This window comes from Magnolia sinica, chromosome 2 (assembly GCF_029962835.1).
Source record: "Magnolia sinica isolate HGM2019 chromosome 2, MsV1, whole genome shotgun sequence".
NCBI classification, from domain to species: Eukaryota; Viridiplantae; Streptophyta; class Magnoliopsida; order Magnoliales; family Magnoliaceae; genus Magnolia; species Magnolia sinica.
Genome location: NC_080574.1, coordinates 13,303,320 through 13,447,498, shown reverse-complemented (window position 1 = coordinate 13,447,498; position 144,179 = coordinate 13,303,320). Strand labels below are relative to the sequence as shown.

The following is a 144,179-nucleotide window of genomic DNA, read 5'->3' as shown; positions in this document are numbered from 1 at the left end:
CTGAAATGGAAGTAGTAATCCCTGTCGCGGATTTCCATTTCGACAGCACCACCTCTTCTCCGTACATCAGCGCTCCTTCATCTCCCAAACGTTTCGGCGATCTATTATACTATAGTGCTCCCACCAGCCCTTCTCGCATCTCTGCCATCTACTCCGAATTCAACACTAGTCATTCTTCCATCCCCTTCGATTGGGAGGAAAAGCCCGGTACACCCAAATCCACCATACCCCGCAACACCAATAACGACAACGACAACGACAACGAAGATGAAGAAGCTGACTATGATTTCGCCTTTGATTTCAGCGGCCAGTTGGAGACACCTCCTCTCACAGCAGCCGAAGAGCTCTTCGACGGAGGCAAGATCCGCCCTTTGAAGCCTCCACCAAGATTACAGTTTGGAGAGAGGAGCCCTGTCTCATCGCCCAAATCGCCGAAACGGATTTTCCGAAACGCCTTCTCTCCGAAAGCTAAAAAGGAATTCGACCCATTTGCAAAGGCTATCGAAGAAACCCGAAAACGGTCTGTGAGAGAGCGCGGGAGAGAAAGGGAGCCGGCTTTGAATCCTTCCAATTCAATCCGGAGAGCGGCGAGATCGCACTCGCCGCTTCGGGTTTCAGATCCGAAACCCGAAACGTCTTCTTCGGCATTGAAGGGCAGCAATAAGAAATGGAGATTGAAAGATTTTCTACTGTTCCGGAGCGCGTCGGAGGGAAGCTCGACGGACAAAGATCCACTGAGAAAATACAGACTTCTATCGAAGAAGGGAAAAGAGGATCTAAAGAACGCGAGCTTCCGGTCGACTGACAGCGGCGGTTCGGTTTCTGGTTCGAGGAGGGGCGGGCCGGTCTCGGCTCACGAGCTGCATTACACGGCGAACCGGGCGGTCTCTGAGGAGATGAAAAAGAAAACGTTCCTGCCGTACAGGCAAGGGCTGCTGGGGTGCATGGGCTTCAATCCAACGGCCCATGGGATCGCTAAGGGGTTTCATTCGATTACACGTGGATGATCCTGATTTGGGGAGCTGTCTCCAACTTTCCTGTTGAATATCTCTTTGTATGTGAGTTTTCCACCGTCTTTCTTCCTTTGTTGTATGGTGGTGTAGACATTGTTCCTGTGGTGTGTTTTATTCAAGTGAAAAGAAAACCACATGGGAAGGAGAAATTCATATTCTTCTTTGATTTTTCTTCTATAATGATATATAAATATATGGTGTTTTCTTTTTATCTTCTCTTTCACTTTGATTTCACTCCATGACATGCTCAAACCCGCCCAGTATTGGGCAGTACCCGAAATTCGATGGGCCCGATTCACATGTGATAATGCGGCACACGTGTGTGAGATCCAAGCCGCCCTTTTAGTTGGGTTAGGCTGTGAGCCTGTGACTGGTATAACCATGAAGTACCGAAGGGCATTTTCGGAAGCAGGGTGCCGAAGTGAATTAGCAATCCTTTGGGAACCGGACTGGACCGGTGGTAGTATATGGGTTCGGTTCAAACCGGCTCAACTCCAGCTTGCTTTCAGATCAGTTTGGATTGTTACCGTGGGGCTCATCTTTATGTATATGTTGTATATCCACGCCGTTCATCAGTTTTATCAACTCATTTTTGGGCATGATCCAGAAAATGAAGCAGATATAATTATCAATTGGACCACACCACAGTAAACAGTGTTGATTTACAATTAAAAACATCTTGTGGGCCACAAAAGTTTTGGATCAAGATGATATTTGTGTTTTACCTTCATCAAGGCTTTTGTGACTTTATTAACAGGTTGGATGTAAAATAAACATTAAGGTGGACCCTAGAAAGTTTTTAATGGTGAACGTTCGATGATGAATGTTTCATGTAGTGTGATCCACTTGAGATTTGGATATGCTTCATTTTTGGGTATGACCTAATATGATCCGGGAAAAAGATAGACGGTGAGGATACAAACACATATATGAAGGTGGGCCCCACAGTCATTGAAACACACCAACTGTAGTATTACCCGGGTAACACCTGATCCGCTCCCCCTACCTGCATATTTGTTCTTCTTTCTTTTTCTTGTGTCTACTCTTCCAATAATAGACAACGTTACGACTTCTACGTTAGTTTTTCACCGTTTAGAAAACGACAGTGATTTTTTAACCGTACACCTGCGTAGCTTTTAAGACAATTACTTACTGCCCAGTGCATACCGGTATTGTCCATCACACGGCTGTATGTCGGCCCGAAATAGCGCGATTCAAGGTTGTTATTAGATGACACACCCCTGTATCGACACTGAAACCGATTTGCAACCATGATTCAGACTGTCCATATCACTGGCCTAGCTGTGGATACTACATTACCTAAAATTTACAATGAAAATAAAATTTAATATTAACCATCCGATTTTTCACTTCGAATTTGGACACTTAATGTATTGCTTTTAACCATCCATTTCATAGCTGTTATTGGATGGTAATGATTGCTTGATCAGTGCAATTTTAGGTATACGATCCATCCGCGACGTGATCCACAAGCTGAATGGTCTGGATAGCTGCACATCAATGACGAATGTGACGAGGATGAGTCACCTCCATTTTTAAATGGTGCAAGACTAGCATAGATGTACAACTCTGTATATGCAAATAGTCAAAGCATTCCAGCCGCCTGTGCCCCCGGGCCCCAGGTTTGAACTTCTTCACCGTTTTCTTTATTTTATAAGCAAGCGTGACTAGTTACACCAGATTGTTCCCAGCCGTCCGATTTACATACCCAACCACTCATTTGTCAGGATAATTTTAGTATTCGGATAGCCGATACAATCAAGGCTCATTGTTTGATGATCCGATCCGTTGATCTGATTGAAATGGTAATCCGATCCGTTGATGTGATTGAACACAGTGGATGAATCATGGCTCGAACTATCCTTGATGGGATACCCTGGTCGTTCAATTGGTGGCCTCAAATTGATGGTCATGAAAAGATATACGGCAACAGCCCCACATTGGAAAGGCTAAAAATTTGAATGACTAGGATCTTCCAATCTGGGATTTATTTGGGGCCTACTCCATCCATGATGGGCCTCAACATGAGCCATGTTATCCACTCGTACAAACCGAAAACTGATGGATGATATATATATCCTTCGGTGGAGGCTCCTATTTACAAATGGGTCCCCCATGTTTCATTGATCCATACCGTTAGTCTGATGAGCGACACCGTGGATGGTCCATTCCACAAAAATCTCGCTAAAAAGATCATCCGATCACTTTGATTTGTAGCCTACAAATGGATGGGTCATCATTCAACTTACAACAAGTCAAATAGATGGGCTGAACCTTTCATCCACCATTTTCAGTTTCAAAGGTGAAAATTGGGTCCCTTTTTTTTTTTGACAATGTAGCCCAAGTTGGTGAATTTTCAGACCATTATCATCACTAGGGTGGAATACAGTCAGACCCACCACACCATTACCATTGATTTCCAGAGTAATCTGAGACTTTACGCTTGTTTGAGATTTTTCATGATTGCCTGAAATTGTGGGGTTTTTACTTTTAGTTTTGCCGCTCAGTAAAGACTGAAAAGTTAACTATCCATGGCACGTGCCGCACATGTGAAAGATCAGTGCTACTCATTAGGTGTGGCCACCGCAAGGATAAATATAAGATGGGTCACATGCGCCTATTTCCCAACCGTCCATTTTTTTCACACATGCGGTTCGGATGAAGAGCAGACTGGTCTGGTTTTTGTGCCAGGTTTGTTCACATTGTGGTCCACTCAATGGATGGCTCGAGCTGATACACGTGTGGCATTAGGCACACATGCCTATGTAAATGAGGGACATTTGAATTTGAAAAGGAATAATTACTGGGATAAAGCTTTTTCAACGCCGCTGAAAATCTCTCTCTGGGGAAAAGAAAAGGCCATGCATGTGAAGGCTTTTCGGGACATGTTATGTCTAATGCACAGGAACCCCACATGCGAACGGGCGCATGATCGTCTTCCCTTTTGAGCACTCTTTTAAAAGAAGGTGTGAGTGACCACGGCACCACTTGCAATCATAGCGTAATGTCAAATGAGTTGTGACAAAAAGAATTAGGCACATACATTGCGTCTACGTGGATGGTGGGATGATATTTTGAGATCACTCATTGCTAAGATCAACTGTAGATGTCGTCTCATTCGTTATTTAGAGTGGGGCCCACCCATTGTGGACAAGACAGCTTCCATCATTGCATGGTCCGAAGACTCGTCTCTGTCGACTTGGACTTAATCGGACTTATGCTGAGTTAATATTGTCTAATGTTTTAAATATGTTTGTAATAGAGTTTCTGATGCCATCAACAGAATTTAATTTCATCTAGCGGTTGTTTATGATATCAATGTCATCTATAGATGTTCAATCAAACTAAGAAAATTCAAATAAATTTCAATTGATTGCTGAACAAGTTTAGAGGTTGATATTCAATAGCCTCGAAGTCTTTAATGGGTGTCGATGCCATCAAAGGTCTCATTGAAGGCACACATAGATCTATGTAAGTGCGTTATTTGTTTTCTATTTCAACTATGATAGTATATATATTGAGTGTAATTGGGATTAAGCTATTGTCAAGGCTTCTAAGACGTTCTTAAGAGTTTTTTAAGACATTCCTAAGAACATTACTAGAGTTTTTAAGGAGGTTTTTGGAATTGTTCGGTTTAGTAAGTTCATCAATATATTATAACATTACTTTAATAGTGAACTAGTTGTCGCTTTGTGCCATGAAATTTTTTTTCCAATGAGTTTTTTTATGTAAAATTTATGTACGTTTTACCTACTTATTTTACATTTGATTTCGTCTCATTTGATTAGATTCGTATTTGCTTCCTCGTAACCCACAATAGAAAGAACATGACACTTACAGGTAGAGTAGAATTTAACTAATTTTAAACGAGAAACGGTTGGGTCCATCTCATCTGAGTGAATCGGTTGGTTCCGACTCCATCGAGTCTCCCGGTCTGAACACCATGGGCACATTTCACAGCTAGCCATCCATAGGATTGTCCAATGATATCATTCCCCATTAAATGTCATGTCATGTGGAGTGCGACCTTGAGTGCTATTTAATTAATAGAAACTGTCCAATTGGGATATTCCACGGAAGTTCTATCGTATCCATTTGCCAGGGAGTCATTTGTTTGGATGGGCCATGATGTTGAGTGGATACCCCACTGTGCGATTGTTACACCTCTTCCAGGTCCACCTGACACACTTGCATGCCTATCTGAACCGTCCAAAGCACGGACCTTATTGTGAATCGCGTGCAGCCCAAAATTCGTACTTACTGGATGATCTTAACCTTCCAATTCATTTACAAGAACGGATCAAGAGACCCCTATACGTGGAATTACAATATCAATCCATTGTCATCTGAAGGAGTGGTTGGATGGTGACAGTGACGTTGATTTATTTATATGCAAGAGGGAAAGGTAAAGACGCTTGCAGAAATGGATGTCTTTCAATAAAGAAAGGGATGTTGATCTGAAGGGATCCAATGATCTATGATGAGAGTTATTCACAGGTTCAACTCATAAGAAAAACATTTAGGATGATAACAAGCAGATTTAACCACATATAGGGCCAATGCCGTAGATCCAAACCGTTCATCTGATGAGACCCACAGTGGCATGGGTATCCTATAGATCTCACACATTAGAAGACCATGTACCTTCGTCTTTTGGCCCTTCCTTATATTTCCTTAAACCGGATACTGAAAGCTAGCTGAGGCGTCTCCCATGCATGCATATTCCAAAGTGGGGCCCATCATATAAAGAGAAAGAATTGTCAAACCATGGGCCCAGCATCTTTAGCATCATCAAAACACTGTAATTCCACGTGGGCCCCACAATTTACATGCATCTTAGTTTCTTCCTTTCCACGTTAAAAACTACTTTCCTCAGCCGTTACCACCAATTATATCTCATCTATATGCCATCAAAGGACCAAAACTATCACGACATTTCTCCCCTTCATTACATCAGAAATACTCTAGTCAAAGGCATCTTTCACACGATTTCTGTGGTCAGATTACGTAGCTGTTCTAGAAGTGGACCGCTAATATTTAGTTGCCTACATTGAAGTTGTATGCCAATTGGCTCCTTACGGACGCAGATTATGGGGTGATCCCAACACCACGTAGCTATGTGCTTTTAGGACTCCGTGGGGCTATAAATTTTTTTATTTAATCCATCTGTTTTGCCAGCTCTTTTTAGGGGATAAGTCCCAGATTAAAGTATATCCAAAGCTTAGGTGGACCACACCATAGGCAAAAGTGGGGGTTGAATGCCTACCGTTGAAAACTTATTGGGAGCCATGGAAGTTTGGATCAAGCTGATATTTGTGCCTTCCCTTCGTTCAGGTCCGTGTGACCTTACAAACACATTAGATGACAAATAAACATCACTGTGGGCCTTAGGAAGGTTTTACTGGTGGACGTCACTGTCCCACTGTTTCCTATGGCGTGGTCCACTTGAACTTAGGATATTCTTTGATTTTGGGTTCATAACCAAACATGAGCTGGAAAAAATAGATGTATGGCAGGGATAAACTGCATACCTCAAGCTGGAGCCCGCAGAGTCTGACGCAACATAGGTACGTGGTGTTGGAGTCACCACGCAATCCGCCTCCGCTCCTCAGGACACACTTGTCAAACATGTCTGGTCATCGAGACCACTGATTGGATACGTTATAACCCAAAAATTTATGCGTTTGGACAAAAATCTCTCTCTCTCTCTCTAACTTTTCAGATGGCTACAGGAATCCGAGCCACTTGAATTTTAGGTTATCACGGATTCGTGTGGTGTCTCACCACAACAACGGTCCTGATTACTAGACCTGTTTGTCAAGCGTACCGTGTAGAGAGAACTTTATACACCTTTTGAAAGTGGACCCGCAAATTAGCGGTCCTCATTCTACAAGAGAAGAAGATCTAGTCCAAGATTAGGAACAAAATCACAATCTTCACATTTTCAGAAGCTCAATTAAACTCGAGGTCAGCGTGTGGACAAATGCACGCACGTGCCAATATGGAAACACGTATGCGAGATCTTAGTTTTCTATTTGGTCCAAATCAATAAGTAGATATGACCATTCCATATGTTTTTACTTTAATTTTAGTTTTTAATTAAGAGCGCAAATGTGGAACTTTATCAATAAAATATATAAACGAAATAAAAATCGATTAATTTCTACGCAACTTTCGTGGATAGAATGGGCCCTACTATGGATCGAATATTCCTCAGAGCCATTTCAGGTTGGGTGATTCTTATCCATCCAATCTAGAACCTTTGTTTTGGACCATTCTTTTGTTTCTTTCCTTAATAACTAATTTGACAAGACAATAAATAATCGCATGCATGCATTGGTTCAGACATTATGGTAACTACAAACATTCAATGTATGTGCTGTCCACTTATTAACGTGTCTTTCATATGTTGGCCTACATGCACGCACACATGCATACGGCCTCTTTGCCATTTGCTTTTTTGGGCTTGCTTTGGATACCACCAGAGAAGTTACTTTTTAATTTATGTTAATTCCTTAACTCTTAATTTTATTTTTATTTTTTTAAAAAAAAAACCTTAAGTTAATTTGGAAAATATGATTGCAAAAGTAAATTAAGAGCTTAAAGCTACCTATCTTATTAGTTGTCGTTGTTAATTATTATTTTTTAAAGTTTTCAAGTGTTTATTTTTTGCATCTCTCACTTAGATAGGCTATATTAAAGGATAGTACTCCTACACGATTGACTGTCCACATCAAAGGTATGTCCCACATGATGGACCACCCATATTAATGTGGGTCCACATAATAATGGATGGTCCACATTAAAGGTCAACCCTATATGATAAATGACCTATATCCAAGGTGAACTTCGCATGATAGACCACCCACATTTTAAGATGAAAACTATATTGATAAGCAATCCACATCAAAGGTGGGCTCTATGTGATTGACAATCAATAATGGGCGGTCATATGATGGATGATCCAAGTCAAGATAGGCCCTACATGATGGATAATTCACAACAAATGTCGGTCCTATTAATGATGAGTAGCTCGTATCCAAATAGAGCCCCACATAATAGACAACTCACATCAAAGTGGAGCTCCACATGATGGGCGATGGATATTAAAGGGGAGCCCCAGATGATGGATAATAAGAATGATTGTGGGCACCACAGGATGGATGAACAACATCAAAGGTGGGCCCTAAGTAATCAGCAGTGCACATTAAAGGTCAGCCCCTAATGATGGACAATTCACATCAAAGGCAGGGCCCACACAATGAATGGTCCACATCAAAGGGTGGCCTCACATGTTGGATGGCGGATGTCATGGAATGTGAAAGGGATCAAAGAGTTGAGGGATACATACTTACGCTCTTGGAAACTAAACATGCTTTTCTACTTTTTTATATATAAATATATTATTTATCGAGTAGCAAATAGTATAAGTAAAAATTAAAATAAACTACTTATGGCATAAGTAACTTATCCAAAGTAACCTACGATTCAAATGCCCCATAAGTTTCAAAACATAATTATAAAAGAAAAACTTCATGTTAATAAAAAGCTAATATATATAGTGCCTAACTAAGAAGAATTTATGTAGGACTTGGGTTTAAAATTTGGTTTATAAATAAGAGAGATCCTTACTGCCCTACATCTAAACTAAAAAAAAAACATGCAGGGCCATCCATCTCTAGATACACACTTCAAAAAAGTACCAGAGAAGGTAAGCCAAGTGCATTTATCGTACAGAGATGCCTGGAGCGACAATCAATGCTGTACGTTGATCATCAAGTTCAATAGTTGGATCGGCAAAACTCAAGGCAGGCAGTCCATCTCTGTTATAGTTCATGATTTTCTAATGATATCATTTTGTATATATGTATGAGTCATTATCCTAGTTATAGAATCATGGCCGTTAATTTAATTTTATAAAAATTAGCACCACTGTCACTAATGAGTGCACCATCCAACTTGATCATTTGATATCCTCTTTATCACTTTTAAATTATTATTTTTTAATGGGTTAGGACATTTGATTTTTTATGTTTCAACAAAGATATATACTCGTTATGCACAATATTCTTATTCTTAATGCTAGGCCTAGTTCACAAAATCAAAGCTAATCCATTACTTAGGTGGGCCACAGGAAAGGGAACACTGAGAAACATTGAAGTGAGGGACGTCCACCACCATAGAAACAAACATATGGAATTTACGGTCCACCTTGTAGTGTACATTCCTTACAACCGATTCATCTGGTGGACCCCACTAGGATGAAATGATACAGTAGAAGTCAAGCCATTCCAAAACTCACGCATGGGTCTCAAAAAGTGAAGATATGATCAGTTTTACCAGTGATTGCAAATTGCTGCACGTGTTGTGCCCCAACTGAGTTTTGAGTTTTGGATTGAGATGATTCTTCGAATGTAAAGTGAAAGTTTGGATTTGCACACAATTTCGATTCAACATACATGCGGCGGGTGGGCTCCACACAGTAGAACAAATGGTAATTATCATGCTATATCAAACGGATGGGATGATTCCACTTTATGAGGTTTTAGGTGTCCGTGATCACCATGTGTTTCTTCTTAATAGAACAAAAGAATGAAAAATGATAATTGCTGATACTTGCGTCAGAACATTGGGACGGTCCAATCAACTGTATGGAGTTACAACACATGAGTAAGTGGTAGACAGAATATATTTCAACACTGATGTAATGGGTTAGTGGGCCCATTTGCTGTGTGAGCATGTGTTAAAAGAAAAAGGGATCATATCCATCCATGAGTAGGCCTTCCTTTTAAAAGCCACGGATTCTTGAACAACTTAAGCCATCCTTGATGCATGGGCCCTAACAAACCAATGGCTCAAATTAGTAGTCCTATCTATTTAGGATAAACAATCTTGTCTATCCATTTTATAATTTTATTTATTGGATGGTTAGAATTGTCAGATGGACGTTATTTAATTTGCATGATGTATGGTAACCCATCAAATATAGGATGGATCTAATGGACAGTCCACATCAATCAAATGGTCTGTCCAGATGTCAGGAAGCAAAGGGTTATGAGAGAAGGGGACCATTTCTCAATAATACATGTACGAGACACTTAACAGCGCATACCTCTGTCCTTTGCAAAAGATCTATGCCTTTGATTGGGCTTCATTAAAATTCGACAAGGCCAACACAATGCTACTTCCAAGTCCCATCACTCTCTACATAGACCATCTACGTGGTGGGCCCCACCTTGGATCGCTAAGTCCTGTCATAACAACATCAAGGTCATCACCTGGATCAATCTAGACCATCCACCTAACAGGCGCCCATCAGAAGAAAGAAAGGAGAAAAAAAAAAAAAAAGAAATTTACATTTTGATGATAATCAAGATCCAGGGTTAATGCCCAAGAAACCCCATTGATCAGATGGTCAGGGCTCTTGGGTGAAATTCAATTTTTAGCCAGCATTTGTTTTCTTGCAAAAAACTGTTAAAACATCCCATCTAATGAGGAATGAGGCCGTCTCCTCTACATTTGAGTGTAAAAAACTATTCAGCTGTCAATAGAAGTTATCCACGTGCTTATGCACTATTGCCTATGTGGGGTCCACCATCTTGTTTCTGTGCCGTTCAACTCGGGCATCAACTAATCTTCATCATGATTTTGGGATGCCCTATAAATCAGGTCTATCCAATAATTAGGTGGGCCACACCATATAAAACAATGAAACCACCTCTAAATTCATATAGCTCACATGGAAGCTGAATTCTATGGTAGGCCGCACCGTTCTTGCTTATTCCACAAGGACTTGTAGCGGTGTATGACAGAGTGGCAGATTTTTCTTTGTATTAAATGTATAAACGCCTCTTTTTCTTTCCAACCTGCCCAAAAATCTGAGCAGCGTATATGCAGTATTGACCGTTCATTCAGTGACCCGAAGCTTCAATTGATTTGACGACTTTTTGGCTTCAAATGAGATGGTCATCAGAAATATAAATGACCGGTGGTCCACACTCAAAAACATGAACGCCGGCTGACATCATTGTCATACGACAAACTAAGAATAGTAAAAGCAGTATCAATGTTTTACAACCTGGCCTAGATTTGATGGTTGGATTGGAACTAAACAGAGAAATGGTCTTGGGATGCTAACAGATAAAAAGTGGTAATTGGTGGTAAAGGGAAAAAGTGTGTTTGGAGAGTGGTAAGTAGTGGTACGTGGATTTCAGATACCACAGTTTCATCCGTCTTAAATGTGTGTTTTCAAGTCGTATTACCGGTAACCACTAAAATAAACTATGGTCTTGCTTTAAGAATTTGTATGCCATACTATGATGTTTATGAGAAATCCACCCCGATTCCTTAGTGCTTCACCCCAACTTAACCACAGAGCCCAAAAATCAGCATGGTTTATGATTTACATGGGCCATACAAAGAAAAAAAATCTATAAAACGAACACTCACCTTAAAATTTTCAAAGCTCACCATAATGATTAAATAAAATTTACTCTAACCGTTAGATACAAAGCTAGATCGTAAGTGTATAAACAAAAAACCGAGCTCATCCTCAGTTTATATGAGCCACATGAAAGAAAATAGTTTGAAGGTGAGTGTAACTATTTTCCTTCATATGGTTCACCTGAATTTCAAACTAGGCTAATATTTAGGCCCTGTGGCTAAAATTAAGTGACATACTTGGTGATCAAGGTGAAGTTTACATAAATATGATGGTGAGCTATGTTTCACAATATTTTCAAGGCCTAGGTTGATTCATATTATCGCTTAGCATGAAAATGACTCTAGTAATTAACGTTAAGAATTGGTGTGTCACACCTTAATGTTTACATGAAATCTACCCCAATCAGCAAATATATCACCCAATTTTAATCGTATGGCCTAAAAATCAGCTCAGTTCATGATTCAAGTGGGACATACGAAGGGAAACAATTGGAAGATGTATGCCTTGTATGTAGTTTCCAAACATGTGGTCCACCTAAATCACGAATCGAGCTAATATTTAGGTCATACTACTAAAATTAAGTGGTGCATTTGGTGAATGGGGTGAATTTTACATAAACCTTGTAGTAAGCTACTAATAAGAGTTTGTAAAAAACATGTCATGCATGTATGTCCAAACCATTGTTTTAAATAGCAGTAGCGTGTTACGTAGCGTTCAACCCTCTGTAGCGCGTAGCAAAATAGCATAGCGTGTAGCGTAAGCTACACAATACTTCTATTTTTTTAATTTTAAGTGTGTGTGTGTGTGTGTGTGTGTGTGTGTATATATATATATATGATAAATATTAAATAGTAAAAAAAAAAGTAAAATATATAAATGTCACATTCTTCAAAATAAAAATCTCAAAGTTAAGAGCATTAAGTACAATACAAGTATAAAGAACATACAAGCGACAGTAACCGGTATTTTAAAAGGGAAAAAATCAGGAAAAAACTGAAAATACCAAGTTATTTTGTCTCCACATCAAAAAAAATTCAAAAAAAAAAGGAATAATGGGCCTTAAAAAAATTTTAATGGCAAACGTTCAATCACATTGTTTCCTGTGGTGTGGTCCACCTGAAATGTGGATCTAACTCATTTTTTTAGCTCATTCCATAAAATGAGTGTCCAAAATAGATGGATGGAGCAGATAAAATACGTTACATCATAATAGGGCCCACGATGCTGCGACTCACGACTGTAACATGAGCAGCATCCCCAATATAAAGGACGCGGATTAGATACTGAGAGGTTGAGTAGTGAGTGGGCTACTGAAGTGACGTCACCAAGTTCCGTGGGCCCCATTATGATGCATGTGTTGTATCCACACCGTCCATCCATTTTGAGATATCATTTTAGGGCATGAACCAAAGAATGAGGCAGATAAAAAGCTGTAGTGGACCCCACCACTGGAAACAGTAGGGAAAGTGATTCCCACCGTTGAAACTATCCTAAGGCCCACCATAATGTTTACTTGGAATCCAACCTGTTCAAATGTTCCAAAAAACATGAAATAAGGGAAAATACAAATATCAGTTGATCTAAAACTTTTGTATCCTTCAGAAGTTTTTAATGGTGGGCGTCACTGTCCCCACTGTTTTCTGTGCTGGGGTCCACTGAAGCTTTGGATTTAACTCATTCTTTGGATATTGTCCTAAAATGATATCTACAAATGGATGGAAGGTGTGGATACAAAACATACATCATGGTGGGGCCCACGGAACGTGGTGACGTCACTTTAGTAGCGAGTCTAACTACTAAACCTGTCAATAGCTAATCCGCGCCTGAAAAAAAGGGTCCGATGCCATTTTTGAAAGGGGAATAGGGTTTCCCATTTCTATCTGGAACCCAAATCCCAATATGAGAGTTTCCATTTCGAACCCTAATCTTCGAATTGAACCAAAATTCCCGAGAGATCGCAGATTATTCATCGGAATTCTCGTTGATTTTAAAAATTTTCATCCATTCGAAGAAAAAAAGAAAAGGGGGAGATTTTTTCGTACCTGTGGAAGACCAAAACTCAACTGTTGTCGAACAAGGCCCACCGAATTCTTCTTCCGATCAGGCGTACCTCTTCTACAGGTACCGAAATCACCTTCTTACAAATTTTTTATATTTTATATTTTATTTTTTGGCATTTACGATGCTCTCCCCAAAATTACAGGTAGTGCACACTACCTGCGCTACATGCTACGAAGCCGTAGCGTACACTACAACCCCTGCAGCGCACGCTACAGGGGATATATGCTACCTGCTACGCTACGTAGTGATTTTGCTACACTACGCTACGTAGCATATGATACCGCTACACTATGCACGCTACTAAAAACACTGATCCAAACATAAATATGAGATTCACATGCAATCCACATACATCATGCCAAACACAATCATGAATGCCCATTCACATGGAATCCATGCGCTGAACAACCCCTAAGAGACTCAGCCATTTTAGGTTAGAACAGGTTGTACCATTGGGCTCAACCGGTTGGTCTGGTTTGAGATGGTGATGATAGTGCATGATGAACCATCTAGTTGAATTACAAATGTTAATCTCAAATATCTGACCATTTCTTGACTGTTAGTGTATTCTTTTGTAAACCATTATAGGCGACTAATGGAAGGGCCAGGATATTTCATTTTAGGATACTTTCAGAGCATCCACATTTACAATGGCACCCATCAGTGAATAGTTTGGATAACCTAAACAGGGCCCACTTGCACAGTCAGCAATCAGGACATCATTCAAAATTTCAAATAAGCAGGTTCTTCTTCAAATGCCGACGGAATATGCTTATTTAACAGCGCTGTGCTCACCTGGGTATGTGTATGGCATCAATCCTGTTTATCAAGGCTGTTCCACCATAAAACTGGACGCACTAAAAATCAGGACGATGGAAGCATCATTTTGGCCACTAAATGAATTTCAAATTTTTGGATGATGGCCTAGTTTTTTTTTTTTTCTATAATGGGTCTTTTGTGTTAAGACATCTAACTCGTGAATCATGTGATGAGATGTCAAAAAAAAAAAAAAAAACTTATACAGTCATTAAGTAGACTACACTTAAAAAAAATATTAAACAATCAGCCAAAAGCTTCCAAAATCTTGCTTTGGACCAAATGATAGCTGGACCGGCCTAATCCTTCAGGCGTCTTCATGGTTGGTAAGACTCTGATGTACTAATTAAGATGCCAGAAACACATTCCGGTGGGCCCCAACTGCAACAGTTGTATGATATGCTAATTCTACAAGGACTTGTAGGGAGGAACATGGCACGGGTGCTTGAGATGGAAGCATCCAAACTCGCACGTGGGTCAATGTTACCACAATTCCCATTGGCCCATCAAAGGCCGTTTTCTTTGACGCTGGGTCGCCGACGTTAGAACTAGTCAATGAGCAGTTAGATGGTCGAGCCTCTCACCGTCTTGGAAGTAAAACCACGTGAAAGAATTCGACAGAAACCTACTTCCAGAGGCTCCAAACGTAAACTTCTCACGTGTAACGTAGCTCATGCGTGCGGAATCCAGGGCAATTATCAGATGGAACCTTCGGTGCATCTTCTATCCTAAAGTTAGGCTTGTTCGCTCATCACGTGGGTGATGATTGCAGGGTGGATATAGACGGCTGGTTGTCAATCTTGTTCCTTTTATTCTGGTATGTGTGGCCCACCTGATTAAAGGAACGGTTGGGTTATTGGAGAAAGGGATATTCACCTTTGGATCAAGCTATTAACTGTCCGGATTTCTCATACGTGGTCCACGTGAGCGCGTGTAAAACTTCTGTGCCTGGACTGGACTGGGCGTGGTAGATGGACTGCGCTTCCGGTCCAGGTGTCAAAATGGACCACGTGTGAAAGATCAGGGCCATTCATCAGGTAGGCTGCACTGTCAGCATGCCCTGGACCAAAAATGAGTCATGTGTTAGGTATGGCTCGCACACTTATGCATCGTATACGGACCTTGTGTTTTTATAACCGTTCATTTTTCACACACGGTTGAAGAGTGCGGACCACTTGATGAGTGAACACGCCATATCTAAAAAAAGCATGATATTTTGGAACGTGTGTCGCTAAGACACGTATTTCATCTCACTCGTGCGAATTCGCTTATATTCATGATATTAAATGGCTGCTTAGGACATGAAGTAGCATGGCGTGACAAATATCGCCGAAATTTTAAAACTCTCGCGATAATATTGCGAAAAATAAATTAAACAATATTAACGCGATATTTTTAAAATGTTGGCAGATTTTAAATATCTCATTTTATTGGGATATTACCTCGAAAAAGAGTAGAAGATTAAAGAATTTTGTTATATCAATACATATTCAAATCCAAATTTATTTATAAACTAACAAAAAATAATTAAAAATATTTTTATTTTTAGCGACATTTCCCTATAATATCCCAAGAAAATCTCTAAATTTGAAAATCTCCCGAAAATTTTCCGAGAACAGCCAGGATTGTCGGACAGCCGGGCCTGGGGTTCTCTCGGCCCTGTAATTTGAACTGTTTAGGTAAAAGCCTTCGGGCCGCACCTAGTTAAAAATTATTCTGATTGTGCAGGCCGAGCCCGGCCCATTGACACCCCTACCTGCGGAGAAATCACAGGATCAGTACACTTCGGTTACAACTTCCAACATTAGGTCCCATAGTTAAGTAATCTAGACCATTGATCTGTTACTCCACCGTAGATGGACCATACCTCCAGAAAATTTCTTAGGTTTAACGTTCTTGGTCCACTTACCTTGTGAATCTTGTCAGTTCATTCTCGACCTGTGTCGTATTTCTTTTCTGAACTTTCTATTTTCATACCACAAATCCAAAGGCCATCCTTTGAGATAATTTTTGTTTCATGGTTCAAACACGCTATTAGGAACCATCCAATGGTCTGGATCAATGAATCTTCGGCCTCACATTGAGAAAAAAGTGAGTAGACTACGCAAAGCCACATGTGTTGGATCCTACCATTCATTTCTGCCGCATGCTACTCTCTAATTTCCTAGTCCTACATTTTCTCGACTCATATGATCCTCGACCCTCAATATACTCGGGTTTTCAATTTGTATAGCTGTATCCATGGCTCAGTGAACCCAAAGACTGGTCCAGTGCAGCCTCCCATTGGACAAAAACAATCTGCAGATGGGAAGATCCTAGCCATCAATCTTCTACTCCTTTTTTTGCTTTATTTTATTTTATTTTCAGTTGGACCTGAACGTGGACCGTTGATGTGTTCTCCTCATAACCGTCTATTGATAAGCCATGGATCAAAGGCAAGATCGAGCCAATAAGATTTTCGGACCATGGTCCACCATAGCGGCGCCCAACAGACCAAAGATCTGGACCACTTATAACCATGGGCCCCACTCGCACAAGCTGAAAACCCAAGCACATTGCGACAGCCGAGGATAGGGAAAAGCACACTTGAAATTTTGGTACTGGTACATGAACCTAATAACTTTTGCTTATGTCATTCAACTAAACCTTTCCAATGTTTCCTGCATCAGGACAATTTACTCTTCCCACACTGCATTCTTCCATGAAAATAGGCAACTGAACTTTTACATGTAGTAGCTGTATGTGAACTTTCAAATACAACCATTCTTTCCAGCTAACATGGCACACGTGTAAAATATCTGATCCATTCAAAAGGTGGGCACACCATGATAATCAGTTAGTGCGAAAATCAGGCAGATTCAAAATCAATGGATAGCCGCTGGTATGACTAATTGTATCAGTGCGGCCCACTTAATGACTGGATCGGAAAATTTTCCATATTGGGTAATCATCATAGTGTGGCCCATCTTTTGTACAGGACAGGTATTCTATAAATGACACGTTGGCAGAAAAGAAATGGCTGTATGCAAAAGCTAACATACAGCTGCTGTATGTGATCATTTCAAACTAAATTATCACATAAGATATGGCTTTTGTACTTTTTTTGACCGTAGTAGGTTAGTCTAGTGAGAAAAAGGTGTTTTAGAGAACTCTAATCTTCCCATAATCCATGGGTCAAGATAATTGCATTTCAAAGATCCGCCTGTCTCATTGGTGGGCCCATGATCTGAATTTTTTAAAGATGTAGAAATCATGTGGTTCAAAGCATTCTAATGACAATTTCTGGGTTTCTGCTTATTGGACGGTCCTGATCATCAGCGTTTTTTTTTAGTATTGTACCATCTAGTAAACCTTTTCTTAACGGGTGCGCATTCACACGTAGGGTTGTTAATGGGCCATGCAAAATCAAAACTTTGAGTAGGCCGGAGCTGGCAGGCCGGCCCAAACAGTTAAGAGTCGGGCCGAAGCCAACCCCGGGCCCGGCCCATTCACAGCTTCCACCACAACTTGTGTGGTATTCGGCTATTGTTGGGCCCACGTACTCTGTGCATTATATCCACCCCATCCATCACGCATGCCTCCTTAAGTTTACTATAGATCTAAAAAAATCAGGTCGATCTGACACTTAGGTGGGCCACACCACAGGGAACAAAGCTATGTTTAAGTGTGGCCTGCCGAAGTTTCCGAATGGGTCTATTTATGATGTCTCTTCACCCTTGTGGGACAGGTATGATGAATGGATTGGGTGACATACACAACATGGTGGTCCAATAAGCAGTCATTAGTTTTCATTGGTTGGTTGCCACTCCAAATGTACCTTGGCGTGGCACACCTAAGTTTCTAATCAGGGTGAAATTTTGGCAATATGGCTTATAAACAAAGGGCAACCCCAATGGACGGATGGATTTAATGCACGCATCATGTGCACCCAGAAGTAGCCCAGTACCACCACAAGTTGTGGCTGCATTTTCCTTTCTGAATAATATCCAATAGTATGGGAGGTAAAACTTATAATAAAACATACAGATAGATATCTGTTTCCTTACCATCTTCATACATTAAACACAAATACGTAGAGATACATTTTGTACGAGTGGATCTGTGGCTTGGATCAATTGGAACAGCTGACATTGTGCGTCCCGCTATCGATGGCCCATGTAACACAGATCTTATCTTCTTATCTGGCTGATTTTATTTATTTATTATTTTATTTTTTTTAAATGCAGAAGGCCATCCATGGTGAGAGGCCATCATATGATTCATATCAAGAGTCTGGATCACTAGAACCATGGGACCCACTTGAACAAACTGAAAAACAGAGGTTATTGTACAATGTGTCATCCTAATCATTTAATCACACCTCAGTTGTCTTTTGTTTGTGGGTAGTTCATCATTCTGCTCCCCAAATTCATTGTCAGGAACAAATGAATTGAGTCTGAATGGTTAGAAGTGCAGCTGTATCATGTCACTGTTTGTCCAGGTGCCTAATCTCGACGTAACCCTTGGATATAACCGATGCCGATGGTTCATACCACCTCCAGCTGCGACGCTCACACTACAACTTTAAGGCCAAAGCTGTGACAGCCATCAGATTTCCAATAATCCCTGCTTATGGAATATGTTATGAATTGGTGATGAGCAGTTTAACAAAGGCAGGAGACTTCTCACAAAAAAAAAAAACAAAAACAGTAAACATCCGAAGACTGGAAAGGAAAAATAAAATAAAAACAAAAAAAGCAAGAACATTTACAGAATGGTTTATTTTTTAAATGCAGATAAGTTGAGAAGTTTTGAGCTGTCATAGAAATGGTATGCATGTATTAGGAATTGAAGACATTAACTAAGATTATACTTATCCATGCATCAGAACATAAATGACCATCATCGTAGTCTTCTAAGCAATGCCATTCCACTCTATCAAAAGACCATATCCTCAGTTAAACTATGGATCATTAAATGTTTCCTTGTTACCTTCACCCATGTCCTTTTAGAGCCTTTGACTTAACTAACTTGCTCCTAACTAGTGATTTTTGGTCTCTGTCGCAAATGACTAGACCATCTAAGTCTACTTCTCCTCATCTTATTACCTATCATGCGGCTCTTACAATTCCCTCAGATTCATTCATTTCAAATACTTTCCTTAGCTTGTCACCCATCCATCTCAACATCCTCATTTAACATTCTGTCCCATAAAGTGTTGTGTTTTTTAGAATTAAAAAATAAATTTCAAAAATAAAAGTTATTTTTAAAAAGTAAATAAATATATTAATTATTTAAACTTTTCATTAAATAGTGTGTATAGTCAGTCGGTAAGAGAAAGAGTTTTTGCTTATGCAATCAGAGTTCAAATCTCCTCAAGGACGGTGCAAAGCACCGTCCGCGCACGCGGCGTGGGCTGTAGGGCTACTTGGGCGTTTTTTGGCGCTTTATTAGGCGCACTTAGTCTTTTTGACACTCGGTTCAAATTTTTTGAGTCATAGTACCCTGATGTTTTATTAGCTTTTTATTAATTGAGAGTAATTGAGACATGATTGTACATGTGACACCTATGTCATGTGTCACTTATGTGGATTCAGTTTTTCCTGTTGGATAACTGCTCATGTCTGAATGGGTACAGAAATAACTGTCATAGGATAAAGAGTCATGTCCTTTCATAAAAAGGTAATTATTTGTTGTGAATGAGTATAGATTTCATGAAGAGACACTTTAGTATCTCTTCAGGGAGAAATCCATAACCTTTCAATTGATATAAATCCTGGATACTATAATCCAAAAGAAGATACTCTTAATCCTTGATATTATATCATCTTCTGTGCAATTACTCTCGATCTAATCTCTTCCTGAATATTTTCTGAACGTCTTAAGGCATATCAATGTCAAAATTAGAGATCTGTTCAACACTTAAATGTACAAATTTTTGTGTTGAAAATCAGATTGAAAGTTCATTGTATCCTGAAGACAATTTGCAGATTTCTTTCATTTGCACTTGCTGAAATTTTCAGAAAAAAAGGGCAGCAAATTTGTCTTGAGAAATTGACTATTCTAGTCGAGCCTTGAACCTGATAGATCTGATCGCTTCGTTATAGTTTTCTTCTATCCTCCATTGTATAAGAGAAACACTTACTTTTCTAACATAAAGCATAGGTGGTCTTATAGCTATCTTATAAAATCTTTCCATAAGTTTGATTGGTATACAGCAATCACATAAACTCCAAAGGCAAATCTCCACTACATCCCCCTAGCTCCAATTCTATGAGTAAGATCCTTCTCAATCTCTCCATTCTCATGAATTATCTTTTATTGAACTATAAATGATAACATCAAGAAACAGTAATCATGTTATAGTTGCTAAGTTTTCGAAAGAGCAGCCACAAGCTACAATCACTATTCAAAGTTAGGCATGGTTTTACATTTATTGGTAAGTTGTCATATGAATCGTGATAAGGTATTGGACCATAATTGACAAAAAAGTATAAAACAGCTCAGTTAAACACTAAATCTCAGTTTCCATTGTGACTCGGAACTTCCATGCAACGAAATCGAAATTAGAATCACACACACACCACTTCAATGATCAAACCTCCCAAGATAAACCACAAACTTGATAAATAAGACCAATAAAGAGATTAAGCAGTTGAGCAACAAAGGCATGGATGAAGAGCAACTAATACTTGTAAATTATAAAACCTCAAAATCAAACTTATATTTAATTCATCATCCAATATAGAGTGCTGTTATACAGGATGTAGGCAACTCCTTTAAAAGATTCTGGATCATTATTACATAGGTTTTGGGCAATAATATAATAATCTTTTAAGAAACATTCTGAAGAAACTGATATTAAGGGATTGCACAAACCTATCAAATAGTACAAACCAACCGAGATCACTCTCGACCTTCTGTTCAAGTGACAAAGTTCACTACTAACCAGGAAAACTCAAGATTGGCATGGCTTTATGGCTGGCTTCTCTGTATTTTTGTTGTTTCATGGGTTATGTTAGATGTGTCTGGGCTGTTCTGTAAGGCATTTACTGCGGCAGATTTTATCGCATTTTGGTATGCTCCTCCAGACAGGTCATCCTTGAGCAGATTTGATGCATTGTTTTAGTCTGGGATCTCATCAGCTGGGAGTCTGATCCAAGGATGATGCTTCAAGTGTTTCGATCCCAGTCTTTGATTCCTTTTTCTGTGGACGAGCCGTAGCAATTGACTACATAGCTTGAAAACTCAACCATAGCAGTTGGGTCACTTGGGTAGTGTTTGGGCTCTTCACCTTGTTGCCTAAAGCAGCCCATTTTGTGTTGGTTGCTATAGTTAGATTAATTGCCTTTTGAAGTATGTTCCTGGTTTCTTGCTTTCAAGAGTGGTCCTTTGTTCTTCTCCCTTTTGGCTTTTGTTTTCCTGTTGGGTACCCTTTGATCTTAGGCTCTTTAGCACTTCTGGGGATTTTGGGTTGGCCTTTGGCCTTTGTAGGAGGTGGCCTTTGTGTTTGATTGGGCTCCCTCCCTCCCTTTTTTTTTTTCTTTAAAAATAAAAAATAAAAAATGAAAAGCAACTGTAGGATTTCCTTATACAACCATGAAAGAGAGGTATTTCAGCTGTAGTTGCATATTGGATCAAATTATGCAAACGGCTGATATAATGGACAAATGATCAAAACTCAATAGGACCAGTGAGCAATACATTCCAAATGGTTGGTGATCCAGGCAATCCAATTTGATTTGCAGGTCCTAAAATCCAATAAAGACCACTGATCAATCCAACAAGACCCTAGTCCTAATCCATATGTTTGATCTTGGTCAATCTAGACCTTTAATGTGGTCCAGATCTTCAATATTGATGGTCAAATGGTCCAGATCTTGAATCCAGATGGTTCGATCAGCTGGATTGCCCAACTGTTGATGGATATAATAAGGTAAACATGGTGTGCTGTAAAGGCTGTTAGAAGGCCGTAAGGGCTGTTATGTAAAGGTAACAGTGGCAACCGTTACATGTTATAGAGTTGTAAAGGCTGTGATGGCCGTTATGGAAAAAAATGACCTGTAAAGGCCGTTACAGACCCTGTAATGGCCTATTAAGTCCCCTGTAAAGGCCATAATGGCTCCGTAATGGGCCAATACAGGTTTTTCAAGGTTTTTTTTTTTAAATAGAAAAAAGAGACCGCAACAGCCGTTATGGGTGCTGTGACGGCGGTTACAGCCCGTATCGTAAAGGTAAAGGTAACGATGGTGGCCATTGCAGCCACCATTACCGTTACAGAATACCTTGAAGGTAAATCAGATCCAATATGCATCATGTTTATGATGCAAACAATAAATAAATAAATAAATAAAATAAAACAAAGAAAGAAAGAAAGAAAGAAAAGAAAGAAAGAAAAGATGAAGGTACGATTATGGAGACATGAGTATGGTAAGGATGGACGCATATCATGTTATCAATATGCCTTATCTTGGAAAGGGGGACATTTCAGAAGCACCAAGAGTTCCATATCCAATACATTGTGTTAGGCTTACCACTAATACAAGGAAAAAAAAAAAAAAACTGTTCTCAGCATGTTAGAAACTCTTCCGCTGTTGAACAAGAATGAAGATACATAGTTTGATGATACAGAGAAAACTGGCACACACTCGACATATTTCAGGGACCCAGAACACAGTTATATATAAACTAGCTTACATGTGTTCAGTTGAAAGACATTTAGAGATTGGGAAGTACGAACATACACCATCAAACCAAATGAAGAGGTGATGGCTGAAACAGTTCCATTCCTAACAATCAGTACGACCTGTATAGACCAAGCAAAGGTTTCTCTCTTTCTTCCACTCTTTTCTTTGCAGCCTCCCTTGCTTTAAGTGCAGCTTCTTCCTCTTTGGAGACAACTTTGGGCTTGCCATCTTCCCTCTTTCTCTTGCTGACAGCTATAGATGATGGGGCACCTTTAACAGATCTCATCGGATTTCGAGATGCTGGGACCACCAAACCCGGTGGGTTTCCACCCTGACGTTTCACAATATCTTTATCTTCTGCAATTGGTGAAGGAACTTCTGCTGATGACGACTTCTGAGGATTGGGTTTTCTGTATTTGGATTCTGACAGATTTTGTGAATCTGACGTTGAAACTTGGGGTGACGCAAATGCTTCTTCCTGGGTCACCCACTTCCCTGGTTTTCCAAACCATATGAATAAAAATATAATAAACAAAAAAGCCTAGAAAGTTGCATAGAAAAAAGTTTTATTAAGGAAAAGGCTTGGTAAAGAAATCCAACTCCTGAGGTCTGAACTTAAATACCTATTGCATCAGAGTAGTATAAGCCAGAGTTTGGGTCATGGTGATAGCCGTTAGCCTGGTTGTAGTAATAACCCGAAGCACTATCATACTCCCATCCTGACACAACAGCATCTGCTTCAGTCCAGGAGTAGAAGCTCCGATAACCACAATAAAGAAAACCTAATTTGTAAAGGAATGATATGATCCTTGACCTAAAAATATGTAAAATATCCTTGTATCCTTGATAGGACAATCCTTCTCCTTTCATTGGTGGCCAGCAAACAGACATTTAGGAAAAATGCAGCAATTAGATGGTAAGAAAGGCCAAAGATTTCTTTCCTTTTTTCTTTTTCTTTTGGGAGAGAGAACTGAGATTTATTAGAAAAGCGCCGTGATGGCACAAAAGCTTACAACCCACTCAAAGATAAGAAAAAAATACAACTCTTTAATGCTCCTATACAAGATATCCACCCACCAAGCACAGCTTAGCCCTACTAACCACTTGAGATATAGAGGAACTCATACTGTTGAAGCATCTCCCATTCCTTTCCCCCCAAATGGTCCATAATCAGGCTAGCAATGATAACCTCCACACAGCCCTCTCTTGTTTCCCGAGGCTCATCCCAGGCCACAACAAAAAAACATCACCTCCATGTCACCCGGCAACACCCAGGATGTATCAAATGAATTAAAAGCACTGGACCACACCTCTTGAGCGAATGGACAATGAATAAACAAGTGATCCCACCGATTCCTAGTTTTCCATACACATAATGCATATTTGGGATTATCATTGCCCTTTTTTGGAGATTGTCAACTGTTAGCACCCGCTTTCTCCCTACTAACCATGCAAAAGCTGCCACTTTCGAAGAAGCCCCGTAGTTCCACATGAAAGAGGTGTGCGCGTGTTCCCTGTCCATCTGAGGTTGGCAAAGCATCTTGTAGAAAGAGCAGACTACGAAGCTACCAGATATATCCTTATGTCATACCAGTTGGTCTGTCTAGGAGCATGACGTGGTCTTGGATCTCATCATCAGTAACATTTCATCGGAAAGGGGGAAGCCACATGTACGCACCACCACTAACCAAGTAACATCCCGAGATCAAGATATCACTTTCTGTCGCTAAGAAAACCAGTCTCAAAAAACATCCTCAAGGGGCATTTCGCCCTGCCACGCATCCTTCCAAAATTGGATCTTCTCCCCATTATCTAAGGAGAACCTGATCCCTTTGTCGACCAACCCCCTTATCGCACCCATACCTTTGCTGCTATTATGTCTTTCATATAGAATCTTCCCCTGTCCTGAACCACCACCACCATTTGCCTAGCAATGCAAAGTTTGCCTTTTCCAAATCACTTATATTGGCTCCCCGCTCCCTGTATGGCTTGCAAACCTCTTTCCACCCAAGCAGGTGGAATTTCTTCTGAGGGACAACTTCCAATTTGGGAGTCCATCCATGCCCTCTATTAGACCAATTCCCTAGATCAATGAACCATGGATTCAACTTGTAGAACTGAAAATTTGATGATGCTATGCTAATGGTTCATTGAATTATGTGCTTAAATCTGTGAAATAATCAGTGTTGATTTTAAGTAGCAGCAGGGGGGCATAAAAGAATGAAAAGACTTTAAAGCGATCAAGAGGATCAAGTATACCAAGCAGATTAAAACAAACCAACATGATACGTCAAAGAGGATGCCCCAATAGAAAAGATGTGGCAAGAACTGCTTGGTGTGACAATCTTAGTATTACTTTTTTTCTTCTTCTTTTTTTTTCTTTTTCTTTTTTTAATATACTTGGTGTGAGTCCACAGGGCATTCTTGTCCTGTATTAGTTTAGCTACCTATTCATGTGAAAGACAGAGATAAGAGATATCTTTTTCTTTGTTTCTTTTTATTGGATTTTTTTTTTTTTTTTTAAATGAAGATACATCAACCATGAGCTCAAATGCAATGATCTTATCTGAGATCAGATGATGTCTCGACCCAATTCCATGGTCATTCAAATCCTGTCACTGCGGCAGATTAAGAGCTAAATATTACCATCCCCAGATGCTGAAGCAGATTTAGCTGTTTCTGGAATTTCCTCACAAGCCTCTGAAGCATGAACATTTGAATCCTTAGCCACCTGAAAAGCTGCTAAATCCTTCTGATAGCTCCGCTTAGCTTTCTGGCAAACAGATCAAGATAAAAGATATAAATCTAACAATATGACCAAATAAAAAAAATTCAGCACTGTACAACATGCAAACTTATTAGAAAGTATTAAGAAATATCTTAAGATAACTACATTGATGAATACATACGTTACAACTTGCAACAAATTAATTTATATTTTGAATGTGTTGAAATTGGAATATATATATATATATATATATATATATATATATATATATATATATATTGAGAATTAACTGCGAAATGCATTAAAGAAAGAAGGAAACAAGAAAGGGGAGAACCCGCTGAGATAGCAGGCCACACACCCTTCAAAAAAGAGAAAAATTACAAGAAGACAAATTAACGACATTCGAGGCCCAATTGAAAATAAATTGGTGCACCCTTTTAACTATGAACTCCCCCGAATTTGAGACATCTCTAAAACATCTGCTGTTTCTTTCTTCCCAAATTGCCCACCAAGCGGCTAAGGGCCTGTTTGATTTTCTAATCACAGAGGTAATTCAAGGTAAATGGGTAATAATTATTTACCTATGTATTTTTGGTTGGATTTCCAAGGTGATGTTGACCGCCACCTTTCATTTATAGCACTCCTCACGTCACCCGAGGAGAAAGATGTTAAATCGTGGGGCCCACCATAATGTTTGTGTCTAATCCACACCGTCCATCCCTTTAGCCAACTCATTTTAGGGCATGAGCCGAAAAACAAGGCAGATCCAGAGATCAAGTGGACCACACCACAGGAAAAAATGGGAATTGAACTCCTGCCATTAAAAGCTTCTTAAGGACCCCAGAAGTTTTGGATCAAACTGATATTTTTGTTTCCACTTTATCCATGACTGTGTGACCTTATGAACAGGTTGGATGACAAATAAACATCAATGTGGGCCCTAGGGAGAAAACAACTTTCAACCATTGACGTCTTAATGTTCATTGTTTCCTAAGGTGTGGTCCACTTGAGCTTTTGATTTTCCTCATTTTTGGGCTCATGCCTTAAAATGTATTTTTTTTTAAAGGATGGATGGTGTGGATAACTCACATATATCATGGTGGGGCCCACGTATCTATATCAGTAATAACAGGGTTATTATGGATTGATTTTCGAAACATAATTCCCAGTGAATTTCAAACAGGTGGAGTAAGTAACAATTACTTGTTTCTGTGTATTTACCAGGGAAATTAAAAATCAAACAGCCCCTAAAAGAGACATTCTCCAAACCACAGAAATATCTTTACCCAGGGACACGCCATGCCAGGCTGCGAGAAGACGATCCGTAGAATGCGGGAAAGACCATGAGATAGCGAATGAAGACAACAGGACTGACCAAACCTGTTGGAAAAAAGGGCAGTGAATGAATAGGTGGTCTATCGTTTCTTCATTTGCCATGCAACAAAGACAAATGTTTCATATTATCATTCCCCTTTTCCTTAGATTATCAACTATAAGGACTTTCCTTCTCCCCACTAACCAACCAAAAACTGTAATCTTAGGAGGCAATTTGTATTTCCACACTTTAGCTGTCATTACCTCATCAGGTAAAATTGACTTTCTGCCAAAGCAAAGATATAGGGATTTCACTGAAAATAGACCCTTTTTATCAGGACTCCAAACAAGCCTATCATTTTGAAGAATATTTGGATGACAATTACCAATGCGGTCGAGAAGAGCAGCAAATTCTTCAATCTCCCAGTCGTGGAAATTCCTTCTATATGGGGGATGCCAGACCACTTCATTGCCATGAAAGGAGTAGCAATCAGCAACCGCGATGGAGTAGTTGGGAGCCAGACGATATATAGAGGGAAAGTCCTCCTTCAGGGCCGAGGAACCTACCCAAATATCTTCCGAAAATCGGGTCTTGTCTCCTTTCCCTATAGAGTGTCCGATCCTATTGCGAACTTCCTTACTGGAGCTTAGCACCCCTCTCCATAGAGAAGAAGCTCTATAGGAGTCCTTGGACCACCAGCCATCAAACAAACGCCCATATTTGCATTTGATTAGATTGTTCCAAAGCGCCCCTTCTTCAGTCCCAAGTCTCCACCACCACTTGCCTAGTAAGGCCCAATTCATAGCTTTAAGATTTCTAACACCAGCCCCACCTTCCTGATATTGCTGACACACCTCATTCCAATCGCGTAAATGAAATTTCTTCCTATCCACCATCCCGTGCCAAAGAAAGTCCCGTCTTAATCTTTCCAAAGTCGCAAGAATCTTAGTCGGACACTTGAAGAGATTTATGAAATATAGGGGAAGGTTAGAAAGAGCAGCTTTAATCAAAGTAAGACGCCCGCCTAAAGATAAATATCTGCATTTCCACCTAGCTAAGTAAGATTCAAACCTATCGATAACTTTATCCCATAAAGCCAACGGAGGTTTACCTACGCATAACGGGAGACCAACAAAGGTTGTCGGAAGCGATCCCGTAGCACAACCAAAAAAATCAGCAAACACTTTAGATTCAGCAGCATCCAAGTTGACACCAATCATCCTTGACTTTGTCAGATTCACTTTAAGGCCCGAAACTGCTTCAAAACAACGGATAGAGGTGTGGAGATTACTGACTTAATTGAGATCTGCCTCACAAAATAGAAGGGTGTCGTCAGCAAATTGGATATGAGAAATGGGGGAGTCCATGCCTTTCACCTTGAAACCACCAATAATACCTTCCACCTGACCTTTGCTTAACATACTTGAGAAAGCCTCAACCACGATAAGGAATAAGAAGGGGGAGAGAGGGTCTCCTTGCCACAAGCCCCTTGAACTCAGAAAGAAAAAACCTTTAGGGGACCCGTTTAAAATTATCGAGAAAAAAGCTGACCCAATGCATTCCTTCATCCAAGATATCCACTTGGTCCCGAACCCCCATCTTATGGAGCATATATAGGAGGAACTGCCAATTGACGTGATCATAGGCCTTCTCTAAATCAAGATTGCATAAAGGCCCTTAGCTCCAGATTTATGACTTGAGTGTAGACATTCGGCAGCAATGAGGGCGCTGTCAATGATTTGTCTTCCGGGAATAAACGCACTTTGATTATGGGAAATAATCTTGCCTAATACCCCCTTCAATCGAGAAGCCAAGACTTTGGCCAGAATTTTATAAGGCCCACCAAGGAGACTGATCGGCCTATAGTCCTGCAAAGATTCCGCTCCACGAATCTTAGGAATAAGCACAATAAAAGGTGCCCCCATCGATCTGGACAACCTACCGTTGATGAAGAACTCCTTGAAAAAAGCCATAAGATTGTCCTATAAAACATCCCAGAAATGCTGATAAAATAAAATCGGGAAACCATCAGGACCGAGAGCCTTATCACCTCCCAGCACCTGGACTGCCACCTTTACCTCCTCAATCATAAACTCGGATTCAAGAAATGAAGCTTCCAGCTCAGAGATACGTTGAAACGAAAGCAAATCCAGGGTCGGTCTACGCCAACCTTCTGCCTGAAGAAGATTTCTGAAAAAAGAAATGGCCTCATCTGTAATACGGTGTTTCTCTTCAATCTGCACTCCATTCACCAAAAGACTACTGATCTTATTCTTTCTGGCTCGTGCATTGGCCAGAGAGTGAAAATATTTAGTATTTTTGTCTCCTTCCTTTATCCACTTACTCCTGGATTTTTGCCTCCACGAAATCTCGTCTTCGGACACCCTGGCTAAGAAATCCTGAACTAGCTTGGCTCTTCTGGCCCAATTTGCACTATCGGAAGGCCTATCTTCTATCGCAATATCTATGGACTGAATCTCGAGTAGAATGGCCTCAGTTTCTTCCTGCCTTCTACGAAGATCCACCTTCTTCCAACCTCTTCTCCTTAAGCATATTCAATTTTTTGTTAAATCTGTACCTTGCAAAGCCATCGATCTTGAACCCTTTCCACCACTCTGAGATAAGCTGCATGAAACCCTCGATCTTCAACCAAGATACATCAAACCTGAACGGCTTCGGTCCCCAGTTGTCCTCCTCCATAGAGAGAATAATTGGACTGTGATCTAAAGTCAGACGAGGCAACAGAGATTGTGAAAACAAAGGGAACGCTTCAATCCACTCCCCTGATAGAAGAAATCTGTCCAGGCACGCCAGAGTCGGGACCGATCTCTGATTAGACCATGGGAATCTCGAGCCGATCAGAGGAGGATCCACCAATGCATGGAGCTCGATCCAACGAGAAAAAGAGCGCATGGCTAGAGAAACTCTACCATCCTTGGATTTCTCTTTTGCATATCGCGTAATATTGAAGTCTCCTCTAATGCAGCTAGGGCCATCGAAGCTATGCCTAACTACATTCAATTCATCCCAAAAGGCAGTTCTATGATCTTCTTGGTTAGGGCCATACACCAAGCAGATTAGACAAGAAAGGTCAAAACTGACCTGTTTGAGAATAACCAAAACCGAGAAAGTGCCAACCCAACTTCGCATCAGTTTCCTTCCATAGAGAGCCCATGAGATAAACTGTTGTAGGCCTGGACTTTAGTTTCCTGAAGGCAAATAATTTCTGCTCTACTCCTGCCAATGATATCTTTTATCAGACTTCGCTTCTTCTTAGAACCCACCCAAAAATTCCAAGAGAGAATTATCATCTAGGAAACAGATCTTCCCCGTCACCCTCCTCTGGACCTGCCCAACATAATCTCCTTACAGCTAAAAGAGCTGGATTGAAGACTCTGTAATTCTCTATTTCTGCTTGATTTGGGGGATCGAATTCTTGGAGATTTAGAACATTGAATGAGGCACCCACGAGTCTCAATACAGTGGAAAAGCGCAACAAAATCTTCAGGATGGTCTCCAAAGGAGAGACCCAAAGATCTCCCAACGTGGCCCAGAGCTTCCCTTATCCATTTGTTCTGTATAGAATCAGCTAGCTTCGCCCTTTGCGCTGCCGAAACTGTTTCCGCCATCTCAGCTTCCCCATCATGTTCCTAAAAAAGAGCTAACAGGGCTGAATCAAACAATATCTCTGATTGGGAGGCTGAGCTGGGGCGAAGAGCAGCTCAACATCTTGGCTTGCTCTGAGGAGGAAGAGTCCGGACTGTTATCAGAACTATTTCTGCCATCCAGCGTTAACAGATGAGAAGTAGAGAAGTCGGGATCATTGAAGACGTTCGCACAAGGTCTTCATCTCTGTGACATTTAGAAAGAAGCTGCAAGGGCGCTTACTTAGGTGATTGGCTGCTGAAGGGATGAAGTCTAGACGCATAGGATCGAAGACGAGATGACGATCGACATTTGGATCTGGCCTAAGGGATAGGTTCAGATTCAAAGAAAGTAGGTTCGGGACTTCCAGAGCCTTGGACTGGTGGCTAGCTGCGGACCCGAGCCTACAGATGGACAGCCGAGCCGAGCCTCCCACTAGGTTCCATCTGTCTGAGAATGGCTCGCGATATTGACACGTGTCTCTAACGGATGGATGTGATGAGATAATGTAAGGGTCGGCACACGTGCGGAGGTAGAGTCGATACCCGCTGTCCAGCTGTGCAGGAAAGAGGGATCTCTACCCTGTAGGGCTTGATGCGTGTCACTAGAAAAAGAAGCTATGTCGACATCCTGGCTGCTTATGTCGACATCCTGCCTGCTCTGACCAACTCGATCAACACCTTCCACGTGTCGATAGTCTTCCCTGCGATGATGACAAGTGTCCTGAGAAAAATCAGGTATTCCTGCAGAGCACATTACCTCGTTGTCTCGCTGTAATGGTGGAACTAAGGAGTACCGGGGGCGTACTCCATCTTCTTCTTCCCCGATTGTTACAGTTGCTGACGGCGACTGCATGCGCTCTTTCGATCTCCAAAGGTCACCCCATCTTGGAATGGGAGCATCTTTAGCAAGGTGTCCCGTATCGGTATCGGTTGGCATAACGGTGCCCTCCGAAATTGATACGGATACGGGGACGTAACGGCGATACAAGGGCGTAACGGCCTGTAACGGCGCAAAAAAAAATTTTCCCAAAAAAATGAAAAAATATGGATTAAATCCGAAATATTCTAAGCATTCCAAATATGCATTCATTTATAAATTGGAACATGTTTATGGTGATCTAACGGTCCACTCTTTGGTGAGAAGTTGTATCGGACTGTCTGATTAATTTTTGAACCAAGTAACTTGAATTTGACTACAAAATTCATATATTTAATTTTCTAAATATCTAATTTATATACTTAACAACTTGATATCATTTCTCCCAATAGTTCTTTAAAAAAATGAAATTAAATTCAGGTAGATGGTGTTGCCAATTTGGGGCTGACTTGAAGGACTAATCTACGCTCCAAATCAGCCTCAAATTCATGCAATTTATTGTCATTATTCCACTTATGAATTGGTGGACATTTATTGGATAGTGAATCATGAAAAAAATCAAAAGGCCCTATTTTAAAAAATAAAAGTCCACAAATTAACAATTAAAACTATTCAAACAATTTGATTTTGGCATTGTGAGTTAGCAATTGCAGTTCATAATTTAATTGCAAAATTTTAAGTTAATATATATCTCGTGTACAATTTTTTAAGGCTCGAATTAGGCAGGACTCGGATTGTGAAGTGTAGCACACGTGTCAAAGTTTTTTGGGCCCCACCCGTGATGAATGTGTTATATCCACACCGTCCATCCATTTTGCCAAATAATTTTAGAGCATGAGCCCAAAAATGAGGCACATCCAAAGCTCAGGTGGACTGCACCATAAGAAACAACAATAATTAAACGTTCACCATTAAAAATTTAGTGGGGGCTACAAAAGTTTTAGATCAAGCTGACATGTGTGTTTTCCCTTCATCCACGTCAGTGTGACTCAATTAATAGGTTAGATTGAAAATAAACATTACAGTGGACCTTAAGAAATTTTTAATGGTGAGCATTCTATAACCATTGTTTCCTATGGTGTGGTCCACCTGAGATTTGGATATTACTATTTTTTTGGATCTTGACCTAAAATGACGTGGCAAAATGGATGGACGACATGGATAAAATATATACATCATGGTGGGGCCCACTCGGGTCTGATCAGATTGGATGGAAAATAAAAGTTACCGTGGGCCCTACGAATTGTTTAACGGTAAAAATCATTATCTCCATTGCTATTTTTGGTGTGGTCCAGATGATCTTTCGATATAATTCGTTTTTTTTTTTTTGGCTAGTGCTCTAAAATGATCTCTGAAAATAGATGAACGGTGTAGATGTAATAAATACATCACTGTGGAGCCCATAACTTTGATCTACTTTGAACTGTTCGTACAACTCGGAGCTCGAGTGTCAGCGCTCCTCTTAGCGTGACACGTACCTACAGTAGCTAGCTGGTCCGTGGTACACCTGCAAAAAAAAAGGGGGGGGAGAGGGAAACCAAAAAGAAAAAAGAGGGAAAGAAGAGAAAAGAAAAAAGAGGGAAAGAGGGAAAGAAGAGAGAGAGAGAGAGAAGAAGAAGAAGAAGAAGAAGAAGAAGAAGAACGGGAAGAAGGCTGCAGCCGCAACCGCAGCTGCCCTAGAAGAAGAAGAAGAGGAAGAAGAAGAAAAAAAGAAAGGAAAAAAAGGTAAGCTTTTTTTTTTTTTTTTTTTCGAGGCCCGTAACAGCCGTTATGGCCCGTAACGGCCGTTACGGTCACAGAATTCCGTAACGGCCGTTTTGACCACGTATCACGTAATGGTGTCGGCCATTACCGTTACGTATCGGCTGATATGGCCATATCGTAACGGATATGGGACACCCTGATCTTTAGCCTCCTGTTGTATTGGGAGAGTCGATACTCGCCGTCCAGCTGTGCAGGGGAGGGATCTCTACCCTGTAGGGCTTGATGCGTGTCACTAGAAAAAGAAGCTATGTCGACATCCTGCCTGCTCTGACCAACTCGATCAACACCTTCCACGTGTCGATAGTCTTCCCTGCGATGATGACAGGTGTCCTGAGAAAAATCAGGTATTCCTGCAAAGCACGTTACCTCGTTGTCTCGCTGTAACGGTGGAACTAAGGAGTACCGGAGGCGTACTCCGTCTTCTTCTTCCCCGACTGTTACAGCTGTTAACGGCGACTGCATGCGCTCTTTCGATCTCCAAAGGTCACCCCATCTTGGAACGGGAGCATCTTTAGCCTCCTATTGTATTGGGAGAGTCACCAATCTCTGATTAGTCGTAGCTTGGATGAATGGTGGTAATGGCTTCCCTTTCCTCTTGTGAATCCTTGCTCTAATCACACCCACCTCCTCGCCCTTCAACGTTTTGGGATCCAGCTCGATGAGTTGACCCAAACGCGAGGAAACAAACTGAAAAAATTCTTCATACCATAATTCCAGAGGAACCGACCATATCAAGATCCAATCCTCTTCAAACCCGAACATCGAAAATTCTTCCCATCTTTAAACAGCAACAATCGGACCTTCTTTGTGAAGAACTCCTGCCATAATTAGAAGATCCAGGTTGTACTCTGGACTCATCCTGATCCACAGCTCATTGAATCCTATGGGTTGGATTGTGTAGCAGGAAGCTGGAGCTCTACGATAGTCATAAAGCCACTGTCGAACTTGAGATAAGGAGGCACCCTCCTTGGTGATGACTACCACCGAATCCTGTAGTGCTACTTTTGATTCTGCAAAGGTTGATGGATTGACGGAGATTCCTATGTCGTCGTTTAAACCTGATTCGTCAATATCCCTATCCTCTATCTTGCGAACTCCATCTACAGTATTTGGGTCCGCCTCGCAAGAGGAGGGACGACCACCATTGTTAAGCAGAATCTCTTTGAAGGAGATAGAACCTTGCTGGAACGTTTTACTGTAGTTACTTTTCCTATTCAAGCTTTGAGGCGAAATAGGCCTCTGGGGCCTTCTTCCTGGTTTAAACCCAAGTTCTGGGTCGAATCTCGCCCTCTGAACTCACATTTTGTACCCGTACCCCCCCCCCCCCCCCCGAAGCTCTCACCATCTAAAGTTTGAATCACCTTCCGTAGTTCCGTCTTCGAACTCATTCTAAACAAAGCGAAACCCCTATATGATCCATTAGCCTTGTTCTTAGGCATTACAACATCCATCACAATACCAGCCCTTCCAAATACCCTAGCGAAATTAATGGGAAGCCATCCAGCTGGATAGCCTTTAACGAACAAAGTAGGGTAACTAGCTACATCTCTGTTCTTCCTAGGGACAAGCTCTTTCCTGGATTTCTTAGAAACTACAACCTAGTCTTCCCGTTTATCTTGTCTAGTCGAGGGTACCATGACTCCTTTCTCTTTTTCACTGATTCGGCACAGTTCACCTATGGCCATCATTGCCATTACCGGATCTATATCGCCACCCACCTCTTCTGTTACTTCCCCCACTTCTGCTATCGGCCCAGTCATTGCTCGTCGCTTGAGTCACTATACACACGCGGGCAATACATATATATATATATATATATATATATATATATATATATATATATATATATATATATATATATATTCCAGAAGGAGAGCTGATTAACTTATTCATACATTCTATACGAATAAATAGACAAAAACGTACTTATGTATGTTTCTCAAATTTATAAAAATGTTTGTTTTTTCAAGATATGTTAATAGATTTTATTTTTTTTTCATATATTTGTGGTTGTTATTATCCACCAAAATAATGATCAGAATATTTCTAACATTACCAGAAAACCAAGAAGTGAGATTCCAATTTAATAACAAAAGAGTTGAATATAGAAAATGGAGGTTAACAGGATCCCTCATTTTAGCCTCAAAATTCCATTTAACAAATAACAAGTGCTTGCTCACTACAAAAATAAAAATAAAAAACACATGACTAGAGTTTCACATGCATTGTGCTAAACTATGTTCCAACCCAGATTTGTCAAGTCCAGTGGCCTGAAATTTATTATAATTCCTTTGCTAAAAAAGATATAACTTGTGGCCAACAATTTTCATGTCATGGATTTTTTAAACAAGAAATGAAGAACACAAATTTTCAAAGAAATTATAACTTGTGGCTATTTTTTTCTCTCATGTCTTTGAAATGAATGAAGAACACAATTCAAAACCTGAAATGAATAAAAATTCAACACTGAAGCCGCTGAATTTGTTACCACATGTTACTCTATTCCTGTAGCCAATGAATGTTAATAAGCATTTTAATATAATCTTTCTGCAAAAAGTAAAGTGCTCCCACTTATTCTACAAAACAAAAGCTTACTGCTTCAATTTGTTCAATGGCCCGCTGAGCATCTTTATGCTCCTTCTCCTTAGCAGCATTCTCCTTTCTCATAGAAGCAAGCCTCTTAGCAACGCTGTCCTTGTGACGCTGACCGAGTTCATGGGTTCTGATGCTCAAAGGGTTGTTTGCTATATAAATCTTGCAAAAGTCGCACCATTTGTTTCCCTGGCTAACCCAATACTGAAGAAAAAGAACAGTTTTTAGAGAAAAAAGATGCTTCTATGCGATCAAAAGGAAGACACAAGGAATCAGCTGAAACTTGAATTGGTTACAAACTAAAAGATACAAGAGATGAAATTAGAGAAATATCTTGATGAAAAAAACAGAGGGTAAACAACAGAAGAATAACATAAAACCATTTTAAATTTGAAAGATATGTAACTTCTCAGTGTAGCTGCCTCAAGAAGCATTAACTTACAGGGGTGTTTGGGAACACGTAATGCCTTGGAAATAAAACCATTTTCCAAGGAATCCTTAAAAAAGAAGAAATTTGAAATGTAGGATTTTTCTTGGATCGAAGTGGGTGTGGATTTTAGGCATAGTTTTGTGGTGTGCTTGGTTGAAAAAAGGTACTAGCTATTTGTTAGCGATAGTTGTTTATGATTTATTTATCTGTGAGAACTTTTGTTGGAAAGATCAAGACTAATTGGTACTTCCTCTAACTATTTCTTTTGTCATTAGTTAGCAATTGGTATTTTAATTGCAGCAGCAGCATCTGTTGCTCACTCCATGATTATCAGGAGGTGCCTGCTGTTGCTGCTTAGCTTGTACCTATAAACTGTTGCATATGATGTAATAAAGACTGCAGCAGGAATTACTTGAATTTCATTAAATGCAGCAGCAGCAGGTATTGATGCTGAACATCAAGTTTAAATAAGAAAACTTTCAGCTAAAGCAGTTCTTCAAAGCTTAAAGCTGAATTTGAAGTTGAGAACATGATGCCAGCAGGGGGTATTAATGCTGAACTCTAAAGCTGAATTTGAAAACACACTATAGCAGCAGCTCTTGATGCTGAGCTTTGAACCTGAACTTGAAAAACATGCACTAACAGCAGATGTGGTAATCATTGAACCTGAATTTGACAACAGGCTGCAACAGCAGGTCTTCGTGCTTGGCATAAACTGCCAATCTCATGGGAACCACTCTGGACACACTGTGATCCATGAACAAAGAAGGTCAACCAACCACTCTATATTAATGCGGACCACTTGATGAGTTTCCGCAGATAAATCCCTGCTTCAAGCAAAATATCACAAAGGATGGATGTGGAAAAAAAAAAAATCCATGGAAAACTGCCGTGGAAAACGAACAGCACAATTGTTGTTGGAATCTAAAGTGCTCTCTTTCCACAGTAATCCATGTGCTTTTCTGTAGCCATGTTAAAGGTTTCTTCCACCCAAATACAACCTACCCATGCTACTGAAAACCTTTGAAGCAAGATTTTCAAAAGCATAAAGTGTAACATATGTATGCCAAATAAGTTGGTTATGATTGAATAAAAGAAAAAGATTGCAGACAAAATATGTGCAAATTATTATTGTTTATGTGCTGAATTTAAGCCATACTATATATATATATATATATATATATATATATATCTTTCAACTAAATTAATGGCATACATAAGAGAATTATATAGAGCTAGAAAGGTGGATGTGCAATGCACGTGGAGAGAAAATGGTTTGCAAATTGTAGGAGGGGGCAGGAAGCTGTTTTGAAAGATAGATTTCATCTTGTGCGCAAAACTCCTATGTTAGTTCAACACCATTATGATGATGGTGACTCCTCAACCATACACATGAATAGTTCTACAAAAATCCAAGTCATTCAAATCGTGGATCTAATTGTGGATGTACGCAGCCTAAAAATTACAATGAGAACATGATACTTAACATCTAATTTTGTGTTTGGAATTTGGACCACTCACTATTTTACTCCTACCCATTTATCTGATTGACATCAAATGGATGATCAGGATTGCTTGATTAGTGTGATTTTAGATATATGCACCATCCATAATGTGAGTAGATGAGTCACCGGCCCACCACTTCAAAATGGTGGTAACCTTTTTTGATGGAGAGCGGATGTGCAATGTTTTTGTTTTTGTTTTTATTTTTTTTTAGGAGTTTTATTAAGAAAGCACCAAAGGCCAACAAAGAATACAAAAACAAAAAACGGCCACCCCACCTATTGAGGGTCAAATATTGCATATTATCCCCCATTTATATCTTGGTTTTATAAACATGATAATGCTTAATATCCTATTTTATACATGCTTGTGTTGCAAGGTGAATTTAAGAGCTTAGATTGAAAAGAATGCTAAAAGCATGGATTTAGTGCTCAAGAATCACCAACAAGGCAAAGGAGGGATCTTAGGAGACCAAGAACGGAGAATTTTCATGCCAAAGATCCAAGGAAACAAAGTACAAAGGATGGAGAAAAGATTGGCAAAAGCACAAGTTAAACAGCAGAAAAACAGCACATTTCGGTGCTACTTAAGCCAATGTCGATGCCACCGAAAGTGCACAAAACAGTCCAGCAAGAAAACAACTTAATTCGGTGTCACCTAAGCTTAATTCAGTGCCACCAAAGCCAATTTCAATGGCAAATTTTGCCACCTAAGTACTCTGCACATACAATTTCAGATGCAAATACGATTTCGGTGCCACCGAAACCGCGCAGGGCCGACGCGGATTGCGTAATTTGAGACGGTTTGTGAAAATTCCTAGTCGGTGCGTAAGAGGGGAATTCACAACTATAAATAGGAGTCCCTAAGACGTTCCTAGGCATCTTCTAAGGTTCAAGGAGTGGAGCAAAAGGGTGGAGCCGTCGTCTAAGAGCTTTCTTCTTCTTCCTTGGTCTTTTTGGTTTGTTTAAGAGTTCTTAGTTCAATCATGTCTATGATTGGCTTCACCTCTTAGCCCTAGCTAAGAGGTGAAGCTTGTAGCATGATTGGGATGTTTACTTTGCTTTGATTCATGTTTTTATTGAACCTTATGGATTCTAGTTCTTTATTAAAGAATATTTTTAGTTTTTAATGGTTTGTTGTGACAAATTATAATAGATCTGCAATTGCTTTGAATATCTTCTTTTCCTGATTTGAGATTATGAAACTAGTAAGTCCCGTTATTCACCATCGTCCCTTGGGCATGGTAGGGTGATGGAATCCTTCCTAATCTTCACAATTCTCCTATGATTGGTTGTGAGGTTGGTATATCCTATTGTTTGCCATCGTCCCATGGGCATAGTTGGATGATGGAATCACTTCCAATCCTCACAATTCTCATCCGTTGAGATTAGGTTCATGAGAAGTTCAGAGATTCAATTATCTCTCTTTTCCAATTGGATAGGGTAGGACTCCAATTCCAGTTGGATTTCCTGAATCAAGCAAGGTAGCATCATGAGAAGCTATAAGTGGATCCTTGGAACCCTAGTTCCTTTTAATTGATAATTTAAACCTTCTTCATAATTACTCCTTTAAATTCAGATTTCTACTTTAATTCTTCATCTAGTTCTAGTTCTAGTTAAATTCAGAAGACACACAAGTTTAGTCCCTGGGGATTCGACCTCGGTCTTACCGAGATTATTAATACATCTCGACCCTACACTTGGGGTTGTGAACACCACCCCGCAAAAACAAGAAACAATATGCCTCTACATCCCAAAATACATCAGCCCCATTCCTGGACAAAGCCCTTGCAGAAGTTTTATTAAGAAAGCACCAAAAGGCGAGAAAGAATACAAAAACACAAAACAGCCACCCAACCCCCTAAAAACAAGAAACAATATGCCTGTACATCCCAAAATACATCAGCCCCACACCTGGACAAAGCCCTAAGATCTCCCAATAACCCACTGCACGTTGTGGATAATATCACCGAGGCACCTTCCGCTTCTTTCCTCTCAAATAGCCTAAAGATCCGCCAACAAGCAGAGGCACCACAAGTCTTTTAAATCCTTTCCCATTGTAGGACATTAGCAAATCGCCTATAGAAAACAGCATAACTCAATGGGCATTGAATCTAGCAAGGGCACCATACCACACCTTGGATCCAAACGAGCAATGGATGAATAAGTGATTGACCGATTCTAAGTCAGCCATGCATAACAAACAAACATTGGGAAGAATCATCCACCTTTTCTGAAGATTATCCACATTTAAGACACTCTCTCTCCCCATGAGCCAATAAAATGCTGCAACTTTAGGCGGAGCTACATAGGACCAAATAAACTTGGTATTCATTGCTTATTCATCCACATCAGACTTAATGAGCACGGCATAAAAAAGTCTAACTGAAAAGCACCCAAACACCTCCCTTTTCCACATAATATGGTCCCTTTCCCCACTGATTAGGACATACAGCTGAATAAGAGCAAGAGTCAAGGCTAATTCAATTGTTTCTTCGTCTGAAGGAAATAAGCGCTGAGAAGCACAAGTGACAGAAATGCCATTGGTGGAAACATAGTGCACAACAAGGATGTTACTATCCGGTGATAAGAGAGCAATATTAGGAAACAAATTTTTCAACGAAACATCACCCACCCAAACATCTTCTCAAAATTGAATCCTCTCCCCATTCCCAAGACCTAAACCAATCCCAACATCAAAACTTGATTGTGTGGATAAAATTCCTCTTCATATCGCTGAAGTTCTATATGTGGAAGAACTTTTTGTGCCCCAACCCCAACCTCACATCCATACTTAGAAGCAATCGTATCTCTCTAAAGTGACATCCTCTTCTGAACCAAACCTCTACAACCATTTACCCAATAATGTTGTATTCATCAACTCGAGATTCTTAATACTGGCCCCACCCTCTCCATAAGACTTGCAAACTTCTTCCCACTTTAATAAGTGGTACTTGGAAGCACCTTCCGCCGCTTGCCAAAGGAAATTGGGCCACAATCTATCCAGCTTAGCTCGCACTGACTTTGTGCAATGAAACAGGGACATGAAATAGATTGGTAGATTTGAATGGGACACTTTAATTAGAGCGATGCATCCCCCAAGAGAGAGATATCAACACTTCCATCTTGCAAATTTTCTTTCGAATCTTTCGATGACAAAATCCCAAAGATGCTTTACTAGTTTGCCAATACACAACAGCAGCCCAAGATAGGATGATGGATAAGAGTTGGCCTCACATCAGAACAAACTTGCTAGCCTTAAGAGCTCCTCCCTAGGCAAATGAATACCGAACATAATACTTTTAGCAATATTGACCTTCAGCCCCGACACAACCTCAAACCAGCGGATAATTGTTCTTAGGTTACCCACCTTTTCTACCTCAGCCTCACAGAATAACAGAGTATCATCCGCGAACTGAAGATGAGATATCGAAGGGGTCGTCCTACCCGCAAAAAATCCTTGGAAGAGATCATTTTGTTGCCCCCTTTCCAACATTCTCCCAAGCGCTTCAACAAGCACCACAAAAAGGAGAGGAGAAAGAGGATGTGCAATGGTTAAAGACAGTTTCTCCTTAATTATGTAATGCTCCTTTCATAATGCATTGTTTCATCATCAGAGAAAACTAATTGCATACAAATGTTTTCTCCTGGCAACTCTCAATATGTATAGTGGAGATGCCTTGCAATATCTGTCTACTAAATAAACATACAATTCCAATGAAACTGTAATTACTCATGATAGATGTGAGCTAAAGTCATGAAAATATATTAGCAAGAAAATCTGGAAAATGATAGTAAAATGGCATTGGATTGAACAATATGGAAAGAAGTGTATTACCCTGATATGAGAAAATGAAAAAGCATACAACTAGGGACTTTTTTTTTAAAAAAAAATCATACCTACAACAGTACTGATTATGTAATCAATACAAGCAAATGGGTCATAAACAAGGTGCTATGAAAAACTATCATCCTTCACATTTTAAGCACATACGCAGGGTTTGGGATGTCAGATCTTCAAAGTCCATACTCTCCCTTTTTTAATGAACGTAACAACTTTTTTAACAAAGAAAACAGAAGAAGAGGGAAAGACACAACAGCTACATTAGAGGAGGGATTCTCCAACAAAAAACAACTCTGATCTAGGGTACAAATGCTCGAAATCCAAAGATATGCTAGCATAATTAAAAATATCCAACGCACGGTATAAACTCAGCATACGCTAGCATAATTAAAATATGTGATGCACAGTATAAACTTAGCGTTGAGGATCATTTTTACCGTATTTGCTTCCCTTTTCACACCATAGTATAGTTTCAAATAACGTTTCAGAGCATGAGTTGCCTGCAGATAGAAGCTGGTGAGACTGATTGCAGCTTGGATGGTTTCATTCAGACTCAATCATATGTGTGAAAGTTCCGGAGGTCTGATTCATTCAGTTCTCCTCCAAAACCAAGTTGATTCAGTTTCAGCCAATATTTAAAACCATGCATGATACTGCTCATACACGACTCTTGATGTGGCCCCAAAGTCTTCATCCAAGTTCCAACAATTCCCAGCTGCCATTTCTCAACCAATCACACCCACACAAGATCTTATTTCCTTCACCAGCTACATGATTTCTTCTTCTCCATGGATAAAGTAGAAAACTGATTTCCTTCACCAGCTTGGATGGTATCATTCAGACTCAATCATATGCGTGAAATATCCATTGGTCTGACTCATTCAGTTCTCCTCCAAACTCAAGTCGATTCAGTTTCAGCCAATATTTAAAACCGTGCATGATACTGCTCATGCACGACTCTTGATGTGGCTCCAAAGTCTTCATCCAAGTTCCAAGAACTCCCATTTGCTGTCATTTCTCAACCAATCACACCCACCCAAGATCTTATTTCCTCCATCAGCCATATGATTTCTTCTTCTTCTTTGTTTCCATGGATAAAGCAGAAAACTGATTTCCTTCACCAGCCATATGACTTATTCTTCTTCCTTTTTTCCATGGATAAAGCAGAAAACTAACCATATTACCATACTGGTGACATTGAAGCAAGTCATGAATCAGTCCGTCATAAATAATTCATTCAGACCATAACTTGCCTGCTCAGACCAGGCTTATTTTACTTCTTGCCCTAAGTGTACCCTTACTGGTGTTTTTTTTTTTTTTTTGAAGATGAAATAATATTAACAGAAAGGCAAGTGTCCTTACAGCTATGAAATTGCTTCTTCTTCTTCTTTTTCTCTTTGGCCAAATCCCTCACACTTCCTCCATCATTCTTTTCATTCTTGTTGGTGGTACCATTGATCCTGCAGCACAACCCACTCCGTACAAATGTGGATTCGTTGATCCAGCAAGAACCAGAGCAGACGGCAGATGTCCCCAAAAATTTCCCCAATCCAAAGACCCTAGCCACCCAATGATTTTCAATACTTCCACTGAATATGGATCGCAGCGGCATTCCTTTCTTAACTGTTGATTCATCAGAACCGACCAAAAGGGTTTGGATATTCCAGACTGCAGTCAGAGAGTACTCTGGGGCAACCATCTTCCTAGTGGCCCATCAGAGCAACGACATGGATAACCAAACGATGTGCTCCACTTCTTTCATCGATTCGACATGAACGGCCAAAAAGGTCCGAAGAAATGCCATTCCAAAAGATGTAGCAGTTTCTTTGGAAGACATAAATTCGAACCGGTACAGAAATCTTCTACCGAAGAATTCAATCCACGTATTTGAATTCTCTAACAACGCCTCTATAAATTCGAAGCAATTTAATGTGTGTGTGTGTGTATTCCCAAATCAGAGAGAGAGAGAGAGAGAGAGAGGGAGGGAGGGAGATTTTCTACCTCTGTCATGTTTGGAGATGAGAGATGTCTTCTTCTCAGGAATCAGAGGCTTTCCGTCTCAGGAATCAGAGGTTTTCTTCTCTTTTCTTTGCGGTTGGATCGAGCCCTTAGCTGAACAAGCCAGTTCGGAGTCGAGAGCGATTAGAGAAAGGAGAGGTCTTTTCTTTATTCCAAGGACGATTCTCATATTCCGTGTTCGAGTGGGGCCCATCGGTTGATGGTCCGGATCGTGGGTCTGTTAATGGCTGCTCGAAAGCCACTCGTTGGGACAATCTTAGCCGTTCCATTTGTAGAGGATGGACGGCCCACATGAGAATTACAGAAATAGCTAACGTTTAACTGAAAGTAGCTCAAGATCGGTAGTTAGGATCTTTCAACCGTGGAGATTTTGTATGCACGATCCGCTTGTGATCGAGCGCATCGGATCAATAGTCACGACTAAGGTCCATTGCCCCACTTGTACGGATTGAAACCCGAGTACGGTTCGAGGATCGTGGAAGCGGATTGCGTGCTGAGTAAACTCTGTGGGGCCCAGTATAATTTATGTATTTTATCCACTCCGTCCGTCCATTTTACTAGATAATTTTAGGTCTTGAGCCATAAAATGAAGCTTATCCAAAGCTCAAATGGACCACACCACAGGAAACTGTATGAATTGAACATCCACCGTGGAAAAATTCTTCTAATCTCATGAACAAGATGGATGACAAATAAACATTATTGTCGGCTCTAAGAAGGTTTCAACAGTGGAAATCATTATTCCCATTGTTCACGTGGTGTGTTTAGAGCTGGGCACTGACCCACTCAACTCACCTAACTAAACTTGTTTGGACCTAACTCAACTTGAATCAAATGGGTGAGTTAGTCCGAACCAAGTACGCTTCGCCGAATTTGAACTCAAATCGAGTTAAGTTCAAGTTACCCAATAATTCAACCTGAAACTCAATCTGATTAGACTTGACTCGACTCAAATATGGGTATCTCTAACCCTATACGCCGCACCCGACTTGATCCCAAATTCTCTCTTCCTCCCTCATCCTCCTCTTCCAAGCACAATAACCACCCACCACTATCACCACCTCTCTCTCTCTCTCTCTCTCTCTCTCTCTCTCTCTCTCTCGCCTGACAGCCGCACGGCAACCACCCACCACATCACCGGATTCACCACCATCCTCCTCTCCTCTCCACTCTCTCCCTCCCTCCCTACCTTCCTCATCTCTCAATCCGAATCGGTGCCAACTCGAACTGACTTGATAAATTTTACCGGGTCGGACTCGGTCCGAATTAGTCTAAGCTAGACCTCGATTTGGATCGGTTCAAACATACTGGACTCGGTACCAAGTCGAGTCGAGTTTGGGGTAGGCCTATTTCAAAACCGGATCAAGTTGGGTCAGCCCTAACTTGTCTAACTCGATTCGATGCCCAACTCTAGGTGTGTTCTACACTAAGCTTTGGATATGCTTCAGTTTTGGACCTAACCCCTAAAATGAGCAAGAAAAATGGATGGACGGCATGGTAAGCCTGTACACAATCCAATTTTATGGTAAGCCTGTACACAATCCAATTTTAAGGATCATATACACACCCTGGTGACCTAATTGATTAATTGTGTCGACTAGGGAGTCGACCGGGAACTGCGAACGATTGTTTTCAAGCAGTAACGATCGTGTAAACCCATGGGGTCATTTAGCACCATAAAGTAATTGGGGTTTCAAATTTAGGGGATCTAGAGTTCCACCGTGGGGAGTTTGAAATTCAAGGTGGAAGCACATCTAAAATCATTAGGCTACTAAGCAATTGGGCACATGGCCCATTAATGACATCTCAACATAATCGGATTATCAACTGTATTGATAAAAGTACTTTAATAAGATGTTCTGTGCCATCTAAATATTATCTATGTAAATCAATGGTTAAAATTCATTTGTTAGTCACTTAGATGTGATCATTCGCTTGTGACCCATCCCAGACATGGAATCTCATCATCTTCGGCTAATGTATATATTTTAACTGGCTTATTACAATCACTGTATCAAACATTTAATTCATACACTAATTAGGAATATTAAAATTGATTTAGTAGTAATTAAATTCAAACAGTTGCATAGCGACCTTTTGAATTATAGAGATTCTGAATCCAGGTGCCAAACACAACCAAAGGATTCCAAATATAGGGCATTTTAAATTCATGGGATTTCTAATTCAGGGTATTTCAAATCCATGGTGTCAAACGAAGCCTAAGATTACTTAACCATATCTTCCACTGTGTGGTCCACCATAATGTTTGAGTTCCATTAAGCCCCCACATGTCAGGACTAGACTCAAAATCCATCCTGATCCATATCTCAGCTGGGCCACACCAAAGGGAACAATGGGACACATTGGGGGATGACCCCAACAGTAGAAACCTCCTAATGGAATGTGGGGTCCACTGTGTTGTGTAAAAGGGAAACGCCAAAACTCAGGTGGGTCACACCACGTGCATTGCTCCGTGTCCCACCGGAGTTTTGGATCAGGATAATTCTTGGGATGTAGGGTCAACATGAAGAGGAGCGCAATATGCACGGTTTCAATTCTACGTGCACATCATGGGTGGGCCCAAACAGCTCAAACATATGTAATTACCTTACATTCCCACGTACGTAATCATTCCCTCTTCAACCACGGCATGTTCCCTTTCTCCCAGCAAGGTTTGACCGTGATGAAAATTGGGACTTTCCAAAAATAAAGCGGATCCAACCATCATGTGGGCCACTACATGAATATAGAGGCTTCGACCGTTCATAATTTTCAGTGGTTCGGCCCCACATCACTACTGGATAAGCCTGATTTTTGAGGCATCCCATCATCGAGGTAGGGCCCATATAATGTGATGTATGGAAGGTGAATAGGCAAATGAATATAGGTGAATAACTATTTACAAGGATGTGAATAACTTCAAAAATAAAATTTAAAAAAATCAATGGTATCATTGCCATGCGAAAGTTACTAAAATGAGATGATTATTTTACCTTTTATATTAGTTAAAAATTAATAGATACGTAGAGATATACATGGCATACATGCACATCAAACCCCAGACATCCAAATGATGGAGCATAGATAAATGATCACATGAATCCAACAATCCTAATAGCCAAATTGGTGGCCATCAAATGGGAAGTTAAAAGAAGATCGGCAGCCCAAATCGAAAAGGATCAATCAGATGTTAAGACTGGCGAATCAGTTTACCAAGTTGGTGTTGACACATGTCTCGCTTATGCTATGCATCTATGACCAACTACAATTCAGTGAACTGCAGCAAAAGCACATGACAATCTAGAAATTAATTTCATGTTCAACTAGCAAAAGCTCTTCAATCCAATGGTTAGGAATACCTCAATGGGGCTCCTGTCAGGTTATGCCCAATGCATACCCAAAGCCGCAACCAGGCAGCCAGACCTTAAAATGGTAAACCACAACCTGTTTGACATGCCATACAGGATCCGATGGATGCCCTGATCCTGAACAGCAGCTCCTTGAAGGGTATTGCATTAGAAGGTAGGGTACATTGTACACGCACTGTGCTAATCGTACCCAGAATAGGCCAAAGTTCAACGACTGCACTGCCCACAGAAATCCTAACCATCCATGTTAGAGACTTCTGAATATTCATTGGTTATTTGTTGATCTGGAAGCTACTGATTGATGGTCGAGATCCCACTAGGCATTTCTGTGGGGAACATGGATCTAGATTACAGATTAGTCATGGCAGCTTTATCCAGAGGCATTTGAAACTATCATGAGAATTGACAATAGAGAGATTCATAAGCTTATATATTTCTTTCGCAGGAAAATATGGACATAACCAACTGCCATTATAATTAATAAATATGTTTGTAAATAAGATCTACACTACCAGATCCTACAAAGAGACTTTGGGAACAACAGGAAAAACCCATCTCTGGGAAACTCATTTGAACAATCAGGTTGCATAGCCTCAACCCGAAGCCCAATCTGCATTCTTCTTAAGATCCCACACCCACAGGCACGAATAGCTCAGGCCTCTACCTGCCAGCACATGTGCCGAGCTGGCATGTGCAATGAAATTCCAAGCTGTCCATCAAGTGCGCTTCAGTGCGTAGGTGACACCTGACAAAGATCAAGAAGGCACACAGAACGAACAAAATTGACAGCTAGAAAGAACTCAGAACTTGTTTCAGCCATCCATTTGTTTGCACACTGTGGAAAAGCCTGATTTCTAACCAGGACATCTACAACACTGAGGCCACTCTATGGATGGCTTGGATCTTGCACACATCCTCAAGCTCAACCATGTGCCGGCATGTAAAAGGGCTGGGCTATCAATGTGTGTGGAGCTTAGCAAACCTCTTTTAACCTGACCAGGATGATGATGCCCAAGCCAACTCCTTCAGAAATAAAACAACTTCTTCCGATGATGCGAGCAGATAACGTGCATTCGAGCGCTTCCGCCCAACAGCACAAGAGAAGTAGTTCTCACCCTTTAGATCAAGCACCGATGATCCCTCATGCCATGCTATGCTCTCCTGTGAGGACCGCCATCCGCTATCACTGCTGTGGTTGCTGTTGGTTGATGTTTTCTTTTCTGAGCCTGCTGAATTCCTGTTTGCCCTGCCATGCGACGCCTTGGAACTGCTTTTGCTAGTTGATTGCCTCGGCGAGGACCGTTTGTCAAGGGATGATGGCTTGACAGCATCAGCTACCTTTGCTCTTGTGGCAGCAACTGGCTCTGCAGGAAGCTCTGGCTCGAAAAATGTATAGATGTCTTCATCCTGAAGTACTAACCTCGTGTTATTGAGTTGTTCTGGAAGAATAAGGGTGTGTTTCAATGCCTAATTGAATTGAATTGCTATTATTCAATTCAATGGTGGAAATGACCTACATGCATGCGTAATGAGAATCCATATGCTTTCACATCCACTTGAAATGTGTGGACTTCCAATTAGGGACGGGTCATTGTTATGAATTGAAATGGTCTCATCACCATTTTGGTAATTCCCTCTTATGATTAATTGATTAATTGCAATTTAGTTCAAGTGAACATCCAAACAGCATAACATTAAATTAAAAAATGCACGCGCGCTGCGCTGCAAGTGTTAATTAATTGAGTGATCAGCTGAGTGGCATGGTGTTGGACAAGAACATTATCATAACATGTGAAAATTGTGCAATTGGTCAGTTGAAGGTATAATTCAAGGTTTCACCATCCCTAATAAATAGAAAACCAGCAAAAAAATAAAAATCAATTTAAAAGTTTGACTTTGTGCATAATAGTGTACTAGTATGGATGTTTCTTGATGAATTATAAACTGAAGACACATATCCAATGGATAATATATTAAATGGCATGGGTACAAGTACAACTATTTTTTGAGTCATTTTAAAACCCAAAAACAGGTCTTAAAAGGTTTAAAGAACAAAGAATCAAGAAATTAGTCGAATAAGGATAGAAAAGAAAAAAGAAAGATAAATGTACAGCATAGCCTCGAAAGGGGCAAAAACAAAGTGTTGGAGCCTATTACCATTTAGTCATAGAAATCAAATAAGCACTAACAAGGAAAAATGGAATTCCATCTACAGATTAAACCTCCACCAAATGCAGGATTGCAACTTTGTTTTTCACCAGACATAACAAGGAAACAAAGCCCAAAGGGTCATAGGAAAGCTTATGATGCCAAAATTTCCAACGTCAAAAGTGAAAGTTGATCTACAATTGAAAAAAAATCTGTTTTTGGATTGGAATGATATCAGATGGTGTCCTGCTCCTATAAGAACAAGTTCCCAACTCATGCCAGCTGCACGCGCTTGATCCAAATGGCATTGATGTAATTAGGTTCTACAAGCAATAATTAATGGGTTTTCCAGCGATCAATCAAACAATAATTGGTTTTCCAACAATCCAATTAAGGGTTTGCAATCACAGCATGCTAGGAAGAACGCATGAAGATTTAAATATTATATAACCATGAAAAAAAAGTTAAAAACTGCAATAATTGAGGGGTGTTTAAATGCTTAATCAAAAGGAGGCATACCTTTCCTAGAAAATGGCCAATGCATAAAACATAATCTATAGGCGTCACCATGCATTTGCTATGTACTATTTCTCCTAAAATACGGTCAATAGCTGCACCCTGCATGAATATAAGATTATCAAACACGGTTCGGCACAAATGACAAATGCTAATTAAAAATAATTTAAAAAAAAATAAATCAGAAATACTTCATTCATAAATATAATTGTTTTCATCTTTTGACATTAAAAAGCACACAAAAAATACCAAATCCCTTCAAGAAAATTGAATTGTGCCCACCTTTGTAACACCAACAGATCGGACCTCAACTGATCGACTACCTTGGACTACATCAACAGCTGCATTTGAAATTGGGCCTGTCCATAGATGTTGCAACATATCCCTCGCTTGAATCCTTCCAAATTCAACATCTACAACCACAATAAGATGAGAAGGAAAAGGGAATGGAAACAACCGTGTACCTAACACAACAAAGAAATTAGTTAAGAGAATAGAGGCATATGTTTCACCAATTACCTGCATACTTGTAATTCCATACGAGTGATGTCTCACGAAGTTCGAAATGAGACCTGGGCGTTCTCTCCGTGAAATACTCAAAAACATGCTGGCAAATTTGCATAAGCATCACATGTTTAGCATACCCAAAATCACCATAAGATAAATAGAATGTGAAATTATAATTTCAGAGAACTGAAATTGAAATCAAGCCGCACAATGAGCACCTTCACGCTGTCAACCCAATCCATACTTAGATGCTCTGGCATAGTTGTCATCCATTCTCCTCTAGTGAGGCGCAAAAACATACCATTTTCTGCTGCCAACCACATGTCATAGTCACCAAAGTTCTGTGGAAGCAATCATTCTGTTTTGAGTAGAAATCATTTAGGGAAAGGCAATCAAGATTTAACTGAGATCTCTGGGAGGCATACATCATCCAGGACAGTTCTGTCACTTCCACTGAGGACAACAATTGTTGTCTTTGGATCGTTGCAGAGAATTGCCAAGGATTGTTTTAAATCTGGGTGCAATTTAAGCTCCATCTCTTTAATTTGATCACCTCCTCTTCTTCCAGGGGTATCCACTGGTTCCGTCAATGTTGCATTGAATCCCTATAGTTTTGAAAAGCTCATTATATGAAGTGGGAAAATAGTCGCAGATTCACAAAAAAGGAATAAGAGGACATAATAGGACATTGATTAAAACAAGTGCACCAAGCACCAACGGAGGATAAATGAATGAATAGCTTAGGGATTTTTCTTTCCCTTTCGATCTTGAAATAGTCTTGAGTTGACTTGGTTGAATTTTGATTCTTTATAAAAAATGGAGTTGAACAAAAAGAAGTTTATGGTTCTTAAGTGTGGTGGGTGATGAATGATAGAACAGCATGTTCTTATAAATTCCACTTCTAAGTAATAGGATATCAGATTAATAGAATTTGTGGATGGAGCATATCTCTAAATAATACTGATCAAGCACCCTTAACAGTCCAATTAATGGCTATCAAATGTACAGTGAAAAGTAAAATAATCAGCAGTCCAAATTTGAAGGGAAAAATAAGATGGTTAATGCTATCTTCTTAGTGCAATTTCTCAGTTATGCTCCAACAGTGTCAGTGAATTGGATGGTCTGGATTACCATAAAACTACACCATGTGCATGGTGAAGAGTCACCACCATTTTCTAAATGATGCAAAACTAACATAGGAGTGTTGCAGACATTTTCCAGTGATGTTTCCAAATTTCATACGAAATTGACACTTTAGACCTTACCTTATATCAAATGGTGACTAATCCATACCGTTGGTCTGAACTATCCCACTGTGGATGGATCATTATCAAAAATCATTTCAGGTTGTGAGGTCCTAGATCCATGAATATAAAAGAGGTCCTAGATTAGTTGAATATAGACAGTTGTGCTTTTTTAATCAACCATCTGTTAACCATTATGGAATATTGAGAGAGAAAAAAGAGGAAAGTTTTTTAGAAGGATGACTGGGTCCACAGGTAAATACACCTGGGTTTTATATATGTTATGGACCTTTATCCCCAATTTTTCAGCCTTTTATCTTTGTTTCATGCTTTCTTTATTTGCCCCTTACCCTTTCTTTAGTTTTTCCTTAATATAAGGGCATGATATATAATTTTACATTTTCTTCTATTATTATAAATAAGAGTGGGCTGGATGTCCAGCCCCATATGCACTTTTTCTCTCAAATTCTCTCCTGCTTCTTAACATGGTATTAGAGCCCAAGGGCTCCTAGGATTTCTTTTTCTTCTTATTCTTCTTTTAGGGTTTCTTCTTCTTCTTCTAGGGTTTCTTCAATTTTTTTGGGGTTTTAAATCATGGGTTGTTGGATTTGAAGCCATTGCTGATTTTTCTGTTGTCCAATTGAAGACATTGGTGGAATTTCTTCTTTCAATCTTTTTTGAAGATTTGTTCTGAAGAACTTGTTGTTTTTTGTGTTGCCTTGGCTAAGATTTGCTAGATTTTATTTTATTTTATTTTGAAGCAAAATTTTGTATTGCCTTGGTTAGGGTTTGCCGGATTTTTCCTGTCGAAGCATATTTTTATGTTACTTCGGATGGTTTGCTTATTTTTTTCTATTATGGCAAAATTTTTTTGCCCTAATTTCCAGCAACCATATTTTTGGACAACAATCGGGTTATTAATCTTAGTTTTTAGCCTCTTTTTTTTTAAACCGCAAGCCCCCCTTCCGTGTGTGATTGAGCTTGGACATTCGTTGGAATTTCTTATTGTAGTCGTTCGTTCTCCTTTCTATTGTTGTTTATAGCATTATTTTGGCATTTGTTGTTTGAAATTCTATATGGCTTGATCATCCACATTTGACACTGTAGATCCTATCAAATTCCAAAATGAAAAGGTTAGTTGTCATTCTGAGAACCCCGACTTACAGATCACAACACATAAACTGAATTCAAATAATTACCTTCAGTGGTCTAAAGCAGTTGAGATTTTTATTAGAGGCAAATAGAAGTTGGGATATGTAGATGGGAGTATAAAAGAATCACCCTCTACCACCAATTCCTCATATGCTCAATGGAAATCAAATAATTTGTTGGTTATATCCTGGCTCTTAAACTCTACGGAACTAGAACTTAGCGAATGTCCTTTTGTACTATCCACTACTCATGAGATTTGGTTGACGGCCTATGAATTGTATGTACCTCAGAATAATATGGATCGCATTTATAATATCTATCAGGAAATTATGTACCTCAGAATAATATGGATCGCATTTATAATATCTATCAGGAAATTAGTTACTTGCGATAGGGGGAGAGATATGTCTAATTATTATGCCAAGATACGTGGTCTATAGTAGGAATTATTATAGAGAATGCTAGTGTATTATATTTATAGTGTATCCTTTTAGTGTAAGTGCATGTGCACACTTCCCTATTCCCCTGCAGGGTACTATATGCTTTTTCATAATAAAATATTATGTGTTAGGGCATGCAAGCCTAACACATATCATCTCTCTCAATATTCTCATCTCTTCTTCACATTATCCTCATCAAATCTTCTTCTACTTGGTATCAGAGAAAGTTCAAGGCATTCCGCATCCAACAGGTTGAGATGCGACACGTCACCTTGCTGACGTCAGCAGCCGTACGGCTGACGTCGGCGTTGTACGGACGCATGGGCTCTGTTTGAGCTAAAAGTTTAGGGGTTTGATAGATCTTGATTTTAGAAGATTTGTCATGATTTTTTCAGAATTTATTGGACCTCATTTCATGGTATTTTGGGCGAAATAGAGAAATTCGAAAATCGGTTCTTCCGTTTTTCTTCGATTTACCTCAAATCGGTAAGCTTTTCTTCGGTTTCTTTGCTCAAGATGGACCGAAATCTTCCTCCCAAGCTATCCATGGTGGATTTTTACTTAAGATCAATGTTTGAGAGGTTTTTAACCTCAAATGGGCGTGCGGCTGGGCCGTTTTCCACTCAGTCCCTATTTCATTGCGTTTCATGGTATTTTGGATGATTGACATTTGTTTGAGGTTTATCTCTTGTTATGTTGAAGGATTGAGTGAGATAGAGTTGTTTGAATCAATCTTTCTTGGCATAGGGGGTCTCTTGGCATAGGTTTATTTCTCTTGGACTCTATTATGGCTGACAAAGGGCCCTCATCTCTTGGCATAGGGTCTCTTGAATCTAACCCCTTGCAGATTACCTCCATTAAGTTGAATGGTGACAACTATCTTCAATGAGCACAATCTGTAAAAGTATTTTTAGGAGCCCGTGACAAGTTGTCGTATATTTTGGATGATTCTCCAAGCTCTACAGATGTTACCTATAAGTCTTGGACAAAGGAGAATTATCAAGTTATTGCATGGTTGTTGAATAGCATGGATTCCTCGATTAGCCACTTAGTGATGTTTTTATCCTCGGCTAAAGGCATTTGGGATACGCTTCATGATATGTTCTCGGAATCCCAGAATTTTTCACGGGTATTCCAGCTTATTCAAGAAATTGGTTGGTTTCAACAAAACTCCAGATCCTTAAAAGACTACTATTCGATGCTTCGGGGTATGTGGGATGAGTTGGATATGTATCAGCCTCTTCCTTCCAAATATAATGAGGATCATGAACATGCTCATAAGCAACGGGATGATACTCGTATCATGCAGTTCCTCGCTGGGTTGAGTTCTGATTATCTTCACGTTCGCGATCAGGTTGTTATGCAGGATCCTCTTCCCCCATTGACGACAGTCTATGCCATGTGTCAGCGTGCTATGATCTCTACTCTTCCTTCTCATTCATTTGTGCCACCCGAGCGTTTGGCACATCTTGTTGGCGATCAGTCCTCCCTTGGTCTTCGGGTACCATCCTTGAGCTCAGGGCGCATTTCTGGTTTTGGTGGTCGTGGTAGAGGCCGCGATCTAGATCGCAGTCGCGGCGGCCGTAGTCTTCGTGGTCGTGGTAGACGTGGACGAGGACGTGATGGTTCCCGCATTTGTTCACATTGCGGTGGAACTAATCACACTATTGATTATTGCTGGCAGCTACATGGTCGTCCTACGTATGCCACTGCTTCTGTTGCTTCTGAGACACAGTCTTCCACCCCGACAGCTGAGCAGTCTACTTCAGGGGAGTCTCTTATTATTTCTCGGGCAGCATATGATGCCCTTATGCGGCTTCACATTAGGGATATTCCTGAGCCTTCTCACGCAGCTTCCAGGTACTACTCTTCTTGCATCCTCTCCTACCTCCTGGGTCATCGACTGGAGCTTCCTCCCATATGACCGGTAAGTTGCAATTCTTTTCTTCTTATTCTTCTTCTTCTTCTCCCACTCAGTATCACAGCCGCAGATGGAACCCAATCTCCCATCTCTGGGATTGGTTCCATCCTCTCTCTTCTTCCTTGTCTTTGTCCTCCGTATTGCATGTGCCTCGTTTTCCATTAAACTTATTGTCTAGTTAGCTCTCTTACTAAATCACTCAATTGTTCCATCACCTTCTTTCCTTCTTATTGTTTTTTTCACAGACGAAGAGAGTGATTGGTGGGGGGCATGAGCGAGGAGGCGTTTATCTTCTCGATGATACACCTGTTGCCGCTTCTAGTACCCTTTCTCTAGATCAAGAGTCCATGACTCGATGGCATTGCCGCTTAAGCCACCCATCCATTGCTAGATTGAGACTTTTATTTCCCTCCTTACCTGTCACTAAACCATTATGCTGTGATATTTGTGAATTGTCTAAACATCATCGTGCTACGTTTCCTCCTAGCTCTTCTGGGAGAAAATCTCAACCTTTTCTTCTGGTTCACTCGGATGTTTGGGGACCAGCTCCGGTTACCTCGACTTTTGGATTTAGATATTTTGTTACCTTTATTGATGATTATTCCCGCATGACTTGGATTTATCTTTTGAAATCTAAAAGTGAAGTATTTGATGCATTTAAAGTGTTTTATCATGAAGTGTGCACTCAATTTCATTGTTCCATCAAATCCTTCCATTCTGATAATGGGGGAGAATACATGTCTACTGCCTTTCTGTCCTTCTTGCAGGAACGTGGTATTTTATCTAGGACGTCATGTGCTCGCACTCCTCAACAAAATGGTATTGCAGAACGAAAGAATCGTCATCTTCTTGACGTTGCTCGCACCCTTCTACTTGGTATGCATCTACCCAAACATTTTTGGGGTGATGCTCTTTTAACTGCTACTTTTCTTATTAATCGTATACCCTCACGTATTCTGTCTTATAAATCTTCATTTACTATTTTGTATCCTCATGATAACCCATTTCCTCTACCACCTAAAGTTTTTGGTTGTACATGCTTTGTTCAAATTTTGAATGGAAGCAATGATAGTCCCAGGCCGATTAAATGTGTCTTTATAGGGTATACTCGAAGCAGAAAGGTTATAAATGCTTTGACCCATTGACTCGCAAGAAATATGTCTCTGGATGTCACCTTCTTTGAGGATCTTTCTTTTTCTCCACTCGGCAGATCCCTCTGTGATCCTCTTGCGCGTCAGGGGGAGTATAACTGTTATCCTCTTTCCACTAATGATCATGAGAAAACTCCTCTCCCCTCTATTCAGCATCCTGTTGGTGATATGGTTGAGCCTAAGCCTCTGCGGGTGTATCAGCCTCGAGATAAATCTTCACAAGCTCAGTCATCTACCCTTCCGCTTACTTTGGGTGTTGGTTCAGGTGACTCTCCTAACTCGAGTTTAGATCTTCCCATTGCCTTGCGCAAAGGGTCACGATCTTGTACTCAACACCCCGTTAGTAATTTCGTTTCATATGATCATCTTTCACCGTCTTTTCAGTCGTTTGCAGCTTCCCTACATGCTCTTCAAAGTCCTGATTGGATAAAGGCGATGATGGAAGAAATGTCTGCTCTTGAGAAAAATCATACTTGGGATCTTGTGCCACTTCCTGTAGGCCATAAATCTGTTAGCTGTCGATGGGTTTATACAATCAAGTTTCTTCCAGATGGCTCAATTGATAACTATAAAGCCCGTCTTGTTGCTAAAGGTTACACACAGACTCATGGTGTGGATTACTTTGAGACATTCTCTCCGGTGGCTAAGCCTAATTTAATTCGCGTTGTGCTCTCCTTGGCCATTAATTTATTATGGCTCATGTTTTAGCTTGATGTTAACAATGCATTTCTCCATGGGGATCTTGCAGAGGAAGTTTACATGCATCAACCTCCTGGCTTTGTTGCTTCTCACAACCCTGCACTTGTATGTCGGTTGAAGAAGGCTCTTTATGGACTCAAACAATCTCCACGTGCATGGTTCGAAAAATTTAGTTAGGCTCTCTTGGAGTTTGGCTTTGTTCATAGTCATGCTGATCATTCTCTCTTTATATGTCGTCGATCGACGGGCATCATGATTCTCATTGTCTATGTGGATGATATTGTTTTGTCCGGTAGTGATTCTGCAGGAATGAGGGAGGTCAAAGATTTTTTGAAGACCAAGTTTGAAATCAAGGATCTTGGTCCTCTTCGCTACTTCCTCGGAATTGAAGTTACTCGCTCATCATCCAAATTGGTCTTGTCACAACGAAAATATGCGCTCGATCTTCTCATGGAGACCGGCATGTTAGGGTGCAAGCCTGCTGCCACTCCCATGGATACTTCACAGAAGCTTCGACCAGATGATGGTCTCTCCTTACTGATCCCGAGATGTATCGACGACTTGTAGGCCGGCTTATTTACCTGACTATTACTCGCTCAGATCTCTCATTTGCAGTGGGGGTTGTTAGCCAATTCATGCAAGCTCCCTGTACTTCTCATCTCACGGCTGTCTACCGCATCCTTCGGTATTTAAAATCAGCCCCGGGTCTTGGCCTCTACTTTCAGTTGCATGGTCATCTTCATCTTTCTGGCTATTCCGATGCTGATTGTGCAAGTAGTACTTTTCATCGCCGCTCTACATCCGGCTTTTGTACCTTCCTAGGTGGCAATCTTATAACTTGGAAGAGCAAAAAGCAGCTAGTTGTTGCCCGGTCCTCGGCTGAAGCTGAATATCGTGCTATGGCTCATGCGACATATGAACTTGTGTGGCTTCGCAATCTTCTTGAAGAACTTGGCTATCCTCCTTCGGGTCCTATTCCTCTTCACTGTGACAATCAAGCGGCCATCCATATTGCTCGTAACCCAGTTTTCCACGAGCGAACCAAGCATATTGAGGTTGACTGTCACTTTATTCGGGAGAAAGTCGCTTCTAAGGAAATTGTCACTCCTTTTGTTCGATCTGGGGATCAAACTTGCTGATGTTCTTACAAAATCCTTGAGTCGAGATGCTCTTCATCGTGTTCGTGACAAGTTGGGCATGATCAACATCTATGCTCCAACTTGAGGGGGAGTATAGAGAATGCTAGTGTATTGTATTTATTGTGTGTCCTTTTAGTGTAAGTGCATGTGCACACTTCCCTATTCCCCTGCAGTATACTATATGCTTTTTCATAATAAAATATTATGTATTAGGGCATGCAAGCCTAACACATCATCTCTCCCAAACTCTCCTCCTCCTTCTCTCTCAATATTCTCATCTCTTCTTCACATTATCCTCATCAAATATTTTTCTACTGTTTCACCCTTGAAATCTGGTAAATCTTAAAGTTGGAAAAAAAAAAAAAATCATTAAAAAAAAGGATCTGTGAGTTATTGGCAGGTCTTAATACTGATTTTGAACTAGTTTTTACTCAAATTGTTGGATCACCTTCTTTACCATCGCTTAATAGTGTGTATGCTTTGCTGTTACGTGATGAGAAGTGTCGAATAACTATAGGCTCAACCGTGGTTAAAAAATCTGCCTTAGTGATAGGATTTGGAAACTTTGATCATACTAGAGGTGGTGATGACAGTGATAGAGGCCGTGGACATAGTAACTAGCTGTGGTTGTGGCATGGACTCGGTTAGGTACTCATTGTGGCAAAAATGGAAACACTGTTGACTATTGTTGGGTTCTTCATGGTCGCCACCAGGGTAGAGCAGCCAATTCTGTTGCCTTGAATGGCAGTGATTTTTAAATTATTGTTGCGGAGGTGACACCTTACACAACTTTATCTGTGGTTTCATCAATTAGTGATATGGTTCATCTCTCAAAATCCAAACATGTTATTTTGTTAAGGGATGCTAATTAAAGTAAGGCCTCCTCATCCACTTGGCCCAAACAAGTAACACATCCACTACCTTTCATGCTACTTCTGCATCAAGTCCTTGGATTATTGATTCGAGGCTAGTGATTATATGACAAGCAATGTTTTCTGTATCGTTATCGCATAATGTATCACACCCTTGGGATATGGAAACATATTGGTTATCGCATGGGATGATTGGTTGTATTGCGTAATGTATTGTTGTTGTTGAGAAACATGGGGAAACATTGGGAAATTGGTCGAATTTTTCAATAAAACATCAGAGATTGTTAAAAAAAAGGCATCAATTCACACTTAGAAATCAAAACATCTTAAAAAACAAGTGCACATAATAGGTTTCCTTTGTATGGGGTCCTAATCTATGCGTTGTTTAATTGAACTGATGTAGGTATATCAAAGTATATTCATATAATTTATAAATGTAAGAAGGCATGTATGGAAACAAAAGCAATACATTCAAAAGCAAAAGAAATAATAATAATAAAAAAAAAAAAAACAAAAACAAAAAAACAAAAAAAAACAAAAACAAAAACAAAAAAATATACCGGTAAATAATGTGTATGGTTGTGGCTCAGACCCACATAGAACTACACGGTGGCACAAAATCATCATTTCCATCTTGACGGGGTTGGGCATACTACTGTTGCTCAATAAACCAACAATACTATGCCCAAGTCATAGTAGAATGATACCAGTGAAGATACTCTCTAACATAATAGTAGTACTCGTCCTCTCTGATTTGAGAAATTTTGGGGAAATTTTGAATTTTTTTCCAATTTTCCACAAATCAGCACATCTTTCCCTAAATCCCAAAATTAGAATGTACATGATGATGATTTTATCAAACACTCTTGAATACTCTAAAATGGGGGCCAATTGACCGCTGATCGAAGTAGAATTTAGAAAAAAAAATATTTTTTTCTGAAAATTTCCCAATTTACCAGGATCACTAAATTAGGTTACATACATATTTGATTTTGTGTTTGGACACAGATTGTAACCGATTTGCAAGAAATTAGGAATTTTTGATTTTTTTTTCAATTTTCAGCAACTCAGCCCATCTCTCCCAAATCTCGAAATCGAGGCTCCTATCCCATGATTTTTCATGCAAAATATAAAGAATCATGGATTTATAACTATTTGACACTGATTTAACATGATTTACAACAACAAAAAAATTGATCGAAAATCGAAAATGCACACCAGATTGAACAAGTGAGATATATTGGCACCAGTGTTTTAAATATTGATGATATCGTCCGATATATCCCATGATATATCTTATATCCCACCTGTGGGATACGAAATGCACAATTAGTGTGATATATCCCACATGTTTGATCTAGTGAGCATTTTTGATTTTCGATCCTTTTTTTTTTTTCTTCTGTAAATCATGTTAAATTGGGTGTCAAATTGTTACAAATTCACGATTTTTTCATGTTTTGCATGAAAAATCATGAATTGGGAACTTTGATTGCAAGATTTAGAGGAGATGGGCCGAGTTGCGAAAAATTTAAAAAAATAAATCAAAACTTTCCAAGTTCTTGCAAATTGATTGCACTCTGTGTCCAAACATAAAATCAAACATGTATGTAACCTGATCTAGTAATTCTTCTTTTGCTTTTGAAAGTATTACTTGTGTTTCCACATGTCTTCGTACATTTATAAATTATATGAATAGATTTTGAATATACTTGTATCAATTCAGTTAGACAATGCATAGATTAGGACCTCATACAAAGAAAACCTATTATGTGCCCTTGTTTTTTGTAATGTTTTGATTTATAAGTGTGTATTAATGTCTCTTTTAACAATCACAGAAGTTTCATTAAAAAATTCGACCAATTTCCTAATGCTTCCCCATGTTTCAAACAACATAGATAAATTACGTGATACAACCGATATATCACGTGCAATAACCGATACGTATCCGTATCCCAAGAATGCGATACATAACGTGATACCGATATTTCGAACACTAATTGGCAGTACCAGTGTGTTTCCTATCGCACAGGTGGGATACAAGATATTTCGGTTGATATCGTCTATTGAAAACATTGATGACAAGTACATTTGGTTCTTTTTTCTTCATTTACTTCTAATTCAAATTTAGGTCATGTGAAATTAGCAAATGGTATCCTAACACCTATTGGGGGTAACAATACTGTATTCGTTTCTCTATGTTCCCCCTTGTCATCTGTCTTTGGTTCCTAATATTGCTTCTAATTTGCTATATGTTAGAAATGTTACAAAGGACCTGAATTATAGCGCCTTTTTATCCTAATCGTTATGTTTTTCAGGATCTGAAGACGAAAAAGCTGCTCGTTGGTAGACGTGAGGATGGTTTATATATTTTTCGTTTAAATACTTCAAGTCACATTACTAAGTGCCTTAGTGTCAAAAAATGAAGACCTTTAATCTGGCATCATAGATTTGGCCATCCCTCCAGTCTAGTCTTACAGTCGTTACTACCTGCGTCAATCAAGTATAATGATGTCAAAAACTTTAAGTGTGGGGCTTGTGTCTTAGCCAAACACCATAAGTCTATTTATCCTCCTGTGGAGAAATGGTCCAACAGAAATTTTTTCTTTGGTTCATTCAAATGTATAGGTCCAATTCTTATTATTTCTAATGGATTTCAATATTGTCTCGTTTATTGATGATGCATCTCGTATGACGTGGATTTATTTGATGAAAACTAGAGATGAAGTTAGCTTTATTTTTAAAGTGTTCCATGGTTTAAAAATCAATTTAATGTGAATATTAAAACTCTTCGTACAGATAATGAAAAATAGTATCTTTCCATACTATGTTATCTCATCTTTAGTAACATAGTATTAATCCTTAGACCACATGTGCATATATCCCGCAACAAAATGGCATTGCTAAAAGGAAAAATAGTAATCTTTTAGAAGTCACTCATTCTCTGTCCGTTCCTAAATCTTTTTGGCCAAAGGTTGCTCTCACAGCCTGTTATCCAATTAATCATCTTCTCACCAAAGTTGTTGAAAAAAAATCTTGTTGGAGAGTCACATGTCCAATATTGTTTAACCTTCTATCCAATACCTAAAATTCCATTATGGGTCTTTGGGGATGTATGTTACATCTATAATACTGATCCTCTTATAAATAAATTGTCGAATCGAACTGTCAAATGTATTTTCTTGGGATATTCATCTTAACAATAGTATAAATGTTTTAATCAAGTTATTAAAAAGTGTTATGTTTCTATGGATGTAAAATTTGTTGAAGACGCTCCGTACTTTCCTGGTGGAAAGGGGGAGCACCATTCTATGGTTCTTCTTACCCCTATCCTTGAGTTTGATGAAATATTGTTTGTTCCTTCCAAACCTGATAATACTAGAGATAATGTTACTACTGATTCTAAGTCAAACTTGAAGGTATATGAACGAAGAAATGTTCATAATTCTATTCTTTCACAGGACAACATGAAGCATGTTCCTTTGACTAAAGGCAGTGTTTTAAATATCGACGATATCAGCCGATATATCCCATGATATATCTTGTATCCCATCTATGCGATACGAAATGCACAAGTAGTGCGATATATCCCATGATATATCTTGTATCCCACCTATGTGATACGAAATGCACAAGTAGTGCGATATATCCCACATGTTTGATCCGGTGAGCATTTTCAATTTTTAATCCTTTTTTTTTCCTGTAAATCATATTAAATCAATGTCAACTTGTTATAAATCAATGATTTTTTCATATTTTGTATGAAAAATCATGGATTTGGAGCTTCAATTTCGAGATTTGGAGATGGGCCGAGTTGCTGAAAATTGGGAAAAAAAAAAATCAAAATTGCTCAATTTCTTGCAAATTGGTTGCAATCTTTGTGTCCAGACATAAATTCAAACATGTATGTAACCTAATCTAGTGATTCTTCTTTCGGTTTCGAATGTATTGCTTGTGTTTCCACACGTTTTGTTACATTTATAAATTATATGAATAAACTTGGAATATACTTGTATCAATTCAGTTAGACAACACTTAGATTAGGACTCCATATAAAGAAAACCTATTCTGTGCACTTTTTTAAAAAATATATTTTGATTTATAAGTGTGTAGTGATATAGTTTTTAACAATCACTAAAGATTCATTGAAAAATTCGACCAATTTCCCAATGTTTCCAACAACATCGGTACATTACACGATACAATCGATATATCCCATGCGAAAACCAATACGTATCCGTATCCTACGAATGCGATACATAACGCGATACCGATATTTCAAACATTGGCTAAAGGTACTGATAGTGCTTCTTTACTCGTTTGTTTCCTATCATCCTGTCTCCTCAGGTCCTTTATTTCTGCTCTTGAATGCTCTTCCTTCACCATTCTTAAAAATCTTAAGTAGGCCCTTATTTCTCCTCAATGGCGATAAGTTGTGGAGGAGATGGTAGCTCTTAAAAAGAATCATACATGGGGAAATGGTTGTGTTACCAGGTGGGAAGAATCCCTTAGGTTGTTGTTGGGTCTATGCACTTAAGTGCAATCCTAATGGAAGTATAGCTCAACGTAAAGCCCGCCTTGTAGCTAAAGGCTTTACGTAAATTTTTTACGAGGATTATTCTAAGACCTTTGCTCTTATTGTTAGGATGAATTATATTCGGGTGATTATTTTTTTTGCTGCTAATTTGCAATTGACACTTGCATCAACTGGATGTTAAATATGCATTTTTGAATGGTAATTTGATTGAGGAGATCTATATGCTTCCTCCTCCTGGATTTACTCGAAAAGGGGAGGAGTGGAAGGTATGCCGTCTAAAGAAGGTGATATATGGTTTGAAATAGGCTCCTCAAAACCCGATTTGATAAGTTTAGTGGGGCGTTGATTCATATTGGATTTTCTCATATTCATTCTTATCATTACGTGTTTGTTAACAGGCGTGTAATAGGGACTATTATTATGAGTGCATGTGGACGATATTCTTATTACAGGTGATGAGCTAAGGCATTTTTTAGTTGAAATTATGTTTAAAAAAGTTGTTTAATAACAAAGACTTCTGACTGCTAAAATATTTCCTTAGAATTGAAGTCTTTCATTCCAAAAAAGGACATAGTTTTGTCTCAACGAAAATATGCCATTGATTTGTCGACTTCAACTGGTAATCTTGGTGTCAAACTTGTTGATTCTCCATTGAATGTCAATAAGAAGCTCAGGGCAGATGATGAGGAACAACTTGATGATCCTCACATATACTGGCACTTGGTTGGAAGATTTATATATTTGACGATCACTCATTCAAATCTGTCTCATGCTGCGAGTTTGGTTAGTCGGTTCATGCATGCTCCCCGTTATAGCCACCTTGAAGTAGTTTGTCACATCTTACGCTACATCAAATCGTCTCCTAGACATGACATCTTATTTAGCTATCAAGATAAACTTGATATTGAAGGATTCTCTAATGCAAATTGAGTAAGTTCTCTAGATGATCATCGCTCTACACTATGATATTGTACCTTTTTCGACAGCAATTTAATCGCCTGAAAGACTACGAAGCAGATAGTTGTGGCACAGTTCAATGTTGAGGCTGTGTATCATGCTATGACGAATACGATATGTGAAATTATGTGGTTGAAAAGATTTGTTTCTGAGTTGGGATTTCCCGTGAAAACTCCTATGCCTATGTATTGTGACAATCAAGCTGCTACTCACATAGCTTCTAATATAGTTTTACATGAGCGCATAAAACTTATTGAAGCTGATTGTCACTTTCTTCGTGAGAAAGTTGGTGTTGTTTCCACTCCATTTATTTAGTCATCTAAGCAGTTAGCGGATATCTTCACAAAGGTTCTTACAGTGAAAGCTAGACAATGTGTTCTGGGCAAGCTGGGCATGATTGATATCTACGCCTCAGCTTCAGGGAGAGTGTGGGTGTATGTGGGTGTGGGCCTATGATTGGGCCTACAAGTACATACACCTGGATCTTATATGTTATGGACCTTTATCCTTAATTTTCAACCTTTATCTTTTTTGCATTCTTTCCTTATTTGCATCTTAGCCTTCCATTAGTTTTTCTTTCATATAAAGGCATATATGTAATTTTACGTTTTCTTCTATTATTATAAAATAAGAGTGGGCTGGACATCCTAACCCCATATGCTCTCTCTCAAATTCCACCCCCATTAATATATTAAAGAGTTTGAAAAGACAAATATCCCTAGTAACAAAAATTTCACCCATGTCTTAACCAAGAATCCTAATCAAACATAAATAATGAATTAATCTAGAAGGGCTAGGCCCATATCTATATGACCCACATCCACACATCCTTAGATGGGTTGTACAACTGTACCACCCATATTGCATATATTAACACTCCCCTACAAGTTAGAGCATAAATGTTGTCAATGCCAACTTTGTTATATATATATATATATATATATATATATATATATATATATATATATATATATATATATATATATAAAATAGGAATGCTTGCCTGCACACCTGTTCTCATGAGAACTCGTGAGAACTTTTTCAGAACTCATCACACGTAATATGGTTCCAAAATCTAAACCGTCCATGTGATGCAGCACCCTATGAAACCCCTGGAGCCTGACTTTCAATCTGATCCAAAATTTTGGTGGGCCATGGAAAAAGGAAACAGTTTCCTCCCTTTATTTATATCTCTCTTTTGCCATGGCCCACCAAAGTTTTAGATAAGGGTAAAAGTTAGGCCCTAGGGGGTTTCATGGGGTGCTGCATCATATGGATGGTTCAGATTTTGGGCCCGCATTATGTGTGATGAGTTTTAAAAAAGTTCTCATGAGTTCTCGTGAGAACTAGTGTGCAGGTGAGAATTGTGTGTGTGTGTGTGTGTGTGTGAAATGGAACTATGAGGTCGACCTGTGTGTGTGAGTGTGTGTGTGTGTGTGGGGGGGGGGGGGGGGGAATGGAAATATGAGGTCGACCTCATGGGAAGTTCCCATGAGGTAGAGCTATGTGGGCCCCACCGTGATGTGTGTCAAACATCTACCCCATCAGTCAGATGCACCATTCCATGGTGAGCCATGGGCTTAAAAATAAAGTCAATCCATGACTTGGGTGGGCCACATCACATACAACAGTTGAGAGGGTTTATCCTCCCATTAAAACATTCATAATCATTTATTGGGCCCACCAAGATGTGGTTCGCAAATCTAGCCCATCCATTGTGTGTGTCCCACTTGAATGAGGGGTCGGACCAAGTTTCGGCAGCATCAAAAACTCAGGTGGGCCTCACCAAGTGATTTTATATGTTTTAGCCATGTCTTCACATGGTTTTAGATGGTATGGCCCACCTGAATTCTATATACGGCTGATTTTTGGGATATCCCATAACCTAAAGGGGACCCATCAAATGGACGGTGTTGATTTTCTACACACAACATGGTGGGGCCCACAGAGCTCAACCTCATGGGAAGTTCTCATGAGGTCGACCTTATAGTACCATTTCTCTCTCTCTCTCTCTCTATATATATAAATATATGTGTGTGTGTGTGTGTGTGTGTGTGTGTGTGTATGCGTATGTGTAGACCAACTATGAGGAAGAGCCTTGGTATATACATCTACAAGTTGACCTGCGACCGGACATTTGGTGTAGAGACTTTGCATGCTCGAGACCTCACGTACGAAGTGGCAATCTACCTCAATATGTTTAGTTTTTTTTTTTATAAAATTATAGATTAGATTATTGGCAATATGGAAGTAGATTGATTATCACAAAACAACTGCATTTGTAGATTCACCACATTTGTAGCAGTTTCTTGATCCACACCAACTTACAGGTAGTTTAAGCCATTGCTTTCTATATTTTGCTTCGGCACTTGATCAGGTTACAACACACTGCTTCTTACCCTTCCATTTGACTAGATTTCCTCCAACAAATGTACAGTATCTTGTAATAGATCGTCTCTCTTCTAAGGATCCGACCCAGACTGCATCAAATTATTTTATGACCTGAAGATGATTGTTTCGTCAGTACAAAATTCCTTTACGGGTCATTTTTTTCATTACGGCCTTTATGACCCCATAACGTGTAACGGTTGCCACCGTTACCTTTGCGTAACGGTCTTTACAGCACATTATGGTTGAGACATTAATTCATTTCCTTTGATCTAGCAACTTTTATACCTAGAAAGTATCGAAGATGTCCCAAATCTTTGGTGAGAAAGTATCTTTGCAGATACTTCTTCAGATCCTCTACTCCCTTATCATCACTTCATGTAACAACAACATCATCAACGTATACTACTAAAACAATAAGACCTAACGTGCCTCTCCATATAAAGATAAAATGATCTACATGGCTTTGAACAAAACCATAATTCAATACAACTTTATTGAATTTGTCAAACCACGCACGTGGTGACTACTTTAGACCATAAATTGCCTTTAATAATTTACACACTTCATTTTACTCCCCTTGTGAGATCACCATGAAGAAATGCATTTTTAAAATATAGTTAGAAGGGGGCCAGCCATGATTAACATCCATAGAGAGAATAACACGAAATGAATTTGATTTGGCAACCAAAGGAAATGTTTAAGAACAATCGACACCAACTGTGTGTGAGTATATCCTTTAGCAACCAGGCAACATTTAATCGTTCAATCATACTGCCGAGTTGGAATTTAATGGTGTACTGTCAACAACACGTTTCCCTACAAGTAGACTAGTGAGCTCCTAAGTGTTATTTTGATAAAGAGCAGTCATTTTCTCTTCAATTACCTACTTTTATCCCCCATTTAAAAATGCTTCCTTATATGACTTGGGAATAGATTGAGATGACAAGAATAGAATAATTTAGATCGTTCTTTCATTAAATAATTCAAGTCATATGTTAAAAAATCATCAATGAATGTAACAAAGTACCCGTGCCTTGTCCTATTAGGAATTTTAACCGATCCGTAAACATCTAAATGTACTAGAGAAAAGGGAACTAAATTACGTTTTCCTCACAAACGATGATGTCTACTCAACTCACATACTTCGCACTTTAAAACTGACACAAATGATAAGGAATAAAACTTTTAAGAACTTTCAAGGATGGATGACCAAGACAGCAGTGTCACTGATAAGGAGATGTCCTTTTATGATGTAGCACCAATAACTTCACAGTCTAGATAGTACAACCCGTCGTACTCATGCCCTCCACCAATCTTCTCATTCACTTGAGATAATAGAAAACACAATGCGAAGGATAGAAAGTCACGGAGCAGTTAAAAGATTTGGTGAGCTTGCAGACATAAAGGAGCTCAGATGAACAGTATGCAATCCATGCACTTTGGATTGGATACCATCTGCCAAGGTGATGAATAAACCGGTTAATGTTGTGTTAATGGAAGGAAAAATACTAGAGTCATCTGACATATGGTCTGATACTCCAAAGTCGTCAACATAGGAAGAACCCTTGGATATTAAACGAGTCATACATGAGGTCATGAACATGGTTATAGAAGCAGAAATCACAGTAGAAGTTGCAGGAGTGCATTGCTTCTGCAGGATTTTCAACTTTGAATACTCGTCTTGTGTAAGAGTAACCATCTCTTCAGATGTGTGTGGCAGCTACTCTATAGAAGTGGAACTAGTTGGTTGAGATCCATTGTCTACAATATGAGATGCGTGATTCACCTATGCTGGCTTTCCATGAAGATCCTAGTACTTTCAACTGAATGTTCGTAAGACCACAATGTGTGCACTTACGAAACCAAAAAAATTGCAATAGTGTTTTGAATATGTTAGAATGGAGAAGACTACCACATACCTTGCGCAAACACGGGCTGACCTAGCATGAGTCACCAACACGTTCATCATATGATTTCTCCAAACCTAAAAAACAATGTGTAGATTCTTCTTTCCTCTCTATGCTTTTTAATCAATCATCTAAGAAATATAGCTTCAAAATTGTTAATCTCCTTGGCGCCAAGCTAAACTGATTTTCAGATATCCTTGTTTCTTGTCATAGTTTTTGTTACACCACCATCTCTTAGAGCCTAATAGTGTGTAACTCATAAGTTTGATCCCGTAAAAGAAGGGGTAACTTTGTGCTCCAGCTTTGTTCTTATAAATTGGCATCACAAATCCACAATGCTTCTCCTCCATCCATCTGGCATTTTCTAACCAAACTAATCCAATTTTGCCTAGTATCTTCGCAGTTCTATAGTGCATCCATCTGTCTCCACAGCCTTTCCTTTCCACACCCTTGTTAAGGATACCTTACTTCTGAGGCCTGGAATTCTCCAATAATAAGAAATAACCTCCCAACCCCAAGGATCCGAGACCTAGAATTCTGCAATAATAGAACTAACCTCCCAACCCCCAAGGATCAAAGGCCTAGAATTCTCCAATAATAGAAATAACCTCCCAACCCCCAAGAATACAAGGCCTCTACTATTTCTATCCTCGGGCCGCATCTTCATTCAACAAAACCTGGAAGTGGCTTCTCTATCTCCTAATGTCATCGTCATTGAACAAGACTCTAATCTTCACCATTGATGCATCTAATGTGGTTTATGCCTCTGCTGTTCCTCTCCCTCAATTTTGCTAGATTGTAGATATATCTCTCTCCCTCTCTCTTTCTTAGTCTAGTTTACAATAAATTTTATGTTTTATACATGGCTTATGCTTTATATTTCCAGATCATCTATAAGAAAATTGGCAACAGATTTTCTTTTTCATCTTTGGCACCATAAAGACACTGGTAATCATGGGAAATTTGAAGTGCATGTCCATCACCAATTGGGATGGTGCATCCCCTAGCATAAGGCATGAGGTTTTGGAATATACACAGGACATGACTCGTTACTCTTGCATCAACAAATGAGGAACTGGATCATGAAATCAAGTCATTAACAGAATAGGCAAGTGCAACTAACTGGTATGCATGATTACAGTGATGAAAGCACTCAAGCACCATAGAACCTACATGCTTTCTTATTTTCCGCTTCATTACATTGCACTCACTATTTGGGAAATAGAATGAACACATGGTCATCTACCTAGAAAGTTTTTAGAATCTTCTCAAGCCTATCTAAAAAATTTACATATGATTACAAGAGCACGGTGCATAGAAATTACAATAATGCCTTCAAAGTAATAACGCCATTATTTCTTATTATACAGTATACACCACTATTTCTTTAGAAACTTACATTTTAGCTATTTGCTTTCTAGTAAAACAACCCGTTATTCTCCACCATCTTTAGCATATAGCTAAACCCATTATCTTCCTGAAAAAATATTTCAGTCTACTCATTAAACAACAATGTTCCAAGCTCATGGGTGGAGGTAGTACGAAAAGACTTGGGGATCATTTGGGAGCATGTATTTGATATGCATTGGAATCCATGTGAATTGGAATCACAGGATCTTGGACCTCGGTGTGTTTTCAAAGCAAGGGGCTTTTGGTGTATTTGGTATGAATTGGATTCCATTTAACACCAAATACACTCCCAAACACACTGAAATTGCTGCTTCACACCAATTACCACTGAATACATGCTCCCAAATGACCCCTTAAGGACCTATGGTCTAATTGAAGGGTCCTTGATAGAGTGGAATGGCAGAAAAGGATTCATGTAACTGACCTAGGTAGTCGGGATAAGGCTTAGATGATGATAATGATGAAGTTCCAAGCAAGTATTAAAATTGACCACATGGTAAAATAAGGAACAATGACCAAGCTAAGCCATCATTGATAACAGAGTGTAAAACCAAATGAACACAAATAAAACTAGAAAGCACAATCACTATATTGATATTACCAAAAATAACTAAGCCAAAGTTGTCCTTTAGAAATGGAAAAGAAACATGGCACACCACAAATTAGTAAAATCGACCACAGGGCAAGAGAAAAATACACATGAAGTTGAGTAAGTTTTCACTTCTTACAACACTTTTCACTGAGGACAAACATTATGGTGCTTTCAGGTTGCAATCACATAATAGCTGCAGAATGGAAAAGAAAATACCAGTATGAGCAATCGATTCTTCGACTGCATATAACGGTCGACTGCAGTCCTAATTGGAAGTAATGGTGGAACTTGTCTTGTCCTCAGTTGAGCTTCCAGGATGGTATCATTCAGTTCACTACATGTATAATTAGTAAATTACAATCTCAAAATTTGACAATATGAATATGAAACATGATTTGGGGTAACTTGTCACACATGTGCGCATGCGCACATGCACACGTGTGTGTGTGTGTGTGAGGGTCTCAAGTCCAACCGGTTGGACCACAAGTAACGGTCCACCCAACAGATAACTTCCAATCTGTTAAGTTCATGCAACATTCAACCCATCCAATTGCTTTGCCTTATCAAAGGATCACCCTAGTGCAAAAATCATCCATATCCACTCATCGAATAGGTTAAAATTGTATTTTTCTATTTATCAATGGCAAGACGTTGTTTTCTATGGTGTGGCCTACCTGAGGAGTGGATAGGGCTGATTTTCGCTTAAGATGATCCTCTTGGTGGGGTTACGCTATTGGATGTGTTGGATTAGTCATGCACTTAACATGATGGAAGTATTCTACTGGGTGGACTATAACTTATGGTCCAACCGGTTGGACTTGTGTGCTCCAACCATTTTATCATTGAGTTGACTACATGTAAAATAATTAAATTACAATCTCGAATTTTGACAAAATGATATGAAACATGATTTGGGGTTAAACGTGTCTCATGTATATGTATTTGAGTTTAGCACCCATTTTTAACAACAGATTACAACAACTGCATCAAAGAATATCAAGTCTATGATCCATACCTTACGAATGTTTCAGCCCAATCTTGAGCAGTGTGTGTGGTTACATGCATAAAGTTATGTCGATGTCGCTTTTCTCTTTCATCACCAGGCATATCCAAAGCATAACCAATTGAGAAGGCAACTTCTGTGATGTTCCATGGGTTCACAAGGATAGCTCCAGCACCAAGGGATTGTGCAGCCCCTGCGAACTAGAAAACAAAGCCAATTCACAAAAATATGAATAAACCAAGTGTTTTATCATTTGCACATAGCCAAGTTATATATGAGAGTTGCAATTCCAACATTTAAGACTAAAAAAAATCATATTCATTGTCACTACCAAATATAATAAAATTAAGATTAAAAATAGAGGGAAAAAAAAAAGGACCAGGAAACATGCCTACCAGTAATCTAAATTGTTGGAATAAGTATCTTGTATCATAAGAGAATCCGTAGGTTTCCAAGAACTCGTGATGTTGACATGATACTCCCTTCATCTTTTCATTGAAAGCATTTTCCTATTAATTATTTTATGCCAGTTCAATCATCCCACAGAATTTACAAAAAGAAAAGAAGTACATATATGTCCATCAAAGATTAAATTCTAAGGGCTTGTATGGTGCATGGTATTAGAACGGATTAGATGGGATAGACTTTCTAATCCCACACTTGTGTTTGGTCAGGGCAGTCAATCAGTGATAATTTGAAGCTTTGGAAACCATGCCTATGCGTCTAGGATTGAAGATGAATATGGCATATCCATTTTGGATTTGCAATATCCACCTCCACATCCAGTGACGGACGTACGGGGAGAAAATTTTGGTGACGTATTAGGTGGTGTGCCACCATGATGAATGTCTTATATCCACACTATCTATCCATTTTACAAGATCATTTTAAGGCATGGATCCAAAAAGAGACAGATCCAATGCTCAAGTGGACCACACCTCAAAAGGCAGTGGGGATTGAACGTTTACCATTGAAAACGTCTTCGGGCCCACAGACGGTTTGGACCAATCTGATATTTGTTTTTTTTTTTTTTTTTACCTTCATCCAGGTCTATGTGACCTCATGAACAGGTTGGATGACAAATAAACATCATGGTGGACACTATTAAGGTTTCAACGGTAGGAATCATTGTTCCCACTGTTTTTTGTGGTGTGGTCCACTTAAGATTTGGATCTGCCTCATTTTTTTTGCTCATGACCTAAACTAATCTCACCAAGTGAATGGACGGTGTAGATATAACACATACATAATGGTGGGGCCCACAAAACCTAGTGACGTAAACACACCACTGAAGTTGGTGGTGTGCGACACTCCACGCAATTTCCTTCCAAAAACTTCCTGTAACATCCAAACGTGTATCCCTGATATCTCTGGATTATAGTGTCAAAACCATACATTCCAAACACGAAGAAGAAATTTGGTGTGTTACTCTAATCCACAGACAATCCCTGACGCTCCCTAATTATTACCTCCCCCTAAGTTTTGATAAATTCCACATAGCCTGACATGTTCACAAAGTGTTGGATAGATAAAACAAGTTTGGAGGGGCCAATGAACACTCGAACACCATAAAAATCATTTCTAATGGTTAGCCATGGGAAACTAAAGGCTCATAGTCAAATATCCAACATATCCATGCATGGTAGAAGTTCTCTGGAAAAAAGCGATGACCAAAGCTTAAGAGAAGAAGAAAAATTTATTTCAATGACAATCCTAGTCCACCCACCTTGGGTCGACCCAATGATTGACCGAGTGCTAAACCAAGTCGTGGTTTGCAAATCATGGCTTAAGACCAGCAATCACATAGGCGACAAATACAAAACAAGACAGCACAAGTGTCCTTGAAGAGTGTTGCAGATTCTAATGAAAGCAAGAGTGGACCGGAATCTAAAGATCCTAGAAGAGCATTAAAGAATCTAAAGAAATGTTAGAAGGTAGGAGAACTCTAGAAGAGGATAGCAGAATCCAGAGAAGCCACGAACGGCTGAGAAGACTAGTATATTCTAATAAATGGATGTAGGAAGAAGTAACCATGATGTCTCCCACATATTTGAAGATACGCATAATGTCCGTTGACCATCGGATAAGAGTCACATAGAAAAATCCAGACAGTTCCTGGACACCCAGTGTTCGAGTTGTTGATATCGCTACAAGTTTTGCTGGTTGGAGATAAAGATATATAATATCGTTATGTGGGGGGAAAATGAGAAAACATGCGGAAAATGGTTGAATTTTTCAGTGAAACTTCAGAACATCTAAATACACATATTATCATATTTAGGAAAAAAAACAATTACAAAAATAAAAAATAAAAAATTGCATTACATCATCAGTTTTCATTTAGTGGGCTCAAAGAGCATGCGCTACCATAAGAAATAACTCCAATAGCAACCAAAATGAATTTATATAATACAAATGCAACTAACATACAATAATTAAGCCATAAAAGTAAATGAACTCAACAAGTATACCTTTCTGAAAAGTTGATGTGTATTTTTCTTAACTGTCACGTAGGGTGTAAATTTATCTTAAAACTCTAAATTCAAGTGTTGTACACACATGAGTATTGAAATATTCTGATTTTGTTGGCATCCATTCATCCTAGTTTTTCACGTCAGATGAGTGGATTGGATTTCACACAAAAAGGATGGTAGACCCCACACGAAAATTGAACAATTTTAAGGATGGGAGTTGCCGTCTCAACTGTTTTCGTTGGTGCATCAAATCTAGGTCTTCAATCAGCTTGACTTTTTGGGTCTCAGTCTAAACGAATGTTGGGTCACCTAATGGACAAGTTGGATCTCATACATATGAAGTCATTCTATCCATGTAAAGGAAGGCAATGCCCCCTTGTCCGTGCGAGAGTCATGCCCACTGGCCACACAGTGTCAGTAGGCAATCCACGTCCGAGCGCAGTTTGGGTGGATCCCTGTATCCACCGAGGTCAATGGATCCCTAACTATGGGGCCCACTGTGATATATGAGCCTTACATCCACACCGTCCATCAGATATGATGGATTATTTTCGAGCATGATCCGAAAAATGAACCAGGTCCAAATCTTAAGTGGACCATACCATAGGAAACAGTCATGATTGAATCCCCACCATTGAAAACTTCATGGGGTCCACCTCAATGCTTATTTGTCATCCAACCTGTTGATAAGGTCACAAAGACTTGGACGAAGAGACCACACAAATATCATATTAATCCAAAACTCTTGTGGGCCATGAGAAGCTGTTAATGGTCGATTACCATTGTTTCTTGTACTATGGTCCGCCTAATATTTGCTTATTATGAAGTGGATACAAGTCACATACATCACGGTGGCCCCATGGTCAAGGATCCCACCCACCTCATCGTATCTAGGTTGCACTTAAGCCGCACTAGAAATCCCACAAAATCGAGAGTAGATTACGTGAGACCCCGCACTCAATACGATGCGGCCCTTACCGTGGGGCCCACCTTGATATACGTATTATAAATCCACGACATCTATCTATTTTGACAACTCATTTTACCCCTTGATCCCAAAAATGAAGCAAATCCAAATCTCAAATGGACCACACCATAGCAAACAATTTTGATTGAACACTCACCACTAAAAACTTCCAAGTACCCACCGTAATGGGTATTTTCCATCCAACCCGTTGATAAGGTCAACCAGACCAAATGGTCCAGCCCTGGATGGAGGGAAAATACAAATATCGTATTTAAACAAAAAATTTATGGCCTACAAAATGTTCTTAATGGTCATCCACCATTGTTTCCAATGGTATGGTCCATCTGAGATTTGGATCTACTTAAGATTTCATATCACTTCATAAAATGATTCGTAAAAACTGATGGACAGTGTGGATATACAAAAAACGAATCAAGGTGGGCACCACATGATAAGAGTAACACCCACTAAACTTTTACCTACGCAACACCTAATCCACTTCCTTAATAAGGAAACGAATTGCGTACTGAGTAGACTCTGTGGGGCCCACCATAATCTATATGTTTTATCCACGCCATCCATCTATTTTGATAAATAATTTTAGGGCATGAGCCCAAAAATGAGGCAAATCGAAGGCTCAAGTGGACCCCACCACATGAAGCAGCAGGGATTTAAAGCCTACTATTGAAAACTTCTTGGAGCCACAGAAGTTTTGGATCAAGCTGATATTATTGTTTTCCCTTCATACAGGTCCATGTGACCTTATGAACAGGTTGGATGGCAAATAAACATCACGATGGGCCCTAGGAAGTTTCAATGGTAGGAATTCAATCTCCACTGCTCCTTGTGGTGTGGTCCACTCGAGCCTTCGATTTGCCTCCTTTTTTTGGATCACGCCCAAAATGATTTCTCGAAATGCATGGACGGCATGGATAATGTTAGTATGATAGACAACAAACATACCATATATTGTTGTACCATATATTGCTGTAATTAAAGGCTGTAATTAGGGGATATAGATGCTGTTGTTATGCTGTAATTAAGGGTTGTAATTAGGGGATATAGATGCTGCTGTTATGCTGTAATTAAGGGCTGTAATTAGGGGATATAGATGCTACTGTTATGTTGTAATTAAGGGTTGTAATTAGGGGATATAGATGCTGCTATTATGCTGTAATTAAGGGCTGAAATTAGGGGATATAGAGGTTGCTGTTATGCTGTAATTAAGGGATATATTGTAAGTAGGGAAAATGATTTCTATACAAGAAAAGGACCATTCGATTGAGGGTCATTGAGCAAATCTGACATGGTATCAGAGCCACTCTCTACAACCTTGTCTTTGATCCAATCTTCGTGGTTCTAGGCTCTGGTTTTCTGGTTTCTTAGGTGCGGGTTTTGGTTTGCAATTTTTTGGTGCATTTCGAGAGATTCTAGTTATGGCTAACAACTCCAACTCAGAAGTCTTTCAAACTCGGTTTACAGGGAAGAATTATGCTGCCTGAGAGTTTTAGTTTCAACTTTTTGTCATGGGAAAGGAATTGTGGGGTCATGTTGATGGAAGTGATCCAGTGCCTACCGATCCTACGACGTTGGTTCAATGGAAGGTGAAAGATGCTCGCGTGATGACTTGGATTCTTGGGTCTATTGATCCACTGTTTATACTCAATTTAAGGCCGCACAAGACGGCTAAATCGATGTGGGAGTACTTGAAAAAGGTCTATCATCACGATCATTCTGCCCGGCGATTTCAGTTGGAAACTGATCTTGCTTCCTATTCCCAAGGTACACTCTCTGCTCAGGAATATTTCTGTGGTTTTCAGAATCTTTGGGCTGAGTTTTCCGACATTGTGTATGCCGACGTGTCGACCGAGTCCCTCTCTGCTGTTCAAGCAGTTCATGAAGTTAGCAAAAGAGACCAGTTTTTAATGAAACTAAGGCCAAAATTTGAGTCTATTCGCTCCAACCTGATGCACAGGGATCCTTCATCTCTTGACGTGTGTTTTGGAGCACTTCTTCAAGAGGAACGTCTTCTTACTCAGTCTTTGCTTCCACAAGAGAATGTTGTCACATACGCTGCTCAAGGTAAAGGGAGGGTTCGAGACATGCGTACAATTCAGTGCTACAGTTGCAAAGATTATGGGCATATTGCTGCCCATTGTGCTAAAAAGTTCTGCAACTACTGTAAACAGAAGGGGCACATCATCAAAGAATGCCCAACACGTCCTCAAAACCGACCCGTGAATGCTTATCATGCTACTGCTACTGGCCACACTTCAGATGAGGTAACCAGCACTCAAAATCTCACTCCAGTGTCATCTTCCACTACTGTTACACCTGCCCTTACACCAGAAATGGTGCAGCAAATGATTATATCGGCATTTTCCGCTTTAGGGCTACAAGGTAAGGGTACTATACGTACTATACCCTCTCAATCTTGGCTTGTTGACTCCGCTGCATCCAATCACATGACCAGTTCTCCTGATATGCTTAGCAATGTTCGTAAGTACACTGGTTCTTCTAATATTCAAGTTGCTAATAGCCATCGTTTACCAATTACTGGGGTTGGTGATATCGCACCATCACTTACTAATATTTTTGTATCACCTGGGCTTTCTATGAGTCTTATCTCGGTTGGACAATTAGTGGATGATAATTACAATGTTCAGTTTTCTCGTGATGGTTGTCATGTGCAGGATCCGGTGTCGGGGAGAACAATTGTGAAGGGGCCTAAAGTTAGGAGACTGTTTCCATTATACTTTTCCATTCCCAGTATCATTTATTTGGCTTGTACTACTGTCTCCAATAATTGTGAAGTATGGCACAAACGTTTAGGCCATCCAAACAATATTGTTTTATCTCATTTGCTGAATTCTGATTCGTTGGGAAAAAAAGATTCTTCTTTGCCTCATGCTTTGTCTTTTGATTGTTCTACGTGTAAAATCGGAAAAAGTAAGATTCTTCCCTTCCCTTCTTTCGGGAGTAGGGCAAAGAATTGCTTTGACCTTATTTATAGTGATGTATGGGGCATTACTCCTGTCATTTCTTATGCTCATTATAAATATTTTGTGACATTCATAGATGACCATAGTCGGCATACTTGGGTATAGTTTCTCGCTATAAGTCTGAAGTCTTTGCTGTTTTCAAATCGTTTCTAGCATATGTTGAGAATCAATTTGCCACTAGCATTAAGACTTTACAATCTGATTCTGGTGGAGAATATATGTCTCATGAATTTCTTGAGTTTCTTCGTCACAAAGGAATTGTTTCTCACCGCTCGTGTCCTTATACGCCTCAACAGAATGGCGTGGCTGAGCGCAAAAATCGACATTTGTTAGATGTTGCTAGGACCTTGTTACTTGCATCTTCTGTTCCTCCTAAATTTTGGGTTGAAGCTTTAGCTAAAGCGGTATACTTGATTAATAGGTTGCCTTCTAAAGTGCTAAATTTCGACTCTCCATTCTATCGTCTGCATAAACAACACCCTAGCTTTCTTGACTTACACGCTTTTGGCTGTGTCTGTTTTGTGCATCTACCTCCGCATAAACGTCACAAACTCTTTGCGCAATCTGTGAAATGTGTCTTTATGGGATATAACTTATCTCAAAAAGGATTTGTGTGCCATGATGCTTCTTCCAATAAATTTCATATATCTCGTAATGTCGTTTTCTTTGAGCATCAATATTTCTTCCCTAGTTCTATTACATCATCTCCTGCAGTTTCTGTTCTTCCTCACTTTGATGATTTGATGTGCCCTCCTGAACGCTTCAAGCCTGATTTTGTGTATGAACGCCATCGACCAACTCTACCCCTTCCTGAGTCTGATCTGCCACTTGATCCCGTTTTGCACCCTCCTCGACGATCTAGCCGTACTTCTCATCAACCGGATAGGTATGGTTTCCCTCATACCTCCTTCAGAGCTATCTTATCAACTGTGTCAATTCCTAATTCCTACTCACAAGCTAATAAACATGAGTGTTGGAGAAAGGCTATGCAGGAAGAACTTCAAGCTCTTCAAGAAAATTAGACTTGGGACATGGTCCCTTGTCCTTCTCATGTCAAGCTAATTGGGTGTAAGTGGGTTTTTTCTGTGAAACTTCGGCCTGATGGGTCTGTGGACCGTTATAAGGCTCATTTGGTTGCCCTTGGTAACCGCCAGGAGTATGGGGTTGACTATGAGGAGACTTTTGCTCCTGTCACTAAAATGACAACTGTGCGTACTATTATTGCCATCGCAGCCTCTCAGGGATGGTCCCTTTGCCAGATGGATGTGAAGAACGCATTTCTTCATGGTGATTTACAGGAAGATGTTTACATGACACCTCCTCCTGGCCTCTGCTCGTCATCAACGTCAAATGTGTGTAAGCTGAAGCGCTCTCTGTATGGTTTGAAACAGGCTCCCCGGGCTTGGTTTGATAAGTTCCGGGCTACCTTACTTCGATTTTCTTTCATCCAAAGCTAGTATGATTCTTCATTGTTTCTTCGAATGACTTCTGTTGGTATCATTCTTCTTCTAGTTTCTGTCGACAACATTGTCATCACTGGGACTGATTCTGCCCTCATTGATCAACTCAAACAAAATCTTCATGATTCATTCCATATGAAGGATCTTGGTCCTCTCCGGTATTTCCTTGGTTTGGAGGTTCAGTCCGATTCCTCTGGAGTTTTCCTGCATCAGCATAAATACACGGAGGACTTGATTTCCTTGTCTGGTTAGCAAGACTCCTCTTCAGTAGATACTCCTTTGGAAGTGAATGTCAAGTATCGACGTGAGGAGGGGGATCTCCTTCCTGATCCCATGGTGTTTCGACAGTTAGTTGGTAGTCTCAATTATCTCACTATTACACGGCCTAACATCTCCTTTGCTGTCCAGCAAGTCAGTCAATTTCTGCAATCTCCTCGCCACCTTCATCTTGCCGCAGTCCGCCGAATTATTCGATATCTCCGAGGTTCCTCTCACCGTGGCTTGTTCTTCTCTACCGGTACTCCTCTTCGCCTTGTGGCTTTTAGTGATGCTGATTGGGCAGGATGTCCTGATACGCGCCGGTCTGTCACCGGGTGGTGTGTGTTTCTTGGTGATTCACTTGTCTCTTGGAAGAGTAAGAAACAAGATCGTGTTTCCAAATCTTCGACCGAGTCCGAGTAACGTGCCATGTCGGCAGCCTGCTCAGAGATTATGTGGCTCCGTGGCTTACTTGCTGAAATAGATTTTCCTCAATCTACTCCCACTCCTCTTCATGCTAATAATACGAGTGCTATTCAGATAGCTACCAATCCCGTCTATCACGAGCGTACCAAACATATTGAGGTGGACTACCATTCTATTCGGGAAGCTATTGATACTCGGGTTATCTCTCTTCCACATGTCTCAAGCGATCTTTAGATAGCGGACGTCTTCACCAAAGCTATGACACGACTACGCCATCAATTTCTTGTTGGCAAATTGATGCTTCTTGATCGACCAGCATCAATTTGAGGGGGGATGTTAGTAGGATAGACAACAAACATACCATATATTGTTGTACCATATATTGCTGTAATTAAAGGCTGTAATTATGGGATATAGATGCTGCTGTTATGCTGTAATTAAGGGTTGTAATTAGGGGATATAGATGCTGCTGTTATGCTGTAATTAAGGGCTGTAATTAGGGGATATAGAGGTTGCTGTTATGCTGTAATTAAGGGATATATTGTAAGTAGGGAAAATGATTTCTATATAAGAAAAGGACCACTCGATTAAGGGTCATTGAGCAAATCTGACAGATAAAACATATAGATGACAGTGGACCCCACAGAGCCCCTGACCTGACCGTTTATCTCTAGCTAGGTCGGTAGTATCCAATCTGCACCCTTCTCTTCGTTTCGACAATTAAAAAATGGAATTTCATTTGCTAGGAGGGAGTTTTGCCGAAGAAAGGGGGGTTTTCAAATGAGGGTTTCAAAACCCTAAATCCAACCTAAATCAGGAAGAAATCCCTACAAAAAACCCTAAATCCAACCTAAATCAAATCCCATAATTTTCGCCAAAATCTGCAACATTAATCTTCCAATCAAAGAAAGGAAAGGGAAATTTTGCGGTTTTTCTTACCTCTATCGAAGACATTAGCTGTCGATCAATGCCCACGAGATTCTCTTCTTCCAAGTTTCGATCAACCAAGTATTACTGAAATAAGTTTTTTTTCTTTTTTCTTTTTTCAGCTATGCCTTTCGATTTTATTTTCGATTTTTACATAGTTATTGGAAAAAGAGGTAGTTGGCTACAATATTCCCGTGTTGGTCGGTGGCTACAGTCGATATTCTCGGTGATAATCTATATTATCAACGATTACAGAAATTTTCGCCGATATTTCGTAGAGAAACGAGAACTTGGGTTTTGGTGTTGCCAGTGTAGCGACACTGATATTATCGGCGATAATTCGAAGATATCACTGATAATTTAAACATTATGGACACCCCACTTTGTACAAGTCACTCAAGCCTAAACATCTCAACCATTGCATCAACAATCATAGTTAGCAGGTTCATGATATAAAAGCAACACATGTAAACCCATTCTTCCGAAAAGTCGTAACTGCAAGACCAAGTTTAATCATGTCTTCCACCTTTGGGCCCATCTCTTGAGCATTTTTTATTATGAAAAATCATCTCTTAAACCCTCTTTAAAATAAAACCAAAGTCACCCATAATCAAAATCCTTCCTAGGTCCAAGCTCAAGTCTAAGGCTCAAACCCAAAACTTAACCTCAAGGAGAATTACCCAAGGCCTAGCCACAACGCATTCTTGCATGATATTATTGTATATCATGTAATGCTTATATATACTCACGTGCGCTTGCACACAGAGTTACTCAACCCTGATGCTAGTGATTACCCACTAGCATAAGTTAGCTTCCTGCCTATCTTAATTAGTTAACTTGGTGGTCATATTCTGTATTTAATTCCCATCAATAACAAGCCATCTGCATCCTTGCAATGATGACATGTTGGGAACAAAATATTTTAGAAGATTGTTAAGACTAGGATGGGATGACTAGGACCTTTCAATCTGGAAGATGATGCTAACTAGTTGTGAAGATGGTGCTGGCTAGTTGTGACGATTATGCTAGCTAGATCTTGGTGAAACTGCAGAATTGATCCAGTGGGGAGAAAGGTCTGTTTTTTGTATTTGTTGCATGATCTGCCTGGCAATGACTTGTAAAAGGAAGATGGTTCTGCCGAATGCTTGCTTGCTCTGTATTCAAGATGCGGAATCAGTGGAACATCTCTTTATTCATTGTTCAAATGCAAAAGAAGTATGGGAAAAAAATTCCAACTATTTGGGGCGACATGAGTGCTGCCGGCTTCTATCAATATATTTTTCTTGTCATGGCATGGCGAGGGTATCGGAAAAGTGGGGAAGAAAATTTGGTGCTTAGGTATGTTAGCAGGCATTTGGGCCTTGTGGCTAGAGAGAGGATTGATGCTTTACAAATCGCAACACGTTAGCAATAGAGGTATATAGGAAGGGCTGGATGTCTCGTCATGGAATGGGTGATGGCTTCAAATGTCATTGCCCGTTTTCCAGTTTGTTGGAGGGATTAGTAAAGTTGTTGTGTTGTTGTTGTTGTTTTTGTTGTTGTTGTCGTGTGTGTGTTTTATTTTATTTTTATTTTTTTAAAGATCAACATCACATTATTGAAAAGCCGCCGAAGGCAAAAAACAGGCCAGGCCAGGCCTACTATAGCCCAAGAGACTAAACAAAATACAAGAATCAATTATTGGAAGGCAAAACGATCAGTTCGCCACCTCCCTTTTGATAGAGGAGACAACTCAAGAGATAGGAGGAAGAATTCTGGAAGCAGCATTATTCATAACTTTCCAAATAGCCCAAAGGGTTACCATAATAACTAGACACCAAATAGCTTTGAAATCTTTCTGACACCTCCCCCATGCCAAGCAAAAAAGAGAGCCTCGACAGAATTAGGCATAACCCAAGTGGTATTGAAGAACGCAAGGATGCAAAACCACACTCCATGGGTGAAAGGGCGATGGATGAAGAGGAGGCTAATCGATTCTGTGTTATTCATGCATAGCAGACATATTAGTTACAAGTCATCGTTCTTTGCTGCAAATTATCAATAGTTAAGATTCTCCATATTTCAGAAACCAAACATAGGCAACACGACTTTAGGGGGAGCTCCGTACGATCAAGTGAAGGATGGAAAGAAGGACGAGTTGCCCAAGGGGAGCTCCGTACGACCACTCCCTCCATATGTTCCAAACAATTACTAACAGCACGAGCTGCCAAATATCTCACTTTTCCTCTGAAAGATGAGTGTCATGCCAAGCCCGAAGCATATTAGCAACCGACTGAGGCATCACCCATATGACGTTGAAGGGGAGAAATGGATGAAGAGAAGATCTACCGATTTTGCGTCATTAATGCACGTGAGACAAATATTTGGAAGAATCATAAACTTTTGTTAAAGATTGTCTATTATCAAAATATGATTATGCCCAACCAGCCAAGTAAAGGATGCAACCTTCAGGGGTGCCCCATAGAACCAATATACATGGAAAAATTCTAAGCCACTAGACCCTTCAAGGTCTCTAATCATCTTGTAAAAGGACTTGACTAAGAACTTGCCTAATGGAGAAGCATTCTAAACCATAGAGTCTTCCAAGGCTAGCAAGGGTTGAATTTTATGAAGCCGCCCTAGTAACTTTGCAAAGTCTTCCACCTCTTCAGCTGATAGAGCTCTTATACATGGGTGTACCATACTCCAGTTTCTCCAGCATAGGACAAACATGCGCATACTGATACAATCTTTGATGGGGCCAACTTTGCCAAAGATGGGAATTCTGATTCCAAGGGTCTATCACCACACCATGGATTTTTCCAAAATCAAATTCAATTCCCATTTCCTAGGAAAAATGTTAACCCACACTTAAATGAGGGTCCTACTAAATTGACAACACTCCATATTCCAAATGCGCGGAAAAGCGATGAACTTCTCACCTCCCAACCCCCCTTAGACCCCATACTTGTGTTATAACTTCTTTCCAAAGTTTGCCTACTTCGGATCCAAACCACCATTGTCATTTTCCCAATAGAGTCACATTCATAGAATCTAGGACTCTTATGCATGCACCTCCCCCCGATAAGGGCTTGCAAACCTCCTAAGACATCACGTCTCAACTTTTCCAATTTGTCCAAAACTGACTTCAGGCACTTTTATAGAGACATATAATAGACAGGAAGGTTCGATAAGGCCGCTTTGATGACAGTGATGTAGGGAGAGATGTCCACTCTTCCATCTTGATAGCTTCCTTTGAAACTACTCTATCACCTTGTTCCATAAGTGTTTCGGAGGTTTACCTATGCATAGTGGTAGGCCTAGATAGGACAAGGGAAAGGATCCTTGTCTACATCCGAACATTCCTACAAAAGTTAATAATTCCTCATTGGAGATTCCGATGCCCAACATCTCACTTTTTATTTCATTCACCGTTTAACCTCGGGACTAGCTCGAAGCATCCCAAAATTTTCCTTCGATTATCCACCGCTAATATGAATGCATCACATAATAGAATGGTATCGTCCGTGTATTGGAGATGGAAGATACGATGATCTTTTAACACACCTTTGAAACCAAATACAAGCCCCACCTCTTGCCGTTTAAACAACATTCTGCTCAAAGCTTCCACTGCCACTACAAATAGAAAAGGCGAGAGTGCATCCCCTAGTCTTAGCCCTCTCAAAGCTTTGAAGAATCCCTTTGGAGATCCATTCACCAAAACCGAAAAAAAGCTGAAGAAAGACATTTTTACATCTATGAGATCCTTTATTCCCACACCCTATTCTTTTTAACATATACTCAAGAAACCCCTAGTCCACATGGTCCTAAGCCTTCTCTATATCCAATTTACAAACCATCCCTTCTTTGTTTTCCTAGTATCTTGAGTCTATACATTTATGGGAAAGTAAGGCACTATCTAATATCTATCTATTATCCACGAAGGCACCTCGATTCTCAAATATAACAGTAGGTAACACTACTCTAAATCTAGAAGCAAGGATCTTGGCCAAAATCTTATACGGACTCCTAATTAGACTGATGGGTTGAGAAAGTCTTTGAGTGACTCGGCCCCTTCTTTCTTAGGGATGAGTGCTATGCAAAATGCCCCCATACCTTTGGGCAATTGACCTATCTCCCAAAACTCTTCTATAAAGACCACAACATCCCTCTTGAGTGTTTCCCCAAAAAAATTATAAAATGCCATAGGAAACCCATCTAGGCCAAGCGCCATGTCTTTGCCCAAAGAGTCTAATGCACATTTAATTTCTTCTTTTGTCCCTTGCTTCTCTAGAGAGTCCTTTTCCACGAACGATATGCTATCAGAAGGAAGATTGTCCAGCTGAGGTCTTGATCCCAACTTAGTTGATAATAATTTAGAATAAAATTGCAAAATGGCTGAACAAACCCATTCCTTCTCCTCAATTCTCTGACCTTCCACCTCCCAACCGCTTATACGGTTATTCCACGCCCTTGCACTCACTGTACTGTAAAAAAAACGTGTGTTCTTGTCCCCTTTTAGTCATACCACCCTCGGTGCACCATGCCATTTAATCTCCTCTTCCTTTAAATACTTGGAATATTCTACTGACAGGGAGATTCGCCTTTGCCGCTCTTCTTCTGATAACTATCCCCCTTCCTTGAGATCGAGCCCTTGTAGTTCAACTAAAAGATTCTTTTATGAACAGCTGAATGAAAAATAGAGGCTATTCAACAGAGACGTCAACTTTCTTTTGGGAAGCGATTCCTGAAAACCTATTGGGTGTGATGCTCAATGCAAGCATGGTCTGATGTTATGCTCATACAGAACATGATGCTAGCCCTATGAAGGTTTTAATGGTAAATCTGCATTTCTAACATTTAATGGTGCTTTTTCTTATTCGTTGCGGCACACTTTTCCTGTGTGAAGCAATCTACCTGGCATGTAAACCTACAATCAGGCAGTAAAACCAAGTTACTCTTGCCTATGTTATATGGTGAACATGGTATAATCAGTGAGTGAATACTCTCAACACAATAAGCACTCCGAGGAACATGATTAAACACAATCCACATTGCACTCGAACTAATGATTTGAAGCATACATTTATACTAGTGGACATGCATAGACAAACAAATAAAAAGACTGATCAGTAGAAATCTCAAATAAAGGTAGATAATTACTTCACTAAGAATGAGGACTCCTTTCTTTGCATCTTGGCATGCCACAAATTCATAGCTGACAAGATTCATCCCATCCCTCAAAGATGTCACCAGAGCCACATCTGAACCAAAAACAAACAAACGAGTAAATATCAAGTCAAGAAAAAGACTGAAGCACACAACATTTTGAATCACAAACCTCACACGAAAAAAAAAAAACCATAGATTAAATAGAGAAGAAATAAAACAGCAGACTTGTTTACATAAAACACTTCACTGTTCAAAACCACACCACTGATCTTTTTCAATAGTATCACGCCATTGACATTCTTTCATAGATAAACCTACTCAAATTGATAAAAAGATTAAGCTATTAACTCTCAGTTTCAATTCACTATGTAGGAATTTAATAATCACCATAAGAAACGAACAAAGCACTTACGATAATATTCACCATAAGAATTTAATATCCAACCCCCTCTCAACCCCGCTTTTTTCCTTTACCACTTATGGTCTTATGGTGCTCCTCCTTGGATGTTGGCGTTCGCTTGGCTTGTGGGAAGGAAGAAAGTTCTTATAATAGATAATTTACAAAGAAGATCTTTGGTCCTTCCTTATATCTGCTTAATGTGTATGGCGGATGTTGAATCAATAGACCACTTATTCAGTCATTGTGCGTTAGCCCGCTCTATTTGGGATCACTTCTTTCAGTCCCTCCACTTCGATTGGGTTATGCCAACGATGACACCAGATTTGTTGTGAGCCTGGCACAGGGGCGGAGTGGGAAAATTAGGGAAGGCAAATTGGAGATTGCTTTTACTTGCGATTTGGTGCTCGATTTGGGGAGAGCGAAATAGGCGTTGTTTCTATAATAGGAGTCGTTCTCAGTGTGAGGTGATGAGGGAGATTACTTGTAATGTAAGGAGTTGGGTGTCAAACAACTATTTACTCCAAAAGCTTAAGCTGTCAGAGTGTGGTGTATCAATATATATCAAGGGACTTTATTACCTCAATACCCCCCGCACATGCGGGTGGGAACTCTGCACAGGAACATACTGACAATGGTGAAGGGACACTCACACCATAAATAGGCCGGGCTTGATTGCCCGGTCCCTAGGCCAGACCTGATTTTCCTGACCCCCCGTGGGAGAATAATATATTAGCAAGGCATATTTGCTGCTCTCGAGATTCGAACATAGGACCTTCCGCTCTGATACCATGTCAAACAACCATTTACTCCAAAAGCTTAAGCTGTCAGAGTGTGGTGTATCAATGTATATCGAGGGACTTCAACATTGGGCTTTTTATGTAAAGACGATTAACCCGGCCAATCTCTCGCTTTTTCCTGAGGGTTAGGTGTGGTTTGCTTTCTTCGGGTGTCTCTCCTCTTTTTTGAGTTGTAGAGTTTGGGCTGTTTTAGCCTTTTTGTTTGTTTTTGCACTTTGGCGCTTTTCTAATAAAATTGTTGTTCTCTCTCCAAAAAAAAAAAAAAAAAGAACAAAGAAATTGGCACCATTTCCAAAGTTTTTAAGGTCATCTCATAACTTTATGTTAATGGTCTTTCCACACATCATGAAGGATACGATCAACAGACAGGTTGGGCATCAGGATATGATCAACATACGGGTTGCGCATCACGTTTCAATAAGTCATCTGATGATAATTCTCGATGGGTTCAAATGTGACTTGATTTCTAAGTTAAGATTATCAACATTAGCCTAGTGTTTTTTAGCAACTCTTCTACATGCTCTTGATGAGATGAATGTCATAGACTGTTCATTCCTGGAATGCGAATTCCTTACACAGTCTCTCTCTTCACAGAGTGTTCATAGTTTTAGAACTGCTCAAACAATAGACAAATGAAATGCAACAAACATTTATGTTCGATGTTAGGACAATCTAAGCAGGAAAGCGAGAAGCTCAACACGATGAAACAAATAAGTACCTGTTACCGCGTAGAGTGCACATAATGCATGGAAATCAAGGGAACGGTCCTGAAAAAGACAAGAAATGACCAAGAGAATTTAATTTTCTTCAAGTTGAACATAAGAGTTCAAAAATGTCGGCTAACATGCCAGAGCACAGATTGCCCCACAATAAAGAGCATGAGATGATAAAATAAAGTACCCACTGCTACTAATATCAGAACCATAAACTTAGAGAGTTTGCTCCCATACACTCAAATGAATTATAAACAGTTAAACCATGGATAATATTAAAAATACTCATGAGGTTATGCACTCTTTGAAACAGCTAACTCAAACCAACGACAGAAGTTGAAAGTGACTCCCTACCACCTCTCAAGAGATGAGAAACCATATCGTGAATGTGGAAGAGTCTGCTTGGTTGGTCATGGTAAATAAATCTTGACAACAGACAATCTCAAGGAAAAGAACTCTCTGCTGAGCTTTTATTATACATGCTGGTTCCTGCAGTGTTAATTGGTGAAGGATGTCTGGTCCCATTTTGTTGAGTGTTTTGGGATTAATTGGGTGGCTGAATGATTGGTGATCTAGCTTTGTGACATCAGTGATCTAGCTTTTCTCTCATGGCCTCACATTGGTCGTGCTGGGTGTTTTTCTTTATGGGAAACCATTCTTTATTGAAAACAAAAGAGAAGATACAGCAGGGGCAGCACTCCAAAAACAGGAGCCAGTCGGCTAAAGCACGGCTCATAAGCAAATAAAATATAAAACTGACCAAACATAGAATGGGGTAACAAACAGCACAACAGGGCCCAAAATTAGCCCCTATCCCTGAGATCTTGCATTTACATTTTGTTTGTTTTGTTCAACAAAAGAGTCACTCAGTTTGTTGGCTGTCAGGCTTCTTTGTTTCTTCCCTTTTGTTTTTAATACTTTCTAGGTGATCTCTCAAAAATAAATAAATAAAAGAAAATGAGAAACCATGTAGTAGAACTTGATAAAAGGACATGCAAGGAAAGTTAACGTGTGCGTAGCACATGAAAACCAAGGAACATGTGCCTAATGCATGAACCTGAGGGCTAAGGCAAAGATGAGAAGCACCAAAACATTTAACTCAATTGCATAACTGTGAACTAGAGCATGATTGCAGTTCATGAAACAGAAAATCTGCTCTTGAACTGATAAGCATCACAAATCACAATACCTTATGAGAAGGTCAAAATGAAGAAAGCGGACCAGATTGGTCAACCCCACTAATGATAATCAACGCATCTCAGATCAAAAGGAGCTAGCCACACAGGCAACCGAATTAGATCGGTGGACCCACAAACAATTAGCTCAGATTGATGGGCCCCATATGCAGTTCAATCAGGTTATGGACTGCAGACATGTTCATTTTTCACATGTATGTACCATTCACACATTGCACCATTCACCTACACGCTGTTCTGACGATCGACCATAGTTTATGCATGCATCGTTGGTCCATACATGAGGATTTGGAATGTTTGTTAGTTTCTATTTCTAGTTTTCTATTGTATTCAAGTTAGTAGTATGTTTCCTTCTTTGTTTGAATGCATTTAGCAAGCAAAGTAATTAGTGGAATAGATAGATTAGGAAAGTTACTGAAAAAAGAGATGACAAATACAAGACCATACACATGATAAACATGTTAGTTTGAACAAAATTTAGAATATTATACTTCTAGAGATTGGAATATGTGAGAGTAGAGAATGATTTGATGAGGATAAAGTGAAGAAGAGATGAGAATATTGAGAGAGAAGAAGAAGAAGGAGGAGAGTTTGGGAGAGATGATGTGTTAGGCTTGCTTGCCCTAACACATAATATTTTATTATGATAAAGCATAAAGTACATTGCTGTAGAATAGGGAAGTGTGCACATGCACTTACACTAAAGGAGCCCACTAACCACACACAATACACAATACAATACACTAGCATTCTCTATACTCCCCTTCAAGTTGGAGCATAGATGTTGATCATGCCCAACTTGTCATGAACACGATGAAGAGCATCTCAACTCAAGGATTTTGTAAGAACATCAGCAAGTTGATCCCCAGATCGAACAAAAGGAGTGATGATTTCCTTAGAAGCGACTTTCTCCCGAATAAAGTGACAGTCGACCTCAATATGCTTGGTTCGCTCGTGGAAAACTGGGTTACGAGCAATATGGATGGCCGCTTGATTGTCACAGTGAAGAGGAATAGGATCCGAAGGAGGATAGCCAAGTTCTTCAAGAAGATTGCGAAGCCACACGAGTTCACACGTCGCATGAGCCATAGCACGATATTCTGCTTCAGCCGAGGACCGAGCAACAATTGGCTGCTTTTTGCTCTTCTAGGTTATAAGATTGCCACATAGGAAGGTACAGAAGCCGGATGTAGAGCGGCGATCAAAAGTACTACCTGCACAATCAGCATCGGAATAGCCAGAAAGATAAAGATGACCATGCAACTGAAAGCGGAGGCCAAGACCCGGGGCTGATTTTAAATACTGAAGTATGCGGTAGACAGCCGTGAGATGAGAAGTACAGGGAGCTTGCATGAATTGACTAACAACCCCCACCGCAAATGAGAGATCTGGGCGAGTAATAGTCAGGTAAATAAGCCGGCCTAAAGTCGTCGATACATCTCGGGATCAGTAAAGAGAGCACCATCATCTGGTCGAAGCTTCTATGAAGTATCCATGGGAGTGGTAGCAGGCTTGCACCCTAACATGCCGGTCTCCATGAGAAGATCAAGCACATATTTTCGTTGTGACAAGACCAATTTGGATGATGAGCTAGCAACTTCAATTCCGAGGAAGTAGCGAAGAGGACCAAGATCTTTAATCTCAAACTTAGTCTTCAAAAAGTCTTTGACCTCCCTCATTCCAGCAAAATCACTACCAGACAAAACAATATCATCCACACAGACAATGAGAACCATGATGCCCGTCGATCGACGACATATAAAGTGAGAATGATCGGCATGACTACGAAAAAAGCCAAACTCCAAGAGAGCCTGACTAAATTTTTCAAACCATGCACATGGAGATTGTTTGAGTCCATAAAGAGCCTTCTTCAACCGACATACAAGTGCAGGGTTGTGAGAAGCAACAAAGCCAGGAGGTTGATGTATGTAAACTTCCTCTGCAAGATCCCCATGGAGAAACGCATTCTTAACATCAAGCTGAAACAAGGGCCATGATAAATTAACGGCCAAGGAGAGCACAACGCAAATGGAATTAAGCTTAGCCACCGGAGAGAATGTCTCGAAGTAATCCACACTATGAGTCTGTGTGTAACCTTTAGCAACAAGACGGGCTTTATAGCGATCAATTGAGCCATTTGGAAGAAACTTGATTGTATAAACCCATCGACAGCCAACAGGTTTATGGCCTACAGGAAGTGGCATAAGATCCCAAGTATGATTCTTCTCAAGAGCAGACATTTCTTCCATCATCGCCTTTGTCCAAGCAGGACTCTGAAGAGCCTGTGAGAGAGATCTAGGAATAGTCTGTGATGAAAGGGAAGCTACAAACGACTGAAAAGACGGTGAAAGATGATCATATGAAACGAAATTACTAATGGGGTGTTGAGTATAAGATCGTGACCCTTTGCGCAAGGCAATGGGAAGATCTAAACTCGAGTTAAGAGAGTCACCTGAACCAATATCCAAAGAGAGCAGAAGGGTGGATGGCTGAGCTTGTGAGGATTTATCTTGACGATGATACACCCGCAGAGGCTTAGGCTCACCCATATCACCAACAGGATGCTGAATAGAGGGGAGAGGAGTTTTCCATGATCACTAGTGGAAAGAGGATAAGAGTCATACTCCCCCTGACTCGCAAGAGGATCACAAAGGGAACAGCCTGGAGAGGAGAAAAAAGAAAGATCCTCAAAGAATGTGACATCGGCAGAGACGTATTTCTTGCGAGTCAATGGGTCAAAGCATTTATACCATTTCTGACTCCGAGTATACCAGATAAAGACACATTTAATCGCCCTGGGGTTAAGTTTATCATTTCTCCCATCCAAAATTTGAACCAAACATGTACAACCAAAAACTTTAGGTGGTAGAGGAAATGGATTATCATGAGGATACAATATAGTAAATGAAGATTTGTAAGACAGAATACGTGAGGGTATACGATTAATAAGAAAAGTAGCAGTTAAAATAGCATCACCCCAAAAATGTTTGGGTAGATGCATACCAAGCAGAAAGGTGCGAGCAACGTTAAGAAGATGACGCTTCTTTCGTTCTGCAATACCATTTTGTTGAGGAGTGCGAGCACATGACGTCCTAGACAAAATACCACGTTCCTGCAAAAAGGACAGAAAGGCAGTAGACATGTATTCTCCCCCATTATCAGAATGGAGGGATTTGATGGAATAATGAAATTGAGTGCACACTTCATGATAAAACACTTTAAACGCATCAAACATTTCACTTTTAGATTTCAAAAGATAAATCCAAGTCATGCGGGAATAATCATCAATAAAGGTAACAAAATATCTAAATCCAAAAGTTGAGGTAACCGGAGCTGGTCCCCAGACATCCGAGTGAACCAGATGAAAAGGTTGAGATTTCCTCCCAGAAGAGCTAGGAGGAAACGTAGCACGATGATGTTTAGACAATTCACAAATATCACAACATAATGGTTTAGTGACAGATAAGGAGGGAAACAAAAGTCTCAATCTACCAATGGATGGGTGGCCTAAGCGGCAATGCCACCGAGTCATGGACTCTCGATCTAGAGAAATGGTACTAGAAGCGGCAACAAGTGTATCATCGAGAAGATAAACGCCTCCTCGCTCAAGCCCCCCACCAATCACTCTCTTCGTCTGTAGGTCCTGAAACAAACAATAAGAAGGAAAGAAGGTGATGGAACAATTGAGTGATTTAGTAAGAGAGCTAACAGACAATAATTTTAATGGAAAATGAGGCACATGCAATACGGAGGACAGAGACAAGGAAGAAGAGAGAGGGATGGAACCAATCCCAGAGATGGGAGATTGGGTTCCATCTGCGACTGTGACATATTGAGTGGGAGAAGAAGGAGAATAAGAAGAAAAAAATTGCAACTTACCAGTCATATGTGAGAAAGCTCCAAAGTCGATGACCCAGGAGGTAGGAGAGGATGACGCAAGAAGAGCAGTACCTGACTGGGCCGAAGCTGCGTGAGAAGGCTCAGGAATATCCCGAATGTGAAGCCACACAAGGGCATCATATGTCGCCCGAGAAATGATAAGAGACTCCCCTGAAGTAGTCTGCTCAGCTGTCGGGGTGGAAGACTGTGTCCCAGAAGTAACGGTTGAAGCAACAGAAGTAGCGGCATACGTAGGACGACCATGTAGCTGCCAGCAATAATCAACAGTGTGATTAGTTCCACTGCAATGTGAACAAACGCGGGAACCATCACGTCCTCGTCCACGTCCACCATGACCACGAAGACTACGGCTGCCACGACTGCAATCTCCGTCACGGCCTCTACCACGACCAGCAAAACCAGAAATGCGCCCTGAGCTTAAGGATGGAACCCGAAGACCAAGGGAGGACTGATCGCTAGCAAGATGTGCCGAACGTTCGGGTGGCACAAATGAATGAGAAGAGTAGAGGCCATAGCACGCTGACACATGGCATAGACTGTCGTCAATAAGGGAAGAGGATCCTGCATAACAACCTGATCGCGAACGTGAAAATAATCAAAACTCAACCCAACGAGGAACTGCATGATACGAGTATCATCCCGTTGCTTATGAGCATGTTCATGATCCTCTTTACATTTGGAAGGAAGAGGCTGATACATATCCAACTCATCCCACATACCCCAAAGCGTTGGATAGTAGTCTTTTAAGGATCTGAAGTTTTGTTGAAACCGAACAATTTCTTGAATAAGCTGGAATACCTGTGAAAAATTCTGAGATTCCAAGAACATATCATGAAGCGTATCCCAAATGCCTTTAGCCGAGGATAAAAACATCACTGAGTGGCTAATCAAGGAATCCATGCTATTCAACAACCATGCAATTAACTTGATAATTCTCCTTTGTCCAAGACTTGTAGGTAACATCTGTAGAGCTTGGGGGATCATCTAAAATATACGACAACTTGCCACGGGCTCCTAAAAATACTTTTACAGATTGTGCCCATTGAAGATAGTTATCACCATTCAACCTAATGGAGGTAATCTGCAAGGGGTTGGATTCAAGAGACCCTATGCCAAAAGATGAGGGCCCTTTGTCGGCCATAGTAGAGTCCAAGAGAAATAAACCTATGCCAAGAGACCCCCAATGCTAAGAAAGACTGATCCAAACAACTCTATCTAACTCAATCCTTCAAGATAACAAGATATAAACCTCAAACAAATATCAATCATCCAAAAAATCATGAAACGCAGTAAAAAAGGGCCTGACGAGTGAAAAAACGGCCTAGCCGCATGCCCGTTTGAGGTTAAAAACCTCTCAAACATTGATCTTAAGTAAAAAATCCACCATGGATAGCTTGGGAGGAAGATTTCGGTCCATCTTAAGCAAAGAAACCAAAGAAAAGCTTACCGATTTGAGGTAGATCAAAGAAAAACGAAATCTAGGACCGATTTTCGAATTTCTCTATTTCGCCCAAAATACCATGAAATGAGGCCCAATAAATTCTGAAAAAAATTATGACAAATCTTCTAAAATCAAGATCTATCAAACCCCTAAACTTTTAGCTCAAACGGAGTCCATACGTCCGTACAACGCTGACGTCAGCTGTACAGCTGCTGACGTCAGCAAGGTGACGTGTCGCCTCTCAACTTGTTGAATGCGGAATGTCTGGATCTTTGCTTTGATACCAAGTAGAGAATGATTTGATGAGGATAAAGTGAAGAAGAGATGAGAATATTGAGAGATAAGGAGGAGGAGGAGAGTTTGGGAGAGATGATGTTTTAGGCTTGCTTGCCCTAACACATAATATTTTATTATGATAAAGTATAAAGTACACTGCAGGAGAATAGGGAAGTGTGCACATGCACTTACACTGAAGGAGCCCACTAACCACACACAATACACAATACAATACACTAGCATTCTCTGTAGCGAGCAGTGTGATTCTTCTATCTTTTGCTTGGGTGTGGTGCCCTAGAAAGACTGTGGAACGGTGTTATAAAATCCAAACCAAAGCAAACAGTCAGAACCAGTGATTTAAATATCGGTATCAATGCATGTATAGCACCATAGGGAATTGCAGGATCCTACTAACTAGGTGCCACTCCCACTTCGTATCCCTGCTTCCGATTCTCACTCTCACTCCGACTTTCTACATATATTTTGCACGTATCCATGATACGAGGAAATTTTATGAAGGGTCTTTGGCAAAATATCGCAATGTATCGATACATTGCGGTATGTCGGCAATACATGATGATATTTTATGTGATACAGGGAAATGTAATTACTCTCCTTGTATGTTGTGTTGGCCACATGCAATATTGATAGCATCGACTGATACTATCGATGTTTAAATCACTGGTCAGAACACTAAGCAGGCACTAATACGGGCAAGGTCACTAAAAACACCATTCAACCAAGGTGATCAACTGTTTTCTTAAATCTATTAAAAATAAATAAATAAATAAACAAGTTCAAAACCACGTTCGCCGCTTGGAAAACAAACTCCTTAGCACTGACAAATTCATATCATTTGTTAGTTCTTTGCATTTCAATCAAACTCAATTAAGGAGATTACCAAGCCAGAATGGGTAGGAATGGTTAGACCAGCTGTTGGACTGAACCACCCACAAAAATAGGTTGGGGTCTAGTCCTGGTTTTAAAACATTATTGTTGAAGTCTATCACCAATCCCTCCCTTTTTCTTTTCTTTTTTTTCAATTTCTGCAGATCACAATGGAGTTTTGTTACAGGCCATATCGACCACCCCCATTAAAGCATTGCTGTTGAAGTCCATTGTATCCTTTACGAATACAATTTTTGTAACGGCATCGGCTGCATTGCTGTCAAAGTCCTTTGTATCCTTTATGAATACAATTTTTGTAACGGCATAAGCCACCCCAGTTACAGACCCTCCCTCCCTCTCTCTAACACACACACACACACACACACCTCTTTTTACTGTCTCTCATTTTTCTCATCTTCTTTTTGCTGAATTTCGATGTAATGGCACCTCATCCGCCAAGTAATGCTAAATTTGTGTTTGATTATAGCTTATTTGGTTGACTTCCAACAGGTCAAGCCAACAATCATCATTCATATCAAAGAATGGTATGATACACCATTAAAAACATGTTAACACACACACACACACACACACACACACACACACACACACACAAAAAGATTTTGGTGTTTTACATTTTCTCCTATTCTCATGATTAATTTTCAATTTTTTCGACCAAAAATAAAATAAAAATCAGCCTATATGAGCCTTTATCATCTTATACAGGTCCAATCTGGTCTGATATATGCCCCATATCATATCATTTTTGAGCCCAACCATTATGCCCATGATACCAATATTCAAAACCTGGCATGGGATAAAATCATCAATTGTCACTGAAGATAAAAAAGGAACGATACAAAGGCAGATTATAGTGATGGTTTAGCACTTAGCACAAAAGCAAAACGCAACGTAAGTTGTTTTCAAGCTACGCTGATTAATGAAATCAACCTCACCTTGCATCCCAGGTCAAAAGGCTTTGACTACACGAGATCAGACCATATTGGTGGGAACCACAAATGATCAAGACATTGGTGGGCCCCATAGGTGGTATGATCAGATTATATGGCATGTGCCTTGTGAATATGTGAATTGTGGCTCAAAGATAAGAGCAAACAATTCAACATTTGAAAAGGCAATGGAAGGCGACGAAAGATTGACACCAGCAAAAATTGTGCCATGCCAAGTGCCACCAGGTAGGACTGCATGATCAATTGTCACTAAAGTCGAATAAGACAATACAAAGGTGGACAGCAAAAAAGCAAAAACTAAAGGGCGAGTTCTCTTCAAGGGAGGCATGCAATCAACCCCACCATCACATCTAAGATCCAAACTCCAAAGGGGTGGGCCAAACAGACGACCAAATCAAATTGGTGGGCCCCGAAAATGATCGAAGCAAATTGGTGGCCAGCACATGTGGTTCAATGAGGTCATGGAACACATGCCTTGTTTAGAAGTGTGCTCGATTGATGCATGCACAAGTATGCACTATTAACACATGTTGTATTCATTGTACACATGCACAGATTGGCTAGTTAGCAAGTTCCTATTATTAGTTATTCCTAACACTTGAGGATGTGGACCGTACAGCTGGCAGCCCACCTAATGGATGTGGATGTGGGCCATCCTATTGTACAGCCCACCTAGCTTCTTTCTCTTTTATATTTTGTGTTTATATAGGATTAGGACTCTGTTGGATTTTTTTTTTAAATTTTTTGAAGATTGCAAATATTATAAAGGCCAAAAGGCAACAAAGAAAAAATAGAAAACTATAAAAACAAGCAAATAAAAATAAATAAATAAATAAATAAGGCATCAAAGAAAAACAGAAAACTAGGAAACTACACAAATCAAAACAGGGTTTGGGCCCCAAAAAAGACTTAAAAGGGCTATGCACGTTGATCCAGAGCCTAAGAACTCAAAGCCCAATCAGCAACATCTCTAAGGATGAGCACTAAAACGCAAGCCGAGGATGAGAGCAAATTATGGAATGTTCGAGTTTCTTTCCCTCCAAAAGGCCCAGAAAGTTGCAAGAATTAAAGGTGCCAAGGAGATTTCATGGTGACCCCGTCGTGGAAGAGATTACCACAAACCAAGGAAAGCATCACCCAGCACATGTTCAGGCGATTTGGGATGGCCAACCAGATTTCGAAGAGCAAGTAACAATGAATGAACAAATGGTCAATGGACCCAGCATTCTGCTTGCAAAGAAGGCAAATATAGAGTGAACTCATGCCTCTTCTTTGTAGGCTGTCAATGGTGAGGGTGCGGCCTCTAGCCAGGATCCATGTGAAGGCTACGATCTTTGTGTGTGTGTGCGCGTGTTAGGTACTGAGTGTTTGTGGGAAAAAATCTAGTCATGTAGAAAAGTAGGTAGCTAAGTCTTATCACCCAATAAAAAAACTGAAGCAAAATATAGAACAATGGCTCATACTATTTGTGAGTTAATGTGGATCAAGAAACTATTATAGGAAATGGAGTTTGCAGTGAATCTACCTATGTAATCGTTTGGTGATAATCAGGTAGCAACCCACATTGTAAACAATCCGGTCTATTGTGAAAAAACTAAGCATATTGAAGTCGACTCCCTTTATTCGTGAGAATGTCTCCAGTGGTGAAACCACTACACCATATGTCCAATCTCAAGCTTGTTGATGTATTCACCAAGGTCTTTCCTCATAGTCAGTCTACACACATATACTCTAGGCTTAGCATCGATAAAATCTACACTCCAAATTGAGGGGGAGTGTTAATGCATGAGGGTGTGGGCCATATAGCTATACAACACCTGATTGACGCAGATGTAGGCCGTCCCACTGTACGGCCCACCTAGCTTCTTTCTCTTTTATATTTAGTGTTAATATTGAATTAGAACTTATTTAGAATATGAAAATTACTAGTAAGGGTATTTTTGGTTTTTTGGTTTTTATTATTAATATAAAAGGGAAGAATGGGGACATCCAGCTCTCAACTCTTTTTCCTCTCCTCCCAACTCTCCTCTCTTTTCTACTCTCCTCTTCTTCTTTCTTTAATATATGATTCTATAATTACTTTCCTATCAATCAAGTTAGTAGTAAGTAGCAAGGTGTTCCGTAACAGTAACGGCGGCCATAACGGCCACCACCGTTACCTTTACGATACGGGGCATAACGGCTGTTACAGCCCCGTAACGGCCGTTACGGTCTCTCTTTTTTATTTTTTATTTATTGAAAAAAACTCCGGAAAAACCTATATCTGCCCCGTAATGTTGATTAAAAAGTATGAAAAACTTGTATCTGTTCCATAATAGACCATTATGGGGCTATTATGGCCTTTATAGGGGGGATGTAATGTGCTATTAACGGCAATTTACGACCCCGTAATGTGTAACGGTTGCCACCGTTACCTTTACGTAATGGCCTTTACGGCACACCATGGTAAGTAGCCTTTTTTCTTTCTTTCTGAAAGGTGATGATGATTTTATTAAGCCTAAAACAAAAAAGAGCAGGGATGGTAAAGGGGCCTTCCAACTGGTCCCCCCAACCCTCACCAACCACATTACTCTTACTTTGAGGGTAGGAAGACTCTTCGTTTGATACTGAATCAATTGAAAGCAATTCAAACACTCGTTCCACTTTTGAGAGACCTTGTTTATCACCCGATTTCGATATTTCATATATAAATGGCAATCTCCCATAGCATAACTAGGCTTAGCCCATATGATTGCAGTCTCATCATCCTTCAAACAGAGGGTGCACCCATTTGTGCTTACCAAATTCGTCCTTTATCAAATGATAAGAATCTTCTTTTTAACAACCAACCAACCAAAAGTGATCACTTTAGGATAACCAACAAAATGCCACATCATGCTTTTAGGCCTCAATGTTGTGCTGTCAAAACCACCCCATAGTCATAGAAAGATCTCATGTAAAACCTCCTTAAGGTTTCGAGCTTCCCCCACCAAGTATCCGCTTCATTAAGTACGACAAGAACTTCCAAACTGATCCACCAAGGCAGTGAATTCCACAATCAATCTTCCCTCATATTCTCAAAGACTAGGAGACCAAGCACCCCCATCCACTTTTTTATGAACGCCAAGGGAGTTTATTGGCAAGGGACGCCCATCCCCAATTAGACCGGAATATAGGAAATCATTGTTGATTCAGAGCAATGTTGCAGAATCTCATAACCGCATCACAGATAATGGAGTTTACCACAGCAAGCATCTTCCAATAACAAGGCTCTGTCGCCTACCAATCTCCAAGGCCATGCATTCCGTAAAATTTCCAATTCCTCCCACCACATCCTCCCAAATACCCAAAGATCTAAGTAGACAAACCAACCTCCCTCCCAGATACCTTATTTTCTCAGGGTCTCTTCTCCTGAAAGCTATTTTCATCAGTTCCAAATGGCCAAAACCATTTCCAAGCGAGGCCATAGTCTTTAGATCTTTAATACCCACACCTCCATGGACTTTAGACTAGTAGACCAATTAGTGAACTAGTTAGATTAGAAGTAATTGAAGAATGGACTCAAACACAAGACTATACACATGTAATAGACATTTTATTTTAAATAGAACTCAGAGTTATGCTTTCAATGATTGGAATATATGAGAAAAGTGACACTTATTTTATTTTTATTTTTTCCTCTAGTGGTGTGATGTCCTTGAAGACTTTTGAAATCCTTCAACAGTTCTTTTTTTCACAATTTTTGCACATTACTAAGGAGTTTTGGAGAAAGATTCAAAATCACAATTTATCCCTTTATATATATATATATATATATATATATATATATATATATTGAAAGATCATGAGATTTGTATTAAGAAGAAAGAAAGAAAACAAACAAAGAGAGCGGGGCCGCTGAGGAAGTGGACCACCTAGGCTCCAAGGAAGAGAAAATCACAGCCCTTAAGATAATCTACATTTAAAGCCCACTTTACCATTAGGCTTTTTACTCTACGAACTATAGACTCCATGGAATTGGAAACGTCCCTGAAACATCTCGGTTTCTTTCTTCCCAAACAGACCACCAAACTGTCAGAAGTGCCATTCTCCATAACAATGTCCTATGCTTGCCTAATCTGACACCATGCCACGCCTTTATGAGTAGACCTGCCGAACCAGGGAAGGACCAACTGATTCTAAACTGGTTTTAAAATTCTAACCAGATTTGATTGATAAAAGGGCAGTGAACAAGAAGATGATCAACTGATTCTTCATCCGCCATGCAACATAGACACACATTAACTATAATCATCCCCCTTTTTCTCAGATTGTTGACCATGAGCATCTTCTTCTTTCCGACCAGCCATCCAAATGATGCAATCTTAGGAGGGACCGGATATTTCCAAATCTGATTGGTCAAGGGTTCTTCTTTGAAGGAGGGGTCATTGTCCAACAGTTTGTTTAGCAACTTTACCGAAAATGTACTGGACTTGTCAAACCTCTAGATTATTTTGTCTGCATTGAGCTGATCTGGCTTGATTCCGAATGTGATCAAGGAGCGCCACGTAATCATCGATCTCCCAATCGTGTAAGTTTCTTCTACACACCACGTTCCATTCTGTTTTCCCGCCGAGAACAGTATAGTAGCTAGATACTGAAATAGCTTGATCAAGAGAGACCGAAAATATTCGGAAAATCTTCTTTCAAGGCCACCTCTCCCACCCAAATATCTTCCCAAAACTGAATGTTAACTCCCTTCCCTATATCGAACCCGATACCTTTGAGAACCTCCTTTTTCATGGATAACACCCTCTTCCAAAGGGCTGAAGCCCTATAAGATGATGAATCCTTGGTCGACCAGCCTCCCTATGAACTGCCATATTTACTTTTGATTAACTTGTTCCATAAATTCCCAGTTTCAGACCCTAGTCTCCAGATCCACTTCCCTAAGAGGGCCCGATTCATTATCTTGAGATCTTTTACCCCGGCTCTGCCTTCTTGAATATGCTTGCACACCTCTTTCCATTCAATTAGGTGAAATTTCTTCTCCTCCTTTACATGCCATAGAAAATCCCATGCTAACTTTTCTACATTAGCCAAAACTGAAGCCGGACATTTGAATAAGGACATGAAGTACTACGGGAGATTCAATAAAGCAGCCTTTATGAGGGTGAGACGGCCACCTAATGATAGAAATCTACATTTCCATCTTGCAAGATACTTCTCAAACTTGTCTATGACCTTGTCCCATTGAGACTTGGGAGGCCTTCCTATACACAGAGGAAGGCCAACAAAGGTGGTCGAGAAACGGGCCGTTGAACAGTCGAAAAGTTCAGCATATTTTCTTATATCTTCTTCCTCCATGTTGACCCCAAACATCTTGGACTTAGCCATATTAACTTTCAACCTTGAGACAACCTCAAAACATCGAATCGTTGTACACAAATTACTCACCTTCTCTTGGTCCGCTTCACTAAATAACAAAGTATCATCCACGAACTAAATATGGGAGATCGGAGTGGCCATTCCTTCCACTCTAATTCCGTTTAAAATGCCTGCATCTTGACCCTTATGTAGCATTCTGGATAAGGCCTCCCCAACTATAAGAAAAAGAACGGAGACAATGGATCGCCTTGACGCAACTCCCTGGAGCTTTTAAAGAAACCTTTTGGGGAACCGTTGAGTAGTATAGAGAAATAGGCCGAACCGACACACTCCCCCATCCACCCTCTCCATCTCTCACCAAAGCCCATCCGCATTAACATATATTGAAGGAAGCCCAAATCCACATGATCGTATGCCTTCTCGAGATCAAGCTTACATAAGATACCCTTTGATCTGGATTAATGACTTAAGTCCAAACATTCATTCGCTGTAAGAGCACTATCAACTATTTGTCTTCCTCGGATAAACACACTTTGACCAGAATTTTGTATGGCTCTCCTAGTAGACTGATCGGTCTGAAATCTTTGAAGCTAGTCGCGCCCGGGATCTTCAAGATCAATGCTGTAAAAGAGGCCCCAAGGCCTTTTGAAAGTCTCCCTCTATCGTAAAATTCGTTAAAGAAATCCATAAAGTCGCCTTGAAGGAATTCCCAAAAAGTTTGAAAGAAAAAAATCGGAAAGCCATCTGGACCGAGAGCCTTGTCTCCTCCCAAATATTCCAGAGCAGCCTTCACTTCTTCTATCGTAAATGAAGACACAAGATCTTTAGCATCATCTTCAGACAGTCTGTCCAAATGGAGATGATCCAACTTTGGCCTATCCCGACCTTCTTCCTGAAGCAGAGTACTGAAAAACATAATTGCCTCTTCCGCTATTTTGTCTGTCTTCAATACGGCTTTCATTCACGACTATGCTGTTAATCTTGTTATTTCCTGCAATCACACTGGCTATACTGTGGAAAAAATTTGTGTTTTTGTCACCCTCCCTAATCCACTTAACCCGCGATCTCTGTCTCCATGAGATTTCGTCTTCTAACACCCTGGCTGAGAGGTTTTCGATGAGCTGAATTCTTCTGGCCAGTGTATCTGTAGACATCGATCCTTCTTCTACTCTTAAATCAATCATTCGGAACTCTGTCAAAATTGAGTATGTTTCCATCTCCCTTTTATGTAGTTCCTTCTCCTTCCACTGCTTAATTTTTTCCTTCAAGAGTCTGAATTTACTGCACAGCCTGAAACCTGCATAGCCTTCCACCTGAAACCCAGCCCACCAATCAGTTATTTGCTACTGAAAACCTTCTATCTTTAGCCAAGAAATTTCTAATATGAATGGTTTTGGGCCCCAATTTTGCTCTTCTACTGTTAGAATCATCGGGTTATGATCGGACGTGGTTCTCGAGAGGACGGACTGGGACACTAGCGGAAACGACTCTAACCAATCGGAAGACACCAAAAATCTGTCCAATCTAGAGAAAATCGAATTCACTCTCCCGTTAGTCCATGTAAATCTGGATCTAAGCAAGGGAAGGTCCACTAACTCCTAATCATCAATCCAATACAAGAAGGATCGCATTGCTGCTGTGAGCTTTCTGCCATGGGAGTTTTCTTTGACATATCTCGTCATATTGAAATCTCCGCCAATAGACCAGGGACCATTGAATATTAGCCTTGTCAAGTTCAGTTCCTCCCAGAAGTCTTTTCTGCTAGCTTCTTGAGTGGGGCCATATATTAAGGTGATGAGACAACGGAAATCAGAGAATTTGTCTTGCAAAATAACCGACACTGAGAAGATGCCACACCAAAACCAACCATTCTCGAGCAACCACACACCAACTATTCTCGAGCGACCATTGAGACGATTTCCACACCACCGAAATTCCTCCGGCACTACCAATAGCATCTAGCACTACCTATTTTGCATTTTAGCCTTCCAAAGAGTACCCATAAGCTTATCATTAAAATTTTGAACCTTAGTTTCCTGTAAGCAAATCACATTTGAATTGCTTCTCCCATAAGTATCTTTAAGAAGCCTTCTCTTCTGCTTGGACCCCACGCCTCTAACATTCCAAGATAGGATCTTCATTGAGGAATTGAGCTGCCCCGATTTCCTTTTATCCCTGTTGCCACATTAAACCCGATGGACAAATTGGGACTCAAAGCAAGACTTTGGAAATCCTTGTTCCTGCACAATCTAGAGAGATGTTTTTTGGGAGATCTTGTTCCTATTAGTGGTCTTCCACGGGTCTCGACACATTGAAATAAAGCTATGTAATCCTCCGGACAATCCCCAAACGATGGCCCTATGGACCTTCCAACATGTCCTATGGCATCTCTAATCCATTTCTTCTTTTGAATTATTTCAATCAACTTAGCCCTCCAGTCTTCGGCTTACGCCTTCTTATTATACACACCCTCCACCTCTTCTAATGATTTTCTCGCCCGAACTTGCAGAGGCTCTGCTTCTATTATGCTCTCTTCGGTTTCTTCCTGAAAAATGGTGATAAGGGCTTGATCTGACATTGCACATCTAGATGAGAGGGGAGAAGATGAGAAACAGCTAGGAGAATCCGGATTCTCCGAATTCCAAGACTGGTTCTCGAAGTCGATCGCTTCGTCGCCTTCACATGATTAAGAGCAGGGATCAAAAGAACGAGTTTGGTTTCCCAGACGATCTGTCCCAATCGAAACTCTCCCCCAAATGCTTACCTCGCGATGGCGATGATATCTTCCAAATCATCCGAGTCTGATTCGAAAAAGGATGCTCTCTTGCATGAGAGGCAATCTCTGAAATAGGCGCTACCGTGCCTCAAGGGATAGACACCAGACTTCAGTCAGTTATTGGGTCGGGATATAGAGAAAGGTTGAGATTTAATCAAGGTAGGTTCAAGGGACCCAAAACACCCAAGCCTAACTCAGGGTCGGTATCCGATCCTACTAACACGTTTCGAGCCTTCCTCGAGCCATCATCACTGACTCTGAACCTCTCACCAGTGTTCGAAATATCGATACTATCGGCCGATATTATCGGTATCGGGCCCTAGTGAGATGAAACTCCTCTGATAACCCCCGGAAGATACCGAAAATCCAAAACTTCATATATCGGCCGATATTATCGTCGATATCGCACCTAAGAGAGCATCATTATCCGAAAAAAATGAAAAAAAAAAAAAGAAAAAGAAAAACTTTCAACGGTAGATTTCGGTACCTATAAAGAAGATCGCCCTGATGGGAAGCTGTGTTTGATGGGCCATTGGAATCGAAGCCTCTGATTTGGAGAGATTTGGCCACGAAATCTGTCGAAATCGTCGAAATAATCGGCATTTGGGAGAGATTTTAGGGTTCCGGCATTCCGGAACCCTCTCTGCTTCGAACAAAAAGGGCCCCGAGCCCTTATTCAGAGGAGGCGGATGGATTGGTGCATCGCACGTCACCGACTGTGTTGACGTCACCAAGTTATGCGGGTCCCATCATGAGGTATATATTATATCCAAACTGTTCGTCCATTTGGCAAGCTCCTCATAAGGCTTTTTCCAAAAAATAAGGCAAATCCAAAGATCAAGTGGACCACACTGGAAAAAAGCAGCAGGATATTGAACGTCCACCATTGAAACCCTTTTGGGGTAGCAAAAGGTTTGGATCGTATGATATTTGTTTTTCCTATTCATCAAGGTCTTTGTGACCTCATGAACAGATTGGATGGAAAACTAACGTTATGATGGACCCTACGAATGTTATAACGGTGAGAATCATTGTCCTCACTGCTATTTGTGGAGTGGTCCAATTGAGGTTTGGATGTCACTCATTTTTGGGTTCGTGATCTAAAATACTCTCTCCAAATGAATGAACGGTGTGGATATAATAAATACATTATTGGTGGGGCCATGTAACTCTGATCTCCTTTGAACTGTTTGTACAACTCAGAGGTGCGCTCGTCTGGGCGCATGAAGTTCATGCGCTGGAAACTTAGGTGGGGTCCACCGTGATGTTTGTGAGAAATCCACTCCGTCCATCCGTTTTTTAAGCACATTTTAAGACATAGGGCCAAAAATGAGCGGGATCCAAGACTCAAGTAGGCCGAAAACGTGAGGATTGAAGGTCCACAGTTGAAATATTCGTGGGGCCACAAGTTTTGAATCAGTCTAATATTTGGGTTTTCAATTCATCCTAGTAGTAATGACGTAATGAACGGTATGGATGGAATGTAAACATCACTGTCGACCCAGAAAGGTTTCAACGGTAGGTATTTCCCAACCCACCTTTTTCTTTAGTGCGGCCCACTTGAGTCTTGGATCCTGCTCAATTTTTGCCTCAAGTCTTAAAATAAGCTCACAAAACTGATGGATGGAGTAGATTTCTCACAAACATCACGGTGTGCCCCACTCCTACGAACGGATTTAGTCGGAAATCCACGTCCCATCTTCGCACGACACATGCCCATACCTCGTGTGGTACACCAGCCAATCCACACCCTCCATCCATTTTCATAAGTAATTTTAAGGCATGAGCCCAAAAAGGAGACGATAAAAGATCAAGTGTACCATACTACAAGAAAATGTGGAGGCAATGATGTCCACCATTGAAGCTTTTTAGGGCCCACCATAATGTTTATTTGCCACCCAATCTATCCATGAGGTTTGACAAACCTGGATGGGAAAACATAAATATTAGCTTTATCCAAAAAATTTATAGCCCCAAAATAGTTTAATGGTGATCATTCAATGAACACTATTTTGTGTGGTGTGGTCCACCTCAGATTTGGATCTGCCTTATTTTTCGGCCCATGCCCTAAAATGACATGTTAAAATGAATTCCAATTGATGTTTGGATGTGACTCATTTTCATACATATCTTTATACATTTATAAATGGTATGCATCATATTTAAATATATTTACTTCAGTTTAATCAGATAACGCATAACTTAGTACCTTATACAAAGGAAATTTATTATGTGCACTTCTTTTTTGATATTTTATGATTTAAAAGTGTGCATTAAGGTCTTTTTAAATAATCTCTTAAGTTTCATAAAAAAAATTCAACCATTTTGCTAATGTTTCCCCATGTTTCCCAAAAAGTGCGATAAACAATGCGATACAAATGATATATCCCGTGCGATAACCGATACGTATCTGTATCACAAGGGTGCGATACATTGTGCGATATCGATATTTCGAACATTGCCTGTCACGCGTCCCCATATGCTAACTGTAGTTCTGACGATTTGACTCCCTCGATCCCACCGTATTACTTTGATGAAGTGGCAGGATCTCTTCCAACCACATTAGCACCTCTGCACTAAGAGAGTCATCAAAATCGTGACTCGTGTTGCAATCTTGTGACTCGACACCACGCATCTCTCGATTTGAATTTCCTCTAACAACCCCATAGCTATAAACAACTGGAATGATAGAGTTTAAGTTCGGTACTCCTACGACACACGGAGCTCGTGCGTCGTCATCTACTGCCATTGTTGCCGTTACCGCAGCCGAATGGGATATTGGCCCCTTGATCCTCCAAAGGTCACCCCAGCGAGGAATGGGGTCGTCCATCACCTCCTTTTGGACTGGCAAAGCGATCTTCCTATCATCTGCCAGGACGTCAATATGGGGTGGCATAATTTCGCCCTTCCTCTGCCTAACCCGAACTCTGATCACACCCATCTCCTCTCCAAGCTTCGTCTTGGAATCCCATTCTATGAACGACCCTAGTAGTGATGCTGCTGATAGAAAAAATTCTTCATACCATAATTCTAGGGGAACCGACGAGATAAGAATCCAAACATCTTCCATGCCAAATATTGAGAACTCATCCCACCTCTGTATTCTAGTAACCAGACCGTCTTCATGCAATACTCTGGCCATGATTAAGATGTCCGAATTTACTCTTGAACTCAACTTAATCCAGAGTACGTTGTAGCCAATGGGTTTGATGTTATATTTCTCTGGCTGAAGTCTGCAACATTTGTCTAGCCAACTCCTGACATAGGGTATTAAAACACCTTCTCTTGTGGTCGCAACTACTAAATCCTGCAAGCCTCTTCTTGATCGATCCAATATTTCTTGTTTAATTTGCAACACTCGATCCGTTCCTTCCTTTCCTCTCTCTACCTCTCTTTCATGTCTTTCCTATACCATTTCCTGTCTGTTTCCGTCACTATAGGTCATGCTTTCTTGTGACTTTGATTGGAGTAGCACCTCCTTAAACGAGTATGCATTTTTCTGAGGATTCTGATGTTGAAAGTTGTGATTTTGTAACACCGTTTGCATCTTCAATTTTGGATTGTGTCCTTTTTTAACTTTGAGTTCTGGGCCAAACCTCGCCCTTTGAACCAGAAGCTTACTCCCCCGAAGCTTTCACCATGAAGCATCTGGACTGCCCTAGATAGTTCTTCCTCTGAGCTAATCCTCACCAGCGCAAAACCCCTATAAGTTCCGTTAATCCTAACCCTAGGCATCACCACATCCATAACAGCTCCGGCCCGTCCAAACACTCTAGAGAAATTAATAAGAAGCCACCCTTCTGGAAACCCCTTGACGAATAATGTTGGATAACTCGCAACATCACTTTCTCTTCCATCGGCTTCCTTACCTTTTCCCTTTTTTCGCGATACAGTATGCCATTCTCCTACTACTGCCCACTGTTGCAATCACTCCATCTCCTCTAGCTCATTCTCCAAACTCATGGGATTGTTTAGGGATTTATTAATCATTGTATCCTCTGTTCGCATTGAAGTTACAAACATTGGAATGAAATTTATAACGAAAGAGAATCCATGAAAGAATGAATGAAAACGTGAATTACAATTTATCCCTTATATATCTCAATTATGAGCTCAATTTCCAATCAGACATTGTTCTGTTGGACTGATAAAGTGATCTTTCTGCATGGTAGTTTCTCCTCATATTCATGAAAATCATCCACTGCTTTACCAGGGGCACCAATCTTCATGTGTGTGATAACCAAACCGCTAATGGTCGAATCAGACCTAGTCTTGATACCAGCTTGTGGGGTTTATGGGAAATGACGGGTGTCAAATGAGTACAGTACCACAGGCAACAGGAGTGTGGATGATATTTTTGTCCCCAATTATACTGTTTAAGAAAGTAAATGAAGTTCTAAATCCCTAATGTCTCATCTTTGCGACCAGTTCAAAGAACAATTAGTTGCACTTTTAGCTATCAATTAGATAGGAAATACTAGTGGGAAAGTAATACTAACCAATTTGCATGATGCCCATGAAGGTCTTGTTTTGCACAAAAAAAAAAAAAAAAAAAACATAAGATTCAGAAATCACTCATTTTTAAAATGTTAAGTCATTCATGGACGGGACTGAACCCTTTAACCAAAAAACAGATTCACCAAATTACATCATTTCTGGTTATTTTGAGGACTCTAGAGGGACTATTAAACTTATAAAGCTGATGGTAGAGACAGACCAGGTGATGTATAGGAACAGCGGTCAGAGTTCCAAATCGGCCATTAATACGCCCAACAATTTCATGAACCTGACTTGTAAGCTTTTGATCTGTGAAAGAAGAAGAAGTCAGTTTATCTCACTATGACATGTTCTGTAAAATAGATGTATCAGTACAATAGACAATATGGTTAGAAAAGATAGATGAAAAATATACAGCTTAGTCTAGCAGAAAACATCGCAAAACTAGACTGCTATGAGTTACCAACTTATATAGCACAACAGCTGATAAGAACAGAAATTGATAAATGATGCGAATAAGTTCATCATAATTCTATCATATAAACTTTTTTTAAAGGTAACAGAAACTTCCATTAAAAGGAAAAGAGGCGCTGAGGTAGAGCCGAATACAAGCCAAAAACAAAAGCAAAAAGCAAATTACGGCTTTCATAAGCATCCCAGGCTTACAACAGCCCACTCATTTACAAGAGTTAAAGCTCTACAAACTACTTGCTCCTCCCCACTGCATTCATTACGGAAACAACTACCACTACCATTTCTCTCCCCACTGAACTTTAACTTCCAAAAAGCCACACCATGCCAAGCCATTAGAAGATCCTCAATGTCGAACGGCATGGACCACACTAAATTGAAACTTCCAAGGACAGCTGACCACAATTTTCTCACGAATGGGCAGTGGATAAAAAGAAGGTCAATAGATTCGGCAGAAGACATTTACATTAGGGCATATATTTGGGATAATCATTGATCGCTTTTGAAGATGATCGATAGTCAAAGTTCTTTTTCTGCCCACTAACCATCCTAAGGCTGCTGTCTTCGAAGGAGCACCCTAAGACCTCACGTGGCTAGTTTGAGCATTCTTCATTCCCTTCTTATAAAGCATAGAGTAGAACGATTGAAATGAGAACTAGCCTGATTTATCTTTAACCCCCACACCATCCTATTGCACTCTTCACTTGGCAGGCAATATAGATGCAAACACTCTAGAAGAGAGATAAATTCGGCAACTTCGTTGTCCCAAAAATTCCGACAACACAAGGGAGTCCAAACCACAAATCCTCCACAAATAGAGTGGCACCTAGCAATCATTATATTGTAATCCGATGCAAGACGAGCCATCAACAAAAATCTAATATATAAGGGTAAATCACCCCTCCAAACATCTTCCCAAAAGAGAATCTTCTCCCCATTCCTATGAACAAAGCCCACGCCTTCCTTGAATTTGGCTTTCACCCCATATATCCCCTTCCACACCGTAGACACTCTATGTAGCGAGCAATCCTTGGTCCACCACCTTCCTTTAAGGCAGCCATATTTGCTTGCAATGACCTCCCTTCAAAAGGTTCCCCTCTCCGTCCCAAAGCACCACCACCATTTTCTCGAAAGAGCCATGTTTATTCCTTACAACTCTTTGATGCCGGCCCTCCCTCATCATAAGGCTTGCAAACTTCACCCCACTCCAAAAGATGGAAAAAAAAAATTGTCTTTTGCATCCCTCCACAGAAAATTGCATCTTAGTCTTTCCAACCGAGCTAGGTCTGATTTCGGACATCTGAAGAGCGACATAAAGCATAGACAAAAACTTCTATCTTTAATAAGGGTAATCTGCTTTAATTAGATCGCTTTAATAAGGGTAATCCACCCCTCAAGAGACAAAAAACGCACCTTCCAACTCATCAATTTCCTCTCAAATCTTTCCACAACTCTATCCCATAAGTGTTTGGTTGGACTCCCTATACAAAGGGGTAGCCCTAAGTCGAGGAAAATGGATCCCACCTTGCATCTGAAAGAACAAGCCAAACAAGCAAAATCTTCAATCTCCAAATGGACACCAAGCATTTCGCACTTGGCCAAATATCGACCTTGTCTTCATCCGCCTCGCAAAATAGAAGCGTGTTGTCCGCAAACTAGACGTGGGAGATCAGAGAGCTCAATCTAGCCGCCTTGAAACCACAAAAAAGACCCACCTCTTGGCCTGTACTCAGCATCATACCCAACGCCTTTGCAATCACCACAAAAAGGAATGGGGAAAGTAGGTCACTTGTCCGATGCCCCTCGAGCTTTTGAAGAATACTTTGAGAGATCCATTTACTAAAATCGAGAACATAGTTGTGCTTACACATTCCCAAGCAAATAGTCTAGGAATCCCCAATTCACATTGTCATAAGCCTTTCCGATATCCAACTTCCTAACCACCCCCTTTAGCACTTCCTTATGCCTAGAGTTGATGCACTTGTGTGCGATAAGAGCGTTATTCAATATTTGTCTCCCCTCCATAAAAGCTCTTTGGTTTACCGAAGTGACCCTTCTAAAATAATTAAGTAATCTAATCGCAAGAAATTTTGCCACAATTTTATACGACCCTCCAATTAGACTTATCAGTCTAAAGCCTTCCAACCTCTCCGCCCCTTTTTATCTTTGGGATGATTGCAATGGATGCCCCAATTGCCAAAGAAAGCCAACCCCGAACAAAAAATTCCAGCATGAAATTCATCACAACTACCTTAAGCATTTTCCAAAACACTTGAAAAAGCGCTAAAGGAAAACCATCTGGACCCGGAGCTCTCTCTCTCCTCAAAGAGAAGATAGTTGCTTTAACTTACGCCTCGGAGAAGGACCTCTCTAACAAATCCAAGTCCACTCACGGTAGGTAACTAAAGTTCATGTTATCCAACCAAGGTCTTTTCCACCTTTCCTCTTGCAATAAGCTTTTTCGAAAGCTAACCACTGCTTCGCATACCTTGTTTTTCTTGTTGAGTCTCTTTCCTTTCACCATGATACTACTCACCTTGTTGTTTCTAGCCCAAGCGCTCGTAATACTTTGGAAAAACCCTAGTGTTTCTGTCAACTTCTTTAAGCCATGTGACACATGGAACATTGCCTCCACTTGATTTCCTTTTCTTTAAGCCGACCAACGTAATCCTGAGCATACATAGGTCTTCGTAACTTTTCTTCATCCAACAACTCAACCCTTTCCACCTTCAAGTAAAGAGCCTAGGTGTTTCGCAACATGGATTCTGTTTCAACCTGCCTCTTCCCCATCACTTCCTTCTTCAAAGCCATAATTCTACATTTTAAGAGCCTTGGCTTTCTACATAGAACAAATCCGGCATAGCCACTAATCTTGAAGGATTCCTTCGATTGTCTTAGGAAACAAACTCAAAGTCTTCAAAATAATATAAAGGTAGCTCACACATGCAACCACTTAAAAGTGTCGTCTACAAATGTGTCTCGAGGAAGGAAATCCACACACGCAAAAAGTGTTGCATGTTCCGGGCTACATGGTGATATCTCCGATTCGAACACTGCTAGCGAAACGAGGTCTTTAAATGGCTTTATTGTCTACAGCTCAAAAGAACCTTCCGAAGTAAGACGCATCCGCTTCCACGCAAGCTCGGATGACCAAGCCTCACAAAATCTTTGAGGCAACAGTCTGATCCTCCACGTGACCCCTCTTAAGACGAACCTAGCCGACATCATCGAGCTAGAGGTGTCATTAATCTCGTCACGTGTCGCCTGGAGATCCAGTTCTCTACCACTTATGACCAGTTGTCTCGTCTTTGACAGCCATGCGTCCCCACCTGTATTCAGTGCTCTAACGGAGTATGACTTCGATGGTCTAGCAGCATCCAACTCATACCGCATTCAGAAACCGCTAGGCCGCCATTATTAACCCCCAGAGGTCTCCCTTTGCTCTTTCTGCCAGTCCTCACTTCCAATCTCTACAACATGATTGGCACTTTCACCTCCCAAATTGTAAAATCAATCGACTTCAACAAAGGCACAGCCCTTTTCTTCCAAACACAGATCCTTGCCAAGCCGACTTCCACCCCATCCGACATCGATGGTTCAAGGTCTATTGCCACCACCTCCCCAGCACAAGCACCCATCGTAGCAAAGGCCTCCAAGAACCATAACTCCATCAGCATGACTCTGATAGAAAGCCAAACTTCCTTTGACCCACAAGAGTCCAATTTGCCCATTTGCACAACCCCTTCACCAGACATCCCTTGAACAAAGCCCTTGCAAAAAGAAGTTTGTCCACCTTCACCTGTAGACTCAAAGTCACGCATATCTCTTTCTCATATAGGAGTTTGAGGATGCACTGGTCTCTTGCAACATCACGATTTTCGTCAAGCCACTAATGCATCTCTTAGATGGAAGTTCCTTTCTCCACCTTCGCCACCAAGCTCTACCGGAGAGACTCCCAGTCTTATTCAATGACTCTTAGATGAACCCTCACCACCAAACCTCCGGCATCATCCTCCCTCCACAACTACTCCTCACTCTCCTCACCTTTACCACCCTCTTCGCCACCCTTCTCACCCCCTTCTCAATCTTCCAACCATACTTAGCCCCATCTCGTTTACGCCCCCCCCCCCCCCCCCTACATCTTCCGAGCCCCCATCTCGACCTTTCCCAGTCTTACCCCTTGTGGCCGCCCCATTCTCTTCCCTGCTTCCCCTATTCTCTTGTTTCTTCTCCACCTGTCAGTTCACCAAGAGCGATCTGTATGAAGCTCTGGTCACTGAGATCTTTCTGTCATCGAAGCTTCTACCATTGAGAACCTTAACTGCACCTGAAACCTCCTCTTTCTCAAGGCTAACAAAGGCGAACCCTCTACTCCGCCCAAATCCTTTAACCCTTGGCATCACCACTTCCGATGTTGATGCCACTCTACCAAAGTCCCTTCGAAAATTAACCTCCGTCCACCCCTCCAAGAAACCTTCCACATAGAGAGTGGGAAGGATCGGCAGGGGGTAAGAGGATCACCCTTCCTTCCCACTTAGCTTTGTCCTTCCACCAACCTAGGTCCACTAACTCCCACATGCATTGTCCTCAGGTCACTTTTCTTTCCAGATCAGTTTCCCCCGATCAATCGGAAGCTCCTTCTCCCCAATCCAAACTTCTTTACCAGGTCTTATCTCCAAGTGTGCATAATCTCCAACCCATCCTTCCTTGGTACCTTAGAAAGAGCATCCACGAGATGGATCACGCGTGTCACCCCTTCGATCAGCCTCGCTAATGAATATTGTCTCACGAACCTGTTTTTTTCCGAATCTTCCTCTGAATCTAGCACCTCGAACCGAAACAGGGGAATCTCTCTCTCTCTCTCTCTCTCTCTCTAGGTTGTATCCAACATCTTGAACAAGTTATCAAAAGAAACACAACATAGCTATGCACTTAAACAGAAATGTTTTGTGACAAAGTTGATAATTGCAACTGAACAAAAATTGTTGTTGTCAAGAGATGAGTTTCTGTACAAAGTTTTCATTTCTTTATTTTTATAGGTGAAGTTTAGTCCCTTTTGCTTTTAGTTGATGATGTACCCTTACACAAACATAATGCTAATAATTTTGGGTCAAGTATTGTTAGTAAAAATTAAGATAATGGGATCAAATATACCTGCTCTCAACTTTTCTCCTAATCAAATCTCTTAAAACAAAACCTCTTCGTGTTTCAACTGCATGTACAAGCAGCAAAAAAAAAAAACTTATATTGAAGTTTGAAACTTACGATGAATAGATCAAGGGAACATCATGAATCATTGAATTTCTTTTCCCCCTTTGATCTCTTGAGACTTGTCAAGGGTAATATAAACAATGTATGGCCTGAGTTGCCTGACAGCACCATTCATCAAGGAGGTGGCAGCATCTGAAAGGGTTCCATCTATCGATGCTTATGGTGATTTTTTCATAATTTTTTTCCGAGACTTCCAAGGAGTTCATAGTATCTAAATCAGAAAAGAAATATGATTTGTGATATTTCAGTGATGAATGAACTTGTCAGTTCTCTGAAACAAGGTTTTTCATTAGTTGATGGTTTATGCTGAAAAAAACTAAACATATTTACACCCAAACCCACTTTTTCAACTTGAGTTGGTATTGGAATTTTATGAGGGACTGGACTTCAGATCTGATTACCCTATACATCTGTAGTCCAAAGATTGAATAGCAGGAATCTGTCAGTTAACGGAAGGATCAAGTTCCAAGGGAAATCGGTTAGTGAACCTGGAAATGCATTGACCACTACATCAGTTAATGTCTTCAAAGGTATCCCATGTACATAGCAACAATGGCATACGGATTGCCTATGATGGATCGTTGAGAGTTGAATTCTGTGCAGAGGGACACTATCTAGTTCTCATTTGTCAGGTTGCTGCACTTGTATCATCATTTTATCCTTCCCTTTCTGCATGTTAAGGCATTCATTTTATTATCAATTAAAAAAGGCAACATTGAGAATTTGAGTTTTCCAACTTAACATATTAGTCAACAACTCTATAATAAACAAATTCCATATAAAATCCCACAATTTTCTATACTCAGCACTGTGGTAAAAGTAATCCATGTGTGGAGGAGCAATGTAGCATACACTCAGGAACATCTGTTCTTGTTGGCACAGCAATTTGCAGCAAAACTACTTTATCACGCCAATGTGGATTCTCCTCAAGGAACTTTTCAAATGCCAAAATCTTTTGAGGAATCCCTTTAATCATGTCAAGTCGGTCAACACCCAACATAACCTGTCATAACAGAACAACAATAAACAAATGGCAGAAGTAAACTGAACCACAACAAAATTTATGCAAGACTTAATGTGTGTGTGTGTGTGTGTGTGTGTGTGTGTGTGTGTGTGTGAGAGAGAGAGAGAGAGAGAGAGAGAGAGAGCAAAGAGACGCATTCAAAAGATATCCATACTAACAACGTGCAAAGTAAAGGTCTGAAATCCTTCACTTCAGCAAGAAAGAATGGGAGTAATATGTTCTTGTATTCGGTGTTCAACAACTCACATGTATGAGTAAAAGAGGCACTATAGGGTCCTGATATATCAGGAGATGAATAGCGTCCTGACACGCCCAATCCAAATAGGTGGGGCATGGTTTGGAGATCCATGCTGTTGATCTGATGCACCATAGATAGGGAGCTCCCAAAACCTCCAAGTTCTTGTATTCAATGTTCAACAACTCACATGTATGAGTAAAAGAGGCACCATAGGATCTTGATATATCAGGACATGAATAGAGTCCTGACACACCCAATCCAAATAGGTGGGGCATGGTTTGGAGATCCATGCTGTTGATCTGATGCACCATGGATAGGGAGCTCCCAAAACCTCCGAGATCTTGTATTCAGTGTTTGACAATTCACATGTACGAGTAAAAGAGGCACTATAGGGTCCTGATATATCAGGACATGAATAGAGTCCTGACACGCCCAATCCAAATAGGTAGGGCATGTTTTGGAGATCCATGCTGTTGATCTGATGCACCATCAATAGGGAGCTCCCAAAACCTCCAAGTTGAAACATCCTGACACTTTGATCGATCTCCTACAAATAGACAGTTAAGTAAAAGAAAAATACAGCAACAGTCCTGAAAGAAGGCCAAACATTAAATGTCTGGGATATATTATATGGCAGATTTTTGTTTAATTTTTTTGGCATCCCACACCAACTGTATGGCCCATCGGATCAACAGATTGGATCACAAACCGAGCCCACTTGTATGGGGCACATCAAGACACTTCACATCCCAATGCATCAGAATCTGATAATTCCACTTGAGTTAGGGGGGGGGGGTGGGGGTGTGAACATGATGAATGTTATGCAGATGCTAAATTTTCCTACGGGAGACCAATGACACCTAATTTATCATTTTTTTTTCCATAAAACAACCACTTATTTTAGAGGCAGCATAAAATTGGAATATCTTGAAAAGGGCAAGCCATCTACTAATTAAGACGATTCAACTAAAGAAAAGATAACCCGTCAAAATGTGTAATACTTTCCATAAAAATAGGATTTCTTTCAGTAATTCCTTCTAATCAATCAAGAAACAACAACTGCAGTGGGAACAGATGAAATCTATTCAGGCAAATACATGACCTAGTAAAGAAAAGATAACCCACTCCATATGCTGATTTTGACATAATAATACTAACAAGTTTCCTACAATGATTGTGTCAATGTCTTGTTGAAATTTAATGTTTAAAGAAAGTATATCTTGTTGAAATTTTACGATTTATAGAATGAAAATCATGCACTATTATCAATTCCATGCATTCTAATTCATGCACTGTAAAAAGATACCACTTCTCCCAAATCAGATACGTCAGTGAGTAAGCACGCGATCACAATTAAAAATGAATTTCAACATATTCATTTAAATTTTACCAAAATAAAAAACTCTTTATCAAATCACACCTTTCGACCAGCAAATCTTTCCTTCAGTTCTTTGATGTGAGCTTGGACTTGTGGAAGCTCCAGCGCTCGAATAAATCTATCAGAGTCTATCCCAATAGGAAACTGAAGGTTCCAGCCAAAAGAAAAGAATTCGTTCAACATTAGCATTGCGAGGAAGAGATCTCAATAACTTATATATATATATCAAACACATTGCACCCTTGATACAGAAAGAGTTCAGAACATTGCAACAAAATTCTGAATTCATTTTAGAGGGAAACATAACAACTACTGAAATGATCAAATGAATAGTTTAAATTGTACCGCGGCAACCCGAGTTAGCTTTCCTTGATCCTCTACTCCTTCGGGTGTGCCCTCAAGTCCAAGAATACGGGTGCAAGCACTAACAAAGTGCCTTGCATAATCATAAGTGTGGAAGCTGAAAAATTGAACATCCAGTAATTAAAACACAATGATTTGTACTTCGTGAGTAAACAAATGATTCTAGTCCTGGAAAAGCAATGGCACAACAGAAGCTAAGGATACAATAGAACCAAAACGGAATGAAAAAGATTGGATTTAAGACTGCTTCAAAAGCATTTCATCCAGACATTCAAACAATTATATTCAGTAAGAAAATCGCAATAACTCTAAGACAGGAATAAAATAAACAGAATTTCTGCTTGAGACCACTGGTAGTTTGATGAGCAAAATATCAACTGTGGGATATATAATAAACAAATGGAATTAGCATCAATCTTCATAAATGACTAACGTTTTATATATATATATATATATATATATATATATATGGGGAAACCATGAACAGGAATTGGAGCCAACCTATCGACATGAGGCACTTTAAAACCCACCAATCCCATGAGATATTCCTCAACTCGCTTTATTTCTTTCTTTCTTTCTTTCTTTTCTTTACTTTTCTTTTTCTTTTTTTTTGTAAGGTCATTTTAATTCTTTTATAACAGCAATAAAATATAAAGCACAAGACCTGATTATTTAACAATTACTTCCAATGAATAGCATCAGCCCCTTCTTCTCAGTTATTTCCAGGATTTTTAAGACCCCACCACTCCCATGACATATTCCTCAACTTGCTTTATTTCATTTAACACAGCAATAGAGTATCCAATATACAGCACAATCCCCATTTATATAACCATACTTCCAATGAATAGAATCAAATCCTTTTTCTCAGTAATTTCCAAGATTCTAGAGCTGCATATTATAGTGCTTCATACTAAGGATATGGTCCTTGACAGGGTGGAATGGAGGAACAGGCTTCGTGTACCCAACCCCAATTAGTTGTTGTCTGTTGATGCTATTAATTTACTATATCATCAAGCTGTGTGGGCTCCATCAGGATGTGTTTATGATATCCAACCCGTCCATCAGTTGTGACCCCTCATGTTCATCACCAAGCCCACAAATAGGCTGACCAACAATTCAGGTGGACAACACCACCCCACATGTGGTCTACCTGAGTTTTGGATCGGCCTAATTTGGGGTATCCCATCACCCCGGAGTCGCACACCTAATGAACAGGTTGGATGGCAAATGCATGCCATGGCGGGCACCACACAGTCTGGAAGTTCTCTGTGGAAATAAAATGCTTCTTGTGGTGTGGCGGGCCACCTAATAAACGGGTAGCCTAATTTCATGGTCCATTGCTCCCCGTGGGACATTAGAGTGGTGCATAAGGAGGCCCCCGACATGAAGATGAACATGTGCAAAATCAGGACTGTCAAGTCATCAGGTGGGTAACACAGAGATCTTGAAAGTGGAGTATTGGGAAGTATTTTGTTCATCTTCACTGAGGGGACTACCTTATGCACAGCTCAGATGCCCCACACACATGTGCTGCTTCAAAGGGTGAATGTGGACCGGTGCACATGGAGCGAGCAACCATGCATGCATGTACAAATAACTTCTTTCTTGCATGTCAAAGGGGCATGTCCCAGCCAAGGGGCAATATGTGTGCTATATGCTATGGGGTGCCATGTTGTACAATGAGAGATGCAAGAGGATGCATGTGGGGCTAGCAAGCATACATGATATATAAAATATACAAAGACCCAAAACATGAGAGAGAGAGAGAGAGAGAGAGAGAGAGAGAGAGAGACTAACATTGCATATGCTTTCACTCATTTAAGTTCTCTAATTCCTTCCATGCATGCCAAGTGGCACATGTCCCAGCCCAGGTGATATGCATGCCATGGGGTTCCATCTTGTAGCAATCTAACCTGATGCTCCATGGCAAGCTAGGACATATACCAAGGCGTGCTATCTAAAACACTGGCACAAAAAGCAACATACTTACCCAACTAGATCAGCTGCAAGAACGGATCTCAACAACTCCGACCTAGATGGCAACGTTCTGTGGATCTCAGAGGAAGGAAAGGGCGTGTGGAGGAACCAACCAACTTTCATTTGGCTGTTATGCTCCTTCAGGCATTTTGGAAGAAACATGAGATGGTAATCATGGCACCAAACAACATCCCCCTCTTCGTAATGCTCGTTTACCACATCGGCAAACATTTGGTTTGCCTTCTTATATGCATCAAACTGGGACTGGAAACTACGGGTGGTTGCCAGCCGATCTTCTTGTGGGAGCCCAAGGTAATGAAAAAGAGGCCACAGGATGTTGTTGCAGTAGCCATTGTAATATTGATGAACGATCTCTTCATCAAGGAAAACTGGAATGCATCTCTGTTTCAGGAAAACAAACTTGAGTAGGTCATTCAAGAGACAATACAAGCTACCTTTGATTCCTCATGGGGCAAAATTTTCAATAAACATGAAGTTAAGGCTAATGTTTGGATGCACTACAGAATTGAATTATAATAATATGTTCAAAATTTTCAAAATGACCAATATGCAATTACTTTCTTTGGTATTTATTGAGGGACTCAGGTCCAATTTGTGGTTATCTTACTTCAGAGTTGGAACTGAAAGGGACGAAATTGCAATTTGAGGGCCACTTCCCCATTTTTAATACAAGAAAATGCAACCGCAGTTTGGTCTCCTCTTGATTGAATTGAATGTTCACATTTCAATTCATTGGTGCATCCAAACGCAGCTAGCTATAACAGCCACAATGCAGCAATCATTGAAACTTATTATAAACCCAAGAACAAAGATAACTTCAGAGATGAAATTTGGATTCCCTGCACCTTTTCAGCTAGTGCTACGGTGAGCGCTTTCTGCCCGACTTCATCCGGTACATTTACACCAGCCCATCCGATCCATTTAGCCTCAAACTCCTTCACACCTGCGAGAAAACAATTCATGATGCATCAGCTCTCTCTGTCAGGGGCAAAAAGCCAAGCATATGCAATGAGGAGTTTCTTTAGCAAACTATAATTGGTCCGAACCAATACTCTATCATCAACATGTAGAAAAACAATCCCACGTTTAGCAGAAGAAACAGACATTCACATAATGAAAACCCATCTTTGCTGTCGCAGGTGCAAATAATTAAATCTTTAAAAATAAAATAAAAAAGATAGGAAACAGTATGAAGATTGTTGTTTTTACATGTGAAAAAAAAAAAGCATTGCAGGCACCATAAAGAAAGAAGGCTAGCTGAATTATTAAATAGTTCTTGGCTAAAGAGCTTCCACCGTGTGCTCGGCTTCTTGGTTTGTACAAGTGAGGCTCCTGGTTCAGCGATCCAAACCATTGATACAACTGACCGCAGTTCAGCCAGCGCATGCACCAAAAAGATTAACCAGATGGGATAATCCAAACCTATCAAATGTAAGCAATTAAGTAAGAAAATGCAGTGACAATCCACATTCAACCATAAAAGGGGACCAATAATTCAATCGCTAAGATCTTCCCATCTGGAGGATTTTAGTGCATGGCCCATCCACAGTGAAGCCAATCCTTTTTTGGAGCCCATCATATTTACAATTAGGATTGTAGAACAATGGGCCCCACTCTATTAAATAAAATTAAAATTAAAAATAAAAACACTGAAAACCCAAACTCTCTGCCCATGCCATTGTACGGAATCTCCTTCTCCAAAATAATTTACTTCTCTACAATGAAAAAGAAAAAAGAAAACGCACAAATTCAATAAAAATTCAATCCTCTGCTTACCAAGAAGAGCGCTGACAAGACCTCCAGCGCTTATCTCCAGCGACCAAGAATCCTCTCCCCTCCGAACAGCCGACACTGGCAGCCGATTCGCCACCACCAGGAGCCGCTGCTTCGAGGGCCTTCCGTCGTCGCTTTCGCATCCTTCCCCAATTGACCTCGCCGGTGTGACAGCATCCAAGTAGTCCTCCTCGCGCTGACGCTCCAACTCGCTGTTGAGCTCATGCTCCAACAGGTCCGCCTCCTCGGTCGGTTGGAAAGTCCGGTTGAATTTCCTCAACTCCCTCTCTTTCAACAGCCTCTCCAATCGAGTCGAAGGGACGGCCTGATTGCGATTGTACTTGTTCCCAGGCATACGATCGGCAGCCACGTTTCTCCGCTGAACGAGCTATCGATATTAGAATCTGTTGCTGATGATAGATAAACAGAAAGAAATTACTGGCATTAACATAACAGAGAGAATGAGAATGATTACAGGTCAAGGGCACGTTTCAAAGTAGAGAGACTCAGAGCGCGCGCATTGCAGAATGGAGAAGAAATGAAGTAGATTTAAATAAAGCATGAAAAATTAATATTTATCTTACCGAATTCGAATCCAGATGCTGTTTTCTTTGGGATTTTTTATTTCTCGAAATCGTTATTTCCGTGTGGGGACGCCTGCAAGTTGGGGAAGCGATATTTTGGGGTGGTGTGGTCCGGAAAGATATGTAGAGAGAAAAATCTCGGAGATAGAGAAAGAGAGAGAGAGAGCGAGAGACAGGATAGGAAATGAAATGCAATGCAGACCGTATCTTCCTGGGAGGATTTTATGGAATACACATGCAAGACAGCGGTGTGCAGGTGACACGGTAGTGTGGTGATGATGATGATGGGGATGGTGGTGGTGGTGACGCTATTCGAAATCCTGGGTCGAAATATAAAGAGAAGCTCCTGCATTTGATGCTAATTGTCTTTTTTAATTTTTTTTTAATTTATGCGAGTTATGTGAGGATGGTTAGCTTTTTGGTGGAGGTCCGAGGATTCCGCTTCGGCCGTGAACCTCCATTGTACTCAGTGCTGGAAAAGCTGTGGGCCCTGCTATGATGTATGCATTTTATCCGCTCCGTTCATCCACATTTTCAGATCATTTAAGGACATTAGCCAATTTTGAGGCAGGTAAAAATCTCAGGTGGATCACACCACCAAAAAAGAGTAGTGATTTAATGCAGGCTCACTTTGATGTTTATTTTTCATCTCACCCATTGATTAAGTCCCAGACACTTGGATGAAGGAAAAACCTACATATCAACATATCAGCTTATCTAAAACTTTTGTGCCTCTATGAGTTTTTAATGGTGCGTGTTTAATTACTGTTATATTTATAATGTGGTCCACTTAAGATTTAGATATACATCATATTGCAAAATGATTTGAAAGAGTAAATAAACGGCATGGATAAAATGCATACGTTTATTGTACTTTTTCTCCCATTGAGTACCGAGCTCGGTGCTGTAGGGTTCACTACCAGTGAAACGGATTACATGGCTTAGTAGGGACGGATGGAGGAATGTTGCCCATGGGTCTATTGTTCAGTATAGCGCTCAATAATTTCTGTATTTTTGTGTGTTTTTATTTTACACCTGCACTCACAAGTCACACCACATACACCCATGCACACGCACTCACCCCACGTACACCCATGAACTCATACTAAGTTTTGCATCACAATAAGTACTTGAACCCATGACCTAGTGTTGAAACTCATGTGAGTCTACCACTACCACTGTGGCATGAGTAAGGATCCATTTTCTCTAGTTCTTTGCCTTTGCACATTGTTTAGTAGTGGTCATTGAAAATGTTCATTTGAAGGCTTTGGTGTGAGTGTGGGGTGGCTAATTTTGACCATTTATATGAGCTATTTAAAGCTAAAAGGGCCTGTTTGGATGGAACTTAGTGAGTGAAGAAAATCATGTACATTTGGACATTGCCAGCCAACACAGCATAACTTGACCGACGCTTGTCGTCTTGCCAGATTTAAATAGAAAATTCATCGCCGGAGTTATGGTCGACGCGGTGACATAATGCGACAAGCGCTGGCGTGAGTTGTTTTTGTGTTGGCAGTTTGAGCCCTATAAATAGGGGAATTTCTTCCCTAAATGTCATTAGATTCCATACATGAAGGGTTGTGGTTAGGGGTCCAAATTGAGTGGGTCTACGTCTCTTGCTTCAGTGGTAGACTCTTAGGAGTTTCAACACCTAGTCAAGGGTTTGAGTACCCATGGGTGGTGAAATCTTACTACAGCGTGAGTGTGTGGCGGTGTGTGCGCGTGTTTAAAAGAAAAAAGAAAAAAAAAAGTTTCAAAACAAAGCCACTTAATAACTAGGGTTAGATTTCAATCTCAAACCCAGTCCATTGCCGCTTAGACCACAGTATTTGTTGAGTGCAAGCTTATAAGCTGGGTCTAATTTAGTTCTAGATGATGGTGTACTTAAAAATAAATTAGGTTTTGTAAATGTTGTGTTATCTTCTCAACTTCCAAATGTAAAATTAAATCCTACATTGGAAGCCCAAAAATAAAGGCTTATAACAGTTCACATATAATTCAACTTTGTAAAAAATACATATAACATGCTATAATATGAGCACGATGCTCGTGCACATATTGGTGCATTTCCTGACTTGTTCCTTTTCATGTACGAAAGAGCTTAGGTTGTAATTTTTAATGGTAATTAGAACCTTATTTGAATTAGTAGCTTCTTGCATATTAACCAATCTCATGATAATTCAGAAAAAGGAGAGTGAGTTCAACCTTTCTAATTGATCTGCGAACCCCCTTTCTAGGGGAGAGATTTAGGCTCAACTCAACCAAAGTGCCCCTCTTATGCTATCCGTGACATCATATATTGTCTAATTTTTTTGAGGGGGAGGATCAAATCCACTACGCCTAATGTCCTTCGCTATTAGTTAATGAGCTCTTGCTATAGTTCTAGGGCTAGGGCTTCTTTCTAGCTCTTGCTCACTCATTTGGGCTCTACTTCATTCTTTTTAAAATAAGTGTCATCTTTGGCTAGTATTCTAATTCATTCCTCTTTGTAAGTAAAGCTCCCTCCACCTATCACCCTTCGGTCATCTTTGGCTAGTATTCTAATTCATTCCTCTTTGTAAGTAAAGCTCCCTCCACCTATCACCCTTCGCTCATCTTTGGCTAGTATTCTAATTCATTCCTCTTTGTAAGTAAAGCTCCCTCCACCTATCACCCTTCGGTCAACTCAAACTACAGGTCACGAAGGACATTATTAAGCCCTCACAGAGTGCTTCTAGGTTAAAAGAAAGCACTAGACTTACTCCACAGAAACTAACCTAACGGTTTGCTTCATATTTTGCATTCCACATAAGAGTATGAATGCGTCTCTTTGCAACAAGACATCCCTTGGTCTCATAGTCATTTGATAACATTGTTTTAATAGTAACTCTTTTCAAGGGAATAAAAGGAGAATTTTTTATTATCAAGGTTTAAGGTGCAAAAGAAACCACCTCTGTAATATATTTTATCATTTTCATGCTTTTCCATTTTTTAATATAACAAGTAGAAAGGTGTTCCGCTCACCTACCATGTTGTTGGTCATCGAGTGATCAATTGCTCTATTTGGTTTTTTGTTTTCCGTAGCAAATGCTTCACCACTTGTTGGACTTAGAAACTCATATGCATGGTTCATCTTAAAGAAAGTAACCTAATCCGCATCACTCCAATAGGTCGATCATGTGGGTTGCCTTGTTGTATCTTTGGAATGAGTTTTATCAAATTTGAAAGTGTTGATATCTGTTACGCTCAAAAACTCATTCGAAAGAGAGGTGATTCATCTTAAAGAAACCAATATATGCAAATACTATTTTTTAGTTGTTTTAACTACACTAAGTCGAGTATGGAAAAAGCCAATCCAAACCTAACTCATTTATCCATGGTCAAGGTCTAAGTTCAATAAATAAAGTGTATAAAATAACATTTTTCTTGAAGCACCAAATTACATTATTTTATAAGTAGGTTCCAACAATTTAATAAATTGCCTTAGTTCTCTTAGGGCTTACTTGATTTTTCAATTACAATGTAAATGGTTGTAAATGAATCATGATTGTTTACTCTTGTAATATGGTAATTACATCGCATGCATTTAAGTATAATGATGATTTTGTTATATTATTTGTTCCTCCCTAAATTATTCTAAAAATTGTAGTTTTATAACATAAAAATGTAATGATTACATTTTACTTGATCGCTTTCTTTCATTAGTGTATTCGACTTTTCATATACGAGCCATTATACTTTACTAAACAAGCACTTAAAAATAGTAATGATGTCTTATTTTTCTTGCATTGTGCTTTATTAAACAAATACCTAAAAATAGCAATGATGTCTTAGTTTTCTTACATTTCATAGGAATTTAAAAAAATCAAATGGGTCCTAGTGAAAAAAGATTCGAGGTGTCTTTGTTTTTTAAAAGTTAAACAAGATCATCACTGGTATAAAAAGGAGACAACGGTGAAAAATGTGTCAGTCTGATTTTTGCTACCTTCTTTGGCTAATCCATCTGTCACCCCGTTTACTTCCCTTGGAATAAGATAAATATGAAAAGAGCCTTTGAAGCAAAGCTTCTAAATCCCGGAAAATCAATATTTCCATTTCCAGGCACAGGTGGACTTCCCCCTCAGGCAATCCACCACCCACTTAGAATCAGATTCTGTGTGAATGTTTCTCATTCCATGTTGTAAACAGAATCGCATACCATCAAAAACTGCTCGGATTTCAACCCCATTGTTAGTTGATGATCTATACCCACTGACAAATGCCAAAATCATGTTACCGTTGTGGTCCCTACATATGCCTCCCCCGCCCGCTAGACCTGGATTAGATGGTGCTGAACCATCAATATTTAACTTGCACCAGCCTTGATTCGGCCTGATCCATTTGAAGATGAGGAAGTTTTGAGGGAGGGGAGCCCGACGAGGAAGACTAGGAAGAGACGATTGGGGGGAGGACTCCAACCTCAGGAGAGGAGGCTGAACACGAGGGAAACACACATTCAGCCACAGCACTCCCTCGACCCGTAAAAGGCGTCCTCCTATTGGATAAAGCAGGATTATGTTCACTCAGGATCGGTTAGGCTTCAGTTTTAGGAAAAGATAGTGCTGAGAATCGAATCGCAGCTTGGGCAGCTCCCCTGTTTTTCGACAGTTTATGTATCTAGTATACATAGTTAGGCTGCCATATGATGATAGGTTTCTCCTAGGTTCTTTTATTCTTAGGGGATCCCCAAATTGTAATGATTTCTGTTGATATATGGTAAGCCCGAAGGGCAGTTTTTTGAAAAAAAGAAAAAGAAAAAGGGACTCAACCAAAACTTTTCAAATGCTTCAAAAATACACCCAATTGTAATAGTTCAATATGAATACATGGGATTCCCGATTCATATAATGAAAGAATCATTTTCACTTTAGAAGAAGACTAGTCGAAAATATAAATTTATTTTCATGAAAAGTATCACATGCATAATAATTTATAAATGTATTTGTTACTATGATCCAAGTTTATAATAAACATCATGCTTAATACATGCATGTTAGATAGAGAGTAATGTTTTACAAGGCCGGCAACGCATAAGACCTACCCTTGAGAGGGGAACAACAACTGAAGACTGAAGACGGCTGCTAATATTATATACATTCAAATCTAAATGTGGTATGCAACATTGCCAAGTGGTTTAAATTCGTCTCATTTAAAGATAAAGTCAAAAGATAAGTTAGACAGCGTCAACGTTAGTGGGTCATTTAATTAGACATAGACTTATCCTAATCAATGTGACTGAACATTCACAAATCTCACGATAAATTAATGAAACAATAGTATTACAATGATATAATGAGATTTTCTAAATACGTGAAGTAATTTTCAATGTCTTAATATTGATGAGAAATTCAATTATAATATCACATTAATCACAAATATATAAATAAAGATAGACATATTTTAATTATTTTACTGTCATGAGAAAACCTATAAAATTTAAAAATCTCTCGAGAAATTTATAAGCCGGGAACTGCCAAGAACAAGATTTGCCACTACGCACCTGGTCAGTCCATTTTCGCATGCTTATATCCTATCACAATCGAGTATGGTTCAATGGACTCCGGGAATTGATATGACACATTTAGGAAAATGTCTCCCTCTTTGCATTGACCACTCCACGGTGGGACCCACCGGATGAATGTTTAGGGTAATGCAGGAGCGAGTCTGTTATATGCGAGTAGAAAACGATGGGAGTCACCGAATGGAGTGGCCTTGCGGACCACTGTCGCATGCTCCGGAGCATTCGTGCCACTGCTACTCGCGGCATACATGTGTATGTCGCGTGCTCACGTACAGAAAACCAGCGCCACGGTCACTGTCACATGCTTTACCAGCTACAGAAGTCATTTATGGTACGAGGAGTTATTTTATACACCGCCATAGTATCACGATCCATATACATGCATACTTGCAATTCACGTGTGGAATACACGTGCCTTATCTTTACCCTTCAAATTGTTGTACCGACGGGGAATCAACCGAAAAATGCTAAAACTGATGATCTTATCATCACATACCTGGACCATTAAATAAAATCAATTAAATGCAGTAATCAACGAGAAATTGTTCGTTAGAAGAGTTAGGAGATTTAGGATTATGGAATCCTCTGATTTGAGATCTATAACTGGTATGAAACTGGAAGAGATTATTTCAACGATCCGGATTGAACCACTTGAATGAGACATATGGACTGCTATTTTGCATGTGCATGGATATCCATACTCTTGCGATAATTTCGTTCTCCTCTCATGCTGTCGAGCTTTGCTCTCTCCGCAGGTGTCCCTTCCCGCTCAGCTTCACACGTAGCATACGTAACAGGGACGCGAATTGCGTACTAACCCCGCCCGTCCCTAGCTCCGAACGGGCAGTTCCGTCGGCGGGCCCACGGTGATGTATCTGCACATCCAAGCCGTCTATCCTTTTTCTCAGATTATTTTAAGGCACAAAAATAAAATGAAGCAGATCTAACGGTCAAATGCACCACACCATAGATGACTCTTTCATTTAATGTAATAACATTTAGGGCGTGTCTAGGCGGTGGGATTAGAAGAAGGGATTAGGTGGGCTGGGATTCAAAAAAACATAATTATTACCCATGGCAGCGACCGTTCGCTACCATGGGATAAGATTAATGTAACACGGTGGTATATTAAATGTGTGTGTATATATATATATATATAACACGAGCCTAAAAATAAGGTAGATTCAAAACTTACGTGGCCTCAAACAAGTTTTTAAAGGTAAGTATTCAATCCTCTTTACTTTCTATGATAGGCCTAGTTGAGCTTAGGATTTACCTAATTTTTTGGCCTATATTTTAAAATAATCTCAAAAAATGAGTGAACAGTGTGAGTATAACCCACACATCATGGTGAGACCTACAATACCTGTTGACATTGAGTGAGATTGGCAAGGTGGCCAATGCAATTCCATCTTATCCCATTCCAAGCTTTTCTGTTCTTCCCATATATAGGGTGAAATTGGCAAAGGGCGGGATGAACCCCACCCCACCCCTTCTAATCCTACTGCCCAAACACGCCCAGAATGCTTTGTGCATTTTAATGCAACCAAGCTTATTATTTGGTGTAGTCCACTTGCGCTTTGGATCTTCTTTACTTTTGTGCTCATGCCTTAAAATAATCTGAGAAAAGGGATAGGCGGCTTGGATGTACAGATACATCACGGTGGGCCCGTCCACAGAACAGCCCGTTCGGAGCTAGGGACGGGCGGGGGAAGTACGCAATCCGCGTCCACGTAACAGCCAGCCAATGGGAAGGTGATCCACATGTGACTATGCACACGTGTAAAAATTCAGGTTCGTCAACTCATCAGGTGGGCCACGCCCGTAGGAAATGAATGGACGCGAGGCTTTCCATAGTGGTCCACGTTTAACGCTATAATGCAGATCTCGTGATGAGTGAACCGTTTCTAATTTCTTCAATGTGTGAGCTTTCAGTCACGACACGTGTCCTGCCTTTAAAGATGCAGTTAGAGAGGGGTCCGTTTGGAGCGCTGTTTCAGCCAGGTAGGGGCCTGACCGATTCGTGGGGCCCACCTTGATGTATGAGTTGTATATCCACGCCGTCCATCTCATCTTACAACGTGGGCCCAAAAATGAAGTGGATCCAAATGTCATGCGGACCGCACCACAGGAAATGGTGATGATTGACCATTAAAAACTTCACGCGAGCCGTGAAAGTTTTGGAACAAGCTGATATTTGTATTTTCCATTCATCGTGGTCTGTTTGACCTTTTTAACAGATTGGATGGGAAATAAACATTATAGTGCGCATAGGTAGTTTTTAATGGTAAGCTTTTAATCACCACTATTTCTTACGGTGTGTTTCAACGACTATTTGGATATACTTCAATTTTGGGTCCACGCCCTAAAATGATCTGAAAAAAAGGATGGACGGCTTGGATATACAAAATATGTATCAATATGGGCCCCACGGTCACGACCTGACCGAACTTGGTGGGTTCGTGTCCGGACCCAAACCGCGCTGTTCGTATGGGGCTGGCAAACTCCACAGCTTAACACCAGAAATTTGATTCATGCGATACGGGAATCAGGACTTTGGGATAGCATTTACAGCTGCGCATTTGCATGCGCCAAATGCGAGCGTCTAGCACAATTTGAAGCGTTACGTAATCGAGACCGTTCGTTAGGAGCATCAACGTTCAATGTTCTTTATTTCAAAATATTTCCTGTCTACTCATCGGACTGGCCATATAAATACCAAAGTGGATGGTCAGTAAAAGAATAACACTCTATCCACATTTAACTAATATGTGGGCCCATCTGATGATAGAACGAGCCTCATTTAAGAAACTTCTCTCTTAGAGGAGGGTTTCTCCTGATGAACGACGTGGATCTTATGAAAATGGGCCACGTTGCCACACATGTGGAGCTTGGGGTTTGGCAGTGGCTAAGCTGAGATTGTATCTCTTTTCCAGAACTACACGGGAAAAGTAAGAAGATGCGCAAGCGCGATTTACGGTATATGAGCCAACTCAAACTTTAATACAATCTGATCCGTTGATTATGCGGGACCCATAATAAATTATATATGAAGAAACGTAGACGGAATAGATCACAAGTACATCGCACCCGAATATCATTTAAGTAATTTCTGTTAATTTTCGAGCTGCTTATTTTCCCATGCATGCATGGCCCACGTGATGAATATAGGAGACTGATGTTTCGTATAGGGAATGATCAAGATTCGATGGATCTAACCAATGGACCAGATCTTACAAAAGTGTCCATTACATTACCTCTTCTAGCAACTGCCGGTTCCCCTCAGCGTCTCTGCAATAACTCATACATTCTCTCTCTTTTTAATGTATCAACAGAAGCACTTCTTGGGCGTAACCAAAAGAGAGAGAATCGTAGATGCTCTGGTAGAGTGTGATAGTCCTCCTCACGCAGGAAACTCAAATCAAACCGTCCAAATAGTAAGCTCAAGACCCAATGGCTCATTAATCCAAAAATTAAATTAATTATATTTTTTATCTGGTCGATTGATAGACTTTTAGTGGATGGTTCAGATGAAAAAATCTACGGTTCTGATTGAACCATCAAATGACTATTAATCAGAGGCTAAGACTGTTCCATCTATCTCAATCTTGAATAATGATCCATCTACAACGGTCCAAAACTTAAGGCTTAGATTGAGCTAGTACATGCCACTTGTATAACTTCCATAATGCATGTATCAAGCATCGCACCGGCTGCAGTATCCCCATCAACGACATTATTCAATAAGCAAAAAGAACAAACTTTTAAAAGAGAGGTCGTGATGTCATGACAAATGTTCGTTGTGAAAACCTGTTTTAATAGGAGTGGGGGTGGTGGAATCCGAATATATTAAGAATCATACCTAAATGTAACACATAGTAGATTGATGTACCGATTAGAGCTATGCATCTAATGAGACCTATCATGGATGGATTATTTTTTGAAAATAATACCTTTTGATTGTCTAATTTAGTGGATTTTGTCACTATTTCATACTTGATTTATATCCGTTAATCACTTCTGTTGTTTTAGTGGTACTTTAAATGCTTCTGATTGGATGACGGAGATAGTTTGATGTACGTTAGTTTTGAAATTTTTTTATTCATAATAGAAGTTAACAACTAATAAGTGTCAATATCGAATATCATGTAGACCATATAAATAATGTTGATTTGACACGTGGTATGCAATATATTCAAGATACATACAGCAAGTATTCAAGATACATGCAGCGGGTATATGGTATCAGTTCATCTTTGAGTTTTTTTTATATCTTTGTTATCTCGGATGGAAATAAATTGTTGCTTCAGTCACATCAGTCCAAAAGAACACTCATATATGAAATCGAGGTCAATAATATATGACTGCTCTTATTCTTGGCTGGTTGTACATGATAGAAGTCCGTGGATGAACAATTATTGTCTCATCTTTCTTACCGAAGGCCATAAACACTAAAAGCATATCTAAGAAGGATCCGCTTCGGACATAACAACAAACATAATTATTAATCAAGTGCAGCATTGAATATTTAGGTTTAGTCCCTCATTGTTTAGTAGCAGTGGACCATAAATATATATTTAGATTTAGTCAGTTCATGTGCACTCATCGGACCAACTTAGATCTTAGTCAGTAATTATAATTCTCTTTCATTTACGCCTGTGTGCTAGATATGAAAGAAGTCAATAGCTTAGGAATCTGTTCGCCTATGCTTATATATTGAGCCAACTATAATTATAATTCTCAGCATTGACTCTACTTTGTTCATAATCAGCAAGCTGCTTTTAGCTAGGCGAGTGATCTCGTTGTAATGATAATTTATTCACATCTTCTCAATGTATCCATATCTTCTCCATTTTCGTGTTGTACCTTGCTAAGTCCTAGGATTCAAGGTTTATAAAAAAAAAATTAAAAAAATTTTAAATTTTTTTAAAAAAAAAAACTCATTTGGAGGAAAAGCCACAAACTCTATCAATCTCCTGAGTAACGAGCACATAACAATTGGCTGGATAGATGAACGGTCGAGTTACAATCGAGCCTCGCTTTATCTTAATGCCAGTGATTGGTGGTCACGGTTTGAATCAGACCCAATTAATTCTAGCACACCTACAACCCTTGCACTTGTTTTGCGAAGCCGAGTTCAAGACCCAACAATAAATTACCATGCCACATGTATTGTGGAGAGGTTGCTATATTATATTCCAGTTCTATGCACTCCACCATATCAAATCAACTCATGAGCCGCGGAAGACTAAGGGCCTATATGGGAGCATGGATTTGGAATCCCCTAGATTTGAAATCCTCCTATTGTGTTTGGTACCTGGATTGAGAATCAACTTTATTATAATAATAGTTATGCATGGTATATTTACGGGGGTTTGAATTTAATAACTAAATTAACTTTAATGAGTGGACCATGGGCTCCACCATAGATGGACCATGCCCTAATTTGGTAGTTTTAGCCCTTTGATGAGTGGCCCACAAATTGATGGTTAATAAAAAAAAATGTAGCAATCCACATTGAAATAAGAAGATTTTTTGGGCATGTTCCATCCAGTGGGGTTCATTATATTATTAGATTAGAAGTCTGAATCATGAGTCCTCACTCATGCCTTTGTGGTAGGTTCACAGAACTTGTAACACAAGGTCATGAGTTCAGGTATCCATTGTAGTGAAATTATTAGTGGGTGTATTTAAAAAATTAAAAAATAAAAAAAAATTAGTAGTGGGTATAACTGTCAATGAGGCACGGAAAACATGGAGCTTCTTAGATGGTCCTAACCATTTAATCTATGGTGTACAAAAAAGCACAAGATGTCGACGATTGTGAGACTAAATAAAAGTTTCATTGATTGTGCGGTGAGGATGCTCTGATAAGTTTACTTTCTGTTCATGATCAATCACCATCGAAGCCCATGGGATGCAAAGATTTTGATTATCATAAGCTTGTGTCTAAGTCCACACATATAACATGGAGACAGACGTGGTTTGGCCGGTACCATAACACCAGCTAGCTGATATCAAAGCTCTACATGGATGATTTAATATTAATGGATCGAGCTGATTATTTGCTCGATGAATTTTAACATGGATTAGAATGTGGAAATGAAACCAAATACCTTCCTTAATAAGCTAAATTTGTAGACGTATTAATACACCATGCATTATGACACCTATAGTATACTTTTCTTTTTCTTTAAGTGATGAGTTTTGCTTTATTTTTTTAATAAATTTTAGTTTATTTTATTTTGTTTATGTTTCACTTAAGACGATAGGAGTATTTTAACATTTTTTTCTTTAAAATAAGATTATAAAATAAAGATTATAACATCTAATCAATAATTAATGCGTGATGTAAGGCTTAGACTAATTTTAAGACTTTTCTTTTATTCATTTTCATATAAAACTAAATAAAAAAATTTGTCTATATATTTTTTGGGATATTTTTTTAATCTTTTTTTTTTCTTTTTTTTTTTTTGAAATTTAAAAACCTTGATTAGAACTTGTCAATTGCAGCTTGCACACATGAGCCATATGAACATGGGCATCAAGCTGATGAGAGCTTCAATTATTCAATAGTTTTCGCATTTTTTACTCTATTATTTTTAAGGGACTTGTTTGATTTTTAAATTACAATGCAAATGCATGGTAAAATATTCATAATTACTTCCCCATGTATTTGAGATGCCGGGGTAAAAGAACATTGATAGAAAAAATATGTTTTGGTGCAAAATCGAGGTAGGAATATATTTTGAGTGCAAAAATTGTGAGGCCATTAGTGATGTATAGGTCATATCCAAGCCATTCATCATTTCCACCGGCTGATTATAAAATAGAAGCCCAAAATTGAGACAAATCCGAAACTCAAGGGAAATACACGGTAAGAAAACTACTAGGGGACATCAAAATTTTAGATCAAGCTAATTTTTATGTTTCCTCTTTATCTATATTTGTATGATCTTATGAATAAGTTGGATGACAAATAAACATCAATGTGGGCCCTATAAGCTTATTGAATTTCACAGATGAGGTTAGTTAATACCACCATTCCATGTGTGTGGTCCGTTTGACTGGTAGACTTGCCTTATTTTTTATGCATGCCCTTAAATGAGCCGGTGGAATGGATAAATAGCATGAGGTGGGCTCCATATTTTTTGTGCAGACAAAAACACATGAAATCTAATTAAAATTATACTATTTTGGATGAAGTAATTTTTACAAAAATCAAAAAGTAATAAAGATGTTTGTACGGCCTATTTATATTTAATTATGAAAATAAAACAAATCCCGAAAGAATCTTTATCATAGATTGGGTGTGCATGGTCATGGTTTGATTATAGGGCATGATGAACTTGCCTCTACTTGATGATTCTCATCTATTAGCTACCCTCGGCCCCGCTATGGTGTATGTGTTTATCCAACCATCCATCCATTTTTTCGGCTCGTTTTAGGGCATGAACCCAAAAATGAAGAAGATCGAAAACTAAGGTGGAGCACCCCATAAGAAACAAATGGGGAGAATGATGTCCACCGTTGAAACCTCCTAAGGACTTATAGTGATGCTTTTTTGTCATCCAATCCGTTCATAAGGTCATAAAAACCTGGATGAAGGGAAAAAAAATATCGGCTTGGTCCAAAACCTTTTCGGTCACCAGGAAATTTACAATGGTAAGTGTTCAATCCCCACCGTTTTTCTGTGGTTTGGTCCACTTGATCTTTGGATTTACCTCACTTTTGGGTTCATGCCTAAAATGATCTGGAAAAATGGATGGACGGTGTAGATAAAACACATACATCATGGTGGGGCCCATGTAACTTTGACACCAGCTCGCTAGATGGTGTTCTGGTCACCTGCCAAACCTTTTCCAACGGAGACGGAGAAATACGGTTCTTCCGGACGCATAGGGTAGCCTTTACCGAGTCCAATGCTTTATAGGTTTGCCAGCAGGCACGCGCGTATAAGCCAGCCCATGGACACGTTGACACGTGTAGGATCTGATCGATACGTCAGGCAATTCGCACTCCGTAGATATTATTCTCTCTGAAAAATAGGATGGTCCACTCACTAGCTGGGCTACAGCGTATGAAAAAAAATGGATGGATAAAACAAGTATTTCTAGCCGTTAATTTTTTTAAAACTGTGGCCCACCTGAGAAGTAAACCTGCTAAATATTTAGCCTAGGGAATGTATACGTGTGAGAAACTACATGGAAATTGCACGTGTGCATTTTTAGCATGTGCGCTGGTGCGGAGATGTCAGGACGGTACGCGTGTGTAGACCTTAGCAAAACTAAAGTTTCTAGACAAGTGGGCCGCATCTTCCTTTCATGCCGGACATCTTTACAAAAGGTCGGAGAAGATTCTTCCGTGCAATAGTAAAGCGATTCGCGCGAGGAAGGATTTGAAGGGAGATTGTACGGTATACTTGTAGTCTTGCAGATACCGCACGTGTACCTGATCTGGACCATTCATCAGGTTGGTCCGCCGTGACCATCCCCCTGGCACAAAAATCAGGCTACTTCACTCATCGGATGGCCGCACGTATACAAGAAAATTGGTAGATGGAGAAAAAGTTGACAGATGCAAGTACACGTGTGGCTCGCTGGTGAGTCGACTGGCTTCTGAAATTTTAGGTAAGAGCATGTTCCCCATTGATGAGTAGCCTGGATGTTTCACACGTACCTCCTAAGCACGTGCGCCACGAATAAATGGTGCATCGCGCAAATCACCATAGCAATTGTCGATCGACATTCGTGTTCCTCTGCATTCCGAGACTCTCTGGCCACCCGCCAAACATTCGTGTTCCACTGATCACAACCGTCCATGCGACGGGAGATTCTGACAATCGTTAGCGATAGATGAATTTAAGAAGATTTCCAATGGAAAATTAAAGGATTGGATCATCATTGCCGCACAAATATGGGGAATAACTTACATAGGGCATAGACGGTTCAAATCATCCAATCATCTCAGAACATGGGGTTCAGTGGACACAGGTTGGATCCTGACCGTCAACGGTGGCAGTTAAGATGACACCACTTTCAGCAGTGTAGTGATGTGTGGGGAGATAGGATTAATGGTGTTGTATACTATCAGAGATGGACCCGGCCTCTTTAGGAAGCGGATTGGCTGGTTTACCACACACCACCCATGTGGCTGGTGTGCTGATGTCACCAAGTTCTGTGGGTCCCATCATGACGTATGTGAACCGTCGGTATATTTGGCGAGCTTGTGATCAGATAAAATATAAGACATCTAAATATCAAGTGGATCACATGCCAGCGTAGTGACTCAACCTCTACTATTGAAAGCATCCTGGGGATCATAAAAGTTTTGGATTAATATGATATTTTATTTTTTCCTTTTTCATTCAGGTGGTGTGACCTTTATGAACGGATTGGATGGAAAATAAATGATATGCTCGGCACTACAAACATTTTAATGGTGAGAATCTTTCTTTTTCTTTTTCTTTTTCTTTTTATTTAAACTATTTAACACAATGACACACACCCCCACACACACACTCCTAAGTGGGATTTCACCACCTATGGATACTTGAACTAGAGCTGGGCATCGGATTGAGTCGGTTCGAATTTGGTCCAACTCGACTCGGTTCGGATTATACATGGTCGAACCCGAACTCGATCCAATCTGAGACCGAGTCCAGATCATTTGACTTGATCAGATCCGATGCACTGCTAAATTGACCCGAACTGAGTCCGACTTGGTCAGGAAAACTGAATCGGATCAGGTTGGGTATCATTCGGATTGGAAGAGGGAAGCGAGAGATACAAACCGGAAGCGGATTGGCTGGTGGTGGTGTATTGACGTCAACAAGTTTTTTAGGTCAAACTATGATGTATGTGTTATATCCAAACCGTCCATCCATTTAGAGGGCTTGTCTTAAGGCTTGAGCTAAAAAATAAGACAGATCTAAAGATCAGTTGGACCACAATCCAAAAAATAGTGGGGGATTGATCGTTTACCATTGAAACCCTTTTTCAGATCACAGAAGTTTCAGATCAATATGAAATTTGTTTTCCACTTCATCCATGTATTTTTAACATTATTAACAGATTAAATGGAAAATAAACATTATGGTGGGACCCATATAACTTTGATCTCATTTGAGCCGTTCGTACAACTTGGAGCTCGAGGCACGTATGCACTCGTCTTTGCACGACACGTATCTATAACAGCCTGTCACCTGTGTTGCTTGCGTGTGGGACGCGGATTAGCTACTGACAGGTTGAGTAGGTAGACGTGACCAAGTTCTGTGGGACCCGTCATGATATATGTGTTGTATCTGCACTGTCCATTCATTTGGAGATATCAATTTAGGGCAGGAGCCAAAGAATAAGTCAGATCCAAAGCTCAAATGGACCCCACCACAGAAAACAGTGGAGAAAATGACGCCCACCATTAAAATTTTCTAAGGCCCACAAAAGTTTTCGATCAAACTGAAATTTGTGTTTTCCCTTTTTTCATGTCTGTCTTTACTTGTGAACACGTTGGATCTCAGATAAACATCATAGTGGACCTTGGAAAGATTTCAACGGTAGGAGTCACTCTTCCCACTGTTTTTTGTGGTGCAGTCCACTCCAAATCTAGATCCGATTCATTCTTTGTCTCATGGCCTAGAATGATCTTTACAAATTGATGGACGGTGTGGATACAACACATACATCATGGTAGGTCCCACAGAATTTGGTGACGTCACTTCAGTATGGAGTCTTGCTGGCTACTCAACCTGTCACTTGTCATAGCTTGCGTGTGATACAAGAAATTAATTTGAAGTTTATCCATGCAACACACGGCAGTATAATTGGTGTGATATAGTGTGCATGCATGTGGGCCTACCGTGAATGCATGCAGTTGATCCACATCGTCCATTCGTTTTTCCATATCATTTTAGGGGTTGAACCTAAAATTTATGCATATCCAAAGCTCAAGTGGACCATACCATCGGAAAAAGTAGAAATACTGATCGGACCGGATCTATTTTGAAATGTAGACCAATGCAACAACTACCCACATTAGCTTCTTAGCTATAGCAACCGATATAGGCACCTGCACAAGTACCATAGAGATCAAAAGCAGTCCAATCTCCAATTCAAAGGTAGTGAGAATCATCATGGTGTAGACTTTCAAGAGAAATTCCTAATCTGGGTCTACATAAAACCCAACCCCAACAGAGTTATCTCCAATCTCAACGGCTGAAATCATAATTAAAAGGATAGCTACTACCTTCAACATGTCCATCCGGGCTTGCTTCTTGTCTTTAATTTCTCTCAATGATGGAGGCGCCAGTACTGCCATCTCAGCCATTATTTTGTTGGAGGGAGTAGATGAGTGGTAGAAAGAGAATGAGAGGAGAGGTGTTTGCACATGAGAAAAGTGAGTGGTAGAAGCCATACCTCAGCCCTTTATTTCTCAATCTATTTTAACTTCATACTATATGACCAGATTGGATTGGATCCAATCGGATCGGATTCCAAATCAGATCAGTCCGGATTGGCATTGAACCGAACTCGATCCGATGAATGGTCAAATCAGGCTGACCCCACTCGAACCGCACCGATTCATGCCGTCGGTTCGGTTCGAATTGGGTCAAATCTGGTCGGATCGGGTCAGACATGCCCAGGTCTAACTCGAACCATTGACCGGGTGTTGAAACTCCTTAGAGTTTACAACTGGAGCAAGAGAAAGGATCCTAATGGTGAGAATTATTGTCTCCACTACTATTCGTGGTGTGGTCCACTTGAGCTTTGAATATGACTGATTTTGGGCTCATGATCTAAAATGATCCAGCCAAACAGGTAATAAATACTTCACCTTTTTTAAGGATTTTGAGGAGTGGCTTCGGTGGACCATCGAGGTAGACGCATCCCCAGACTGTGGGGCCTGTCTTGATGTGTGTGACTACATCCATATGGAAAAGCTCATTTTAAAGCATGATCCAAAAAATGAAATATTTTCAAATCTCAGATGGATCATTGTAAAGAAGTAGTTGTAATCCACCATTCAAAAATTCTTGTGGGCCACAAAAGCTTTGGATCAAGATGATATTTGTGAGGTCTCTTCATCTAGATCTTTACGACCTCATCAACGGGTTAGATGGAAAATATTCTTTCAGGTAGAATCCAAGAAGTTTTTAATGGCAAGGGTTCAATCACGGCTGTTTTCTATGGTGTTCTCCACGTTAAGTGTGCTCCACGTTAAATTTGAATCAGCTTTATTTTTGAGATCATACTCTTAGAATGAGCTGTCAAGATGGTTGGACAATGTAGATTTTGGGCGCGCATGCATGTATATATATACATATATGAATGTGAGCTCCACTGTCAGGGTCCCACTCACATTGGTGGATCCACGTCTGGAGTGCATACTCAGCCCGGAAGCGGATTGGCTTGTGTACCACATACCACCATATATAAGTTGGGTTCACGTCACCAAGTTATGTGGGGCCCATCACTATATATGTGTTGTATCCCAACCCATCTTTTGATTTTGCGAGCCAATAATAAGTCATTAGCCAAAAAATAAGATATATCCAAATATCAAGTGAACCACACTTCAAAATGTAGCGGGGGATTGAACGTCTACTATTGAAACCCTTTCGGGGTCACAAAAGTTTTGGATCAACATGATATTAGTTTTTACCCTTCTTCCAGGTCTTTGTGGCCTTATGAATAGATAGATGGAAAATAAATGTTATGTGGGCCCTATGAATGTTTTAACGGTGCTAATCATTCCTCCACTCGTATTTGTTGTGTGGTCCACTTAAGCTTTGGATATGAATGTTTTGGGTTTTATGCTTTAAAATAATCTTACAAAATGAATTAGCTGTGTATATGTATAATAAATACACTATTTCGGGCACGTAACTTTGATCTCCTTTGAACCGTTACTACAACTGGGAGCTCGAGGAATATGCAAAGGGAGTTGGAAATATCCCATCTCCTGTCATTGCTGCAGATATGTTGGTGCACCACACACCACTGACGTTGGTGGTGTATTGCGGTCACTAGGTTCTTTGGGTCCGACTATATATATGTATGTTACATAAAAACCACCTGTAAGTCTTATGAGCTCGTTATAAGGCTTGAGTTCAAAAATAAGATAGATCTAAAAATTAAGTGGACCACAATGGCGAAAGCAGTAAGAAATTAAACATATGCCATTGAAGCATTAGTGGGATTTACATAAATTTTGGATCAATTTGATACTTGTTTTTCTTATTCACTTAAATCATATTCACCTTATAAATAGATTGGATGTAAAAGAAACATTATGGTGAACAACGTCCCATTGGAGATTATGCTATCTGTGGCGAGGTCCACTTGAGCTTTGGATCGGACTCATTTTTTAGTTCATGCATTAAAATGATTTGGCCACATGAATGAACGGTGTCGATATAATAAATACATCATTGTGGGCCTATGTAACCTTCATCTCCTACCAACCGTTCATACCTAATCCGTACATGACAAGCTCTTTTTAGAGTACCACGTACCCACACCAGCTAAGTCGGTGGTGTGTGTTACACCAACTTTCCACTTCCGGCATTCATGGACGCGGATTAGCTACTGACAGCTCCTGTCAACTCAATAGACGTTACCGAGTTCTGTGGGCCCAACGTGATGTATACACACAGTCCATCCATTTATAGACATTATTTTAAAATATTATCTAAAAAGTGAGACAGACCCAAATCCCACGTGTACCCTATCGTAAAAAACAGTGTAACAGTGACACCCGCTGTTGAAACCTTTCTAGGGCCCACCGTGATGTTTTTATAAGATGATTGGACGGTGTGGATACAACACACATCGTGGAGGGCTCACGGAACTTAGTGACGTCACCTCAGTATCCAATCTCGCTGGCAGATGGGCTATCCACGTCACACCAGTCGGACAGTAGTAATCCTAGCCGTTTATCCGGGATTAAAGGGTATAAAAAGTCGATGTTAGAAGAGATGCCAGGAAAGGCTCATATGTATAGTGACAAAAGGTCTATTTATAGATAGTATGATCGTACACATGCGAGACATTGCAAGTTACCATATCTAGAGGCACAACAACCAACTGGGCAGTGTATCAACTCACTTGAAATGGAAAGAGAAAGGAACTCCATTTTGGTGATCCAAACCGTTGGTCCGGTGGCCCTCACCGTAGATGTGAGTCGCCATGATAATATTTCACTTTGGATTATAGCCCTTTAATAAGTGAACTCCATGTTGACAGTCAAAGATAAAATATCGTGTCGTTTCAGATCCAACAGAAAATAGATTTGAAACATGCATTTGTGAATGAGCAAGATGAGGTATTTGTTTCACCAATTATTATAATAATACAAAAATAGTATAGAATGATTATAAATTATTTTACTTGCTTTCGACAGCATCTACATTTGCCTTTTTGCCCATGCTTTAGCCAGAGAACCTGACTAGAGATGGACGCGAGTTGAATTGAGTCGAGCTTGGCACAACTTGGGTCAGCTTGATCGGTAGCTAACCTTAGCTCGAACTTGGCTCGGTCCTTGAGCCTGACTAGCTGACTCAGTCAGGTCAGTCACCAACTCAAGCTAGTTCAAGCTTATGGGACATTTTCTCAAACACATAAAGTGCATCTTTAATTTCTCACCGAATATAAAACAGTAACAACAATTTACAAGTATTTAATTAAACATTCGGCGGGCAACATAAAAATTAAGATATATGGTAGTTTTTAGGGTTGTACATGAACCGGGCTAGCCCGATTAACTCGCTCGACTCGGCCCGAAAAAGCTCGACTCGGCCCGATCCGAAACTGAGTTCGGGTCGGGATGGGCCATTTTCTTCGGCCTGAAATTGAGTTCGAGGCGAGTTCGAATAGGTTCCAGTTCGGCTCGACTTGGCTCGAAACCCAACTCGACCTGGCATGATTTGGCCTATATATATATATTCCTAAATTCTTACCCAGTTATCCTAACCATTTACAACAATCCAGGCCGTTCAAATCGTGAGTTTCTTTGTAGATGGACTAAAGTCCCAAAAATCTATGATAAAAGCCCTTCCTAAAAATCAACGCTGTTCAAGTTACCTGCCAAAGCCCTTCCTATGAAATAGATGGAGCAGAGTAAAAAAATTAAGGCCATTCAAATCGTGGGTCCGAAACTGGCCCGAACTCGCCCGATTGCTAACCGGGCCAGGTTCGGGCTGGTTTGGCTGGTGACCGGGTCGGGCCGGGTTGAGCCCAGTTCGACTCGGTTCAGCCCGATGTACACCCCTAATAGTTTTATAATGTGAAGTGTGCACACACACACACACACACACACACACACACACACACACACACACGGAAACGCTCACCTGCGAACCAGTTCGTACGTACTACGTACGAACTTTTTTGAGAACCCATCATACGTGATGTGGATCCAAAATCTGAACCGTTCATGTGAAGCAGTACCTCCTGAAACCCATCGGACCAAGTTTTACTTTGATATAAAGCTTTGATGGGCCATGAAAAATGAAAACAGTTTCTTCCCTTGATTTGCATTTCTCTTTGCTATGGCCCACCAGAATTTTAGATTAGAGTGAAAATTTGTCACATGAGGTTTTATGGGATTCCGCATCACATGGACCGTTCAGATTAGACACCCATGACACATGTGCAAAGGTGCGCATGTGCGTAGGTGCGCAGGGGAGCATGACTCTCTCTCTCTCTCTCTCTCTCTCTCTCTCTCTCTCTCTCTCTCTCTCTCTCTATATATATATATATATATATATATATATATATAGTGATTTGTTTTGTATCCATTCATTCCTCATCACTAGCTAATCCAATGGAGAATGTATGCACCCAAAATAATACTTTGTTGAGTCATTTCATCAAATACTCGACGAGCAACATGAGTATCAAAATAACTGGGTCACCTAGCTAATTTGATTTGAGTCCATTCGAGTTGAGGTTCGATCGGAGTCAAGTCAAGTTTGGACATGCT

The 144,179-nt window shown here is 40.1% G+C and overlaps 3 protein-coding genes across 10 annotated transcripts in view; 1 reads left to right on the top strand and 2 right to left on the bottom strand.

Annotated features, from left to right (window-relative positions):
• Positions 1–1,222, top strand: part of LOC131235682 (uncharacterized) — a 1,426-nt gene extending 204 nt beyond the window's left edge. Inside the window, exon 1 of the mRNA XM_058232972.1 lies at positions 1–1,222. This exon is cut by the window's left edge and continues 204 nt beyond it. Within this exon, the coding sequence (XP_058088955.1) occupies positions 6–1,007 (1,002 nt within the window). The 5' untranslated portion in view covers positions 1–5 and the 3' untranslated portion in view covers positions 1,008–1,222.
• Positions 1,223–22,910: 21,688 nt separating this feature from the next.
• On the bottom strand, positions 22,911–43,931 carry LOC131235671 (zinc finger protein ZOP1). Of its 2 annotated transcripts, XM_058232954.1 has the most exons (5): positions 43,722–43,930; positions 35,948–36,148; positions 25,668–25,794; positions 23,645–23,740; positions 22,911–23,516 (listed from the first exon to the last, which is right to left on the bottom strand). In XM_058232954.1, exons 1-5 carry the CDS (start codon positions 43,728–43,730, stop codon positions 23,131–23,133), a joined length of 819 nt encoding a protein of 272 aa, XP_058088937.1. In that variant the 5' UTR covers positions 43,731–43,930; the 3' UTR covers positions 22,911–23,130. The 2 variants fall into 2 exon arrangements, with proteins under 2 accessions (XP_058088937.1, XP_058088944.1); XM_058232961.1 differs by lacking the exon at positions 23,645–23,740 and having other exon boundaries at positions 43,722–43,931.
• Positions 43,932–47,522: 3,591 nt separating this feature from the next.
• On the bottom strand, positions 47,523–123,040 carry LOC131235637 (alpha,alpha-trehalose-phosphate synthase [UDP-forming] 1-like). Of its 7 annotated transcripts, none has more exons than XM_058232910.1 (18): positions 122,551–123,033; positions 122,079–122,454; positions 121,148–121,245; positions 120,295–120,683; positions 118,284–118,398; positions 117,981–118,082; positions 116,151–116,301; positions 109,777–109,865; positions 88,271–88,319; positions 86,347–86,447; positions 71,703–71,890; positions 70,904–71,021; positions 50,704–50,883; positions 50,488–50,619; positions 50,291–50,378; positions 50,054–50,184; positions 49,775–49,873; positions 47,523–48,514 (listed from the first exon to the last, which is right to left on the bottom strand). In XM_058232910.1, the coding sequence occupies exons 2-18, from the start codon at positions 122,428–122,430 to the stop codon at positions 48,095–48,097; spliced, it is 2,802 nt and encodes a 933-aa protein (XP_058088893.1). In that variant the 5' UTR covers positions 122,431–122,454; positions 122,551–123,033; the 3' UTR covers positions 47,523–48,094. The 7 variants fall into 7 exon arrangements, with proteins under 7 accessions (XP_058088893.1, XP_058088885.1, XP_058088901.1 ...); XM_058232902.1 differs by having other exon boundaries at positions 122,079–122,485; positions 122,660–123,033; XM_058232918.1 differs by having other exon boundaries at positions 122,660–123,033.
• Between the last annotated feature and the right edge of the window lie 21,139 nt (positions 123,041–144,179).

Bases quoted from the DNA above. Each gene is read 5' to 3' on its own strand.
- LOC131235637 (XM_058232910.1), bottom strand. From the start codon at position 122,430: ATGCCTGGGAACAAGTACAATCGCAATCAGGCCGTCCCTTCGACTCGA. The intron at 118,083-118,283 runs GTACAATTTAAA...TGGAACCTTCAG, and splicing joins AGCTAACTCGGGTTGCCGCG to TTTCCTATTGGGATAGACTC. The intron at 71,891-86,346 runs GTAATTATCTAC...TTTGTTTTCTAG, and splicing joins GAGTCCTCATTCTTAGTGAA to TTCGCAGGGGCTGCACAATC.
- LOC131235671 (XM_058232954.1), bottom strand. The intron at 25,795-35,947 runs GTAAGCTTTTGT...TCTGTTTGCCAG, and splicing joins CCATTGAACAAATTGAAGCA to AAAGCTAAGCGGAGCTATCA. The intron at 23,741-25,667 runs GTAATATTTAGC...CTGTTGTGTCAG, and splicing joins TGCTTCAGCATCTGGGGATG to GATGGGAGTATGATAGTGCT.